A 144,179-nucleotide genomic window follows, 5' to 3' on the forward strand; every position below is an offset into this window, starting at 1 on the left:
ACTCTTTGATCCGACAACACCACTACTGGATCTCTATTCCAAGGAGATCAGAGATGAGGAAGAAAGACCCACTTGTACCAAAATATTTTTAGCAACCTTTTTGTAATGGCAAGGAAATGGAAAGTGAGGAGATTTCCATCAACTAGGGAATGGCTAAACAAGGCATGGCATATGGTTGGAATGGAACATTATTGTGCCATAAGAAGTGATAAAAAGTTGAGATCAGGAGAACCTGAAAAGATTTCTATGAACTAATGCAAAGTGAAGTGAGCAGAACCAGGATTACAAAGTATTCAGTAACAGAAATATGTGATCATCAACTGTGAAGGTAGTAGTAGTAGTAGTAGTAGTAGTCTCTCGGTAACCAAGAGTGACGATTATCTTTGTGCGTTTTCATCTATGGATATATGAGTGTGCACAAAGACACTTGTGCGTGAAGGAGATTTAAGTTGAAAAGTCATTGCAACGATGATCCGCAAAGGAAGTTTCTTGGATAACCACAAGGGACTCACGATGAAAGTGGCATCTAGTGCCAAAGAAGGAACTGCTGGAGTCCAAGGATCAAAGTATGTTATTTTCCACTTTATCTCCTTCATGAGATTTTTCTAGCATGTGTCATATGTGTCTTCTATCACAACATGAACAATAAGGAAACATACATTGTGTGAAAGAACTGATATCAGAATATTTCATGTTGGGGTGGGGGTGGGAGGATAGAAGGGAAAAATTCTGGATGCTAAAACCTCAGAAAACAAAATTGTCAAAAATTGTTTCTTTATATAATTGATTAAATACCATTCTTAAAGGTGGGTCTTTGTTTACAGGAGTTCTTAATTTGAGGACCACGAACTCGTGTTTTAAATTATATTAATGACTGCATTTCAATAGAATTAATTTCCTTTGTAATCCTCTGAATTTTTTTATACATTTAAAAACATCACCAGGCCTCCGAATCAAAGGACCCAGGTTGGATCTGCTGACTGCCAATGTGATGTTGGCCAAGTGTCACCCGCCCTCTCCAGACTTGGCTCTCCTCACTGTAGAATAGGACCGACGATAAACACGGCCCCCTGAGCTGGGTTCTTGGAGGGGTTCCCTTCTAGGAGATGTCTATGGATGGGCGCGCAGGGGTGGGAAGTTGGAGTCCAGGCTCTGACTCTGCTGCCTTCTGGAGCCTTAAGGAAGAGGGTGGCCGATACTAGCTGGGCTACAACAGCACATACTGCACTGAAGGTCCTCGTCTACCAACCAAAGCAGGAATCCGTATGGCTGAACGCTGAAGTGGGACGTTATTACCATTAGACAAAACCAATCTAGGGACGTTCATTAGGCCCCAAACACTCTCTTCAGTGTTGCTCGTTTCCCCCAGATATTTTCATGCTCCGATTAAGAGAATAAGCTGGTGAAAGGGGGGAGGCGGCCTTGCTATTGGACCTTTTCTCTGTCCCACATCAAAACTGCAGCCTCACTTTCTGATGTGCCTTTGGTAGGCAGGAGGGCAATTATGCTCAGTTGAGGGAAACGTTTGTTTGAGAATGTTTACCTTAGATTTGGGAAGGGGAAAAAAGCCGTCAAATATGCGGGGTGCTTACATTCTAGTGATGCTGAAAAGAGGCATTTCAGTCCAAACTGAAATTTATCCTCCCAGATCCCACCCAAGAAGCAATTAATATGCTACAGAAAGTCTGGCTCCTCTCCTCTGCAGAAGGAGCTGGTATGCTGGTTCAATGGAGAATCAGGGGAGTCCATCCCTGACTTGCTGGGTGATCGTGAGCAAGCCCTTCACTCTCTCTGTCTAAGTTTCCACCACCGTAAAACATGGGGATCATAATATTTGCCATGTACCTCACAGGGATGTTTTGAGGATTAATGACATAATGTCTGTAAAGAGGTTGGAGTTCCTTGGAAAAAAGACACTACATAAATAGAAAGTAGGCTTATATTTAGGCTTTGCCCAAAATGACAGGCCTGGTTCCTCTCTGCTTATGAGGTCATCAGAGACTTTATGAAATGTGCTCCAACACCTACTGCTCGAGCCTCAGTAGAGACGTTGTAGACGTCTGAAAAAACTCTTCAGACCCACCTGGTCCAAGGGATGGCCAAGGGAGGGCCTGCTCTCTTTGTCACAGACTCCCAAGAGTAGGCAGCTTCCAAGGGAAATGCATTTTGGACAAAGGGCACCGCAATGGTTCTTTGGCCCTCCAAGGAATGTGGTGGAATATTCTTGGAATATTTTGGCTTGATATGAAACAAAAGTCCCCTCACTTCTTGGATTCAGTGAAAGGCTAAATGTGCCTTCCAGACAAAGACAATTTGGAATTTGGGGAGGATGGGAAAGCTATTTCAGGGAACGGGGTTCATATCTGCAATGGGTATAGCCTTCCTTTGAGGCAGTTGTCGGAGGCCGATAGTTGGGTACTCTGATTGGCAATAGCCGAAATCCTAACCAAAATGTAAACCCATCAGGAGGAAGAGGTTCCTGGTGTTCTTGGAAAGTTCTCAGCTTTTGAACTTGAAGAGATAACAAGGGAACATGGAGAGAGTCTTCTGATACCAGAAGTTCCATAAATGAAAGACCAGTCAAGTTGTTAAGACCACATCCTCATTTAAAAGCAAAATTGGTCAAACTTCATGGTACGTTGAGCCCAAAGTGTCCCCAAATAAGTCCCTTCAGAGAGTGCGTTGTGAACTCAGCACTCTCCAAAAGCATCAACTGGCAATTTTGATGCTATGTCTATGAAACACTAAAAGTCTGGGCTGGAGAGTGAAAACCGTAGGCAATAAAGTTTTTTTCAAATTTCATCCAGATGTTTTGGCCCACTGAGGTGAGCTTTTCTTTTAGAAGCAGCTCATTTCCCCCACTGACTGTTATTGTTTTTGAACACTGGAATATTGTGTTTTTCTAGAGAAAGGAGATGGAGGAGCCATAACCATCTCAGCTGATCATGTCTACACTAACTAGCGGTCCAGCATTTTTAAGTAAAACATGACCCGAGGAGAACATATAAATGCATTTTACAAGCTTTTTTGAGTGGAAAAGGATGTATTTTATCAGCAAGTATTTTAAACAGGATACATTTGCTGTGACTGGCTCTGTGCTGTAATAATTAAATTTTATCTCTAATAAATGTATTATATTTTATGAGGTTTATTAAGGATCATTAGAAATCAAGGAATAAAGAGGATACAAAATAAAAACCACATGCCCATGGCTGATTAGCCCATTTAAAATCCCCACACTTAGCTTACCACTATACTTGCTGCATCATTTGCAAGTGAAGAGATTGTGGGAGATGTTAGTGCTAGTTAAATACCAATTGTGATCTCACCAATGTGGAGACTCAGGAGAGATTATAGGGAATTCTGGGAAATACCAAGCACTTATGGGGAATGAAGTCTAGGGTTCAAAATCTACATTTATACAGTGCATAGGACTCACCTTTCCTGGAAGGCCTAGAAGCACCTCCAATAAATGATAGTTTTCTTGAAGGCTTCTAACTCAGTCTCATGCTTTAGTCTAGCTTGCCTCATAGACAACAACCAATGTGACTGTTCAGCTGAAAGTGCTGATTTTCAATACTTTTCTCTGAAAACATATCATTACAAGTCAGTCAGCAAGCATTGATTAAGCACCTACTGTGAGCCAGGCTTATGTTAAGTCCTGGGGATACAACAAAGGGCAAAGAGGGCCCCTTCCCTCAGGAAGTACTAGGCTACATGTCATACATGATAGAGTGGGAGGGAGATCCGATCTGTGGGCCCCTTTCTAGGAAGAACTTCAAGGGGAGGAGATTCCTTCTACCAAAGCCAATCGGAATCTTTTCTGCCACTTGTCATCTCTGAGTGTTGCCTAGACCCCGAAGAGGGTTAGTGCTATGCCCAGGGCCACAATGCCAGTCTGTGACAGAGATGGAACTTAAACCTCCATCTTCCTATTCAGAGCTCCACCCACTCCACCACACTGCCTCTCTAGAGAGAGTTGAGGGAAGGCAACCTCAGAGAGTTGGGCATCAGCTATTGGGAGGCCAGGAAAGGCCTCTTGCAAAAAAATGAGATTGAAGATGATCCACTGAACTGAATTCAAGAGGCAGACATGTTGGATGGGAACGTATGTAGGGGGACAGGTAAGTAGATCAGTGGACAGAGAGACTTGGAGGTGGGAAGCCCTGCACTCAAGGAAAGATCTGGAAACAGTGAGGTTTTATTACTGCATCAGGAAAACCAATTGCATATGCAAAAATAATGTGTCTCCATAGTCTATACTGATCCTTCCTGATCTGACCCAAATTTTCAATATTCTAAATAAACTAACACTATTATCCTTATGATTATTAATTTTGTCTCCAAGTTATAAAAATAACAAAGGTTAGCTGGCTGAGCCTCAGCAAGAACCAACTTAGGACTCTTAGCAGACTCTGAGTCCAAACCAAAGACCTGGTCTTTCTTTGGTCTTCTCAGAGTTAAAAAACATCTATACAAACAGCAATAGATAGTCACTAGTGTTTCCTAAGATGGGAAAGGAAAACACTGATCTCCTTCAGGTCTTCTCCTCCTTTTCTTCTACCTCAGACAGTGAGAGAGAGGCAAAGATGTTTCCTCCTCCAAGCTCTGAGAGAGAGAGAGACTAAGACTCTGGCAACTGCCAGAGACCAATTGGCACACCCAGATCGAGTAACTATCACAGAAAAACTGTTGGACTTGAAACTGTCACTCTTAGCTCTGTTTGAAATTCCAATTCTTTTTCAAGCCAACTTCTCTACTTCTTATCTCTAAACTAATATAATAACACTTACTTTCTAATATCATTGTTTGTTCCAGCTATTCATGAGATCATTTCTATCCCTGTCTCCAATTTCCATCTCTCTATGATCCTGTAAGCTCCTGTGTCTCTGAGAATTCCTGACTGTGTGTGAGAAAGAGAGCTGCCAAGACCCAGTGAAACCTGCCATTGAGAACAGGCTAGTCATCTTGGTCTTCGGTCTCTGGCCTACAAGGGTGAACTTATCAAAGTTCAAGCTATTTTATCTGGATAAACTGTTTAACTTGTCTATCAGTAATATGAGGACCAGTTAGCTCTGATTAGATAGTAAGGGTTTTGGAATAGAGAGAAAATGTAGACATAGGGGAGCCAAAAGGTCTATGAAGATGGTTCTGTGAGGGCCTATAGAGGGAATTTGGGTGGAGAATCTAGATTTTAAAGTTTAGGGACACCTTTCCCCTGGTCTTCCTCCTTCCTCTTTACTTTAAATATAAATAAACCCAAGTTATTGCTTTTTACAAAAAGTCAGGTAGCATTTGAAGCTACTTCTCAGGCCTACACAGGCCTGAAGGCCTAGTCTTCAAGTGATATACTAAATTGTGAACCACACATTAACCCCCTAGGGCTCACTATCCCAGGGAGTTTGTTCTAAAAGTTAATTTCTAGCCACCTTTCTTAGAAACAAGGCTTGGAATGTGTGAAAGAAACTTTTGATAGGAGAAAGAAATGCCTCAAATGCCTGAATCTCAAGTAAGAAGGCACTAGGTGTTGGGAGAACTAGGTGACAGAGTGGATGTCAGTCCTACTGATGAGGGTCCAACACAAGAGACAAATAAGATCTGAGTAAGGTGGTATAGCACAGCTTTATTGGAGGAAGGGGAGGGGGGAGTATGTGCCAGAGGAGCATCAAGGTGGAGGACACTGATACCAGGAGATGGCTATGGAATCCTCTGTGGGGAGGGGCTGGAAGAGAGGAGAAGCAAAGGAGAGAGAGATCAGCACTAGTAAAGATGGCTGCTGAATCTCCACCTCAGTGGAGATGATTTAACCTCTTATAGGGTAGGAGGAATTGGGAGTTGTCAGGAATGAGGTAATTTGTGTTGCCTCATTTGTTTGCCCCTGGCCAAGGTAAGCTTCCTGGATGAAGTTCTTTGGATGGTCCTGAGAGGGAGTTGGGGAGCTGGTTCCCAGGAATGGTGTTTAGTGATTCAGGCAGTATAGGCTGAGGAACAGAACAACAAAGTCTTGGTGTTCTTCCAGGCAGGTATTGCTGGGGTGGCAGGTGTTGGGACAGGGGCTGTCTGTTTTGGTAGGGATGGTGGGGAAAGAGAGGTTTTGGTCCCATGGTCTGTCAGTGGATAGAGAGCCACTTAATCACTGCAGAGTCCAGAGATGGACACACAAACACAGGAGCCTCTGTTGGACTTTTCTACAAAATCTGGGGCCGGAGATGAGCCTTTGAAGTCCCTCCTCCACCCCAGCTGTGTCTCAGCAGCCTGAATACTGCCTTGCCATTGGACAGGGCTAAAAGGACAGTGGGAAGAGATGGAGGCTTCCTCCTGGAATCAGCAACTATCGGACCCTTCATGTCCAGAGAGGGCAGAGGGACCCTGGCCAGGGCTGGGATTCGAACTCAGGTCTCCAGCCTGGGCCAGCTCACAGGATGAAGAGGAGGATGGTAGATAGTAGCCCTTTAAGAGCAGTAAGGTATGTTACATAAGGCCCTATGAAGTGGGTATTGGAAGTGTCCCCAGTTTACAGATGAGGAAGCCAAAGCACAGAGGAGTTAAGGAGTTGAGTTCAGGGTCACACAGTGCCTGGGGTAGGATGGGAATTGGACTCCAAGCCCTACTATGCCCTGTGCCCCCAGCTTCCTCCTCAAAGAACAGGAGATGGAAGGGATCTCAGAAGCCATTAGCTGTGGTCCAACTCATACCCCTGAACAAGGAAAGCCCCTCTCTGCAGCACCACTGATCCAACCTCCCCCAGCCCCCAGAGACTTCTAGTGAGGGGAAACCCACCAGGCCCAGGCTGACAGGATATGATGGTGGCCAGAGAAAGGGCTGCAAGATTCCTGCTCATTGATTTATGGTCATTTCTAATGCAAACAGCCATATAAGCAGTGAGCATGGGGCAAAGCTCCATTTCCATAGGCTGCCCAAAAAGAGGCCCCACCACCTCCAGCATCCCTTCCCTTCCAGTAAAATCTCTGCCCACCCAGCTCAATTGGATATTAAAATCCTAACACCTCCTTGTAGTTACTTTTTTCTAGTCCCCCCTTCTCCCCAACCCACAGAAGCCATCAGTCAGAAATATATATATATATAGTGTACATCTTTTTTGTTTCCACTTCTTAGTTCATTCTCTGGAGGTAAGTATTTACTAGTTATTCTTCAAATATCAGATCTATCGTTGTATACAATGTTCCTTTGGTTCTACTTATTTCACTTCATCATCCCATGGAGTTCTTTCCAAAGTTAAAAAAATGTAATCTTCTCATTGTTTCTTATGGTGCAGTAGTATTCAATCACAATCATGTACTGCAACTTGTTCAGCCCTTCCCCAGTTGAAGGTCATTCTCTCAGTTTCCTTGGCCACCACAAAAAGAACTGCTATAAATATTGGGGAACATATAGGTTCCTTTTCTTTTCTCTTGATCTCCTTGGGAAACAGACCCAGCAATCACTGAGTTTGAGGATATATACATAGTTTTATAGCTCTCTGGGAGCAATTCCAAATGGCTCTCCCAAATGGTTGGATCGGTTCACAGTTTCACCAACAGTGTATTGGTGTCCCCACTTTTCTACCTCCTCTCCAAAATTTGTCACTTTAGCCAATCTGATGAGTATGAGATGATATCTCGGAATTGTTTTGGTTTGCACTTCACTAATTCTTCATTCAAAAATTCTTCATATCTTTTTCCCATTTATCAATTGGAGGGAGTTCTTATTCCCACAAATTTGAGAAAGTTCTCTCTATATTTTTGACATGAAACCTCTATCCAAAGACTCTATGAAAATCTCCCCCCAACAATTTTCTTTTTTCCTTCTAATCTTAGCAACATTTGTTTTATTCGTACAAAACTTTCTAAATCTAATGTACTCAAAATCACCCATTTTACATCTCATGATGCTCTTGTTAATTTATAAATTCCTCTCCTATACATAAATCTGATAGGTAATATATTGCTACCAGTTCTTCTAATTTGCTTATGCTATCTCCTTTTATCTATAGATCATGTATCCATTTTTATCTTATCTTAGTGAATGGTGTAAGATATTGGTCTATACCTAGTTTCTGCCAAACTACTTTCCATTTGCTTCAACAATTTTTACCAAAGAGTGATTTCTTATCCCAATAACCTGGATTTATATTATTGTCAAATATAAGATTACTATAATCTTTTGCTACTGTTTGTCATATGTCTGTTTTATTCCACTGATCCATCTTTCTATTTCTTCACTCGTACCAGATTGTTTTGATAATTACTATTTTATAATACAGATTAAAATCTGATACTTCTAGACTTTTTTCCTTTACATTTTTTCATTAATTCTTTTGCTCATCTTGATCTTTTGTTCTTGCAAATGAATTTTGTTATTTTTTTCTAGTTCCAGATGATAATTTTTGGTAATTTTATTGGGAGAGCATTGAAACAGTAGATTAAAATGTTTTGTTATTAATATGATTAATTATGTTGTGGTTATTTTAAAAATAATAAAGCCACTCTAGTCTTTTGCTCAGTAAACAAAGAGTTGCATTGAGTTTCCTTATGAGACATCAAAAGTCAGTGACATATTTATGTAACTATTTAAAAATATATAAAACATTAGGAATTCAAAATGTTTAAGGCATGCTGGTCTTTGGGGAATGTGATATGTTTAAGACAGGTTAGCCACTTAGTGTTTCTCTCCTGTTTAAAATTACTTTGGGGGAAGATCCCAACTTTTTTTTAAACCCTTACCTTCTTTCTTAGAATCAATACTAGATATTGGTTCTAAGGCAATAAAGTGATAAGGGCTAGGCAATAGGGATTAAGTGACTTGCCCAGGGTCACACAGCTAGGATGTGTCTAAGGCCATATTTGAACCTAGGACCTTCTATCTCTGGGCCTGGCTCTCAATCCACTGAGACACCCAGCTGCCCCCAAGGTCCCAAACTTTGGGATAAGAAATTGACATTTGACAAAAACTTCTGGGAAAATTGGAAAACAGTATGGCAAAAATTAGACTTAAATCAATATCTCACACCCTATACCAAAATAAAGTCAAAATGGGTATATGGTTTAAACACAAAGAGTGTTATTATAAGTAAATTAGGGGAACATAGAATTGTTTATGTGTCAGATCTATGGAGAAGGGAAGAATGTATGACCAAATAAGAGATACAGAACATTACAAGATATAAAATGAATAATTTTGATTTTATTAAACTTGAAAGTTTTTGTATAAACAAAACCAATGTAACCAAGATTAGAAGAGAAGCAACAAAGTGAGATAAAATTTGTATAACAAATTTCTCTGATGAAGGTCTAATTTCTCAAATATATAAAGAACTAAGTCTAAGATAAGAATCCTAGTTATTCCTCAATTGATAAATGGTCAACGGATATGAATAAGCAGTTTTTAGATGAAAAAATCAAAGCTATCAATAATCATAGGAAAATTTTTTCTAAATCCCTCCTGATTAGAAAATTACAAATTAAAACAACTCTGAAATACTACCTCACACCTAGAATATTGGCCAATATGACAGTAAAGGAAAATAAAAAATTTAGAGGGAATGTGACAAAATTGGGACATTAATGCATTGCTGGTGGAGTTGTGAATTGATCCAAACATTCTGAAGGGCAATTTGGAATTATGTCCAAAGGGCTTTAAAAAATCCCTACCTTTTGATCCAGCAATATCACTACTTGGTCTGTATCCCAAAGAGGTAAAAAATTGGAAAAGGACCTTTTGGTATGCAAATATTATAGCTGCTTTTTTTGCGGTGGCAAAGAATTAGAAACTAAAGGGATGTCTCTCACTTGAGGAATGACTGAAAAAATTCTGGTTTTTGATAGTGATGGAATACTATTATGATATAAGGAATGATGAACTGGAGGATTTTAGAAAGAACTGGAAAGACCTCCATGAACTGATACAGAGTGAAATTAACAGAACCAGAAGAACATTATACACAGTAGCTGCAATATTGTGGATTGATCAACTGTGATAGACTTTGCTACTAACAGCAATGCAATGATCCAGAACAAGTCTGAGGGCTTAGAAAAAAGAATGCTATCCACCTCTAGAGAAAGAACTGTTGGAATAGAGATGCAGATGAAAATAAATGATTTATCACTTGTTTATTTGGGTTTTTAGTTTTATAAGATTTTTCACTTACAAAAATGAATAATAAAGAAATGTGTTTTGTGTGATAATACATATATAACCTAGAAAAAATTAAAATATGAAAAATAATCCCCCAAACACAAAGTCTTCTCTAATATATAAAGTAAATAAATGAGTAAAATTCCTTTTGGGGGCTCCACCATACTTAGGCTTCTGTTTGGGGGGAAGCCTGGGCACTTCCCTTTCTTTTGAAAGTAGGGCTTTCCTCATAGACCAGGTCTCGGGAAACAGCATCAGCCTCATAGCAGCCAGCCTGTTGAACAATGTCCAAGGGGCAGAGGTCTTGTTCACACCATCTAGGAAAAAGCTTTATCAGTTCAGGGAGCCTCCTAGGACTGTAAAGGCTCTCAGTGTTTCTGACTCCTATTGCAAGTCCATTTCCCTCTGGCCCATGGGACTTCCACATCAGCACCTCGTCACTCCCAACTTAAGCGGCAAAGCATGAAAAGAACAGGAAACTTCCTGGAGGTTCCATGCCCACTCGGTTATCCAAGAGAGTCCTTTCTATTAGAGGCTCCTTCCCATCACCCCAGGATTTACTCTGGGAAATGTCCAACTTGAGCTCCTGCCTCAATTTCCCAAATGGAGTGAATAAATGCCCCATGTGAGCATTCACAGTCACGTGAGAAAGAAGAAAGAAAGAAAGAAATAAAGAAAGAAAGAAAGAAAGAAAGAAAGAAAGAAAGAAAGAAAGAAAGAAAGAAAGAAAGAAAGAAAGAAAGAAAGAAAGAAAGAAAGAAAGAAAGAAAGAAAGAAAGAAAGAAAGAAAGAAAGAAAGAAAGAAAGAAAAGAAGGTGGCCAAATAAACATGAATTTCTCCTTTTAAGGAGCTAGAGTGCTGCCTCTCCTTTGCCCAGAAACCCCTGGCCATGGGCAGCCCCATAAAACTGAAAATGCTTCACTGTGGTTTTTAAGATTATTTTCCTTTCACTCCTGTATTTGTTTTGTGGTGTTCTTTTAATATTGGTTGGAGGGGATTCTCATGGTGACCTTGAGCTGCTCTGCTCTACTCTGCCATCTTGGCTCCATGCCCTCAGTGATTCCAACATAAATAGGGGAGAACATTATATTTGTAGAATATAGAAAATTAATTTGACTTCAATGTATTAGTAAAAAGTTTCTGAATTATCACCTGAGAATTTTGGGTGATTCCAATGGGAACAGAGAACATTATGTTAACTGTTATTTTTAAAAAAACATAGATTTGATTTGGTTAATAGCTATTTTTAATTCTGTCCTTAGATTAGCACAGAGTTAAAGCCTTAAAGTGACTAATTAGGCTTTGTAGAAATTCCTGCTAAAATTCTCAGTATTACTTGAGTATTCTGTGTGATAGAATTTGATTGAGGTGGAATTGGAGTAATTTCAGCGAAGTATTTAGCATAAGTCAAATTTCTCTGTTGTTTTGAATTAAAAGCAATGAGGTATGTCAAAAATTGCATCAGTTTATCATCTTTGGACACTGGCAGAAACTCTTTTTAGCTTCAGCTCTTATTTCATTCTCTGGGGAATGAGGGCTCAGAACTCAGTGCTTTACTAGACTTAAATTCATTGAGGGCAAAATATCTCCTCACAGGAGGATGGTCCCTCCTCCCATTCACCATTGGCTGTCACTAGAGAGTTACAATCTAGACAGGAAAGCTAACTCATCAGAACACAGGCCAGCAATACCTAATTATAATAAATATTCATTTTCTTTTTTTTAAAGCAAATAAAAATTTGGCTGAGTACACTAATTCTTTTGGTTTTCAGGGGTACAGGATAACTGTCAACTGTTTTTTAAGGGTTAATATTAGTTTATGAACTAAACTCTTAAGAAATTTATATATACATATATATAATGAATATATACTATGTTTGGGAAAATGTGATGTTACCTCATCATCCTGATAACATACTATGATATTCTATAGAATTTTGATTCTAAATTCTAATTTTAGAACAGTGTTTTAATCTGAAGGTTTTTGGCTATTTATCACTACTTGTGGACATGACAAATAAATTTGTTAAAGTTACTGTGTCAAGTGGAGAGTTTTTTAAAGAAGAAAATTGAAGAGATCTATTTAAATCTTATTTGCTTGAGACTCATAACAACAACTGGAAATTCTTATGTCCTTCTCCATTATAGCCACTTCTTCATTAGAAGGACTGAGAATAACAGAGGAGAATAATTAAGAATTTCTTTCTTTTATTGCCAACAAAACTTTGAACATGAATGGTATGAACTCATCCATAAAACATAGAGGAAGAGGAGAGTGGATTAGCATCCAAAATCCTATCATATGTTGTCTATAAGAAACACACCTGAGGCAGGTAGATACTCACAAGGTCAGAATTAAAAGTTGGAGCAAGACCTATTGGGCCTCAACTGATAGAAAGAAGGCAGAAGTTGCAATCACAATATCTGACAAATCCAAAGTAAAAATAGATCTGATTAAAAGGAATAGGGAAGTTAAATACATCCTGATAAAAGGGAGTATAGACAATGAGGAAATATCTGTAATCAACATGTATGCACCAAACAGTATGGCATACAGTATAACAGTATAGTACAGCATAGACCAAAGGAGAAACTAGTGGAATTGAAGGAGGAAATAGATAGTAAAACTATACTAGTGGGAGACCTGAACCTACCACTACCAAATTTAGATAAATCAAAAAATAAATAAGAAAGAGGTAAAAGATGTGAATAAAATCTTAGAAAAGTTAGAATTAATAGATATATGGAGAAAAATAAATAGGGGCAAAAGGAATACACCTTCTTATTAGCAGCCCATGGTACATTCACAAAGATTGACCATGTACTAGGTCATAAAAACATGGTAAACTAATGCAGAAAAGCAGAAATAATACATGCAACCTTTTCAGAACATAAAGCAATAAAAATAATGATCAGTAAGGTTACATGGAGAGCCAAATCAAAAGTTAATTGGAAATTAAATAATATGATTCTCTAAAATCATTTATTAGAGAAAAAATCATAGAAACAATTAATAATTTCATTATGAGACATCCTTTCAAAATCTATGGGATGCAGCCAAAGCATTACTCTGGGGGAAATTTATATACTTGAGTTCATATATTAACAAATTAGGGAGGGCAGAGGTCAATGAATTGGACATGCAAATCAAAAATCTTGAAAGCAAAACAAATTAAAAATCCCCAGAAGAAAACTAAATTAGAGACCATAAAAATTAAGTGAGAAATTAATAAAATTGAAAGAAAAAGAATTATTGAACTGACAAATGAGACTAGAAGCTAGTATTTTGAAAAAAACAAACAAAAATAGACAAAGTACTGGTCAATCTAATGGAAAAAAGGAAAGAAAATCAAATTAATAGTATCACAGACAAAAAGGGAGACCTCCCCTCCAATGAAGAGGAAATTAAGGCAATCATTAAAAACTATTTTGCCCAATTATATGGAAATAAATATGCCAATCTAGGCGATATGGATGGATATTTACAAAAATATAAATTGCCTAGATTAACAGAAGAAGAAATAGAATTCTTAAATAATCCCATAACAGAAAAAGAAATTGAACAGGCCATCAAAGAACTCCCTAAGGAAACATCTCCAGGGCCTGATGGATTCAAAAGTGAATTCTATCAAACATTCAAAGAACAGTTAATCCAAATACTAAGCAAACTATTTGACATAATAAGCAAAGAAGAAGTTCTACCAAATTCCTATTATGACACAGTTATGGTACTGATTCCAAGTCAGGCAGATCAAAAACAGAGAAAGAAAACTACAGACCAATCTCCTTAATGAACATAGATGCAAGAATCTTAAATAGGATACTAGCAAAAAGACTCCAGCAAGTCATCATGAGGGTTATTCACTATGATCAGTTGGGATTTATACCAGGATTTCAAGGATGGTTCAATATTAGGAAAACCATCCACATAATTGACCATATTAACAATCAAACCAACAAAAACCACATGATCATCTCAATAGATGCAGAAAAAGCCTTTGACAAAATACAACATTCATTCCTATTGAAAACACTAGAAAGTATAGGAATAGAAAGGTCTTTCCTAAAAATAATAAACAGTATCTATCTAAAACCATCAGCCAACATCATCTGCAATGGAACAAACTAGATGCATTCCCAATAATATCAGGAGTGAAACAAGGATGCCCATTATCACCTCTATTATTTAACATTGTCCTAGAAACACTAGCAGTAGCAATTAGAGAAGAAAAAGAAATTGAAGGTATTAAAATTGGCAATGAAGAGACCAAGCTATCACTCTTTGCAGATGATATGATGGTCAACTTAAAGAATCCTAGAGAATCAACTAAAAAGCTAGTGGATATAATCAACAACTTTAGCAAAATTGCAGGATACAAAATACACCCACATAAGTCATGAGCATTTCTATATATCTCCAACAAATCTCAGCAGCAAGAATTAGAAAGAGAAATTCCATTTCAAATCACCCTGGACAATATAAAATACTTGGGAATCTATCTGCCGAGAACAAACACAGAAACTATATGAATAAAACTACAAAACACTTTCCACACAAATAAAACTAGATCTAAACAATTGGGAAAACATTAACTGCACTTGGGTAGAAGGAGCTAATATAATAAAAATGACCATTCTATCCAAACTTATTTATTTATTTAGTGCCATACCCATTAAGCTACTAAAAAACTTTTTTACTGAATTAGAAAAAGCATAACAACGTTCATTAGGAAGAACAAAAGATCAAGGATATCCAGGGAAATCATGGGGAAAAAATGCAAAGGAACATGACCTTGCAGTACCAGATCTCAAACTATACTATAAAGCAAAACAAGAAAGTACTGGCTAAGAGACAGAAAGGAGGAATCAGTAGAATAGTCTTGGGGTAAATGACCTCAGCAAGACACTCTATGGCAAGCCCAAAGATCCCAGCTTTGGGGTCAAAAATCCACTGTTTGATAAAAACTTTTGGGAAAATTGGAAGACAGTTGGTCTTCTAAGAAAATTGAAAGAAGGGAGAGATTAGGCTTCAATCAACACCTCACACCCTACACCAAGATAGATTCAGAATGGGTGAATGACTTGAACATAAAGAAGGAAACTTTAAGTAAAGTATATGAAAACCAAATAGTATACATGTCAGACCTTTGGGAAAGGAAAGATTTTAAAACCAAGCAGGACTCAGAAAAAGTCACAAAATGTAAAATAAATAATTTTGATTACATCAAATTAAAAAGGTTTTGTACAAACAAAACCAATATAACCAAAATTAGAAGGGAAGTAACAAATTGGGAAACAATCTTTATAACAAAAACCTCTGACAAAGGTCTAATTACTCAAATTTACAAAGAGCTAAATCAATTGTACAAAAAGTCAAGCCATTCTCCAATTGATAAATGGGCAAGGGACATGAACAGGCAGTTCTCAGCCAAAGAAATCAAAACTATTAATAAGCACATGAAAAAGTGTTCTAAATCTCTGATAATCAGAGAGATGAAAATCAAAACAACCCTGAGGTATCACCTCACACCTAGCAGATTGGTTAACATGACAGCTATGGAAAGTAATGAATGCTGGAGGGGATGTGGTAAAGTTAGGACATTAATTCATTGCTGGTAGAGTTGTAAATACAACCATTCAGGAGGGCAATTTGGAACTATGCCCAAAGGGTGCTAAAAGACTGTCTGCCCTTTGACCCAGCCATAGCACTGCTGGGTTTGCACCCCAAAGAGATCATAAGGAAAAAGACTTGTGCCAAAATATTCATAGCCATGCTGTTTGTGGTGGCAAAAAACTGGAAAATGAGAGGATGCCCTTCAATTGGGGAATGGCTGAACACATTGTGGTATATGTTGGTGATGGAATACTATTGTGCTAAAAGGAATAATAAAGTGGAGGAATGACATGGAGACTGGAACAACCTCCAGGAAGTGATGCAGAGTGAAAGGAGCAGAACCAGGAAAACATTGTACACAGAGACTGATACACTGTGGTACAATCGATTGTAGTGGACTTCTCCATTAGTGACAATGCAGTGATCCTGAACAACCTGAAGGGATCTATGAGAAAGAACACTATGCACATTCAGAAGAAAAACTGTGGGAGTAGAAATACAGAAGAAAAACAACTGCTTGATTACATGGGTCGAAGGGATATGGTTGGGGATGTAGACTCTAAATGATCATCCTAGTGCAAACATCAACAGCATGGAAATAGGTTCTGACTAAGGACACTTGTAAAACCCAGTAGAATTGCAAATCAGCAACATGAAGGGTGGGGGGAGGAGAGGGAGGAATGGAATATGATTTTTATAACCAAGGAATAATGTTTGAAATTGAACAAATAAAATTTAAATTATAAAAAAAATAATTTTCTATAATGTCCCAGCTCTCTCCATAGCCATCCCTTCCCATTTCCTTTTGCACCCTGTCTTTCCCCTTCAGACTGTAAGCTCTTGGAGGGTAGGCGCTGTCTTCTGTCTTTGTTTTTGCTTGTATTCCCAGAGCTTGGCACCGGGCCTCCTTATTGACTTGCCTGTTCCAGTGGCTTGGCCAGGCATCCGAGGAGGGCCTTTTAGGAGTGGAGACACAGTACAGGATGCAGTATAATCCCTCTCTTGCTATCACTGTTAGTACATCCCTAGGGCTGCTGTGGGGATTCTTCTCAAAGATGGAGATTGCAGCCCATCCTGTGACACTCTTTATCGTTCATTCCAAAGTTGTTTTTTATCCAATAATTTCATTTTTGAACCTGGATTATCCAGTGCCTCAGCCTTGACTCCTTCCTGCCCCCTCCCCTCTCCATCCCTTCCCTCCTCTCACCAGGAACATGGAGATGGGCACCTTGGCTTTCTTCCCCTAACTGCTGGCTGCTTCTCCCCCTTCCCACCACTGCCAAGGCTGCCCAGCTCAGTGCTTGCCACCCCCCTGCCCAGCCTCCACACACCTGGGGGGGCAGATGCCTCTTCAGATAGCCCCTGAGCAAAGCATCCTCCAAATACTGGTTGCCAAGACTGGGCTGCCCTTGGAAAAATGTGCCAATGACAGCTCTGTGAAAGGGAATGCCATCCTGCTCAGGCAAGCTCTTCTGGTGGCTCTTTCTCTTGGGTCCCCAGGCAGGGGCTCTCTGGAGCAGCTGACCCAGCAGGGCCTGGTTCCACCTGGGCAGCATGGGCTCCTTTATCCCTAGTCACTGGGCTGACCTGGAGCGGGAAGTGGGAGGGAGCAGCTCACTTTTCCTGAACTGCCTGGCCTGAGAGCTGTTAGGACCTCTGGAGCACTGCCTTGGTCCCTCCCCAATCCCTCCCCTTGGGCTCTCCCCCCCCACCCCCCGCCCCCTTTTTTCTTCTTGGTCCCCTGATAAACTGGGTAGTGTGCTGGATGCAGACCCAGATGTGTCTTAGCTGAGTGTCCTCATCTCTCTGGACTCAGTTTCCCTATCTGTAAAATGGAAAGGCTGGACTCAAGGACCTTCAGGGTCCCTTCCACATCTAAATCCATAACGCAACGATCCTTTCCCTTCTTTCCTCCCCTCTAGCCTGGCTTCCTTTGCTTGTTCATCCTTTCCCCTCCCTCAACCCTCTCTCTCCTTGTGATCCCTTCCCTGACTCAGTGGCGCCAAGGACCCACAAGGAACGCCAAGCTGGGAATGAAAGGAAGGGGTTCCTGCAGTAAGGAGAGAAGGGCTGCCTACAAGCAGCACTCATCCACATGACTGCTATCAATCAGTCCACATTTATTGAGCGCCCACTCTGTATGTTGCAGGCACTAAGCGCTGGGAGTACAAAAAGAGGCCACGCAGCCAGGTCCCTTCTTGTACAAGAAGACATCAGTATGGCAGTGCCAGGAAGTGGCAGAGCTGAGTTTCGAACTCGCGTTCCAGAAGAGGGGCAGAATGAGGCTCCTCCCAAGGGCGAGGAAGCAGCCCGCGCAGGCGCTGTCAAAATCTTTCCTGGGCAGTTGCGCGCGCCCCAGAGAGCGGTTAGTAACGGTTGGCTGAGGCCTCTGGATGGAGGGGCTTGGGGGGAGGGGCTCATTTACATATTGTTCAGGTAGCGGCTAATCACGGAGCAGGGGCTCGGCTAATTATTCAGGAGCGGGGTGGGGAGGGCTTCTCGATCCCTGATCTTATGTCCAATGAACAGGCGACTGACATGCATTATTCACGAGGGGGGCCTTGTCTGACCCACTCACGCGTGGTGAGTTTGAGTGGGACGTGCTGTGGCTGAAAGGGGAAGGTGAAGCTCGTGCTGGAGTTCTCGAGGGTAGCCACAGGGTGAAAATTTTTCCTCCTTCTGGGTCTCTGGGTTTAGGCAGTGGAGCCAGGTTTACCGAAATAAATAGACCCCTGGCTTGAGAGGGGGAAGCCGAGGGGCTGGCTCCTCCCCCCCACGCTGTAGGGCCTGAGGGAAACAAGGTGGGGGGGGAAATAGACGGAGCTGGGGTGGGTGAGGGGGGTAGGGCAGAGCTGGGGAAGCTGAAGTCCGCTAGAGGCCGAGGACCCTGGATGTCAAACTGACTCTGTTGATACCCCCGTGTGGGGTGGAATTTTGTGGGGCTCATACTCCCAGAATGCACTCTGATGAGCAGACAGGAGACTGAGAGGCTGGCAGAGATCAAAGGGCTTTATGGGGGGGTGGGGGGGGAAGAGTAGGAGCGCTGTCTGATGGGATCTCTCCGAAGACTCAGTAGGTGCTCAAATGAACTCAGAATTTATAGGAATCTTCCACAATAGCTCCTCCTCTTGTTCGCACCATCTGTGGGACATAATGCTTTTGTATGTTATATTTCTTTTTCTTTTTTCAACCTTTCTCATAGTCAGCTTCAAAGATTGGTCAGAGAAGGTCTCAGCTGTCCATGTCATCAGGGGTTTGACTAGGTCTTTCACTCTAGCCACATTCTGCAGTTCCGACAACCGTATCAGTCATCCATAGGACCTGAAAAGGGTCTTCCCAACTTGGAATCAGTTTTTCTTTTTTCCAGGAAGGGATTAGAACCCAGTCCTCTGGCTGGAACTCATGAACTGGAAAGCCTAAAAGAGATCCAAGTAATGTTTTGTTTTGTTTTCTTTTCTTTTTTTTTTCTGAGGGGAAGACAAGTTTAGAGCAAGAGCATGTATATAGGGTCTCAAAAATTTATGACTACTTTCCCACTTAGGTGGGTCCCCATTCCATCTGGAGGGATAAGGATGTCCATACATAAGTTCAAGTGGGGACAGCCCAATATTTCCTCAGGCTTAGTCCTTATTCTCAACAATGCCAGTGGCAGGCATCAAGTCCAAGGCAACTGGATCTCCAGTGTCCACTTGGTGAGTTGTCTTGGTTCGTTTTTTCCACCCTTCCACTAGAAGGTGGGTGCCATGGAATGTGAAAGTTTCAGTTTATATCTAATGCTTGTGTTATTCCTTGCAATACTTTAGAGGCAAAGTGACTTCTGTTCTCAGATTCAATATTATCTGGTAAACCATATCTAGAAATAATTTGCTCAAGCAAAATGTTGGTTATATAGTAAATTTATGGTTGGTCTTATATATTATTGGTGGTTGCCAGGTATTTAATTTCTAAATACCAAAATGAATTACTCAAGTAAATGGAATTAAATAGTAGTTTATTTTACAATAGAGGGAAGATATTATGGAAGAGAGAAAAGGGGAGAGATAGAGAAAGCTCCAGCTTCCTCTGAACCAGTTAGAAATTCTAAGTCAACTGATCATGGGTAGGACAAGCCAATATAATAAAAATGGCCATCCTACCCAAACTCATCTATCTATTTAGTGCCATGCCCATGGAACTTCAAAAAAATTTTTTTACTGATTTAGAAAAAACCATAACAAAGTTCATTTGGAAGAACAAAGGATCAAGGATATACAGGGAAATAATGAAAAAAAAATACAAAGGAAGGGGGCCTTGCAGTCCCAGATCTCAGACTATATTATAAAGCTGCGGTCATCAAAACAATTTGGTACTGGCTAAGAGACAGAAAGGAGGATCAGTGGAATAGACTCGGGGTAAGTGACCTCAGCAAGACAGTATATGACAAACCCAAAGATCCCAGCTTTTGGGACAAAAATCCACTATTTCATAAAAACTGCTGGGAAAATTGGAGGACAGTGTGGGAAAGATTAGGTTTAGATCAACACCTCACACCCTACACCAAGATAAATTCAAAATGGGTGAATGACTTAAACATAAAGAAGGAAACTATAAGAAAATTAGGCGAACACAGAATAGTATACATGTCAGACCTTTGGGAAGGGAGAGGCTTTAAAACCACGCAAGACTTAGAAAGAGTTACAAAATGCAAAATAAATAATCTGGAATACATCAAATTAAAAAGTTTTTGTACAAACAAAACCAATGTAACTAAAATCAGAAGGGAAGCAACAAATTGGGAAACAATCTTCATAAAAACCTCTGACAAAGGTTTAATTACTCAAATTTACAAAGAGCTAAATCAATTGTACAAAAAATCAAGCCATTCTCCAATTGATAAATGGGCAAGGGACATGAACAGGCAGTTTTCAGCCAAAGAAATCAAAACTATTAATAAGCACATGAAAAAGTGTTCTACATCTCTTATAATCAGAGAGATGCAAATCAAAACAACCCTGAGGTATCATCTCACACCTAGCAGATTGGCTAACATGGCAGCAGAGGAAAGTAATGAGTGCTGGAGGGGATGTGGCAAAGTAGGGACATTAATTCATTGCTGGTGGAGTTGTAAATTGATCCAACCATTCAGGAGGGCAATTTGGAACTATGCCCAAAGGGTGCTAAAAGACTGTCTTGCCCTTTGATCCAGCTATAGCACTGCTGGGTTTGTACCCCAAAGAGATAATAAGTAAAAAGACTTGTACAAGAATATTCATAGCTGCACTCTTTGTGGTGGCCAAAAATTGGAAAATGAGGGGATGCCCTTTATTTGGGGAATGGCTGAACAAATTGTGGTATCTGATGGGGATGGAATACTATTGTGCTCAAAGGAATGATGAACTGGAGGGATTCCATGTGAACTGGAAGGACCTCCAGGAAGTGATGCAGAGCAAAAGGAACAGAACTGGGAAATCATTATACACAGAGACTGATACACTGTGGTACAATCAAAGGTGATGGATTTCTCCATTAGGGTCAATGTAATGTCCCTGAACAATCTGCAGGGATCTAAAAAACACTATCCACAAGCAGATGATAAACTGTGAGAGTAAAAACACTGAGGAAAAGCAACTGCTTTTCTACAGGGGTGGAGGGGATATGACTGAGGAGAGACTCTAAATGAACACTCTAATGTAAATACCAACAACATGGAAATGGGTTCGAACCAAGAACACATGTGATACCCAGTGGAATCGTGCGTCGACTATGGGAGAAGTGGTAGGAAGGGGGGGGGGGAGGAAAAGAAAATAATCTTTGTTTCCAATGAATAATGTTTGGAAATGACCAAATAAAATGTTTAAAGTTAAAAAAAAATTCTAAGTCACTAGTCAGGGGAAAGGAGTCTCAAGAGGACAGACCTTTCTCAGAGGTTCACACCTCCAGAAAGGGCAAGGAAAGAAGTTAGCCTTTACACTCACCACAGTGACTGTTTAAAAAGAAAGCAGTCTAAGGTCTCCTGTACGAACTCCTCCAGGGGTCCAGTTCCACAGTGTCTTCACTCCAAGTCTAAGTTTCTGTTTTCCAGTCTCTCCTCAAGTGTCTGTCTTCTAGTCCAACTCTGAGTGACTGAATGATCATCATTCCTGTGTGTCTCTGTTTCCACTATTTAAAGATCTTTTTCTCTTGTGTCACCTCCCCTAACTTTTACATCTACCAATCACAGCAGATACTTTTCTCCAGGACTGCCCACTCTTTCACATGTGGGTCACAGACCTCCCACTCAATGTATGAAATGGGTGTTCATAGCTCTGTGGTTAGTTCACACCTTTTCGTAGTTAGTTCATACCTTTTTGTGGTTAAAATGGGTAGATCTACTTTAAATACTGGGTTTAAACTTTGGGGATTAAAATCTAAAAATAGACAGGGGATTACAATTTAATCTTCACAATAAATGAAGAGCTAAGTACCGTCATTGTTACAATCAGGGGAGAACCAAATCCAGTCTCCACAGTTACAACCAGAGTAGTTGCTCTGGGAGTACAATAGGCTTCTATCCAAGATGTCAAATGATCTACCACAACTAAAAGGTACTTTGCTTTGCCAATCAGTACCATCTCAAGAAAATCTACTTGAATACTTTGAATGGCCTCAGTCCTGGAGCCTTTCCCCCATGGGGCTGGTTCCTCAAACTCTGTTTATTAACCTTCTTATAAATCAAGCAAGAGTCCACTTTGTTTTGCAACAATGGATAATCCAGTGCACACACATTGTGCTACATATATTCTAGATTTCCCAGTGGCTTCCTTGGTGCACATGATTCAAAATGCCTCTAGCTATAGCTTAATTGACTATCTCTCTTCCATTAGGGAGAAACCATCTACCATCTTCTGTTTCTTTTCCTCCTGTAGCTTTCACCTTCTATGTCTTCAGGCAAGAATGGTATGAGTGATAGCATTGGTACCTCATCTTCTTCCTCAATTCCAGTTCTCCTAGCTTCTTCATCTGCTAATCTATTTCCTCTAGCTTCAAAGGAGTTACCTTTTTGATGTGTACTTACATGGATCACAGCCAATTGTTCTGACTCTTAACATATTCTCAAATGCTTTCTTCAGCAGTTCAATATGTGCTAACTCTTTCCCCTTACTAGAAGTCATTCCTCTCTCACTCCAAATTTTTCTGAATTTATGAACTACTCCCCATGTGTATAATCAGTATATATATATATATATGTGTGTGTGTGTGTGTGTGTGTGTGTGTGTGTGTGTGTGTACATACATATATATGTATTTCTTCCTCGGTCTCCCAGTTTTTTCAGAGCCTGATTTAGAGCATATAGCTCACAGGTTTGTGCTGACCAAGTGCTCAGAGGCAGCCTTTATCTACTAAGGCTGCTTTATCACTATCAACAATTGCATAACCATTTCTCCTCTTTCCATATATTACTCTTGAGTATCCATTTTTAAAGATATTCCTTTCTCCAGGGATAGGTGTTTCCTGTAAATCCTCCCTGACTTTGGTTTGGAAATCAATAATATCCAAGCAATCATGCTCAGTCTCTTCATTTTTACTTTTCCAGTCCCCCATAAGAACATTGCAGGATTCAAGTTTGAATCTGTTTGGGGGGGGGCCGTTAACAATTTATTTTTAATTGAGAATTTCAATTGTTTTATTTTTATTTTGAATTTTTTATTTAATTAAATGATTTAGAATATTTTTCCATGGTTACAAGATTCATGTTCTTTCCCTCCCCTCCCCTCAAATCCTTGTCAATATTAAATTAATTCCCCTGCCCATTTTTAGATTTAATCACTAAAAGTGTAAATATCCCACTTAATCACTGAGTGGGGGAGGTCTGCGACCCAGGTGTGCAATAATGGGTGATGAATCAGAATCAAACTGACTGCCCCCTGAGCAGTCCTAAGCAAAGCTTTAGCCATAATTGGTAGATGTAAATGTGGAGGAAGGCACAGGAAGTGATGCAAAAGAAAATGTCTTTAAAAGGGAGTTACAACTTCCTGTGGGTACTTCTTCAGAGGGTTCTTGATTTCTTGGGACTTCTGAGTGCTTTCATTCTTCAGAGTTCTTAGTTCAAATTGAGGTTGGTAAAGAATCTTCTGACTGGTCCTGAGACCCTGTTCTTGATGATACTGTTCTTAAATCTCTCCCTTTGGACTGACACATGGTGAGTGAAAGATCTGACTTCTTTCCTACATTTTCCGAAGAGACTAGCCCCAGTAGAGAATTATCCTCTTGAGAGAGGTTCCCTGCATCCCCAGGTCCTCGACTCATAGCCAAGGCCTCTCTGGCTAAACCTTGCCTGGATTGAACCAGGGGTCATATCAAAATACTTAGTGCATAGGCTAGATATCTTACCCTATCCTCTTTCTGATTCCTTACTTCAGTCTTCTATATTTTGTAAATAAATTGTAAATAAATCTCTTTGGAATTAAATTCCTGGTGACCGCATTCTTAATAATCAAGTTCAACCTTTTATAAAAACTCCCCTTTCTCCAACTTACACCCCTCCTGTAGCTGCCACCCAATTCCACTGGGTTTAACATGTGTTATTGATCAAGACCAATTTCCATATTATTAATATTTGCACTAGGGTGATCATTTAGATCCTACATCCACAATCATATCTCCATCGACTGATGTGATCGAGCAGTTCTTTTTCTTATGCTCCCACAGTTCTTTCTCTGGATGTGGATAGCATTCTTTATCATAAATCCCTCATAATTGTCCTGGATCATTGCATTGCTGCTAGTAGAGAAGTCCATTACATTCGATTGTACCACAGTGTATCCGTCTCTGTGTATAAGGTTCTTCTGGTTCTGCTCCTCTCACTCTGCATCACTTCCTGGAGGTTGTTCCAGTTCCCATGGAATTCCTCCACTTTATTATTCCTTTGAGCACAATAGTATTCCATCACCAACATATACCACAGTTTGTTCAGCCATTCCCCAACTGAAGGGCATTCCCTAATTTTCCAATTTTTTGCCACCACAAACAGCGTGGCTATGAATATTTTGGCACAAGTCTTTTTCCTTATGATCTCTTTGGGGTGCAAACCCAGAAGTGCTATGGCTGGATCAAAGGGCAGACAGTCTTTTAGCACCCTTTGGGCATAGTTCCAAATTGCCTTCCAGAATGGTTGGGTCAATTCATAACTCTACCAGCAGTGCATTAGTGCCCCAATTTTGTCACGACCCCTCCAACATTTATTATCAAGTTTGAATCTCTTGCAAGGACTAGATCATCTTTTTCTAATAAGACTACTTCATATCTCAGTATCCTAGAATCAGTAAGCTACCTTCCAACCCTTTGGTGTAGAATTTTACAGACTTTGTGGAGTGCACTAACCACTAGGATTACTCCAAAAATCAATTTTGTACTTTCTTCTACCAAAAACCTCTATGGAAGCAATTGATTATATACATATTGGCCATCCTCTTGCAACAGGATCAAGGATTCTAGATAAGAATGCTATTGGTCACCTTTGTCCTCCCCATGTTTATTCAAGGACTCCCAAGGCTATTTATTCCTTGGTCCACTGTGGCAACAGGTGAAAAGGCTTACTCAAAGAGGGTAAGGCCACCACTGTAGCTGGTTTTAATGCTTTCTTTATGTAATACTTTCTTATCTTTATGTATCCTATTCTATGGGATCTGAAGCATTTCCTAAGAGATGAGCATGTGTATATGTTGCATACTTATCTATCCAGAGTCTACAATAATTAACTAATCCCCCAAACTTCTTTAAATTCTTTTTTGTCTAAGGAAACTCTAGTTGCAAAATATTACAGAAACTCAGGATGGGTCTAATCTCCTTCACCCTTTGCTAATAAAATGTCCTAGATATTTTTCTCTATCTGCAAATTGTAACTTTTGACACCCACAAAGTTCAGTAAATTACCTAAAGCAGTTACTATGCTGGGATGTTTGTCTCTTGCTGGCAAAAGATCACCCACATATTGGAGAAGTGTGACTTGGTATAGGGGTTTAAATCCTTCTAAATTTCCTTCAAGAACCTGGCTAAAGATATTTGGGGAATTATTGAACCCTTGTGTTAACACACACCTTTGGAATTGTCTTTTCCTTCCTTCAGGGTCTTCTCATTCAAATACAAACAAAGCTCTGCTTTTAGGGTGCAGACAGACTGACCAGAAAGCATCTTTCAGATCTATCATAGTAAAATACGCACTGCTGGGTGGAATCTTACTCATCAAAGTGTAAGGATCTGGGACCACTGGATGGATAGGATCTACTATCTTATTGTTCTCTCTCAGATCCTATACCAGCCTATAACTTCCATTTGGCGTTTACACTGGTAATATTGGACTGTTATAGATTGACTGGCAACCCTCCAATAAGTTGTCCTCTAGCAAGGCTGTAATCACAGATTTGAGTCCTTTCTTCCCTTTGAGTGAAATAGGATACTGTCTGGTTTGAATAATCTAGACTGGCTCTCTCAATTGAATTTGTAAAGGAGGCATTGTGATTTTTCCTCTATTTCTGGGTTCTGCCCAGACTCAAGGATATATTTATTTTTCTTCTTCTACTTCAAGGAACAGCTGCCCACAAGACTGCTGTGTAGCTAGGATTTTAGTCCCATTCACACTCAAATGCAGGGTCAATTTTGTAATTATGTCTCTTCCTAGCAAATTACTGCCTATTTCAGGAATCAGGAGAAATTGTCTGAATCTTTTCTCCTGCTTAGATTTTACACTTAGAAGCTGTGTCATGAGGACAGAGAAATCTCCCCTTTTACCATGGATACAATGAGCTCCTGATCACTCAGCTCAGTTCCTAAAGGTAACAAAATGAAGGAGGATCTCACTGCTCCACTATCAGTGAAGAAGGTAGTCTACCTCCTGGTTCCCCACCTGCAAGGTTATCAAGGACTCTGGCTGGGGTTCCAAAGACCCCTGACCCCTTCAATCCTCCGCTTCTTCAGAGAGTAGAACTTATGCTCTTTCTCTTATTTAGGGCAATTTTTCTTCATATGCCCTTTTCCACAGTTACAGCATATAGGAGCCCTTGTTCTCTCTAGGGACTTTCCTGTCCCATCATCCTTTTCTTTCTTTTGCCAGAACACACTCCTTCTGGCTTGACCTTCCTTCAAGGCTTCATCTTTCTCTGTATGTCTAGGTCTGGAGTAATAATTCTATGTCACTTCTCTGGATTTTCTTTTTTCTCCATATTCCTCTTTCCTGACATATACTAGCTGGGATTGCTGGAGTTATTGAGTTTCTTCCATATATCTGGCTATGATACTGAATACTCCTCTTAATCTATGTATAAATTCAGTTGGAGTCTCATTCTTTCTCTGCTTGGTCCCATAAATCATATCCCTCTTCAAACTCTGAGGTAGTGTGGTCCTTATCCCTTGGATAATCATCTTTCCAAGATATCTCCTATCTGTTTGATGGGTGGGCTCATTATTATCCCAACCAGGATATCCATTAGGACCTCCTTCGTCTTCTGGGTGTTCATGGTCCTGTGCTCTCATAGCTGCTTTCCTAATCTGACCTCTTTCTTCCTCAGTGAATAATGGTTTCAAAATTTCCATCAATTCTGGCCATGAATATAAATTTGTCCCTAAGAATTAATCAACTTGCTCAGCATACCCACAGGATCTTCTAACAGAATGTCCATGTCTTTTAAAGTCCCAAAGCTCAGAGGCACAGAGAGGGATGCTAACATATTCTAGCCCCTGTCCTACTGGTACTTCTCTGAGTGGATACTGCTTAGCATGTCCCCTCAAAGGGCGGTAATTATAGGAAGACTACAGGGAAAATGAGGGGGGAATAAGAAGGGAGGGGGGTAGAAAGGGAAGTAAAATAAGGGTGAGAACTAGGGAGATTGATTAAAAACAAACATTGGTGTAGAAGGAAATAGTGAAAGAAGAAAAGGCAGGATCAGTAGAAATCAAAATGCTGGGAAATACACAGCTAGTAATCATAACTATGAATGTGAATGGAATGAACTCATCCATAAAACGCAAGTGAATAGCAGAGTGGATTAGAATCCAAAACCCTACCATATGCTGTCTACAAAAAACACACATGAGGAAGGTAGATACGCATAGGGTGAAAGTAAGAGCATGGAGCCAAATCTATTGGGCATCAACTGAGAAAAAGAAGGCAGGAGTCTCAATCATGATATCTGACAAAGCTAAAGTAAAAATAAATCTACTTAAAAGAGACAGGGAAGGTAATTACATCCTGATAAAAGACAGTATAGACAATGAGGAAATATCCATACTCAACATGTATGGACCAAATGGCATAGCATCCAAATTTCTAAAGGAGAAACTAGTGGAGCTCAAGGATGAAATAGATAGAAAAACTATACTAGTGGGAGACCTGAACCTTCCTCTATCTGAACTAGATACATCAAACCAAAAAATAAATAAGAAAGAGGTAAAAGAAGTGAATGAAATCTTAGAAAAATTAGAGTTAGTAGACATGTGGAGAAAAATAAATAGGGACAAAAAGGAATATACTTTATAGTACATTTAAAAAATTTACCATGTATTAGGGCATAAAAACATTGCAAACAAATGCAAAAGAGCAGTAATAATAAATGCAACATTCTCAAATCACAATGCAATGAAAATAATAATTAGTAAGGGTACAAATTGGAGAGGTAAATCAAAATTTAATTGCAAATTAAATATGATTCTCCAAAACTGGTTAAAGAACAATTCGTAGAAACAATAACTTCATTGAAGAAAATGGCAATGATGAGATATCCTTTCAAAACCTATGGGATGCAGCCAAAGCAGTACTCAGGGGGGAATTTATATCCTTGAGTTCATATGTCAACAAATTAAGAAGGACAGTGGCCAATGAATTGGGCATGCAAATTAAAGAACTAGAAAGTGAACAAATTTAAAATCTTCAAATGATTAGAGATCCTAAAAATCAAATGAGAAATTAATAAAATTGAAAGTCAAATAACTATTGATTTAATAAGACTAGAAGCTGGTTCTTTGGGGGGAAAAAAAAAAACAAATAAAATAGATAAAGTACTAGTCAGCCTAATTAAAAAAAGGAAAGAAAAAAACCAAATTGACAGTATCCAAGATGAAAAGGGAGACCTCACCTCAAATGAAGAGGAAATTAAGGCAATCATTAAAAACTACTATGCCCAATTCTATGGGAAAAAATGGCAATCTAGGTGAGATGGATGTATACTTACAAAAATATAAATTGCCTAGACTAAAAGAGGAAGAAATAAATTACTTAAACAACCCCATATCAGAAAAAGAAATTGAACAAGCCATCAAAGAACTCCCTAAGAAGTTCCATGGAGACTGGAACAACCTCCAGGAAGTGATGCAGAGCGAGAGGAGCAGAACCAGGAGAACATTGTACACAGAGACTAATACACTGTGGTATAATCGAACGTAATGGACTTCTCCATTAGTGGCGGTGTAATGTCCCTGAACAATTTGCAGGGATCTAGGAGAAAAAAACACTTCATAAGCAAAGGATAAACTATGGGAGTGGAAACACCGAGGAAAAGCAACTGCCTGAATACAGCGGTTGAGGGGACATGACAGAGGAGAGACTCTAAATGAACACTCTAATGCAAATATTATCAACATGGCAATGGGTTCAAATCAAGAAAACATGTAATGCCCAGTGGATTTGCGCATTGGCTATGGGGGGTGGGGGGGGGGCCGAGGAAAAGAAAATGATCTATGTCTTTAATGAATAATGCTTGGAAATGATCAAATAAAATATAATTTTAAAAAAAAGAACTCCATAAGAAAAAATGTCCAGGTCCAGATGGATTCACAAATGAATTCTATCAAACATTCAAAGAACAACTAATCCCAATATTATACAAACTATTTGACAGAATAAGCAAAGAAGGAGTTCTACCAAATTCATTCTATGACACAAACATAGTACTGATTCCAAAGCCAGGCAGGTCAAAAACAGAGAAAGGAAACTATAGACCAATCTTCTTAATGAATATAGATTCAAAAAGCTTAAATAGGATACTAGCAAAAAGACTCCAGCAAGCCATCATGAGGGTTATTCACTATAACCAGGTAGGATTCATACCAGGAATGCAAGGATGGTTCAATATTAGGAAAACCATCCACATAATTGACCATATTAATAAGCAAACCAACAAAAATAACATGATTATCTCAATAGATGCAGAAAAAGCCTTTGATAAAATACAACACCCATTCCCACTGAAAACATTAGAAAGTATAGGAATAGAAGGGCCTTTCCTAAAAATAATAAACAGTATCTATCTAAAACCATCAGCCAACATCATCTGCAATGGGGATAAACTAGAAGCCTTTCCAATAAGATCAGAAGTGAAACAAGGATGCCCATTATCACCTCTATTATTTAACATTGTCCTAGAAACACTAGCAGTAGCAATTAGAGAAGAAAAAGAAATTGAAGGTATTAGAATTGGCAATGAGGAGACCAAGCTATCACTCTTTGTGGATGATATGATGGTCTACTTAAAGAATCCTAGAGATTCAACCAAAATTCTAATCTAAACAATCAATTTTAGCAAAGTTGTAGGATACAAAATAAACCCACATAAGTCATCAGCATTTCTATATATCTCCATTTAAAATCACCCTAGACAAAATAAAATACTTAGGAATCTATCTGCCAAGACAAACACAGGAACTATAGGAACACAACTACAAAACACTCTCCACACAATTAAAATTAGATCTAAACAATTGGAAAAACATTGATTGCTCATGGGTGGGATGAGCTAACATAATAAAAATGACAATCCTACCCAAATTAATCTACTTATTTAGTGCCATACCCATTGAAGTACCAAAAAACTTTTTTACTGAATTAGAAAAAAAACATAAAGTTCATTTGGAAGAACAAAAAACCAAGGATATCCAGGGAAATCGTGAAAAAAAAATGCAAAGGAAGACTTGCAGTCCCAGATCTCAAACTATACTATAAAGCAGTGGCTATCAAAACAATTTGGTACTGGCTAAGAGACAGAAAGGTGGATCAGTGGAATAGACTTGGAGTAATGACCTCATCAAGACAGTCTTTGATAAACCCAAAGATCCCAGTTTTGGGGACCAAAACCCACTTTTTGATAAAAACTGCTGGGAAAATTGGAAGACAGTATGAATATCTCACTCCCTACACCAAGATAAACTCAGAATGGGCGAATGACATGAATATAAAGAAGGAAACTATAAGCAAATTAGGCAAACACAGAATAGTATACTTGTCAGATCTTTGGGAAAGGAAAGACTTTAAAACCAAGCAAGAGGGGGCAGCTGGGTGGCTCAGTGGATTGAGAGCCAAGCCTAGAGACGTGAGGTCCTAGGTTCAAATCTAGCCTCAGAAACTTCCCAGCTGTGTGACCCTGGGCAAGTCACTTGACCCCCATTGCCTAGCCCTTACCACTCTTCTGCCTTGGAGCCAATACACAGTATTGACTCCAAGATGGAAGGTAAGGGTTTAAAAAAAAAACAAGCAACAACTAGAAAAAAACACACAAAAAGCAATAATTTTGATTACATCAAATTAGAAAGGTTTTGTACAAATAAAACTTATGCATCCAAAATTAGAAGGGAAGCAACAAATTGGGAAACAATCTTCATTGCAAAAACCTCTGACAAAGGTCTAATTACTCAAATTTATAAAGAGCTAAACCAGTTGTACAGAAAATCAAGCCATTCTCCAATTGAAAATGGGCAAGGGACATGAATAATCAATTTTCAGTTAAAGAAATCAAAACTATTAATAAGCACATGAAAAGTGTTCTAAATCTCTTATAATCAGAGAGATGCAAATGAAAACAACTCTGAGGTATCACCTCACACCTAGCAGATTGGCTAACATGACAGCAATGGAAAGTAACGAATGTTGGAGGGGATGTGGCAAAGTTGGGACATTAATTCATTGCTGGTAGAGTTGTGAATTGATCCAACCATTCTGGAGGGCAATTTGGAACTATGCCCAAAGGGCTATAAAAGACTGTCCTTTGATCCAGCCATGGTACTGCTGGGTTTGTACCTCGCGGATATAATAAGGGAAAATACATGTATAAAAATATTCATAGCTGCTCTCTTTATGGTGGCAATGAGTTGGAACATAAGGGGATGCCCTTCAACTGGGGAATGGCTGAACAAATTGTGGTATATGTTGCTGATGGAATACTATTGTGCTCAAAGGAATAATAAAGTGGAGGAATTTCATTGGGACTGGAACAACCTCCAGGAATTGATGCAGAGTGAGAGGAGTAGAACCAGGAAAACATTATACACAGAGACTGATACACTGTGGTGCAATCGAATGTAATGGATTTTTCCATTCGTGGCAATGCAATGACCCTGAACAACTCAGAGGAACCTACGAGAAAAACCACTATCCACATCCAGAGGAAACACTGCAGGAGTAAAAGCACTGAAGAAAAACAACTGCTTCAAAACGTGGATCTAAGGGATATATTTGGGGATGTGGACTCTAAATTAATATCCTAGTGTAAACAACAACATGGAAATAGGTTCTGATCAAGGACACAAGTAATACCCAAAGAAATTGTGTTGACTGTGGGAAGAATGAGTGGAGGGTAGGGAGGGAAACAATGTGATTATTGTAACCAAGGAATAATGTTCTAAATTGACTAAATAAACTTATTCAAATGGAAAAAATAAAGAAAGTCCCTTCAATTGTGAAGTGTTGGGGGAAGGATTTCCAGTCACCATCATGAAAAATGGGTAACCCTCAGGAGAAAGTCTTTTCCCACCTTCTCTCTTCAGCTTCTCAAGTCCAAGAGACACTCACAGTTCTTTCCTGCCAGAGTCTCCTCCTCTAGAATCCACTCCTGGGGCCCCTCCCCCATTGAGGTGATCAATTTCACATACTCTTCAGTCTGGCACTTTCCTCTAGTGCCAGCCTCTGTCACAGATCATTGCATTGCTGCTAGTAGAGAAGTCCATTACATTTGATTGTTTGGTTCTTGAATTTAACTATTATATTCCTTGAAGTTCTCATTTGAGAATTTTTTTCTGTAGGTGATCTCTTAATTCTTTCCATTTCAATTTTTTTTTCTTGTTTGAGGATCTTTGATAATTTCTTGTAATATGATATCAAAGATTTTTTTTCTAGATAATGGCTTTCAGGTAGTCCAATAATTCTCAAATTGTCTCTCCTACATCTATTATCTATGTTAGTTGTTTTTTCAATAAGATTTTCATATATTTCTCTATTTTTTCATACCTTTGATTTTGCTTTATTATTTCTTGATTTCTTATTAAATCATTAGTTTCTAGATAGTCAATTCTGATTTTTAAGGCATGATTTTCCTCTGTCAGGTTTTGGTTCTCTTTTTTCAATTGGCCCATTTCTTTTTACATTACTTTCCTTTTTCCTTGCATCATTTTCCTTTATCTTTGCTTCACTTTCATTTCCTTTCCCCACTTTTCCTCTGCCTCTCTTAATTGGACAGCAGATGTAGGGTGGAGGGGTGTGGTTTACTCTTGACTTATTCTTCTCTCCTTGCTATAGTCTATTGGGTCTGCTCTGCTCTCACCCTGGTGGCCCAGATTTTTATTGCCTACCTTTTGGGTTTTTTCTTTTCTTGAAAGCTGTTCATTCTGTCTCTTGGTTTGTTCTTTCACTCCTCTATTTGTTCTGTGGTGATATTTTAATTTTGATTGGGGAGGATTCTCATGGTGGTGTGGAGCTGCTGAGGATTACTCTGCCATCTTGGCTTCACCTCCAGAAGTCATTCCCTTGATATTCTTGACCTTTTGTCCTTTCAGATGAATTTTGTTATAATTTTTTCTAGTTCTGTAAAATAGTTTTTTGGTAGTTTAATTTGTATGGCATTGATAAGTAAACTAACATAGATAAGATTGTCATTTTTATTATATTAGCCCAGCCTACCCTTAAGCAATTAAGTGCTTTTCCAATTGTTTAGATCTAACTTTATTTGTTTGGAAAATGTTTTGTAATTGTGTTAATGTGATTTCTGCATTTGTCTTGGCAGATAGATTCCATCCAAATATTTTATATTGTCTTGAGTGATTTTAAATGGAGTCTTTCTTTCTAAGTCTAGCTTCTGAGTTTGTTGGAAATATATAGAGATGCTAAAGATTTAGGAGGGCTTATTTTGTATCCTGCAACTTTACTAAAGTTATTATTTCAACTAATTTTTCAGTTGACATTCTAAGATCCTTTAGAATACCATCATATCATCTACAAAATGTGATAATTAAGCTTCCTTATTGCCTACTTTCTTTCAATTTATTTTTCTTCTTTAACTGCTAAAGCTAGCATTTCTAGTACATTATTAAATAATAGTGGTGATAATGAGCTTCCTTGCTTCATCCCTGATGTGGGAAGGCTTCCAACTTATCCCCATTGTAGGTAAATATGGATACACTTTTTCTTGATTTACCTATCACTGGAGAATGATGTCAAAATTGCGAATCAGTAGTATCAATGGCAGAGAAACCTCATGAAAATCTATTAGATACTGTTAGAAAATGCAGATCTTGTGTTGTGTACAAGTAATTCATCATTTATTAAAGATGGCATAAGGTTATATAGGGGCAGTTTTAGTGACAGAATTTTAAACTCTTTGGTCAGCCTCACTTCCATCAAATCTAAGTGCATAAGCTGCAGAATTGATAAAATTAAAACAAGCCTGTGTGATTGCAAGAGATAAAAAAGTTATATCTACAAATTCTAAATATGCCTTTGGGATATTTCATGCTGTGGGTACCCTTTGACTACAAAGAGATTTCTTAACATCATCAGGAAAAACTTTGCTAATGGACAAATTATAAATCAAGTTCTATCAGCCCTCCAATTGCTGGAAAGCTTGGCAGTAGTACATTGCTCTGCTCACTCAGGCGGAACTGATTTTGTGTTGAGAGGGAATCACCAAGCAGATGTTGCTGCTAAATTAGCAACTATAAAAGGCTCTGAATTTATTTTAAATTTAACAATCATAAATGAAGCATATCTATCTATGGCATATAATGACAAAGAAATCAAGAAATGGAAGCAGAATTTAAAAGGCAAACAAATTAATGGTAAAATATAGCTATTGATATATTTTAAAGCACAAGTTCCTGGTCTTCAAATTAAGAACTCCTATAAACAAAGGCCCAGCTTTAAAAATTTGTATTTAATCAGTTACATATAGAAACAATTTTTGACAATTTTGTTTTCTGAGTTTTTAGGATTCAGAATTTTTCCTTTCTATCCTCCCACCCCCACCCCAACATGAAATATTCTGATAATAATTCTTCCACACAATGTCTGCTTCCATATTGTTCATGTTGTGATAGAAGACACATATTACACATACTTGAAAAATCTCATGGAGGAGATAAAGTGGAAAATAACATACTTTGATCCTCAGACTCCAGCACTATCCACATTCAGAGGAAAAACTGTGGGAGCAGAAACACAGAAGAAAAACTGCTTCAATACATGAGTCAAGGTGATATGGTTGGGGATGTAGACTCTAAATGAATATCCTAATGCAAACACCAACATGAAAGTAGGTTTTGATCAAGGACACATGTAATACCCAATGAAATTGAGTGTCGGCTGTGGGAAGGGGGGAGGGTAGGAAGGGAAATAATATAATTCTTGTAACCAAGGAATAATGTTCTAAATTGACTAAATAAATTACTTTAAGTTCAAAAATTTTTTAAATTAAATTAAATTTTAAAAATAAAGTATGGTGTATGGGGTCATGCATAATTGGACAGAACTGAACTACTGAACAACAACAACATGCCAGGCACTATCCTAAGCACTTTACAAATATATAATTTGCTCTTCTCAACAACCCTGAGGTAGGTGCTATTACAATCCCCATTTCACAGATGAGGAAATTGAGGTAAACAAAGGTGAAATGACTTGCCTCATTACATAGTAGGTGCTTAATAAATGTATATTCTCCCAACCCTCACTTTGGAGTATAGATCTAGTAATGTAATTATTGAGTTATGACTTTTAGAGTATAGCTCCAAGCTTTATGATTTTTATTTTTTTAATTGTTATCTTTGCTAGTCTGAGTATGAAGTGGAACCTCTGAGCTGATTTATTCTGCATTTCTCTTCTTATTAATGATATGAAGAATCTTTTCATGGGGCTATCGATAGCTTGGATTTCTTTGATTGAAAACACTTATTCCTATCCTTTGGAAACAGAAAATAGTGTCTAGAAAGCCAAAATTAACCAGCTTGAAAATGAGGCAAAGAAGATGAAAGATGACCTCCAAAGAAAATCAGACCAGAAGGAGAAGGATGATCAAAAAGCCAGGGATGAAATTCAGTCTTTAAAAACTAGAATCCAACAACTAGAAGCAAATGACTTCGCAAGGCAGAAAGAATCTATAAAGCAAAATTAAAAGAATGAAAAATTTGAGGATAATATGAAATACCTCATTGGCAGCATTCTGCATCAGTTCATGTATTTCCAGGTTTTTCTGAAATCATCTTGTTCATCATTTCTTATAACACCATAGAATTCCATTACAATCATATACCACAACTTATTCAGTCATTGTCCAAATGCACGGTATTCCCTCAATTTCCAATTCTTTACCACCACAAAAATTGCTGCTAGAAAGATTTTGATACATTTAAGTTCTTTTCAATTTCTTTGATCTCTTTGGGGATATAGAGCAAGTAGTGGCATTGCTGAGTTAAAGGGTGTGCACAGTTTTATAATCCTTGGGACATAGATCCAGCTGTTCTCCAAAATAGGTTGGATCAGTTTACAATTCCACCAACAATGCAATAGTGTCTCTATTTTTCTACATCCCCAACAAATGTAATTTTCCTTTTCTGTCATGTTAATCAATCTGATAGGTGTGAAGTGGCACCTGAGAGTCATTTTAATTTGCATTTCTCTAATGATTAGTGATTCAATTCTTTATATATCTTAAAAAGGAGATCATAATGAGAAAAGATTAGTGTCAAGGTTTTTTCTTCCCAGTTGACAGTTTCTAAGCAAAGTGGGTTTCCCAGTGTTACAATGCAAGTAAATGGCCAATCTAGAATGTAGAAGGAAAGAAGCTGGGATTATCCAGGACATGGGTGACTGTTTAGAAGCCTGGAAGAAATAGTAAGAAGTTTTCAGATGGGGGGAGGCAACTGAGACAAAATAATTCCTGGGCTCTTCCTTTGTTTCCAGGAAACTTTTTGGTCCTTATATTGTGTGTCCAAAACTAAGCAGTGGTTCTTACTGCATATTAGTGATGTAGCAGGTCCTGAGGCCACCACACATGCATACATCCAAGCAGGGGCAGGGGCATTCGGGAGAGCACAGGCGCAGGGCACATACACACACTGCCTTTTGCTCAAAGAATTCCATTGGGGTTTGAAATGCAGGTGCAGTGTCTATAGTTCATCCTGGCCACCCATGGGAGGGTGGGTCTCGAGTTCCTTCGGACCTCTCCCTGCTACTTGGAGGGCATCAGAGTGGTCTGTCTAGATTTCCCTGCTGCCTTCTTTCCCACTGGCCCACCTGCATCACACAACTAAGCCATCAGGGATGTTTCTGAAGAGCATTGGCTGTTGGGGGGTGGGTGAGAATTCCTGCAATCGGGGGAACTCCAGAGGAGCTCCTCCCAGTGTCCAAGGTGTCCCCGCCTCTGGCAAGCTGGAATGGGCTCAGTGATGGAACAGTTACCAGTTAGTCGTGATTGCCTCTCACTGTCCCCTAGTGAAATTCTAATCTTCCCCTCGTTCTCCCTTCCCAGGCTACCAAAGACGCGGTCGTTTGACAACCTCACCACAGTCTGTGACAGCAACGTGCCACCCACCAGCCGGCGCAGCAGCGACCCCAGCCTCAACGAGAAGTGGCAAGAGCATCGGCGCTCCCTGGAGCTGAGCAGCCTGGGCAGCCCAGGGGAGGAGCCTTGTGATGGGGACACTTTGGGCAAACAAAGCAGGGCCTTGGTGGGAGCAGAGCTCTCAGTGGCTGCCGGTGTAGCAGAGGGGCAGATGGAAAACATCCTGCAGGAAGCCACTAAAGAGGACAGTGTACTGGAGGAAGCCCCCCGCAGGAGCAATGCCGAGGTGGAAGAGACCAAAGAGGGGGCTCTCCTGGAGAAGAGCAGGAGGGAGGACCTTGAGCACTCACTTCCTAAGAAACCAGAAATGACACGGGGAGCTCTGATGACTTCTCCAGGAAATAGCACACATCAGCTCTTGGCAGATCTCCCTGGGCAGCAACCCGAGGAGCCCGGGCCTCTGCCCAGCAACCCCCAGGAGGCCCCTAGGAGGCCTGGCCTGCAGGAAGGTCCTGGGGAGGGGCCAGGGGCCAGGGACACTCCACAGGCTGTGGATGTAGAGAGCCACCCATCCCCACTGCACCCCGAGATTCCCTATGGCTCCTCCCCACCCCCAGCAGTGCCAGCAGGAGCAAGAATCTCCACTGCAGAGAGCTGTGTGGAAACAGTAAGAGAAGGGGAGATGAGCACAGATGAGCTTCCCAAAGGGCCCAGCCATAGACCTTGCCTCCTGGACAGTGGGGACGATGAGCTTTCTCAAGCTGATGGGGAGCACCTGGCAGACAGGGCCAGGGCGGGCTCTAGAGGACCCAGGACTTCCCACAGCCCCATGCCTTCTTCCTGTGCCTTGCCCTTAGCGGAGCCTAAAGAGGAGATTGTGTGTAACGGAGACCTGGAGCTAGAGAACAAGGCCATGGAGAGCCCCGTGGGGCTGACCGTGCCCCAGAGATACCCTGCCCCGAACGGACACTGTCTGGATGGAGAGCACGGCAAGGCGAAAGGGCCCTGGAGCCGACGGGTGGCCGCTGCCAGCAGCGGCTGTGCCCAGCTCCCCTAGCGGAGCGCTCAGGCCAAGTGGCTGCAGGGCCAGCCAAGCAGACAGGCAGCAGTGGCTGGCAGTCCGGAGCAGCCCACTCGCAGTCACCTGGACGATGACGGGATGCCGGTCTACACGGACGCCATCCAGCAGCGCTTGCGGCAGATCGAAACGGGCCACCAGCAGGAAGTAGAGACGCTGAAGAAACAGGTTCAGGAGCTGAGAAGCCGCCTGGAGAGCCAGTGCCTGAACAGCTCCCTGCGCTTCAATGGGGACTTTGGGGACGAAGTGGTGAGTATGCTGGGGCTCATCGGGCGCCGCCGGCTGCAGAGACTTGGCTCTGGTCCTTGGGTCTGGCGCCTCTCCTGCTCCAGTCTGGGGATCGGTGAGGAGCCGCAGCCGCCTGTTTCCTGAAGGGGTTTGGAGGGGAAGGTGGCGAGAGAGCCGTGGCCCCAGAGCCTCGCGGCCGGCCTGCGCGGGGACCGCCTCACTAGCTCCATCCTTCTGCTCGCTCGCGACTCTGGGGGTGGCGGTTCTTTCGTTGGGGTTCACGTGAGCACAGCCAGAGTCACGCAGTGTGTGCAGATGTCTACTGAGACAGGACTGTGCGCATGGAGAAAACCATTAATGGGTGGCCTTAATCCCCGCTATTCTTTTTTTTTTAATTTTATAATATTTTATTTGATCATTTCCAAGCATTATTCATTAAAGACAAAGATCATTTTCTTTTCCTCCCCCCCTCCCCCCAATCCCACCACCCCTCCCATAGCGGACTCGTGATTCCACTGGGTATCACATGTGTTCTTGATTCGGACCCATTGCCAAGTTGTTAATATTTGCATTAGTGTTCCTTTAGAGTCTCTCCTCTGTCATGTCCCCTCAACCCCTGTAGTCAAGCAGTTGCTTTTCCTCGGTGTTTCTACTCCCACAGTTTGTCCTCTGCTTATGAAGTGTTTTTTCTCCTAGATCCCCACAGAATGTACTCTGCCACTAATGGAGAAGTCCATTACATTTGATTGTGCCACAGTGTATCCATCTCTGTGTACAATGTTCTCCTGGTTCTACTCCTCTGACTCTGCATCACTTCCTGGAGGTTGTTCCAGTCTCCATGGAATTCCTTCACTTTATTATTCCTTTTAGCACAATAGTATTCCATCACCAACATATACCACAATTTGCTCAGCCACTCCCCAATTGATGGGCATCCCCTCGGTTTCCAATTTTGGGCCACCACAAAGAGCGCAGCTATGAATATTCTTGTACAAGTCTTTTTCTCCATTATCTCTTTGGAGTACAGACCCAGCAGTGCTATGGCTGGATCAAAGGACAGTCTTTTATCACCATTTGGGCATAGAATCCCCGCTATTCTTGCCTTCACGACTTAACCTGCCAGTGGGGTCCCTCGGGGTCCCAAGCCTTAGTTCCTCCCCCCCTTGGAGGCCGTCACCGAGGAGGGGAGGAGCTGGCCAGCGTGGCGGGTGCTGCCCTGAGGCCTCTGGGAACACAGCTGTGCCCTCTCTTCCCCTGCTTAGCGCACCCTGACATCCCCAGGAGATGCCTCTGCTTCAGGGTTACCATGGCCCAGAAGCTCACCTCACACGCCACAGGCCTGTTTGCGGGGGGCTCACAGAGGTCAGCAGCCCCGAAACCAGTGAGCCTTGGCCCCAGCTCCCCTCCTTGACCTTGCCCCTTCCTCGCTCCCCACCGCTTCCTTAGCTGTTTCCCAACAGACAGAGCTCAGTCCCCGCCTCCGAAAGCAAAGCGGATCCGAATTGCTTGGCTTGCTGCAGCAGAGATTTTCTCTGAAGCCAGCTGGGAGCAGGTGGATAAACAGGACACAGAGGTGCAGACTCACTCCCTGTGCTGCGGCTAACCATCGAGCTCCGCAGCCCCTTCCACTAGGGCGCGACCACCTGGCACAGCAGGGCACCGCTTGGGCACCCTTCCTGCTGGCACCTCGACTCTGGGCCTTCAGCTGCCAGCTCTCTAGTTCCACACGATCTCAGAGAACCAGCAGGAATCACCTATACACCAGGCACTCCTAGTTGTGGGCCCGCTTGGCTCCCAGGCAGGAGGAGGGAGTCGGGAGCTCTTGACTACTTCTTTTTTCTCTGAGGGGAATTTGATGGAGATGGTTTGGACGCCTTTCCTTTATTGATCATTCTGAATCTCTCAAGTCAGGGCCGAAGGAGTCAGCGTCAACCTTTGCTCTCCTCTGCTAAACGTTTGCCAGCATCCCCTTTGGTGAAGATTTCTCTGGAATGGGAGATGACTAGTCCCCAGACCCTAATAAATATGCCAATGGAGATCCCCAGAGCCAGGAAGCTGCTACTGCACATGTGGAAATTCCATCAGTTCCAGAGAGGTTTCTCTGCAACTTCCCCATCATCCCTAAGGCTACCTGATTAGCCCCCAGACTGTTTTACTAGCTAACAGGCTATTGTACCACCATACAAATAAAATTCTTTTCTTCTGGATTGAACGAGTTTGAATGTCCCTTTCTGGGGGCCAGACAGTGCTACAGACTTGGGTAAGCTTCCCCCACCACACAGCCACCTTCCTCCCTCCCCTTCTTTGTAGTCTGACGTCACTTCCTACTTTGTACTGCCTTTGTAGCCCAGGTCCCCTGCCAACCCCTTCTGTGGTCAGGAGAGCCTGGGGCTGGCTTCCCATCCCCTTTCCCTCCCTGGAGGGCCAGAAGAAACAGAGCTCCTTTTCAGAATGGGCTTGATGTGGGCATCTTCACCTCAGCCCCTGTAGCCCTTCTTTCTCTGCCTGCTGGTTTGGAGGCATCTTCCTCCGGACATTGTGTCTTTCCTGAGTTTCTGGGCTTCAGCCTCCTGTTCTTTGCCTCTGTTTTTGATCATGCTGCTGCTTGGGGGGAGGGGGGGGGTTGCTCCCCCTTCCAAACCCATGAAACTAGCTCAAAGAAAAGAAGAAAGGACCTTGGGTTTCCTGCCAGTGACCTCAGGACACCCCTGTCCCACCTGGGCCTTTGTCCCTCTTAGCTACTGATTAGAGACACATCAATAGTCTCTTAAACATCGGAAGGAACTTGGAACCTGGAATGTCAAGGAGGCAAAGGGCCCTTAGTCAACCGACATTAGTATTTGTGCTCCTCTTCTGTAAGAAATACTGGCCGAAGCCTGGCCTGACAGAGGGGAGCAGGAACTTAGAGCAGAGTGTTAGGGTGGGCTTGGCCCTCAGAATCAAGTATGGAGGGGAACCTAAGCCCCCACTAAGGAATGATGTGGCAGAAGTCATTTGGCCATTTAGAGGCTGAGTTAAGACACCTGGCCAGCTCTCCTGAGGCCAGCACAGAGTTCTTCCCAGCATGCCTCACATGCCCCTGAGACTTTCTTTCTGACCCTTTTCTACTTCTGCTTCACATTCCCTTCTCACACAGCTGGACCTGCTAGCTGTGAGCTTGGGGATTCCCAGGCCTAAAGGGCAGAGATACTTAAGAACTTTGGGGGTGGGGGGAGATTGGTTCCCCTGGGATTATCATCCTTTAAAGATCAAAGGGCGAAGTCAGGTGGAATAATCCAAAGAGTGGGAGTAGCTGCTGGTGGATTTCAGAAAGCTAATGGTTACTTTGATGAGCAAGGTTAAGGTCCTGGTGCCTGCAGGTCACTGGTGTCCAGAGAGAAGGTGGACCCAAAGATTCTCTCCCATCTCCCAATTACTTAGTCCATGGGAGTGGGATAGGGGCTCAGTTTAGGATTTGATGGAGGAAGTCTGAGTGGAGCACACATTAACCCCCCAGGGTGCACTATCCCAGGGTGTACCAAATACTAATTGCTAGCCACCTTTCTTAGAAACAAGGCTTGTAGTGTGTGAAAGAAACTTTTGATAGGAGAAAGAAATGCCTCAAATGCCTGAATCTCAAGTAAGAAGGCACTAGGTGTTGGGAGAACTAGGTGACATAGTGGATGTCAGTCCTACTGATGAGGGTCCAAACACAAGAGACAAATAAGACCTGAGTAAGGTGGTATAGCACAGCTTTATTGGAGGAAGGGGAGGGGGAGTATGTGCCAGAGGAGCATCAAGGTGGACGACACTGATACCAGGAGATGGCTATGGAATCCTCTGTGGGGAGGGGGCTGGAAGAGAGGAGTAGCAAAGGAGAGAGAGATCAGCACTAGTAAAGATGGCTGCTGAATCTCCACCTCAGTGGAGATAGGTTTAACCTCTTATAGGGTAGGAGGAATTAGGGGTTTTCAGGAATGAGGTAATTTGTGTTGCCTCATTTGTTTGCCCCTGGCCAAGGTAAGCTTCCTGGATGAAGTTCTTTGGATGGTCCTGAGAGGGAGTTGGGGAGCTGGTTCCCAGGAATGGTGTTTAGTGATTCAGGCAGTATAGGCTGAGGAACAGAACAACAAAGTCTTGGTGTTCTTCCAGGCAGGTATTGCTGGGGTGGCAGGTGTTGGGACAGGGGCTGTCTGTTTTGGTAGGGATGGTGGGGAAAGAGAGGTTTTGGTCCCATGGTCTGTCAGTGGATAGAGAGCCACTTAATCACTGCCGAGTCCAGAGATGGACACACAAACACAGGAGCCTCCTGTTGGACTTTTCTATAAAATCTGGGGCCAGAGATGAACCTTTGAAGTCCCTCCTCCACCCCAGCTGTGTCTCAGCAGCCTGAATACTGCCTTGCCATTGGACAGGGCTAAAAGGACAGTGGGAAGAGATGGAGGCTTCCTCCTGGAATCAGCAACTATCAGACCCTTCATGTCCAGAGAAGGCAGAGTGACCCTGGCCAGGGTCAGGAACTACTTAGAGCTGGGACACAAACTGGGCCAGCTCATAGGATGATGATGATGGCAGATAGTAGCCCTTTAAGAACAGTAAGGTGTGTTCCATGTCATCTCATTCAATCCTTTAAAAGGCCCTATGAAGTAGGTGTTGGAAGTATCCTGAGTTAACAAATGAGGAAGCCAAAGCACAGAGAAGTTAAGGAGTTGAGGTCAGGGTCACACAGTGCCTGGGGTAGGATGGGAATTGGACTCCAAGCCCTACTATGCCCTGTGCCCCCAGCTTCCTCCTCAAAGAACAGGAGATGGAAGGGATCTCAGAAGCCATTAGCTGTGGTCCAACTCATACCCCTGAACAAGGAAAGCCCCTCTCTGCAGCATCACTGACAAGAGGTCATCCAACCTCCCCCAGCCCCCAGAGACTTCTAGTGAGGGGAAACCCACCAGGCCCAGGCTGACAGGATATGATGGTGGCCAGAGAAAGGGCTGAAGAATTCCTGCTGCAAGATGGTAATTTGGACCAGTGATAAGATTAGTTGAGCCTTGAATCTGTTTAGCTGCTTCTCCCTGCACTAAGAGCAAGATGGATACCCTCAGACCTGGAGTTCACTGAGAAACTTGATCTGACTTTCAGGTTAAACAAAAGTAGATGTATTAAAGCTGGTATTCTGGAGTTTGGGAAGGATGCTGTGCTAGGAAGATCCCTAATCTTTTCCCAAATCTATCCATCCCAGTTCCTCTGATCCTAGGGGATCTCTTTGGTGTCCAGCATGGTTGGACCTACTCTGCCACCTTCTCTGTCTAGTTTCCCACCTTCCTGTCTAACTAAACTAGGCTAAGCCCATCCAAACACTCTTTGAATTAAGGTCAGAGCTAGTTGATAAATCAGGAGGATGGTGACAGAAATAGCCTAATCACCACAGACTAGGCTGAGCCCACTTGAGGTAACTTAGAAGTCCATGTCATTTTCTCTGTTAATGTCTTCTTGGAAGTCAATAGGTGTCAATGAGATGTCTGGGATCAATCAGGAACAACCAGGACCAAAGTAGGTGATTTGAGTAGATTTTCCAATCGATCTGGAGAGAGCTCAGTTCAGGAGCTGTGTCCTCCTGAACACCTCACTCTCCCCCAACTGCCAGTCCAGGTTCTCAGAACTCCTCACTAAAAATTCCAAGTTCCCTCTTGCATTCTATTTTCTGTATCCAGCACAATTCTGTATCCTCCTCGCGGGCCCTTCAATTTTACGCAAAATCCTCCCTTTCATTGTTCATTGATTTATGGTCATTTCTAATGCAAACAGCCATATAAGCAGTGAGCATGGGGCAAAGCTCCATTTCCATAGGCTGCCCAAAAAGAGGTCCCACCACTTCCAGCATCCCTTCCCTTCCGGTAAAATCTCTGCCCACCCATCTCAATTGGATAATAAAATGCTAAAACCTCCCCAGGATTATTGAAAATCAAACAAAATCACTTGTCTGACTCAGGTCACCAATTGTTGCATTGTGTAAAATTTAAAATTAAATCTCAAATAATAAAAATATTATATCTTAAAGAGGATTTATTAAATGACTATTAGAAATCAAGGAATAAAGAGGATACAAAATAAAAACACGTGTCCATAGCGGGTTAGCCATTTTCAAAATCCCCACCCTACCACCATCACCACTGACTGCTGCATCATGCCAAAGAGGGCGTGGGAGGAGTTACAGCCAGTTAAATACCAATGATGTGATCTCACCAACGTGGAGACACAGAAGAGATTATGGGGAATTTTGGGAAATCCTAAGGACTTCTGGGGAATGAAGTCAAAGGTTCAAAATCTCCATTTATACAATTGTGACTCCTTATGAGGCATCAAAACTAAGGGATGTTTTATGAACTATTTACAGATCTTTTTCCTGAACATTAAGGGTTCAAGTCATTAAAGACATGCTGGTCCTTGGGGGCACATGACATGTTTCAGACAGGTCGAGCACCTTAACGTTTCCCTCCTATTAAACATTCCTTTTGGGGGCTCCACCATGCTTAGACTTCTGTTTGGGCAGAAGCCTGGGCACTTCCCTTTCTTTTGAAAGTAGGGCTTTCCTCATAGACCAGGTCTATGTCTCGGGAAACAGCATCAGCCTCATAGCAGCCAGCCTGTTGAGCAGTGTCCAAGGGGCAGAGGTCTTGTTCACACCATCTAGGAAAAAGCTTTATCAGTTCAGGGAGCCTCCTAGGACTGTAAAGGCTCTCAGTGTTCCTGACTCCTATTGCAAGTCCATTTCCCTCTGCCCCATGGGCCATCCACATCAGCACCTCGTCACTCCCAACATAAGTGGCAAAATATGAAAAGAACAGAAAACTGTTCCTGGCTGTTCCATGCCACTCGGTTATCCAAGAGAGTCCTTTCTATTAGAGGCTCCTTCCCATCACCCCAGGATTTACTCTGGGAAATTTCCAACTTGAGCTCCTGCCTCAGTTTCCCAAATGGAGTGAATAAATGCTCTGTGTGAGCATTCACAGTCACGTGTGTATTGGGGAGAGGTCAGCCCTTTCTTTAAAAGGACAGGGAAATGGCTTGTCTGACTGAATCTGGATGTGGCACTTCTGAGATGAGTTCCAGAGATGGGAGGAAGGAGTCTGGGAGGGGAATATGCTGACTGTTACATGAGAGGAAGGTGACCTGACCAAGGAGATGAAGACCCTCTTTACCTCTGTGAAGCATAGATGTCAGAAGGAGAAGCCTCAGCCCAGGCTGCATGCTCTATCAAAAGGGCCCCTATGAGAGAGCAGGATGTAAGGGGGAGAGCCAAGGAAAGAGCTGCTGTGATAACAATGAAGTCCCCTTCCATCCCTTAGGCTTGTGGGGATTTAGAAGTCCTCTAGGCCCACCACCTTGTTTTACAGAGGAGGAAACAGGCTCAGGGAGGCCATGAGACCATCGAGGAAGGAGGGAACCCAGAGTCACTTACTTTGTCCCTCTTATGTAGGAAGAAATGGGTTCAGTGAAGTTGTGACTTGGTCAGTGGTACTAGAGGGCTTCCCATCCCAAATCATTGTTCTTGCTGGGGTACCAGACTGTCTCTGCCTCATATCCTACCCTCCTGGCCTGAGATGAGGACATGGGGAGGAAAGGATGGAGCTACCTATGTAGATGCGAGCCAAGGTGTAGACCAGGTCCCTGGCAGCCATTTCCATAGAAGTGCTGCCCTGACCTAGGAGATTCTTCAGCTGAAAGGCCAGCCTCCCAAGGGCCTCCTGCAGGCACTGGACGGAAGAAGCCAGCTCAGAGCAGTCTGAAGCCAAGGCCACCTTGTCCTGGGAGAGAGGAGGACAGAGAAGGACAGCAGAGCAAAGCTTTGTTAACTGGACTCAGGTAGAACTTGCCCTTGGTCTGCCTGCTTGTGGGGTGAGGCAGGAGGGCAAGACCTGCGGGGGGGGGCACAGGAGCATCTCTCCAGGATTGCCTTCTTCCCGTGAAGGAGAACTGCGGTCACCAGGGCTGGATGGCTTCTAAGGGGGGCCAACCCTGAGCCTGACACGATGCCAAGGCTTTTCATACATTCTCTTATTGAAGCTCCACAATAGCCATGTTATACCCATTTTCTGTGTGAAGATAATGAGTGGAAGAAGGGAATGCCCATGAAGGGAAATGAACCCAAGAAATGGCAGAGCTGAGATCAAACTTGGGTCTCCTATTCCAGATCCAGGGTGGGTCCTCCCCTTCCCCTTCCCTCCCCTCCCCTCCCCTCCCCTCCCCTCCCCTACCCTCCCCTTCCCTTCCCTTCCCTCCCCTTCCCTCCCCTTTCCTCCCCTCCCCTCCCCTGCCCTCCCCTCCCCTGCCCTCCCCTCCCAGCTCTGTAGATCTCAAATTCAAGGCCACACAATTCCTTTCTGAACATATCAGTGTGGTGGAAGCAGAGACATGCTGCTCTGAGGGGGAGCAGATTCCCTGTTGGGACAGCCTTTCCCCAGGGGCTCCTGGTCCCTCCACCTCTAGTGTCCAGTGAGACTGGAGGAGGGGCAGCAGGACCCTGTGCACCAGCTCCCATTAGCACCTCACCTGGACAGATGCTGAGAAGGCCTGCAGCACTTGGCCCTGACTCTTAGCCAGGACTTGTAGAGTGTCCAGGGCGAGGACATTGGTGGTTCCCTCCCAGATGGTCAGCACCTGCAGAGAGTGGAGAGCAACACTTCACTCCAGTGCTGGTGCCTGAAATAGGCCTTGTGGTAGGCCCCCTGGCTTCCTGTTGAGTTTTAGGACCTCCTCCTTCCCTCCCCCCCATCCCTCAGGAGGAGGCCCCTTTGCTGCCTGTGGATTCAGAGTCCCGGTTCCTGGGGCTGCTAGTTCTGAAATCCCACTTGTGACTCTGGGTATAGCCTGAGGGCCCCGCAGGGGAATGTCCAGTAGTGATCCAACCTGGAGATTAGGAAGTCTGGGGCACAGATGAGCCATTGGATGCAGGAAACCACCTGCTGGGGCCCTTTGGCTTAGTGCCTGGCAGCCTTGTTCTTGTGCTCTTACCTGGCTGTCCCGAAGAAAAATCGGCAAGTTTGTGTCCTCCATGTAGCCCTGTCCACCAAAGCATTCCAGCCCCTCAGAGACAATGGCAACTGCCTGAGAAGAAAGGATCTAGCTGGACAAAGGCCAGATTTCTCCATCCCACCCTGCTCTCTGGATACTTTTCTAGGAGTCAATGAGATGCTTCTGGGTGTATTTTTGCACCCAGTCATGACTTGGATCACCCTTATCTCTGGGCAGGGGTTTAGTGAGGGGAGACACGGAGCCCAGAAATTTCTGGATTATCAGAGCTGGAAGGGATTCCCATGAGCCTGACTTATTTCTGGATAAATAATGAGAGATGATGGGTGAGCCTCTAGAAAAGGTAGGGGCCACAGGTTCTCTGCCCTCTTCCTTGCCTAACTAAGAATCTTTTGGTTTACTCTAATGATAATTTCATCCTCCAAAAGGTAGAGGAAATTCTATTCTAGAGCTGGCCTTCACCAACAAGAAGGGATGAGTCTCAGACCATATTTGGGAGACTAGAGTCAGTTGTCATGAGGTATTTTAGGGAAGGACATTGATGAGCTGTCTAGGTGGTACAGTGGTTAGAGCACTGGGCCTGAAATCAAAAGACTCATCTTCCAGAGTTCAAATCTCACCTCAGACAATTAGTGGCTGTGTGACTCTGGGCAAGTTACTCAACCCCGTTTGCCTCAGTTTCTTGTTCTATAAAATAAGCTGGAGAAGGAAATGACAAGCCACTGCAGGATCTTTGCCAAGAAAACCCCAAACAGGGTCATGAAGAATCAGATATGACTGAATCAACTAAACAACAAGTTGAGCAGCTAGAAAGTAGCCAAAAGAGGCAATGAGGATGGGGAGGGGTCTCGAGTCCAAGCCATATGGCTTTGGTTGAAGTTACATGGACTTGGAGAGAATTTGCTGGAGGGAAGGGATGGACAATGAGTTCTGTTCAAATGCTTCAAGGGTGTCATATGGCCACTAGACTTGTTCTCTTGGGCCCTGTGGTGCCTTCTGAACCATCAGCTCCATCCTCCAGTACCAAGGAGATCCTGCCTCAGAGGTTCCTCCTTCTTTGGGGGGGTCCTCAGGAAAGGGGGTGTCTTCATTTGTCAGGGGACTGTTGATTGAGGAGATTGTTGGCTTGGTGCTGCTTGGACTGGGTGCTCTCTCAAACTGAGGTTCCCTGGGCAAGTCACCACCTTTCTGTATCTACATGTTTTTCTTATGGGGTCTACTGGCTTCATAAGGTCCTTGAAAGACTAAATAGGCCCCCTTTAGCTATGAAGCAGCTTGGTGGCACAGTAGAGAGAGAGTGCTGGATCTCATTTCAAATGTAAAAATCTGACCTCAGACACGTACTATGTGACCCTGGGCAAGTTACATAACTCTATCTGACTCAATTTCCTCAATTGTAAAATGGGTTTAGTAATAGCACCTACCTAGGGCAGCTAGATAGCACAGTAGAAGGGAGCCCGGCCTGGAGGTGGGAGGACCTCAGTTCAACTCTGACCTCATATACATCCTAGCTGTGTGGCCCTGGGCATGTCCCTTCACTTACCTAGCCCTCACCACTCTTCTGCCTTAGAATGACACTTAATATCGGTTTGACAACAGAACGTAAGGGGGCTTAAAATAGCCCCTGTCTCCCAGGGATGTTGTGAGGATCAAATGAGAACTTATTTATGAAGCATTTAGCACACTACCTGGCACACAGGAGATGCTTAATAAAGGCGTGTTCCTTTGGTATCTCCCCCCACTTTATATAGGGCTTTAGGGTTTATAAAACACATCCCCAGTTTGCAGATTAGGAGACTGAGGCTCAGTGACTTGGTCCATAGTCACATAGCTGTGTGGTAGAACCCAGGTCTTCCAGGGGCAAGGCTAATGCCCTCCGTGTCCCATTATATCACTCTGCTTCTGGACTGAGATGACAGGGGAGGATCATGAAGAACTACAGAGATGAGCCCAGGCCCTCAGCGGCAGCCCCAGAACCTGTCTGTCTCACCTCCCCTGTCTCCAGGGTTCTCACCTGCTTTCCAGTGTAAAGCTTGGCCACATACGCCAGCAGTCGGAGGAGGTGAGAGTCTTGTGTGGTTGCCATATTGGTCTCTTCCAGGCCAAGTAACTTGACCAGCTCCATAACCAAGAGGAACCCGCCTCGAACCTGCACCTGTCAAGCCAGGAAGAAGGAAGGACTAGTGAGCCAGGAAGGGCCTGGGCTGGGGCAAGTGATGGCTGTCTCTGTGCATGATCCACTTCAACCCCAAAAGGTGGCGGGGGGGGAGGATCAGCCATCAGCAAATGCTAATTTAAGGCTCATTCTCACCCTTCTTCCAGTCTGCTTTGGCTCATCACCCTCCATCTGAGAAAATATTGAGCATCTCATTTTAGCCCTAGAAGGGGCCTTATTGGCACCCACTCTGACCCCATTTCCTCTTTTCAGAGTTAAAGAAACTGAGCTGGAAGAGACTGTGATTTTCCCCAGAATTCAATGGCTACTTGATGACAGAGCTGGGGTGACCACCCAGGATTCCCTTCTTCTCGGTCATCAAGATTGACACCCTATGGCTTGGATGGGCATGGGGAGAAGAGTATGAAGTATCTCCATCATTGCCTGTAGCCTCAGCTGGACCCCAGGCCCAGGTTCCTCATCTCTTCCTCTTTGGGAATGGGGGTGTCCTCTCTGTAGGAGGGCTCCTGAATGGTGGCTGGGTAAAGAGTGATTGGGGGTTGGGGATTCCTGGAATTGGTCCTGGTCATCCTAGGCTGAAGCCAGAGACAAATGGGCTTGGGGCTCTCTCACCTCCATCCGGGCCAGTGTCTGGGTGTGCAACGGGTGGTCTTTGATGAACTTTCCAAACACAAACCTCTGGGTGGCATAGTCTCGAGCCATGAAAACCATCCTGGGGATGAAGATATTATCAGGTTCCTGTGTATCTCTTGTCATATCCTAACCCCGGTGTTTCCCATCATCCACTCTGGGCGGCAAGTAATAATTAAAGATACTCTAAGCTCACTGCAGCCATAGCTAATGCCATCTTACTATGGTCCAATCATCTCCACCCCAGAACTAGCTCCTGATGGTTGGTGAGACAGTGTGGGAGGGTCTTCTTGAGTGGGTCAGTTCCTCAGGATGGGGTCAGGTAGTAAGTGGGTGAATAGGGCTGGAAGGTCTGAGGTCTCCTCTCTTATTGAGAGAGGGGAGAGGAAAGGACAGTGCTGATTTGGTTAACAAGTGTCCTGGGTAGGCTAAGGACTGGAGAATAACCTCAGCTTTAGTAGCCTCTATGCCTCAGTGTGTCCATCTCTTAAATTGGGGTAGTGCTATCAGCCCAACCTAACTAACTCATGGGGGTGTTGGGAGGAGCTTGCTTTTTACCCCTTAAAGGAGGGTCAAAACAAGTATTATTACTAGCAGGCAGGACAAGAGGCACCAGCAGCCCCAGGCTTGGAGTCCTTGAAGCAATTGCCAAATTCTCCTGGGGCCCAGGATACTCTTTCTCTGCCAGATACCCCCATTCTCTATCTCCATGCCCACTTTCTTCCATGATCCATTCTTGCCCTGCCCCTTTGACCTATATATCTCCAGGATGGAGAAGAAGCAGTTGAAGGATCTGGGCATGTTGAGCAGACACAAGACTCAGAGGACCCACAAGAGCTGTCTTCAAGGTTCTGCCAGGCTCCATGACTTGTACACTTCAGAGTGCTAAGGGTCACTTAGGTATGAATGGGGGCATCTGTCTGGTCCAGGAGGGCAGAACTAGAACTAGGAGCAATGGATTCTATGGCCTTTAATTGTGGAGAGACAATTTAGACTTCATGATCCCAGAGTGGAATGGGCTGTCCTGATAAGTGGTGAGTGAGGCCCCTCTCACTGGGGGTCTGTCTACAAGAAGAAGCTGGATGGCCCCTCAGCTGAGATGTCGTCTCCACATGTACTTGTTGCATACACTATCCTACTGGTTCTGCTGCCTTCACTCTGCATCAGTTCAGGTAAGCCTTCCCAGGCTTTTCTGAAACCATTCCACTTCTCACTTATAGCACAATCGTATTCCATCACAATCATGTGCCACAACTTATTCGGTCATTCCCCAGTTGATGGGCACCCCCTTATCTCCCAGTTCTTTGCCACCACAAAAAGAGCTTGTCTGAATATATTTGTCCATGTGGGTCCTTTACCTCCTCCTTTCAGGTTTAGGGGATGGTGTAAAAGGGATTCAAGTTTGGGTCTGGGTTGGGCTGGAAGTCATTGAAGTCTCCATCTAGCTGGGAAACTCAGAAATCTTTTGAAAATCTTTAGCTCTCCCTCTGTGCCTTGTCCTGTGTCATTAGTCTTACATTCCACATTGGGTGATCCTAAAAGGGCCCCTTCCCCATTTACCTCCTCATGGAGCCCACAGCACCTATGGAATTGTATATCCGGGTGACATTCAGCATGTTGGCAATGGTGGCCACCCCTCGGCCCACTTGGGAAACCTGAAGACAAGGCATGAGCAAATGGTAGTTGGGGTCTTTGAGGTTGCTACTGAGAACAAGGTGCCAGGACCTTGAATTCATCAACCCTTGAACCACATCCCTGAACCTATCAGGTCAGCAGGTATGTGCCAGGTACCATGCTAAGCACGTTACAATTATTATCTCATCTGAAACTCACAACAACCTTGAGAAAAGGGTGCTTTTATAAGTCGTAACTTACAGTTTAAGAAGTAGAGGAAGACTGAGATGAAAAGACTTGCGCAAAGTCACACAGCTAGTATGGGTCTGATGCCACATTTGAACTCAGGTATTTCTGACTTGAGGCCCAGCATTGTGCATTGTTGATGTTATTTGGAGTCAGCTATACCTGGGTTTAAATTTCAGCTCAGTCACTGACTTAGCTGGGTGACCTTGGACAAGCTGATTCCCCTCACTCTGCCTCAGTTTCCTCCAAAATGAGGGGGAGGGTTTCCAATTTCAGTTCTGGTTCTAGGATCCTGTGAGTGCTCTAGAATTGGGGTGGAAGGGAGCTTCCTGCCAGCAGGTAGGGTTCTGGGAGCAAGAAGCACTATCAGAGACTAAGGAGCACCAACCCACCCAGCAAAGTGCTCTCCCACCTTCTCACCAGATGTGCTCGGGCACCATCCAGCAGCAGTTCAGCAGTGGGCAGTTGGTGAGTACCCAGCTTCTCCTTCAGACGTTGTACCTCGAGGCCATTCAGTTCTCCCTGCTCATCTCTCAGCTTCAAGAAGAAGAGGGACAGCCCGTGGGTCCCCTATGGCACAGAATCTCTACGTTGGCATGCATCCTGGTGGCCCTATGGTCCAGGCTCTACCACACAAGCAATCCATATTACTACCTTCTTCTTGGAGACCCTCAGTGATGGGCAGCTCACTACTTCCTCAAGCAGCCTATCCCACTTTGGGGCATCTCTGTCCAAAAGTACTTGCCCTTGCCTTGAGTCTAAACAGACCTCTTGCCACCTTCCTCTATTCTCCTTGGTCTGCCCTTCATCACCTGGCAGCAAAGTCATCCTGTCCCCACCCTGAGTCTTCTGCAAGCAAGGAATGGCCAACTCTTTCAGAGATAAATTAGGATCCCAGAATCATGTGTTATGATGCCATTGATTTGGAGCTGGAGAGGACCTTAGGGGAAATCGAGTCCATTTTTTAAATAAAATAATCCCCGAGTGGTTGGGGGATTTGCCTGAGATTACACAGCTAGGAAGTGAGATTTGAAGCCAAGTTGAGCACCCTAACCATTATACCCTGCTGCCTGTGTAATGAGAAGTCAGGAGAGCTGAAGGGAGTCTGGGATCAGGGAAGAAGAGGCTTCTCCCAAGGAGATCCTGGAGCCAGAAGAGCCACCTGAGACCTTGGGGTGTGTTCCAATCCCCAGGGACCTGGAAAATGAAGAGGAGGGAATCTCAAGGGGACACAAAGCTCTTATCTCTTCTCCAGCATGCTCACCTTGGTCACAGAGCCCTGAGCATCCATGATCCGGGCAAGAGCCATTGTCATGTCGGCATCTGTCGCTGAGGTGAACCACTTGAATCCAAAGAGTTTGTATGAGCCATCCACCTGCTTACAGGCAACTGTCTCAGTGCCATGGGCTGAGGAAACAGATGCTTGACTGATCACCAGTTGAGCCCTAAGTGCACCCCCAAGGTCCCCCACCTCTGACCCCACTCACCCACGTCAGAGCCTCCCTTGCGTTCGGTCATCCACTGGCCAGAAGTCCAGAAGAGCTTTGGGTCTCGAGAGATCAGATGACTGAAAGCTTCTCCTGGTGGCCCTGAGCTTTTCATCACCTGCAAGGAGTGGAGAAGAAGAAGGCAAATGAGGGAAGGAAGAGAACCTTGGGCAGAAAGGACTCAAGACATTTGTCTTTCTCTGTATCCCCAGCACTAAGTGCAATGCCTGGCACATAGTAGGTGCTTCAGGGAGAGGTACTTGTTGAGGAGGATCAAGGGCTTCTGGGGCCATTTCACTTGTACTCCTTAGATATGAACATCTTCTGCCCATGCCTTTCAGATCCACCTCCACCTTCCTTCAGGCCTTGGCTCCAATGCCCCTTCCCAATGTAGCCATTTCCTGATTCCTTTCTCCCCAGATTCCCTTCTATTAATTTGTCTACATTTATTTTGCTGTTTCTCCTCAGAAGATTGTCAGTGCCTAGAGAGCAGGATTTCACTTTTGTTCTGATGTCCTCTGTGCCTACCACACTGATAACCCACCCCTGATCTAAGCTGGGGAAGCCATAGTCTCCTTGTACCCCATGGATGGAGACCTTACCAGTCTGGGTAGGGATCTTCTCTGAAGCATGGGGTTGGGGTCTCACATCAGCTCCACTCCTGATTGGGAAGATGGCCATGGGGAAGTAAAGGGAGTGAAACCAGCTGGTGGTTCCCTTTGTTCTCACCTCTAGGACCTTCGTGGCACCATCAGTCATGGCCAGGGGGCAAATGAACATTCCAGAGGAGGAAGAGAACATGAATAGCTTGGCTGCCTGGTACACTCGGCTGAGGAACACAGAGAAAAAACAACGTCAATGCAAACCGGACTGGGGGAGGCCATGGACAGCCTAGTGCTCTTTCCCTGGATCTCCTGTTGTCTCTTTGTTTTGACCTGACTTAAAAAGCAGCTTCCTTGTCTCCCTCTTTCTCTTTCTTTGGTGAGGCAGAGGGGGAGATATCACTTACAAAGACTTCAATGAAATGAGAGGTAGAAGGGGTGGCCCACCCTCTTCTCCTAAATGCTTATTTACTGACTAAAGCTAGAAGGACCTTAGAAACCATCTAGTTCAGTCACCTTATTTTGCAGAGGGGGAAACTGAGGCCCATGGAAGATGAGGGACTTGCTCAAGACTACCCAGAAACAGAGAGGATATGGAGCACTCCTCCCCTTATATCAGCAGCCTTTGGTTTGGGGAAGCAGACAGTGCCATAGCAAGGCCAATAATTTATGTCCCCACCTGCCTAATTACTCAGGAGGAACCCCTTGGGAACGGAATACAGAGAGGCTGGTTTATGGGCCATAAGCTCTGGCTAATTATTTCTTTATAGCTCAGCACATAGGCTCAGCTGCCAGCCATGTTTACACGTATGGGGCATAGTGCTTCAGTAGCAGCTGGGGCCCCTTCAGAGGAAGGAAGGAAAAGGGGGTAGAGGCACTTTTTGGCTACCAAGCCTCTTTCCCTGCTTGATTGCTTTGGCGAGTATTTGGGCAGGTATTCTGGTTTTGTCTAGACCAGTACTTTCACTGAAGTAGGGGAATCCCAATGTGGGAGCTACTTCTACCAACACACAGTCACCTCATTTTATGGATGGGGAAACTGAGGCCAAGACAGGTCAAGTGCCTTGCTCAAGGATACATAGGTAGTCATCATCAGAGGTGGTATCTGAAGTCAGATTTCTGGCTAGGGTCATAGCTAGACTAAGGCAGAAGAAGAAGCAGAACTCAGATTCCACTCACTCCAAGGCCAGTCCTGTATCCACTAGGCCATTCATACTGTTGTAGATAAAAGTTAAATATGTGTGCTTGCAGACTGACAGCAAAAGGGCAGCATTCTGGAATTCTGAGAGTTCAGCTGCTGTTAAGGAGAGAGACAGTTAAGCCTAGAACTATGGCTTTTTCCCTCTGGGTAGACCTGAAGAGAATTAGCTTTTCCCTGTAGATTTGACTGGTTGTTCTTATTGCTATTTGGATTATTCTGTACTTGTTGGCCTTTTCACATCTACTGAGTTCCTGTACTGTGTCAACTGACATCTGATCTTGAGAGCACCATTGAGCCCTGTCAGACTTGCACACTGACTGACCTTTAGATTATCCAAGTTGGGTTTAGCATTAGCTTAGTTAAGTTTAGTAATTTGGGGTATATAGTGAGTATAGGGAATGGAGTAGGGAACCACTCAGAAGCAATCTCTCTGTGGAGAGATTTGTAGATCTGGGAAGGTATAGATATTTATGATAGAGGAATGTATAACTAAATCCCTTCCAACCTATCCTTATTGTATTAAACATCTGTAATTTATAACCCGGGTGTGTGTGTGTGTGTGTGTGTGTGTGTGTGTGTGTGTGTGTGTGTGTGTGTGTGTGTGATCTCAGAGTCTTGCTCTGCCTGCACTGGACTTGAATAGCCTTCCCAAACCAGGCTATGGACCTAAATTACCATCCAAAGCCATCCCCCTAAAACCCAACAGTTATAGTAGTTGGCTGAGACAGGTAGACCATACCTTAATTGGTCTGAGCGAAGGCTAAAAGGGATTTATGATAAGGATCTTTGAGTTTCCGTGAGCTGAATAGCAGTTGAGAGTAGTAGAATTTTACTGAGCTGTCTGTCATTTACAAACAAGCAGCAGAATTCTAACCAGCTTGCTTTCCAATACTGAAATTCTACCAGTGATCCTGGTTGACACCTGGCTATTAAAGGGAAGAACTGCTGTCCATAATTTAGTGCTGAACTGAGTAAAAATCTTTGGGTTGAATTTTTTTTTTCAAAGTGACAGCTAATTTCACTCAACCAATTTTACATTCTATACTGTTTCCTTGTTATTACTGTATGTTTGGGAACAGGACACATGGGATAATGGAGATTTTATATAATGGGTTAATGTGTATATCATATTTGATATTTACTGTCATTCCAGAGTACTCTTATGATGTGCTTGGTTATTGTGATTTTTAAACACCGTTTCTGAAATTAAGTATATAAAGAATTTGCCCTTATTTACCAATTCTGTTTTGTTCTTTTGTTAGTGACTAGACACTTTTGCTAGACATTTTTGCTAGTGTCTATAAATACAGATGATTGGTTATTGTGACTGTATAAAGTTAAGAGTGTTTTTATTTTTTTTTTAAACACTTACCTTCTGTCTTGGAGTCAATACTGTGTGTTGGTTCCAAGGCAGGAGAGTGGTAAGGGCTAGGCAATGGGGGTCAAGTGACTTGCCCAGGGTCATACAGCTGGGAAGTGTTTGAGGCCACATTTGAACCTAGGACCTCCTGTCTCTAGGACTGGCTTTCAATCCACTGAGCTACCCAGCTGCTCCCTTTAAAAGTGTTTTTAAGTGGATATTTAGAGACTCAGAGGTAAAGCAAATGATGATGTTGATGCAGACAAAGGTAGATCTCATGGAATAGAGTTTTAATGAAAAGCTTATGAATGGTATAAATAATGGTGTTATTTTAAAGATTTAAAGAGAGGGAAGTGATATAAAAGCTAAAGTTCCAAATAGGCTGTAAAGGGAAACAGAGGAATTAGATTAAAATCCTGCTACCTTTTTTTCCTTTAAGGGCTATGCCATTTATTTCACAATATGGAGGTTTATATCTAAAATCTCATAAGTAATTTTCTACTGTGAAATTGGATTCAATCAAGCATAGAAAACGTCAATTTTCCAATGAATCAAATAAAGTGATACAAGAATTTAAGAGAATTTTTAGAATCTATGATCCAGATTACAGAGATTTCTTTTTACTTATGGAGGAATTGTTTACAAAATGCAAAAGGAAAGGAATTATCATAGGTCAGATCCATAGCCTAAATTTGAAAAGACAAAGCAGAAAATAGATGAGTCTCCAGTTAGTTTTTTAGACCAGTTAACAGAAGCAGCAGAATTGCAACTAGGCTTAGATGTGCTTTCAGATAAAACAATTACACACATTAAGAGATTATTTGTGAATAATGCATGTTCTGTAGTGAATAAACTTTTTAAAAATAATTATTCAGACTTAGAATTACTGAGTTTAGTGGTGGCAAAAAATTGGAAAATGAGGGGATGCCCTTAAATTGGGGAAAGGCTGAACAAATTGTGATATATGTTGGTGATGGAATACTATTGCGCTCAAAGGAATAATAAAGTGGAGGAATTCCATGGAGACTGGAACAACCTCCAGGAAGTGATGCAGAGCGAGAGGAGCAGAACCAGAAAAACACTGTACACAGAAACTGATACGCTGTGGTACAATCGAATGTAATGGATTTCTCCATTAGTGGCAATGCAATGACCATGAACAATCTAGAGGAATCTATGAGAAAAACCACTATCCATATCCAGAGGAAACACTGTGGGAGTAAAAACACCAAAGAAAAACAACTACTTTACTACATGGGTCGAAGGGATATGGTTGAGGATGTGGACTCTAAATGAACATCCTAGTGCAAACATCAACATAGAAATAGGTTCTGATCAAGGATACAAGTAATACCCAATGAAATTGGCATTGGCTGTGGGAAGGGTGAGTGGAAGGGAGGGAGGGAAACAATGTGATTATTGTAACCAAGGAATAATGTTCTAAATTGACTAAATAAACTAATTCAAATGGGAAAAAAAAGAATTACTGAGTTTAGAAGACCTTAAAGAGGAAGGCTACATATGTTTATACTGCAGATAAGGATAAAAGTAATGAGGATAAGGATACTATCATTGAGGATTTAAGGAGACAATTAAAAAAGGACAATGGAAGAGCAAAAGAGAATGAAATAAAAGAGGTGAAAGCTGTTGCAGCATTAAGATCGGTGCAACCTAGAAATCAGTATGCTTCTAGTGAAAATTAATATTGAGCTCAGAGATCTTATCTCTGCAATAGAGGTGAAAATTTTGTGAGAGATTGTCATTATGGGAGATAATTCTCCAGGCAACTAAATAGAAAAAAATGGTTACAATAATTCTTATAACAGTGGGTGGAGACAGAATAATAATGCATGGAACAATAATGGGAATAATTATCAAAATAATAGTTGTCCTAATGCATGTTGTCAAAGAGCTCAAGCACCAGACCTTAATACAGTGCAGGATTGGGTGAAATCAGGAGAAAGTCCAAAATATAGTCAAGTATTTAGTGGTTGTAAAGGAGATCAAAACAAAGAGGCAAGTCCATTATGTAGGTGTACCTGGAGTTCTCAAGTGTTTGATGAATCAATGGAAAATGGATTTAAGGTTGATGGTATTGAATGTAATGAGGATAAAGTTAATGAATCTGTAAATAATGTAATGGAAACAAATTAAAATGTAATTAATTATAATTACAGAAAATTGTAATTAATGTTAATGAATGTATAGAAAAAGAAAACTGTGATGTAAAAATAATTGAAAATTCTAATGATTGTATAATAATAGAAAATAATGAAGAATATAAAATGGATAAGGAAAATGTGATTGCAAATGAGAACAATGAAACTAAGGTAGAGGTTAAAGGGTGTAGTCAAGGCATCACCATAAAGGCAGGAGACCTCCTCTTCTCCCCGCTTGGGCTGCATAGTCAAGGTTGTGGGTTGAACTGTGTATGACCTGCCCAGCTGTGTGTTCAAGGATGGAATAGTCAGCATGAGGGAGGTTTGATAACGACTGTGAGAAACTTGTTTTTCTGCATTTTTTTGGAATCCTCTCAGTTCCTCCTGGTGCCTGGCAGGTAACGTCATGAATTCCTATGAAGTTGCCCAATTATTGGTTCCTGCTGTTGCTGGGCTGTAACGTCATATCTTCCTGTGGTTTTAACCTATATATTCTTTGTTTGAATCCAATAAACTTTGTCATTATGCATTTGATATAGTATCCATTTGTTACTCTTCATTTTTGTTACCCCAAGTAAGGTCACACAGGGTTGGCCACCCTGTAGTGAAGTCTTACAAAAGGGACCATTGAGAGTAATGAGAATAATGGCAAATCTGATGAAGGTGATAAAAATGTAAAATCCTGAGAATATCATACAATTCAAGCAGATGAAAATTTGGATGGATAGAAAATGACTGAGCTTTGTGCTGATGTTATTGTGTTAGCTCTGGTGTTGGAAACATTCCAACCACCAAATAGCTTGGAACCACATGTGTCTGTGATTATTGGAGACCAGATTTATGATCTTCTGGTGATAATGGAGCCAGTAAATCAGTTTTGCAAAGTTTTCCTGAGAATTGTAGAGCTGTAGGTACAATGGAAGTAATAGGTGCTACTGGAATACCTCAAAGAGTAGCAAAATTACAACAACCAAAAATGATTACTGTAGTATTTATTGGGAGAAATGGGGAGGATAAGAAAAATGGGGAATAAATTGGAGGTTTGTATGGGGGTATAGAGGAGTTGAGGGGAGAGAGGGAATATTGCTCGGTGAAGCAAAGGAGAGAAATGCCCCCTGCTGAGAGGAAGCAGCAGAGGTCCAATAAGGACTGTTTGTCCTGGAAATGACTGAACTGAAGTTCAGTTCCCTCTGTGACCAGAAAAGATAGTCCACTTATCTGACTTCAATTCAATTCAATTAATTGATCAATCAATCGAATTCAAATAATATAAAGTTTAATAACCAGTTGGGATTGGAGTTTTTTCCTTAGCTTCAGAGTTGAGGCCAGGCCCCAGAGGCTGGTGGAGGGTTCCTCCCACTTCCGTCTACTCTATATCAGTCCTGCTTTGTCTAAGTCAGAATCTTAGCAATAGACAGAAAGCAAACAAGAACAGGTCTGACCTTCAGAAGTGATTGGGCCTGAATCTTCGGGCTTAACCAAGAAGAGGCACACCACACCAGACTGGGCTGAATGACCTCCTCCCTCCTCCAACACCAGGAAGGAAGTACAAACCCTGCAGAAAGGAAGTGCTAGTCACAAGACCCAACTGCCACTCCCAGTTGCCCCTTCCCCCACCAACTGTCAGTCTTGTTTCCTTTCCACATTACTTTAAGTCCACTATCTGCGGGACATGCATTTCTTTACATGCCAGAATGCCCAATGAATCTCTTGGGTAGAACTTGATTGTGTAAGCTGAGGGCAATGATCCACTGTTCTGAAACTGGTGATATTTCATTACATCTACCAGAAGAATCTCTGAAAGCCTTTCCATTTCTTTTCTTAGATTCAGTAAGTACATAGGGTGACTTGGGTTCAGTTTATTCAATACCTGAGGATATCACTAAGGGTCTTTGGTCAAAAGCTTCTACATATATGGGTTTATTGAAATCAGCTACTCCAGTCAGGATAGGGACTAAGAAAGGACCAGTTCCTTGTGTACCTCAATATCCCTTGACTAAAGAAGCAATTGAGGGAATAAGACCAGTCATAGAATCCTTAATCCAACAAGGGATCATAATAGCTTGCTTCTCAGAATTTAATACTCCTATTCTTCCAATTAAAAAGCCAAAATTAGATGAAAATGGAAAATTCTTATATTTTTTATCCAGTATTTAAGAGCTGTCAATGACTATGTAATCAAAACTCATCCTGTTGTACCAAGCCCAACTGCTATAATTTCTTCCATTCCAAGTCAGGCAAGGTATTTCACTGTAGTAGATTTATGCTCAACTTTTTTCACAATTCCAATTTATTAGGATTCTCTAAAGATCTTTGTTTTTATGTGGGAAAAGACACAATGGACTTGAATTCATTTATCTCAAGGGTTCATGGATTCACCTAGCCAATTTTCATAGATTCTAAATAGAGATCTTAAAAGTATGCAGTTCAAGGAGAGCAAATTGGTACATTTTATGGACAATATCCTCCTTGTGTCCCCAAATGCAAAGGTGTGTCTTAGAGATAGCAAGATTCTTTTGATAAAATTATACAAGTGTGGACATAAGATCTCCCAGGCAAAATTACAGTGGGTTTTGCCTAGAGTGCAACATCTAGGTTTTGTATTATCAGAGGATTCAAGAAGTATTAAACCAAAAAGAATAGCTGATATCCAAAAAATGACTGCTCAAAAGACCAAAAAGCAGCTCAGAGCTGTTCTTAGAACAACTAGGTTCTGTAGACAGTGGATACTTGGTTACAGTGAAATAACAAAGTGTCTTACAGATTTGACCAGGAACACAGAACCTGAACCTCTGAAACTTAAGCCTGAATATCTTCAAGCCTTAGCTAAGCTAAAGGAAGCTATTTTATCAGCACCTGCTTTGGGCATCCCAGACTATTCAAAACCATTTCAATTGTTGGTAAATGAGACCAAAGGAATTGCTTCTGGGCTACTGACACAGACTTTGGGACAAAGTTGTCATTATATTGGATAGTATAGTTGTCACCTTGATCCAATAGCTGCAGGTACTGTACCTTGTCAAAGGGGGGGGGGCGGTTAGCTGCTGCTGCTGCTGTGTTAATCCAGAAGTCAGCAGATTTAGTTTTGGGATGTCCGTTGACTGTACACTGTTCACATCAAATAGAAGCACTAATGGGTAAATTTCCTTCTCAAGTTTATTCAGATCAAAGAATTTCAAAGTATGAAATTTTTCTCCTGGGTAGTGAGAACAACCAGTTGAGGAGGTGTAGTGTATTAAATCCAGCTACTCTTCTTCCTGATTTACCAAAGAATGGTGAACCATTACATGAGCATGTAGAAGAGTTGATTATTGGATATGCCTAGGATAGATTTGAAAGACACTCCTATTGAAAATCCAGATTTTGTATTGTTAACTGATGGTTCTTCATATCTGTATAATGGAATTTGTTGTACTGGTGCTGCAGTGGTCACAGAATTTGAGACACTTTGGTATAGCTCATTACCTGGAAATCTTAGTGCTCAAGGTGTGGAGTTAGTAGCATTGAAGCAAGCCTGTCTTCTATATGATGGTAAAAGTGCTAATATCTATACAGACTCCTGGTATGCTTTTTCAGTATGTCACACAACAGGAAATATCTGGAAACAGCAAGGCTTCATTACTGCATCAGGAGTAATTTCTGCATGCAGAAATAATAACTGAGTTGTTGGATGCTATCCAGAAACCAAAATGGCTAGCGATAATTCATTGCAGAAGTCATACTTGTGGTAAAGATCCAGTTTCTAAAGAAAATCATAGAGTTGCTATAACTGTAAAGTATGCTTACCAAAATGCTCCAGTGTGTGTTATGAATTTGTCATCTATTGAGTCTGATGATTTAAAAAAAGCTTATGTAGACGCAGAGGTACAAAAATGGAAGGAGAAGTTTGGAGCAAGGAAAGAACATGGTATATAGGTTGCAGACAATGGAAAACTGCTATTACCAAAAGATTTTTATACCTTTTTGTGTCAAGCCATTCATACAAAAGGTCACTTTTGTACTCAAGCTATTGTGGATTCCGTTAAGAAACAATGGGTATCACTAGTCACAAGTACTGTTGCAAATAAGATCTGTAGTAGTTGTTCCGTTTGCCAAAATTCAATCAAGGTGCATTCAGAAAGACAGGGTTAGGTGGTAGACCTTTGGCATATTGTCCATTGGAGAGTTTGCAAATTGATTATATAAGTATGCCAAAAGCTGGAAGATATAAGTTTTGTCTTGTAATTATTGATAGATTAACAAAATGGACTGAGGCTTTTCTATCTAATACCAAATACAACTAGTTTTGTGGTGAAAGCTTTGCTTAAGGAAATTGTTCCTAGATTTGGTGTTCCAATTACCATAGATTCTGATAAAGGATCTCATTTTACACAAGATATTCTGAAAAGATTCTATAAGAATCCAAGAATAACACCTAAGTATCATGTTCCTTATCATCCACAAGGTTCAGGTCAAATGGAGTGTTTGAACAGGGAACAAAAGACTATGGTGGGGGAAATTTGTGCTGAAAATCATCTAAAATGGCCAGATATTCTTCACACAGCTTTGTTTTTCCTGAGTAAAAGACCAAGAGCAGAGTTGCATGTATCATCTTATGAAATACTCTTTGGACATGCTCCATTGCAAGCAAAAACTTGTAAGGCTATTTATACATCTCTCTTAGGGGGAGACTGTCAAATTGCTCCATACTTAAGTGCTTTACAACAAAGGCTTAGAGAACTGCATGATATGGGAGTATTGGTCCATTATAATCAAATGGATTATTCTCTCCATAATTTTCAACCAGGTGATATGGTATATGTGAAAATTTTGCCAAAACATCAGCTACACAAGAGAGTTGGGTTGGTCCTTATACAATTGTATTAATTTCACCATCATCAGTCAAAGTATTAGGAAGAGATTCTTGGTATCACTGTTCTCATGTAAAATTAGCTCATGGAAATGTAGAAATTGAAGAAGAAGAGTTGGTGGAAAGCTGAGATTTCATCAGTCAAATGGAGTCTGCAGTCAAATAGATAAGTAAGGAGAGGACCATTCCAGTGGAAGAGAACATTCCAATGCAAGAGTACATTTGGATGGAAGAGGATTACTGTTGAAGAGGAGGATTCGGGGAAATTGATGGACATTGTGCAAAGACTGAAAGACTTCTAGCAAATAAGTAGATAAAGATTTTAAGGAAAAATTTCAATGAAGAGGATCAAGTGATTGATGGACAAAAGTTTTTAAGGATTTGGGTAATGTATAATGTAACATAGCATAATACATTCAACAGTACATATTACTGCCATGGATTTTGGAGAGGAAAGGATTTCTTCAAACAAGATAAGAAGATGGGAAATCTGAAATTTTGGTAGATATATTTCATGAAACAGTAACAAAACATAACATAAATAACAACAAAAATATAAACATAAACATGATTAGGATATATTGGTCCAAGTAGTGAATCAATGAATAAGTAGTTACTAACAATGTTATAATTAGTTATTTAGTATAGGATTTAATTTAGATTTTAGGTACTATAGAACAGTAGTAATATAGGTAGATAGAGTTATAGAGTTAGTTTTAGAAGATTATTAAGACAGGGCTGTAGTTAGATAGATTAGAATTTAGAGTTGATAAGTTAGGATCCTGAAATACATTATAACATACATAACAACATGTATTATGTGTTACACATCACACAAACATGTGAATAAATAAGTAAATAGTATATGTTATGGATAGGGTTAAATATTATAGTGTGTATATATGTAACATGTATATAAATATTGGGTTGTAGGTATATATGCATACCATAATGTATATGTTGTATACACATGTATGTATCATGTGTGTTTATATAAAATTATGTATGTAGTTAATATATGATACGAATTAAGTTTTACATAGAATGGTTAGATATACAGTTCTATGTAAAAGTTCAGTTTGCTGTAATAAGAATAAGGTTTTATGTTAGAATAAGATTGAGTTAAATTTTCATCTATTTTTGAATATATTTTGCATAAGTAAGTTTGATGAAGTTGTTTAATTTTTTGTAAAAACTTATGAAATATTGTGTTAATCGTGTTTTTTCAAAAATATTTTTAAGTTTTCTATTTATGCATTACAGTAGTAAGAGAATTTTTCTGTATTAGTTTATAAGAATAGTATTTTTATGATTTTAATGTTTTGCATGAAGTTTTGTGTTTGTATGTCTATTTTGATGGTTTTTCCTCATTTTACTTTTGCATATGTTTGCTTTGTAATTTTGAACTTTTTAACTGTTCAATGTATAATTTTTCCCTTTTCCTTTCCTTGATTTAAATCCCTAGAATAAGGTAGTATTCAATAGGATAAGATAAGATAAGTTAGATAGATAAGAGAGTGTGTTTATTGTATTGGGTAAGAATTTTTGTTTAGATGGGACATAAATTTGTTAGTGTACAAATGCCAAAATAGTGTTTTTAACACTATTTTGACTTTGTGCAAAGGGGGAACTGTTGTAGGGAAAAGTTAAATGTATGTGAGTTTGCAGACTGACAGCAAAATGGCAGAGTTCTGGAATTTTGTGGAGTGCACCTGCTATTGAGGAGAGAGACTGTTAAGTCTAGGACTGTGGCTTTTTCCCTCTGGGTGGACCTGAGGAGAATTAGCTTTCCCCTTTGGATTTGACTGCTTGTTCATTACATCTCTATTTGGATTATCCTGTACCTGTTGGCCTTTTGACACCTACTGAGTTCCTATAGTGTGACAATGGACAGTTGATCTTGAGACCATCATTGAGCCCTGTCAGACTTACACACAGACCTTTTACTTGTAGATTATCCAAGTTGGATTTAGCATTAGCTTAGTTAAGTTTAATAATTTGGGGTACATAGTGAGTATACAGAATACAGTAGGGAACCACTCAGAAGCAATCTCTCTGTGGAGAGATTTGTAAATCTGGGAAGGTATAGATATTTATGATAGAGGAATGTATAACTAAATCCCTTCCAACCTATCCTTATTGTATTAAACACCTGTAATTTATAACCTAGGGTTGTGTGTGTGTGTGTGTGTGTGTGTGTGTGTGTGTGTGTGTGTGTGATCTCAGAGTCTGGTTCTACCTGCACTGGACTTGAATAGCCTTCCCAAACCAAGTTACTGACCTAACTTACCATCCAAAACCATCCCCTGAAACCCAACAATTTTATCAATACCCAACCAGTGCAAGTATTATTACCTCCTAACTACAAATACAGGACAAGAAAGACCTCTTACTCCTTGTGTGACCAAGTCATCCTAAATATTTGGGAGTTGGCTCCTCATGCCAAGTAAAGGGGTTGGACCAGATGGCCTCTAAGGCCTCTTCCAGCTCTAGCACTATAATGCCATGACTCAGAGAAGGGAAGCCTCAGAGGGCCCAAGATCATGGAGTGACTCAAGGGTAGAATTGGCCCTCCTGGAATGGCCCCTGAATTTCCACCAAAGCTCTTACCTCCAGTTGGAGTATTTTCTCTCATAGGCTATGGCAATCAACCCCTCCTCAGCAGAAATCCTCTTTAGTTTCTTCCAAGCTGGACAGGTAAGGATGAGATCTACCTGCTTTACCCTTGCATCAAAATTCTGCAGTGTTGGGGGCATTGCCTCACATTCCTGCCCCAAGGAGAGGATCTCACCTGACACTCGGGCCCCAAACTTCTGCAGGTCCTGGTTTGCTTCTGCAAAGATCTGCAAAGAAGTACATACACACCCCTCAGTTTGGTGTTGGACCTCCCCTCCCAATCCCATCCCTTCCTCAGGAGCAAAAAATGGGGAAGCAGTGGCAACACCAAAAGAAGGCACTGGGTTCTGGTGGACTCAGAAGGACCTGGGTTGAAAGCACATCTCAGACAAGTTTCCTCGTTTAAAAAGGAAGATTCATGAGACTCTCTACCATTTGGCACCATGGCAGCCAAGGGGAGCAGAGTCCAGCTTAATCAAGGAAGCTTTCAGAAACTTTGGGAAATAGCAGTGAGGGGGAGCTGAATCCAGTTTGATCCAGCATAGATGGCACTTGGACAGGGCAGTTGTGGGCCTCCTTATAGTGAACCAGTCAGGCTGCCCCCTCCAAGTGCACAATGTGAGCCCAAAGGCTGCCAGACTGCCCCCAAACACCAGAGTAGAACAGAATGCAAACTTGAGACAGTACTCTCTCCACCCAAGAAACCGAGCTCAACTTCAACATATAGGCAAGATCACACACACACACACACACACACACACACACACACACACACACACACACACATAACTGGAAAAATGAGAAAAAGACAAAGAAAAAACCTGACCTTAAAAAAAAAAAACTTTAGTTACAAGGAAGATCAAAATACAAACCCAGAAGAAAGCAAACAATGCCAAAACAGAAACCATGTGAAGACAAAGGAAAGGGGAAAAGGATGTCAAGCCCCAAAAAAACTTTTGGAAGAGCTCAAAAAGGAATTTAAAAATAATGCCAACTCCTTTGAAGGGTCATTAGGAAACCTAAATGCGTTCATGTACATAAATCTCTTTGCAAACCTAAAGACACTGCAAATGTCAGTTCTTTTGACATGCCTTTATATAGACTGTTGCCCAAACCTGGAATGATTCTTATCTTCAAGTTGGCCTCTTTGAAGCTTTAGCTTCCTCTAAGTCCCAAATGCTACCAAAAAGTCTATCTTGGTGCTCCTAGTTGCAGGGAGCAATTAGAGATTACTTTGTACATGCCCCAAGGGATGACTTTGTATATAATTTGTATTTTCTCTTCAAGTATTGTTCACTATCCCCACCCCCACAGAGTGAAAGTAGAGTATTAGATAATTAGCCTGAAGCCACAGTCAAGAGTTTCAAAGGCCTCCCAGGAGAGTTTGTGTTTTCTTCTGGAGACAAAGTTACTTTGCTGCTCAGTTTCTGAGCAGAGGAACAATATGGTCAGAATTTGGCTTTTGAGATATCAATGTTGCAACTACTGAGAGGATGGATTGGAGAAGGTCTCCAGATAGGAAGAGCAATGAAAAAAGACTGCCAAAATAGTCTCCGATGATTAGACTGGATTAGCTCTGCCTTGTCCAGGTCTCCAGCTCCAGCTCCTGGTTTTCTCATCTATTAGATGAAGACTTTAGGGCTCCTTCACAGAATTATTGTGACAGTCATCAGAAGAAGAGGAGATAGAAGCAAAGTATTTGGGGTTTGGAAGGGCTTTTAGCATTCAACTGCTCACAAGATTATTGAGTTTAGAGCTGGAAAGAAACTCAAGAGACTGTCTAGGCCAGGGTTCTTCATCTTTTTGATGTCATGGGTCCCTTGGGTAACAATCTAGTGAAGCCTACTGACCTTTCTCAGAATATCTTTAAATGCCTAAAACAAAATACCTAGGAGTGATTACAAAGGAAAGCAATTAGATTTAAAGTTGATGAAAGAAAAATTTTCAAGTTCCTGGACCCCAGGTTAGGACTCTCTGATTTAGTCTAATCCCATCATGATCTTCATCATCACAAGCATCATCATTTATTATTATTGAGCTGTTTCAGTGCTTTCCAACTCTCCATGACACCATTTAAGGTTTTCTTGGGGGAAAATACTGGAGTGGTTTGCCATTTCCTCCTCTAGATCATTTCACACATGAGGAAACTGAGGCCAAGTGTTAATTGACTTGCCCAGGGTCACAAAATTTGCAAGAGTCTGAGGCTGTATATGAAACTCAGGAAGAGGAATCTTCATGACTCCAGGCCCTATGCTCCATCCAATGTACCACATAACTGCCCACAGCATTATTTTTACAGATAAGGAAACTGTGATCCAAAGAAGGCAAAGGATACAAGAGCAAAGCTAGAATTCAGAACCAGGGCCAATGACTGCAAAGTCAGTGGTCTTTCTACATGACATTGGCTCTCTAATTCAATTCCTTCCTTTTTCACATTGAAAATGATAAAGAGCTATATAATTAATCATAAGGTGGTTTGGTATTTTTTATTATTAACATTCTCAAGAAGCTGGCCTTTGGGTCTGAAAGACCAGAGTTCAAGTCAAGAATTAGATTAATGGTATCACTGGGCCATGGTCCTTGATGAATCTGTCTATAACCCATCTTCTCTTGCTTTATCATACCCTTCAAATCCTCCAGTTCCTTCTTATGTTCTGCACCCCACTAATTGCTCCAATCTATCCCCCCCTTCTCTCTTTCTAGGGACCCCCCACCATGGCTTCCTTTGCTTCCCTCTCCTCCACACTTTCTTTCTCCTTTGCCTCTATCTCCTTTCAATGCCCTGAGCCCTCCCATTCTATACCCCTTCTCAAGTCCTTCCCATTCCATTTCCCTTCCTCCTTCCAGGTCTGCCCATCCCCTTCTGTCTATTGCCCTCTGGCTTCTCCCACTCTAGCCCCTTGCCCTTCAGCCCCTCTAGTCCTTCTCCCTCTATGTCTGCCCCCCCCACTTAGTTCCTGCCTCAGCTTCCCCACCCACTCCCTACAGTCCTCCACCTTCTCTCTGCTCCTCTGTCTCCACACTGACTTTAGACTGACTAAAGGTGAGCAACAACTCTCCTAGGGCATGTTTCCTGTGAGGGAAGTTGCCACACATGCCACACATGACATGACAGTGTGTAAGACAACAAGCCACCTTCAGTCCTGCTAATCTATTCCATTGATCTACCATTCTATTTCTTAGCCAATAACAGACTGTTTTGACAATCACCATTTTGCAGCACAGTTGGAGATCTGGTACTGTTGGACTACCTTTCTTCACCTTTTCCCCATTCATTCCTGTGATATTCTTGAACTTTTGTTTTTCTAGATAAATTCTTTATTATTTTTTCTAGCTCTAGAAAAAAAACTTTTTTTGGCACGTGGCAAGAGGATATTTCCACATCACAGCTCTATCCCGGGTGATATTAGCCCAATTTGAAGCTATTTTGGGGGGGAGGGGTAATCTGAGCTGGGGTGATGCAATGAATTTGAAGCATATTTTACTCTCTGAGGGAGAAAGATAATTCTTGAGTTACCAGTAACCCTCAGAATGAAGATAAGAAACAGTAGCCATTAAAGGACTTGAAATAATCAGACTGAAATAATCCCAAGGACTATGTGATATTGCATGATGCTAGGGAAGTTTCCCTAAAAGAAATGAGCAGGGGCAGCTGGGTGACTCAGTGGATTGAAAGTCAGGCCTAGAGATGGGAGGTTCTAGGTTCAAATCTGGCCTCATATACTTCCTAATCTTGTGACCCTGGGCAAGTCACTTAACCCCATTGTCTAGCCCTTACCATTCCTCTGCCTTGGGACCAATATTCAGTATTGATCCTAAAGTGGAAAATAAGGTTTTAAACAAAAATTACAGGAATGAAGGACTGCTCTACTTGTCTACCTGGCTTCTCAAGGGAATCTCTCCTTAAAAGGGTAGCAAGGAAGAGGAGAGCTATTAAGGGAAGGATTACAGGAAGAGGAGAAAGCTAGGAAAGGTGTTAGGGATATGGGATAATCAATGAAGGCTGCCTGACCCTTCCTTTGTCCTCTAGAATTGAGCCTGATACTTTGCTTGTCTCCTGGATCATTTTTCTTCCCTTCTTGCCTGATAATATTATGGGATGGGCCTGAAGATGTGAGAAGTGAGATAAGGCAGGAAGTTGGGCTGAAAGGAGGATGAGTCCCTCTAGGGGCAGGGAACAGCCCATTAACCCATTCCTAGGAGGAATTAAAGGGACAGGGGAGGGAAGTGGTGGTGTCTAGTAGCCAAAACTTTGACTTTTCTTACAAAAGAAAGGAAAGGAAGAAAGAAAGAAAGAAAGAAAGAAAGAAAGAAAGAAAGAAAGAAAGAAAGAAAGAAAGAAAGAAAGAAAGAAAGAAAGAAAGAAAGAAAGAAAGAAAGAAAGAAAGAAAGAAAGAAAGAAAGAAAGAAAGAAAGAAAGAAAGAAAGAAAGAAAGAAAGAAAGAAAGAAAGAAAGAAAGAAAGAAAGAAAGAAAGAAAGAAAGAAAGAAAGAAAGAAAGAAAGAAAGAAAGAAAGAAAGAAAGAAAGAAAGAAAGAAAGAAAGAAAGAAAGAAAGAAAGAAAGAAAGAAAGAAAGAAAGAAAGAAAGAAAGAAAGAAAGAAAGAAAGAAAGAAAGAAAGAAAGAAAGAAAGAAAGAAAGAAAGAAAGAAAGAAAGAAAGAAAGAAGGAAGGAAGGAAGGAAGGAAGGAAGGAAGGAAGGAAGGAAGGAAGGAAGGAAGGAAGGAAGGAAGGAAGGAAGGAAGGAAGGAAGGAAGGTGGCCAAATAAACATGAATTTCTCCTTTTAAAGAGCTAGAGTGCTGCCTCTCCTTTGCCCAGAAACCCCAGGCCATGGGCAGCCCCATAAAACTGAAAATACCTCACTGTGGTTTTTAAGATTATTTTCCTTTCACTCCTGTATTTGTTTTGTGGTGCTCTTTTAATATTTGTTGGAGGGGATTCTCATGGTGACCTTGAGCTGCTCTGCTCTACTCTGCCATCTTGGCTCCATGCCCTCAGTGATTCCAACATAAATAGGGGAGAATATTATATTTGTAGAATATAGAAAATTAATTTGACTTCAATGCATTAGTAAAAAGTTTCTGAATCATAACCTCAGAATTTTGGGTGATTCCAATGTGAATAGAGAACATTATGTTAAAAATTATTTTTAAAAACCCTAGATTTAATTTGGTTAATAGCTATTTCTAATTCTGTCCTTAGATTAGCACAGAGTGAAAGCCTTAAAGTGATTAATTAGGCTTTGTAGAAATTCGTGCTAAAATTCTCAGTATTACTTGAGTATTCTGTGTGATAGAATTTGAACGAGGTGGAATTGGAGTAATTTCAGCGAAGTATTTAGCATAAGTCAAATTTCTCTGTTGTTTTGAATTAAAAGCAATGAGGTATTGTTATATTTAAAAGAGTGGATGCCATAAACTGTAAGATTAAAAGAGTTAAAATGGTTGAGGTTGTAAACTGTAGTGAGTAAAATAGTGGGAGATATAAATTATAGTAGATATAAGAGTGGGTGAGTAAATTTGTGACTGCAGAAAATATGTTTCACTACAGTGTCTTGGTTTTCAATCAAATATAAGGTGGTCGCCAGGAAAACATTCCCAATTATGAATATACCCAAGTCAACTGGGTTTTATAGAGAATTTAATTAATAATACAATGAGGAATTAAAGAAGAGAGAGAAAGAGAGAGAAAGGAATAAGTATGAAGGATCTTAAGCCAATATGGCCTAGACCTGAGTCTTAAAAGAGATAGATCAGTCAGTCAGTCTTTTATCACTCATCACAAGGTCTGTCTAAGCAAGGATTCTAGTGACAGAGTCTCCTCAGAGAGAGTTCCAGCCAGAGTCCTCCTCAAAGAGCCTTCCAGCCAGGGACTGTTTCAAAGGGCCTCTCTCAAGAGCCTCCAGAGGGACAGAGTCCCCTCCGAGGAGCTCCAGTGAGACCTCGTTAGAGATTGTCCTCCAAGAGCTTCCCTTCTCCAGAGCCTCTCTCAAGAGATCCTCCTCCAAAAGGATTTCTCATAAGAGATCCTTCCAAAAGGATTGTCTTTCAAGAGATTCTGCTTTTTCTTATATAGGGGGTTTTCTCCTATGTCACCTCCCCTAAGTCCTTACATCTACCAATCACAGTAGACGTTTTCCAAAGGACAACCCATTCTAAAAACACTGCTGGGTCGACTAATCCCTTTAGTAAGTTTGTACCAGAAAAAACACTGCTGGGTTGACTAATCCCTTTAGTAAGTTTGAACCAGAAAAAATTTCTGAATAAGTTTTCACCTCTTTGCTCCTGGCAAGTTTACAAGTTGCCTGACCTTTAATAGGTACTTAGCACCCCTTTGTATTACTTCTAAAAATAGGCATGGCTTAAAGAACTTTTTGCCTCACTATAAGTATGGGCCCAAGTACCCTCATTGTTTAGCAAGGAGTTTTCTCCCCTAAAGCAGTCCTAAGTATGGGTGGAGTAGAGGTCCTCCCATTTCTGATCCAAGTAGAGTTCTCACATCCAAATGTGGAATGTTCCCAGTAGGGAATTGTTCCAATTGAGAATTCCCCAGTGGGGAAATTTTTAACATTCACAAGTCTGAGAAATTTCAAGATTTACAGTATGTCAAAAATTGCATCAGTTTATCATCTTTGGACACTGGCAGAAACTCTTTTTAGCTTCAGCTCTTATTTCATTCTCTGGGGAATGAGGGCTCAGAACTCAGTGCTTTACTAGACTTAAATTCATTGAGGGCAAAATATCTCCTCACAGGAGGATGGTCCCTCCCCCCATTCACCATTGGCTGTCACTAGAGAGTTACAATCTAGACAGGAAAGCTAACTCATCAGAACACAGGCCAGCAATACCTAATTATACTAAATATTCATTTTCTTTTTTAAAGCAAATAAAAATTTGGCTGAGTACACTAATTCTTTTGGTTTTCAGGGGTACAGGATAACTGTCAACTGTTTTTAGGGGTTAATATTAGATAATGAACTAAACTCTTAAGAAAGTTTTATATATATATATAGTTATATATATATATTGTGTATATATTATGTTTGGGAAACCTCATCATCCTGATGATAACATGCTGTGATATTCTATAGAATTCTGATTCTAAATTCTAATTTTAGAGCAGTGTTTTAATCTGAAGTTTTTTGGCTATTTATGGCTACTTGTGGACATGTGGATAAATAAATTTGTTAAAGTTATTGTATCAAGTGGAGAGTTTTTTAAAGGAGAACACTGAAGAGATCTATTTAAATCTTGTTTGCTTGACATTCATAACAGCAACTGAAAATTCTTATGCCCTTCTCCATTATAGCCACTCCTTCATTAGAGGGACTGGGATTAACAGAAGAGAATAATTAAGAACTTATTTATTTTATAGCCAACATTTTATATATATTTTAATAGTTGAGAGGGGATGTTAGATTGTTTCCTCTTGTAATCTGAATGCTGTTAGATTGTGAATGTCTAAGTTTGATTACTAATTGCTTGATTCGGTATATGCTTATTTTAAATTAAGTAATTATTAATGATATTTAATGACTTACTGTTGAAAATCCATAATAAATTCCTTTCAGATCATTGTTTGGCCTGCTTATCAGTTCTTATCTTTTGGCAGTATTTTGAAAGTCTGTATTGTCATCCTTAAAGAACTGGGGTTTTCTCCCCTTTGAAATAAGGAACTTTATGATAAACCTGATGTGATGAGTGATTTTTATGTGAGCCCATTTGGAAAATCATGTGATTGTATTTGTTAATAACAGGAATGTAGTGAAGCTGAATTTTAAAATCTACTCTTCACTGTGCAAGTTTGGACCACAATTATTCTGATGATGGATCTTCACTGATATTTAAGATCTGAGGAAAATAGCAATAATATAACCCTAAGATATAAATGATGAAAATTTTGCTTTTGAGGAAAAGCTTTTGAACTTTTAAAATCAACTGCTATTCTACATTTTTAGGTATAAGAATTTAATCTCTCATTAAGACTATCACTCCTTTCTTAAAGGGACTTGCCATGTACTCCTGTAGCTTGAGGATGGTCATTGGGAAGACTGAGGGAAAAACTTTGGGAAAGTAAAGGTAACTTGACTCAGTTTTCTAATTGTGAATAGGAATTTTCCTCCCTTGGATACATTCTGAATCTGTCTTTGGCACCAGAGAAATGGAATTGAGCCTTGTGAGGAAATTGAGTGTGGCTCTTACCTCAATTCAAATTGGTCTGAAGTACCAGTTTTTATGTTGTCCTCATTATGTTCCTGTTTCTTCCGTCATAAGCAAATTCCTCTTCATCAGGGAAATTGATCAGCGGAACACATGAACCCTATGTTAAATCTTTATTTAATAGACCAAAGCTGAAAAATATCTCAGCTATTAGTTTGTAAGATCAAAGCTATTCGTTCTGAAATTGCAATTTTAAAAATACCCCTGGACACAATTAAATAGATAAGTATTTGGCCCTGTTATCTGTCATTAATTATTTAAAGCCCTTTGAATATCTCAGTGTGTTACAGGAATGATTAGACAATTAGGCAATGATCTGGAAACATCTAAGGCAGAATATAATCCCACTCTTTAATTAGGTTATATCAGAAACATTTTTCTATTGGGGGTTAAAAGAAATTTGTGCAATTACTTATCTTAGAGAAAAGTGATTTATGTATGTATGGTCTATCTTTTGTTATCTCTAAGTGACATCTAGTTCTACTTAACACATGTTATTTGTTGTAAGACCAGCAGTTGATTATGGGATGTACATTGTGTTGCAAGATTATATAAGAATATGGAAAAAATCTGAGAACATTATTCTATGTAAGTATGACATCTAGTTTTATTTGAAAATGGTTAGAAACTGGTCAAATTTGACCCTATGTGCCTTATTTGATAAAATGTAGGATAATTTGCCTAGCTTTTTACAAATCCCATCTGAAATCCATTGTTATAATAGAAAAGGTGAAGCATCTTTTGGGTAAATCCATTTATATAGCAATCAAACTTAGGGTTCGAAGCCACGTATTTGCAAAGAATGTTGTCCTCTATAGCTTTTGTATGAGATAAAATCTTTAGCAGAATGTTATCCTCCTGGGGAGGGGTTAAGAGGAATTAAGGAAAATAAAATTTGAGATTAAAGGGAATGCTTAATAATAATAAGAAATAAATAATAATGATGATAAACAATAACACGACAATAGGAGAGATACTGATGAAAAGAAAATAAATAATAGAAGTGAGATAATAATTTATGTATATATGGAGGTACTGAGGACAAATCGAGTTCACTGAGGAAAAACTGTCAGAAAAGACATGGCTGTGAGTTTGAGATTCTTGGCAAGTGCGCTCTTTGTGGTGGCCCAAAACTGGAAAACGAGGGGATGCCCATCAATTGGGGAATGGCTGAACAAACTGTGGTATATGTTGGTGATGGAATACTATTGTGCTAAAAGGAATAATAAAGTGGAGAAGTTCCATGGAGACTGGAACAACCTCCAGGAAGTGATGCAGAGCGAGAGGAGCAGAACCAGGAAAACATTGTACACAGAGACTGATACACTGTGGTATAATCGAACGTAATGGACTTCTCCATTAGTGGCGGTGTAATGTCCCTGAACAACTTGCAGGGATCCAGGAGAAATAAACACCATTCATAAGCAAAGGATAAACTATGGGAGTGGAAACACCGAGAAAAAGCAACTGCCTGAATACAGAGGTTGAGGGGACATGACAGAGGAGAGACTCTAAAGGAACACTCTAATGCAAATACTATCAACAAAGCAATGGGTTCAAATCAAGAAAACATCTAATGCCCAGTGGACTTACGCGTCGGCTATGGGGGGTGGGGGAGAGGAAAAGAAAATGATCTATGTCTTTAATGAATAATGCTTGGAAATGATCAAATAAAATATATTAAAAAAAAAAAGAGATTCTTGGCAAGGACAGTATCACAGCTACAGCTGGTCTCTAGGCTGTAGTAACTCTGATAGGAAAGGATTCCTCCCCCAATAGAGTCATCATCAAATTTTGGGTCTTTCCTCATTCTGAAGAGCAAAGAAGTCTTTGAAATATCATGGCTGAAAGTACCAGCCCTTCTTCTCCCTAAGTTACGCAGAACAGATTAGTTGTCACTCTTTCTCAATTTGCTTATGTTTCTAATGGAACCCTATGTTCTTGTATGAAGTATGAAATCATAAACAATTTGTCTGAGCAAAAGTAACACCCTCCAATATTGATGTAAATTTAGAATTCTACTCTCTATAAAAGTCTTTCCTTTTGACACAATAAACGGGGTTCATGGAGACCATACCTCCCTGTCTAGCCCTTGCCAGATTAATTTTTCTATTAATTCTTATATTGGGGTTCTGGATTGGAAAGGCTCTCCCCATCCCTGTCTATTTGAGAGTCAAGGTCTTGGACCTCAGGCACCATCCAGTCAGCAAAGTTTTGCATTTTCTTAGTCCTCACGAATGTGTTCCTTTCACAAATTCTGGCTAACTGGAATCTTTTCTGCCTACATGACAGCCATTCTCTATAGTTTTGGGAGGGGTGGATAGTTGGGTAGACCACCTCCTAATAAGCTGGTTACCAATTAGAAATGCCTTGAGATGTTCATGGGGGAGGCTGAATAATGAGCTCCGAAGACTATATCTGTCTGGAGGTCCATCAGTGGTCTTTGGTCAACCAATGGGATGATGCCTATCACTGTATTGTTTGAAATGAGAACCAAAAGAATAAACTGATATTCTCACCCCAGATCAGGAGCCCAGGCATCCAGTGAAGAGAACACTAAGCTGGGGGGACTGATTCAGGCCCCTAAATATTAACTGCATCATTTCAACAATAATGACAACAGCCAGCATACCCTGGCTCTATGTTCCTGGGGAAGTGACCTAAGCTCTCAGTGTCTCAGGCAACTCTAAGGTGCCAAACAGCATAGTAGAAGAGACTTCCTCAGAGTCCCTCACACAAATGGCCAATGAACATATGTGCATGTGTGTATGTACATCAATGTCCTATTTTGTAGGATTATTACATTTTCTCCTCAATACAATTCTATGTGATTTCACCTGTGTGGGAAGTTCCCTCTACCAAAGCACAGCTGAGTATTCAGCTCTGGGCTAGAGATGGACAAATGGATGAATGGATGGATGGATGGAAGGATAGAGATAAAGAAATGGATATGTGGACAGATAGGAATATGGAGAAATGGGTGGATGAATGCAGAGAGATAAAGGAATTAGGTAGATTTGATAGAAAAATGGATGGATGGATAGATAGATGGCTGACTGGCTAGATAGATGGATCGATGGATGGATAAATAAAGATAAAGAAATGGATAGATAGACAGATAGGAAGATGGACAGATGGATGGATGGATGTAGAGAGAAAGGAACTAGGTGGACTGGATAAATGGAAGGATGTACTGATGGATGAAATAGAAATAGAGAGATGGATAAGTGGACAAATATGTAAATGGAGAGGTGGATGGATGGATTAATAGAGATAAAGAAATGGGTAGGCAGACAGATATGTAGATAGAGAGATGGATGGATGGAGAGATGAAGAGATGGATAGAAGGTTGGTTGGAGAGACAGAGACAAAAAGAGGACTTAGGACAGTTTGGTTTTTTTTCCCATTTCCCCCCAGCCACACCACTATTGGGCTTCCTTTGGACTCTATCACACCTTCCTTCCCCAGGAAGCTCATTCCTAGGGAACCTCATTATGCTCCAAGACTGACTCTGCCTCATCCTCCTTGCTCCACAGTCTCCACAGTCCTAGTCCCTCTGGATTCCCTGGCTGAGGGCAGGGACATGGCCTCCAGAGCCTCTCTTTGAGAAAGGGGCTCAGAACGGACTTCTCCTCACTTCCCACCAGTCCCTTTGGGACTTCTTTAGCACTTTCTAGTATGTCCCCAGCTCTCTCCATAGCCACCCCTTCCCATTTCCTTTTGCACCCTGTCTTTCCCCTTCAGACTGTAAGCTCTTGGAAGGTAGGGGCTGTCTTCTGTCTTTGTTTTTGCTTGCATTCCCAGAGCTTGGCACGGGGCCTCCTTATTGACTTGCCTGTTCCAGTGGCTTGGCCAGACATTCAAGGAGGACTTTTTAGGAGTGGAGACACAGTACAGGATGCACTACAATCCTTCTCTTGCCATCACTGTTAGTGCATCCCTGGGGCTGCTGTGGGGATTCTCCTCAAAGATGGAGATTGCAGCCCATCCTGTGACACTCTTTATCGTTCATTCCAAATTTGTTTTTTATCCAATAATTTCATTTTTGAACCTGGATTATCCAGTGCCTCAGCCTTGACTCCTTCCTGGCCCTCCATGCCCACTGCCAGGGCTGCTAAGACCCAGCAAAGAAGCTGGCATGTCAGGCCCCCAGGCTGGCTGCCTGCTCCTCTGGCTGCCAGGGTGCTCGTGAGCCCAGAGGTGAGGATCCAGGCCTGTCTCATCTTCTCTTCCATCCCCCTGTGCTTTCCCTTCCACGGTGCCCCCTCCCCTCTCCATCCCTTCCCTCCTCTCACCAGGAACATGTAGATGGGCGCCTTGGCTTTCCTCCCCTAACTGCTGGCTGCTTCTCCCCCCTCCTATCCCTGCCAAGGCTGCCCAGCTCAGTGCTGGCCACCCCCCTGCCCAGCCTCCACACACCTGGGGGGGCAGATGCCTCTTCAGATAGCCCCTGAGCAAAGCGTCCTCCAAATACTGGTTGCCAAGGCTGGGCTGCCCTTGGAAAAATGTGCCAATGCCAGCTCTGGCAAAGGGAATGCCATCCTGCTCAGGCAAGCTCTTCTGGTGGCTCTTTCTCCTGGGTCCCCAGGCAGGGGCTCTCTGGAACAGCTGACCCAGCAGGGCCTGGTTCCACCTGGGCAGCATGGGCTCCTTTCCCCCCAGGGCACTGGGCTGACCTGGAGCGGGGAATTGGGAGGGAGCAGCTCACTTTTCCTGAACTGCCTGGCCTGAGAGCTGTTAGGACTTCTGGAGCACTGCCTTGGCCCCTCCTCAACCCCTCCCCTTGTGCTCTTCCCCTCCCCCCCCTTTTTTCTTCTTGGTCCCCTGATAAACAGGGTAGTGTGCTGGATGCAGACCCAGATGTGTCTTAGCTGAGTGACCTCATCTCTCTGGACTCAGTTTCCCCATCTGTAAAATGGAAAGGCTGGACTCAAGGACCTTCAGGGTCCCTTCCACATCTAAATCCATAACCCAATGATCCTCTCCCTTCTTTCCTCCCCTCTAGCCTGGCTTCCTTTGCTTGTTCATCCTTTCCCCTCCCTCAACCCTCTCTCTCCTTGTGATCCCTTCCCTGACTCAGTGGCGCCAAGGACCCACAAGGAACGCCAAGCTGGGAATGAAAGGAAGGGGTTCCTGCAGTAAGGAGAGAAGGGCTGCCTACAAGCAGCACTCATCCACATGACTGCTATCAATCAGTCCACATTTATTGAGCGCCCACTCTGTATGTTGCAGGCACTAAGCGCTGGGAGTACAAAAAGAGGCCACGCAGCCAGGTCCCTTCTTGTACAAGAAGACATCAGTATGGCAGTGCCAGGAAGTGGCAGAGATGAGTTTCGAACTCGCGTTCCAGAAAAGCGGTAGAATGAGGCTCCTCCCAGGGCGAGGAAGCAGCCCACGCAGGCGCTGTCAAAATCTTTACTGGGCAGTTGCGCGCGCCCCAGAGAGCGGTTAGTAACGGTTGGCTGAGGCCTCTGGATGGAGGGGCTTGGGGGGAGGGGCTCATTTACATATTGTTGAGGTGGCGGCCAATCACGGAGCAGGGGCTCGGCTAATTATTCAGGAGCGGGGTGGGGAGGGCTTCTCGATCCCTGATCTTATGTCCAATGAACAGGCGACTGTCATGCATTATTCATGAGGGGGGGCTTTGTCTGACCCACTCAAGCGTGGTGAGTTTGAGTGGGACGTGCTGTGGCTGAAAGAGGAAGGTGAAGCTCGTGCTGGAGTTCTCGAGGGTAGCCACAGGGTGGAAATTTTTCCTCCTTCTGGGTCTCTGGGTTTAGGCAGTGGAGCCAGGTTTACCGAAATAAATAGACCCCTGGCTTGAGAGGGGGAAGCCGAGGGGCTGGCTCCTCCCCCCCACGCTGTAGGGCCTGAGGGAAACAAGGGGGGAGGGACTAGGCGGAGTGGGGGGGGGGGGGCAGAGCTGGGAAAGCTGAAGTCCGCTAGAGGCCGAGGACCCTGGATGTCAAACTGACTCTGTTGATACCCCCGTGTGGGGTGGAATTTTGTGGGGCTCATACTCCCAGAATGCACTCTGGTGAGCAGACAGGAGACTGAGAGGCTGGCAGAGATCAAAGGGCTTTATGGGGGGGGGGGGGGAGCGCTGTCTGATGGGATCTCTCCGAAGACTCAGGTGCTCAAATGAACTCAGAATTTATAGGGATCTTCCACAATAGCTCCTCCTCTTGTTCGCACCATCTGTGGGACATAATGCTTTTGCATGTCATATTTCTTTTTTCTTTTTTTTAAACCCTCACTTTCCATCTTGGAATCAATTCTGTGAATTGGTTCCAAGGAAGAAGAGTGGTAAGGGCTAGGCAGTGGGGGTTAAGTGACTTGCCCAGGGTCACACAGCTGGGAAGGGTCTGAGGTCACATTTGAACCCAGGACCTCTCATATCTAGGCCTGGCTCTCAATCCACTGAGCTACCCAGCTGCCCCCTGTTATATTTCTTTATCTTGTTCTATCCTCAAGTTTTCCCAATACTTCTAAGCCTATGGGAGCATTCCTTAAGTTTGTAATTTCTAAGCTGAGTCAGAACTTGGACCTGTCCAAGGTCCTTCAGGCTGAAAGATTTAGGGTATGTAGTCAAGTTTATAACTTGTAAGTTTCAAGATTTCTCCCATGAGAAATGGGACCCCCAAAATTCTTCCCAAGGGAACCATAGGAAGGGGGGGCAGCCTCTCTTAGCCACATTAGAAAAGTGTATATTAAAGGTGTATATTTATATAATAATAATAATAATAGATAAAGCTACTTGGGGAGGGGAATGTCTCTACCCTTCATAAGGAAAGATTGGTATCTCCCTAGTGAAGGGCACCTAACTTTTATTCATTTTCTAGAAGTTGCCAAACTATGATTCCTAATACTAATCAATGTATGCTGGGGGGTAATGCATAATTTCATCCTACTGATTTTCACTTGAAAGTGTGAGAATTAAAATTAATATATAGTAACTCCAAATATTATACTTAATAAGATTTATTAAAATAACTAAAATAAAAAAGCCAGAGTAAACTCAGCCTCTGTTGCAAGAGACGAGGCCCAGAGGGAGGAGTTACCAAAACATATACAAATTTGAGATGAAGAAGGGAAAATGGATGCTGGGAAATGAAAAAGAATTCTGGAAGATGGAGTCCAAAGGTACAAGAGTTTTTCTAATTGCATAAAAGTTTGCATTGTTCCCTCTCTTCAGGGCCTTCTTTTCTAAAGAGCTGAAGCATTGTGATTGGTTCAGCTTCCATCACTTTCTGCTTTCTTAAAATCTTAGGAACCCTCTAGTCAGAATGGGGTTTTTGAACTACAATATGAATATTCTCTACAGTTCTTGAATCAAAATAATAAAACAAGGAATTAAATAAGGAAAATTTAGTAAAAAAAAAAAAGTAAAAATACAGACAACAATAATTTATGTTCAGAACAATTTGTGTCCAGCATCTGTAAAACACGGAGTCCCACCACATAGAGCAGTATTAGCCCTTGAATTTCTCTTTAATTTTGAGAGAACACAACTCTCTAAGTGCCCTTATGACAGATCCATCTAGGGATGTATGTGTGTACAGCAAGATCTTCCTATCATAACACAAACTCCTCCTTTGCCAGGGTCATATCTAAGGCAATTCTATTATCCCATGTCATCCAACTGCTTGCATTCAATTGCTAAGCTAATATAATTGCATCCCTAGTATAATTTATGAATCTATTGGTTGTATTAAATGTAATTAATCCAATTCACATTCTTATTTATGGTTACCCATCAGAAAAGAGATTCCACATCAGCAACTATCTCATTTCTAGCCTTGAATTTTCCCAGGACTCATCTGGGTACCCCAATAATATCCAAGTACACTGAAGGATCAATCAAGCCCCGAAGGGTATCTCTCTCCAGCTTTGTCTTGCTTTCTTCCTGGATCTGATTCAGATATGCTACAGTAAAAGGTATAGCCAATTTCACTATATTCAATTTCACATGTACCAGTCCAGTTTACCAAGACCGTCACCAGTATAGGTTCTCCACAGAACCACCAGAGATCTGCCCTCCCTATGCTTGTGTTAGCAAATTCAGGCCTGTCAATCAAATCCCATATATGTGAACACTCTAGTTGTCAAGGACCAGACATGTCCAAAATGTGGTGGGATACACACTGTGTGTTCCCAGTGACCCTGATGTGCTGAGAATATTCTCTTAGTTCCCAGAATCTTGGGAGGGTGTAGGGATGACAATACTTCACAGTGCTCAGGGATCAGCTCTCTAAAGAGTTTGACCATAGTATAATTGCCATAAAATCCAAAATTTAAAAATTGTCTGAGAAAAAAATTTCAGGAAAAGGAGCTTTGATAATTCTTTGCATTAAGAAAATGAATTGTTTGAAGAAGGCACCATGAAGATTCTTGAAGAAACCTCCATAGCATCAGAGGACCCAGAATGAAATTTGGAATTATATGCAACTTCCCGGCCCGCGAGAGGCTGCAAGGAGAGAAGATAGAAACAGGATAGAAGTTTTAGATCCCACAAAGGGCATGAAGGAGCGGACTTTAGAGATGTAAATAATCGAGTCAGTAATCAATTATTGATTTTCGGGAGCCACAGCCTGCTCCGACCACTGGTGGTTACTAATTCAGGCTATTCCCACCCAATGATCTCAATTTAACACTGCACTGGTCAGAGGATAATGCTAGCTCAGAAGGAAAGGAGATCTGAAACTAAAGGCGGTAGATAATGCTAGGTATTAGCATTAGAAGAGAGAGAGAGAGAGAGAGAGAGAGAGAGAGAGAGAGAGGAGAGGAGAGGGAAAGGGAAGAAGTTGCTCCATTGCAAACCTGTCGGTGTCCTCCCAGTGGGCGGGCTGGCTGTGTCACGTCCCATATATTCTCTTTGATATACAAATGAGCTCAATACATATTGATCAGTTACATGATACCTCAATACATATGGATGAGTTACCTGGCGTATTGCCATTGGATAATTGCAACTTATGACAAGGTGAAGGTGGGGTTATTATCCTCAGGCGAGTGAGACAAAGGGAAGCAAGGTTTCGCGCCTAAACTTCAGCCACGCTGGGAATAGAGCTCATTGCCATGCGCAGCTGGACTGCTACATTATAATTGATTGAATTATGGGGTGTTGAACACATTTATTCTAAATGTTAACTCTTATGCCAAAGGGGATTGCCCACTAATTCGCTTTTTGTCAATGCACCTAGCAAACATTGGTTTTGGCCTCTCCATCTATTTGATTTCCTTCTTGTCTCTAACTATTGTAGTTTAAAATGATTCACTGGGGAGACTAGTCTCCCAAAGGATCACAAGGGTGCTGGTGAAAGAGAATTCTTTACTCTATTGTCTATCTTGACTTAACACTAACTTAAGTACCCCTACTTAGTACCTCACTAGACCCAAGACAGGATTAACTCTCCTTTGTCTACCTTTTGATTGAACCAATAAAAACCTTGAACTAGATGGAGGAGTTTGCAAATCACTTACTAAAATGGGCAACAACTCCAGAAACTTGTGAATCCTTTGATAAGAGTTTACACCTTCAGAGGATGAGAGGTATGGATTCCAAACTTGTGAATCCTATGATCAGAGTTGGCACCTCCAGAGGCCTTTGATAAGAATTGACACCTTCAGCACCATAAAAGCAAGCCCCCAATTCCCTCAGATCAGATTTTCTTTGAGAAGATAGCCTGAAGAGAGTGTCTTCTGGAGATAGTTTTCAAAGGAGCTTTGCTGGAGACTTTGGCTTGGATCTTGGAATCAGAGCTTAGCTTCAACTTGGACTCTGACTCTTGGATTACTTCATGGGGTGAGTGAAAGACTGACTACTTTCTTAGTTTCCTAAGAGACCAGCTTCCATCCAGGATGCCAAGTGGTTACTCACTAGCAGCCTTCCTGGTTGAGAGCTAATTTAATCTCTGCCTGGATTAAGCAGACCAACATTTAAATTGATAGGTTGGATAATCTCTCTAACTTCTTCACATTTCTCTACTTTGTTTCCTCTCCATTTTGTAAATATTTGGAAATAAATTTCTGACTCAAGATATAATAAATATTGGAGACCACATAATTTCATAAAATCATTGTCCAACTATTAAATTTAACCCTTACATTTCTAGAAACCTGTGAATCTTTTGATAAGAGTTTACACCATGGACTTAAATTTGGTGTCAAACTTATCTGGCCCTATTGGAAATGGAGCCATGTGCATTCTAGGGCTTCCACTTGCACAGATGTAATAGTTTGATTTTTCCAAGTTACTAGCAGTATATCTGACCCATTCCCACGAGGCATTAGTGTCAGTATATCCTGTTTCTATCTCACTGACTCTTCTTAAATCCTCAGCAGTTGGCACATCAGGTTCAACCCAGATATTTCCTGGAAAGCTGTAGGCTGAATATTCTCTGATTCTGTCATTTTGCTGCTAAGGCTTCCCTTCCATCACTGGGGTAATCAGAAATCTACCAGAATTGTCATATCCATATCTTGCAATCCCAAATTCATAACAACCTGACCATTCTTCCTTCAAGTTTGTAACAGTTAAAAACTGGATCAAGTTATAATTATTAGTGAGCTGGTAGAAGGTAAAAGCATTCTTCCATTCTAAGTTTTTTGGGCTGGCTGTCCAACCTCATGGTTCAGTAGATCACCATAATCCCGACCACAAGGGGGCTAGTTTGGCAATGGGGATCAAAATATTTTGGACTGTTCTGAAGATCAGTCAGCTCTTTTACATTCTTACATTTGAGTTTCTCTAAGAGATGGCATACATCTACTTGTATTATCTGATGCCCCTTCTCTCCTAAGTCTGTCCATAACTGTTCTATCACAATATTAAAAATTCCCAAACCAACAATTCTCTGTCCCACCCCCATCATCAAAACCTGATGAGTAGGAGATCAAATGTATATAAAATCAGGGGTTTCTTCTATAAAACTGAAAATATCAGTGAGAGCGAAGGGGCTCTCTCCTCCCTACATTAATTTTTCTGTCCTAGTTTACAAAAATCCCAAAGTTATAATCAGTAAATCAATGTCCTTGAAGTCAGAGTTTTTGACAGCTTCCTCTCAAGGTAACAGTCTTTCAAAGTAACAGTTTACTTTGCTGCAGTCTTTCTCATAGTCGGCTTCAAAGATTGGTCTGAGAAGGTCTCAACTGTCCATGTCGTCAGGGGGTTTGACTGGGTCTTTCACTCTAGAATAGTGGGTCCAGCCACACACTGCAGTTCCAACAGCTATATCAGTCATCCATAGGACCTGAAAAGGACCTTCCCAACTTGGAATCAGTTTTTATTTTTCCAGAATTGGATAAGAACCCAGTCCTCTGGATGGAATTTATGAACTGGAAAACCTAAAGGAGGTGTCTGTGCAAGTAATGCTTTTTTCTGTAGGGAAGACAAATTTAGAGCAAGAGTGTGTGTATAGATTCTCAAAAATTTATCCCTGAGGTGGATCCCCATTCCATCTGGAGGGGTAAGGATGTCCATACATAAGTTCAAGTGGGGACAGCCCAATATTTCTTCAGGCTTAGTCCTTATTCTCAACAATGCCAGTGGCAGGCATCAAGTCCAAGGCAACTGGATCTCCAGTGTCCACTTGGTGAGTTGTCTTTTTAACTCTTGGTTCATTTTTTCCACCCTTCCACTAGAAGGTAGGTGCCATGGAATGTGGAAGTTTCAGTTTATCTCTAATGCTTGTGTTATTCCTTATAATACTTTAGAGGCAAAGTAACTTCCATTATCAGATTCAATATTATCTGGTAAACCATATCTAGGAATAATTTGCTCAAGCAAAATGTTGGTTATATATTAAATTTATGGTTGGTCTTAATATATTATTGGTGGTCACCAGGGATTTAATTTCTAAATACCAAAATGAATTACTCAAATAAATGGAATTTAGTAGTAGTTTATTTTACAATAGAGGGAAAGATATTAATGAAGAGAGAAAAGGGGGAGAGAGAGAGAGAGAGAGAGAGAGAGAGAGAGAGAGAGAGAGAGAGAGAGAGAGAGAGAGAGAGAGAGAGAGAGAAGAGCGCTCTGGCTTCCTCTGAACCAGTCAGGGGAAAGAAGTCTCAAGATGATGGGCCTTTCTTAGAGGTTTGCACCTTCAGAAAGGGCAAGGAAATAAGTCAGCCTTTATACTCACCAAGGTGACTGTCTAAAAGGAAAGCAGTCTGAAGTCTCCTGCATGAGCTCCTCCAGGGGTCCAGTTCCACAGCCGAGTGTCTTCATTCCAAGTCTGAGTGCCTGTCTTCTAGTCTCTCCTCAAGTGTCTGTCTTCCCTCCAAGTGACTGTCTTCCTGTCCAACTCTGAGTGACTGAATGATCATCATCCCTGTGTGTCTCTGTTTCCATTATTTAAAGATCTTTTTCTCTTGTGTCACCTCCCCTAAATCTTATGTCTACCAATCACAGAAGATGCTTTTCTCCAGAACTGTGCACTCTTTCACAGTGGGTCACAGATCTCCCACTCAATGTATGAAATGGGTGTTCATACCTTTGTGGTTAGTTCACACTTTTTTGTAGTTAGTTCATACATTTTTGTGGTTAAAATGGGTAGATCCATTTTAAATTCTGGGTTTAAACTTTGGGGATTAAAACCTAAAAATAGACAGGGGGTTACAATTTAATTGTCACAATAAATGAAGATTTATTGTAATAAATAACTATATATAAATAAATAAACTGTAATAAATAGATAATCTGTTGAAACTATTTTTTGGTTGTAATAAATAGTATATACTCTGGCATGCTTGCAAAAGAAATCTGGGGACCTGATCTGTCAATCAAGGCGAAGATTCCAAAACAGAATGTTCCCAGGAAAGGCCATTGGAGCCTGACCAGGGGAGATTTCTTCTCTGGGGGTTACTGACCAAGAGAGAGATTGGCTTTTTCTGTTCTAGGCAGAGAGAGACCTTTGGGAGGGCTTCTGGAATTAATCTGAGAAGAAATTAACTTTTGTTGGTGGTTTTGTATAATTGGAAGAAGAAAGAAGATTTAACAGTTGTCCTCCATTTGGAACTATGCCCAAAGGGCAATAAAAGACTGTCTGCCCTTTGATCCAGCCATAGCACTGCTGGAATTGTACCCCAAAGAGATAATAAGGAAAAAGACTTGTACAAGAATATTCCTAGCTGCACTCTTTGTGGTGGCCAAAAATTGGAAAACGAGGGGATGCCCTTCAATTGGGGAATGGCTGAACAAATTGTGGTACATGTTGGTGATGGAATACTATTGTTCTGAAAGGAATAATAAAGTGGAGGAATTCCATGGAGACTGGAACAACCTCCAGGAAGTGATGCTGAGTGAGAGGATCAGAACCAGGAAAACATTGTACACAGAGACTGATACACTGTGGTACAATCGAAGGTAATGGACTCCTCCACTAGGGACAATGCAATGTCTCTGAACAATCTGCAGGGATCTAAAAAACACTATCCACAAGCAGAGGATAAACTGTGGGAGTAAAAACACCGAGGAAAAGCAACTGCTTGACTACAGGGGCTGAGAGGAAATGACTGAGGAGAGACTCTAAATGAACACTCTAGTGCAAATACCAACAACATGGAAATGAGTTCGAACCAAGAACACATGTGAAACCCAGTGGAATTGTGCGTCGGCTATGGGAGAAGTGGTGGGAGGGGGGTGGGGAGAGGAAAAGATAATGATCATTGTTTCCAATGAATAATGTTTGTAAATAACCAAATAAAATAATGTTTAAAAAGTAAAAAAAAAACAGTTGTCCTCCATCTCTCTGACTGTCCCTGAGTCACAGCTGTGACAGAACTGACATTTCCCAAAACCCGTCATAGCCCTTCCTTGTAGAGTAGGGAAAATCTCATCCCTCTCACCTCAATTTTCATCCTGTCCTATCTTTCCCAATAAGCCTCCTTACCTGAGAAAGAAAACAAGAGCATCTTCTCTAGATCTCTTAGTTCACCTTTCAGTTATATAGAAAGGTGACTGACTAACAGGGGGTAGGGGAAGGAATGCAGGAGAAAGAGGGTGGAAAGAGGAGGGAGTGAGGGAGGAGTGGTAGGAAAAATATTAATTAGCCATCAGCAGGGATCAATAGGCAAACCCCAGAATAACCCAGAGTAACCCCTCTAGCAGCATCTCTCATTATCTCTCATCTATCTCCATTATAACTAGGCAACCTGAAATTTCCCCTGGTAGTAGTATTTCACCATTACAACTAGGCACCCTCAAGTTTCCCTAGTACCTCTCTAGCTGCCAGAGTATATACTATTTATTACAACCAGAAATTGTTTCAACAGATTATCTATTTGTTACGCTTCATTGTTACAATCAGGGGAGAGCTAAATCCAGTCTTCACAGTTACAACCAGAGTAGTTGCTCTGGGAGTAGAATAGGCTTCTATCCAAGATATCAAATGATCTACCACAACTAAAAGGTACTTCGCTATGCCAATCAGTACCATCTCAAGAAAATCTACTTGAATACTTTGAATGGCCTCAGTCCTGGAGCCTTTCCCCCATTGGGCTGGTCCACTTTCTGTTTTGGAACAGTGGATAATCCAGTGCATACACATTGTGCTACATATATTCTAGATTTCCCAGTGGCTTCCTTGGTGCACATGATTCAAAATGCCTCTAGCTATAGCTCAATTGACTATCTCTCTTCCATTAGGAAGAAACCATCTACCATCTTCTGTTTCTTTTCCTCCTGTAGCTTTCACCTTCTATGTCTTCAGGCAAGAATGGTATGAGTGGTAGCATTGGTACCTCATCTTCTTCCTCAATTCCAGTTCTCTTAGCTTCTTCATCTGCTAATCTATTTCCTCTAGCTTCAAAGGAGTTACCTTTTTGATGTGTACTACTTACATGGATCACAGCCAATTGTTCTGACTCTTAACATATTCTCAAATGCTTTCTTCAGCAGTTCAATATGTGCTAACTCTTTCCCCTTACTAGAAGTCATTCCTCTCTCACTCCAAATTTTTCTGAATTTATGAACTACTCCCCATGTGCATAATCAGTATATATGTGTGTGTGTGTGTGTATACATACATATATATGTATTTCTTCCTTGGTCTCCCAGTTTTTTCAGAGCCTGATTTAGAGCATATAGCTCACAGGTTTGTGCTGACCAAGTGCTCAGAGGCAGCCTTTATCTACTAAGGCTGCTTTATCACTATCAACAATTGCATGACCATTTCTCCTCTTTCCATATATTACTCTTGAGTATTGTAAACCTCAAAATTCCTTAGACTTATAAATGTTGGAAATTTCACCATTGGGATATTTCATACTTGGAAAATTTCTTACTGATAGTCTATTGGAATGGGAACCCCATTGGCATGGGAGGTTCCTTCTCTTCCCTTCTTAAGATTACTTTAGGACAGAAACCTTTTGCTGAACAATGGAAAGGACTTTGACCTATGCTTAAGCATAGAACAGGAATTTCTTTGAGTCATGATTGATTTTAGAATTGATACAATGGAGATACTTGGAATCAATCTCCACCCTATTCAGTCCTAACAGGATTGAGTAAGGGCTGCAGCCTAGATCAAAATTTAATTATTCCAATCTCTACCCTACTCAGGTTAACAGGATTTAGAAAGGGCTGTAGCAAAGGAGCAAAGATTTAATCATTTGAAAATATGACCTTCAACAGACATGTGCAAAGCCTCTGGGCGGTCCTGGGTTAAGCTAGAGCCTCCATTGGCACAGGGAAATTGATGGACAGTGATTGGTAGATGTGAGAACTGAGGGGAGGCAACTTGGATGGTTTCCTTAAAGATCAGGGGAGTCTGAAGACGGGAGGTTTTTGAGAAGTTGATTGGTGTGGTTCGTGTGGGCTCTGAGAAGCTTGCTCTGAAGGAAGCTGAAAGTGGGGGCCTCTGAGACTGTTTCTCCATTTTGGTCATGTGAGTAATAGGGACTGATCTCTTTTCTTTGCCCCAGCTATCTAAGGGCTTGGGCCTTTTGGCCCAGCCTAAACAGAAGGGGTATTTAAGCCCTATTCCCTTCTCTCCGTTTCTCTCTCTCTCTATCTCTAATTCCTTTCTTACTCCTATTGTAATTAAACTCCATAAAATATTTACTGCTGACTTGATTTTCATTTAGGAATTACATAGCTGAATTCCTTGGCGACCTTAAAATAATATATATCAGTCTTTTAAAGTGATTCCCTTGTCACAGTATCCATCTTTAAAGATATTCCTTTCTCAAGGGATAGGTGTTTCCTGTAAATCCTCCCTGACTTTGGTTTGAAAATCAATAATATCCAAACAATCATGCTCAGTTTCTTCATGTTTTACTTTTCCAGTCAGAAGGGGGGGTTAACAATTTATTTTTTAATTGATAATTTGAAGTGTTTTATTTTTTATTTATTTTGAAATTTTTATTTAATTAGATGATTAAAAATATTTTTCCATGGTTATGTGAAGATAATTTTAGGATTGTGACTTAAAATCTACATTTAATTGGCTGCCAGGAGAAATCCCAAATAAAATACCCAAGTCAGTCTGGAAATTTGTGGTAATTTAATTAATATAGAGGGAAGGAATTTAAGGAGAAGAAGTAAAGAGGATATAGGATTTCTCCTGCCTAGCCTGTGCCAGGGGGAGTTTAAAATTCCTGCCTCTAGGTCTCTGAAGATTAGAGGCTTCTAAGAGGATAAAGTTGGAAAAGTAAAGGAGGGAAACTCAGCCAGAAACTCACCACCGAACCAGACAATAGCTTGTAGCCACACTAAGATGCTGAAAGGCCCAACATGCTGCTATCAGCCAACTCTCCGCTGCAAAAGGTACCAGAGAGAGGAAGTGAGCCAATATATGGACCTTTCACTCTTGTGTCTCCTCCTCTAAATGCCCATTCTTTTTAGTTCTCATCTTCATTGATTAGATTATATCTTTAGAGTTGCTTAACACTTTGTTAAGTTCAACTTTTGTGAGTTACTTAACTTTTTGTGATTAATTTAACCTTTATAGTTACTTAACACCTTTTTGTATTAAGATCTTAAAATAGACTTAGCTTAAAGTTCTAGCTTCACAATAAGGGAAGAGTTAAGTACCTTCATTGTTCAATCAGGAGATTACTTTATCTTCCCCAAAGTATGGTCTAAGTAGGGTAGAATAATTTAGAGTTCCCAAGACATTCCTGATTTTGTTAAACTAAGTATCTTCAGGGGCAGCTGGGTAGCTCAGTGGATTGAGAGTCAGGCCTAGAGATGGAAGGTCCTAGGTTCAAATCTGACCTCACACACTTCCCAGCTGTGTGACCCTGGGCAAGTCACTTGACCCCTATTGCCTAGCCCTTACCACTCTTCTGCCTTGGAGCCAATACAGAGTATTGACTCCAAGACGGAAGGTAAGGGTTTAAAAAAAACAAAAAACTAAGTATCTTCATTGTTACAATCAGGAAATAGCTAAATCCAATCTTCACAATCCACCCTGATGATCATGGGGAGACTAGTTTCCCCATTGATCATTTAATATAATCATCTTGTAGTCCTAAAGCACTTCTAACTACAGATGTATACAATATTCAGTTTCTAAGAGGAGATTACAATAGTTAGGAAGAAGTAGAAAAGAGAGAAAGCAAAAGCAATGTTTTGCTAGGCACATTGACAAAAGTCAAATTAGGGGCAGTCCCCTTATGGCATAGGAGTATACATTCAAATAAATGTTCAATCAAACTTCAGTTCAATCAACCACACCCAAAGTTTGTTCTGGATCTTCTTGATGTAGTGTAGGTTTTCTGGCATCTTTCTGCAACAGTTCATTCTCTGGATTTAGGAGTTAGCAAGTTTCTTTCCTTGAAGATCTTTTTTTGAACAAAATTTCAAAATCTTGAATTTTTATTAAAATACAATCCCCCTTGAAGTGGGTGTTAAAAAAACATCCAGTTCAGATCAGGATGCAATGTTGAGTTATGGGGTTGTATGAGTCAATTATCAAAAGAAGAGAAAAACAACAAAAAACATAAGAAAAGGGGGGGGGGAATGGAAGGAAAGAAAAAATTCAAAATAGGCCCTTGTTTTGGTTTAATAAATTTCTAACAGGCCCTTGTATAGGTCCAATTTAAAATAGTTTCTATCACACAAGTCAGTAGGATAGAATGCAGTAATATTTCACTTACCCATTTGCAGCCAAGACTACAGGAAGTTGCCATACTATAAGAAGAAAAAGAAATAGAATTTTATTTTGATAGGGAAGTGTCATTCCCTGCTCTGATTTTTGTCATTCTCAGGGATATAGGGAACCAGGATTATAGTCAAACTTTGGTACTTGTCTGAGTACTTCACAAAGAGTGTAGATACAAGGAAGTCCTACAACTTAACATATGTCAAGCCTCGCAACCTAGAAACTCACACTAGTTTTTTTACCTGTGTGCTCTTTTTGGCACTATTCAGGTTAAGTCTGTGTTCCTCGTTTTTATCCCATTTCCTAGAATCAGACACAAACATTAATCACAGTCCCATAACATTTTATCAATAAATGGCAGGTTCCCAAAGTTTAAAGCTTTGGGGTATACATTAATATGTTATACACACACACACACACACACACACACATATATGTATATAACATATTACTGCAGAAAAAATAATTGTATGTACCTTTAGTACAAGAAATGAGAAAAAAAGGGGGGAATCAAATATTCTAATCAAAATAAAAGAAAAGCAATAATAAAAATAAGGGAGAGAGAAAAACTCATGAATTCAATGTGTTCTCAAAAAACAGCATCCACTTGTCAATGGATTATTATCTGCAATGCATGTGATAGGGCACAGTCAATCAGTCTCAACAGAAGATGCTCTCTTCACATGTGAGCAATGAATCCAAGAGTCCTTCTCTCCAATCTTTATAGATGTTGGAGTAGTTAACAACATTTGGAATGGCCCTTCCCAGGAAGGCTGAGTTACTCCAGTACGCTGGAAATTCTTAATATACACCTTGTCTCCTGGGTTCAGGTCATGAAGTGAAAAGTCTAGTGGTCTGGCTTGTACTGCAGCTCTGGATTCATGGAGTTCACACAGTTTGTGCTGTAATTCCCGTATATAGGAAGCAATAGTAGTATCTCGCCCTAATAGTGATATAAATGCAGGGGAGAAAGGTTTAGCCTGTATAGATGGATTCCCAAAAAGCATCTCAAATAGTGAGATGTGTTGGTCTCCTCTAGGCCTGCTTCTAAGATAAAATAGGGCCAGAGGGAGAATTTCAGGTCATTTAAAATGTGTCTCCGTGCATAATTTGCCAACCGTAGTTTTCTAAGTTCTTTGTTCATTCTTTCAACTTGGCCTGAGCTCTGGGGATGATATGGAAAATGGAATTCAGGAGTTATCCCCAAGCAAGAGTATATCTGATTTAGGACAGAATCAGTAAAATGACTTCCTCTTGTATATATTTGTGTAACATATGCCATCCCTCATAAAAGAGGAACCATCAGTAAATAAGACCAGATCTGGATTGTCTAAGGGAGTGTCCAAGAGATTATCTTGAGGCTTTTCTGACATGGACACTAGTGTTTCACAATTGTATAATGGTTCTTCTGAAGTTTGTAAATCTGGAATCAAGGTGGCAGGGGTAAGGTTTGTACAGCATTTCAAGGTAATGTTTTCTCTGTTTAACAAGGTTATTTCCTACCTTGTAATTCACTGATCCTAGAATGCCTGTGTTCTATGCCTTAGCAACAGTGCTTCTACCTCATGTGGGAACATAATTGTTAATGAGCATCCTAATACTAGATCAAGAGTTTTTGTCACTAGTAAGATTGTAGCAGCTACTCCTCTAATACATGGTGGTGCTCCTGATGCTACTGGGTCCAGTTGGGCAGAATAATAAGCAATTGGGTGCTGAGAAGGCCCCAAAGTCTGAGTTAAAACAGCTGAAGCTACCCTTCTTCACTTGTGTACATACAAAGTAAATGGCTTGTAATCTGGGATGCCTAGAGCAGGGGCAGACAGGATAGCCTGTTTTAGATATGATAGAGCTGACAGGTGTTCTGGCTCTAATTTGAGGGGTTCAGGGACCAAATCCCTTGTTAGTGCTATAAGTGGTTTAGTAATTTCCCCATAGCAAGGAATCCATTGTCTACAAAACCTTGTTGCTCCTAAAATTGCTCTAAACTGTTTCTTAGTGGTAGGAGCACTTAAATTTTTAATATTTTCCATTTGTTTTGGAGAAATAGAGTGGGCACCCACAGCCAGGATGAATCCCAAATATTTTACTAATAGTAATTTTTGAGAATTAAAGAAATCCTCTTTCCATGTAGACATATAAACATTTTGACCTTAATGAGTCCCTTAAATTTTCTCTTTTCTTATTTATTTTGGGGAGGGGGCTTCTCTTGTGTCTTATGTTTGGACTTCAAATTTTTTGTTTAGGTCTGGCTTATTCCTCAGGAATACTTGGAAACCTTCTAACTCATTGAATATCCATGTCCTGTGTGATCATGATTGTAGCTCCATGGCATTTGAATGGTTTCTTTCTGACAGATTGAAGTATTTTTTTTTCATGGCTTGGTCACTCTTGAATTTATTTATTAAGTTTAATTAATTTAGAATATTTTCCCATGGTTAAATGATTCATGTTCTCCCCCCCCCCCATAGCCAACAAGCTATTAATAAACTGCATTTTACATGTATCGTTGATCAAGACCTATTCTCATGTTATTAGCATTTTCAATAGAGTGATTGTTTAGAGTCTTCATCCTCAATCATATCCCCATCGAACCTTGTGATCAAGCAGTTGTTTTTCTTCTGTGTTTCTACTCCTACAGTTCTTTCTCTGGATGTGGATAGCTTCTTTTTCATAAGTCCCTCAGAATTGTCCTGGATCATTGCATTGCTGCTAGTAGAGAAGTCCATTACATTCAATTGTGTGTTTCTTGAATTTAGCTATTATATTCCTGGAAGTTGTCTTTTGAGGATTTCTTTCTGGAAGTGATCTGTGACTTCTTTCCATTTCAATTTTATTTTCTTGTTTGAGGATCTCTAGGCAGTTATCTTTGATAATTTCTTGTAATATGGTATGGAAGGTCTTTTTCCTTGATCATGGCTTTCACGTAATCCAATAATTCTCAAATTGTCTCTCCTAGATCTATTTTCTGCATTAGTTGTTTTTTCAATAAGATATTTCATATTTTTTCTCTATTTTTTTATTCCTTTGATTTTGCTTTATTGTTTGATTTCTTATGAAATCATTACTTTATATATAGTCAATTCTGATTTTTAGGGCCTGATTTTCCTCTGTCAGTTTGTGGTTCTCCTTTTTTAATCGGCCCATTTCTTCTTGCATTACTTTCCTTTCTCCTTGCATCATTTTCCTTTCTCCTTGCTTTACTTTCATTTCTCTTTCCCACTTTTCCTCTCCCTTTCTTAATCAGACAGCAGATGTAGGGTGAAGGGGTGTGGTTTACTCTTGACTTGTTCTTCTCTTCTTGCTACAGTCTCTTGGGTCTGCTCTGCACTCACCCTGGTGGCCCAGATATTTATTGCCTACCTTTTGGAGTTTTCTTTTCTTGACAGCTGTTCACTCTGTCTCTTGGTTGGTTCTTTTACTCCTCTATTCGTTCTGTGGTGATATTTCAATTTTGGTTTGGGAGGATCCTCATGGTGGAGTGGAACTGCTGAGGATTACTCTGCCATCTTGACTCTACCAGCATAAGTCATTCCCTTAATATTCCTGACCTTTTGTCCTTTCAGATAAATTTTGTTATAATTTTTTCTAGTTCTGTAAAATAGTTTTTTGGTAGTTTAATTTGTATGGCACTGATAAATAAACTAATTTAGGTAGGATTGTCATTTTCATTGCCCAGCCTGCCCTTAAGCAGGCTTAAACATTTTTCCAATTGTTTAGATATAACTTTATTTGTTTGAAAAATGTTTTGTAATTGTGTTAATGTGATTTCTGCGTTTGTCTTTGCAGATAGATTCCACCCAAATATTTTATATTGTCTTGAGTGATTTTAAATGGAGTCTTTCTTTCTAAGTCTAGCTTCTGAGTTTGTTGGAAATATATAGAGATGCTAAAGATTTAGGTGGGCTTATTTTGTATCCTGCAACTTTACTAAAGTTATTATTTCAACTAATTTTTCAGTTGACATTCTAAGATCCTTTAGAATACCATCATATCATCTGCAAAATATGATAATTTAGGGTCCTTATTGCCTACTTTCTTTCAATTTCTTTTTCGTCTTTAATTTTCTTCTTCCCTATTGCCTACTTTCTTTCAATTTCTTTTTCTTCTTTAATTGCTAAAGCTAGCATTTCTAGTACATTATTAAATTATAGTGGTGATAATGAGCTTCCTTGCTTCATCCCTGATGTGGGAAGGCTTCTAACTTATCCCCATTGTAGGTAAATCTGAATATACTGCTTCTTGATTTACTTATCACTGGATAATGATGTCAAAATTGTGATTCAGTAGTATCAATGTCAGAGAAACCTCGTGAAAATCTATTAGACACTGTTAGAAAATGCAGATCTTGTGTTTTGTACAGGCGATTCATCATTTATGAAAGATGGCATAGGGTCATACAGAGGCAGCTTTAGTGACAGAATTTTAAACTCTTTGGTCAGCCTCACTTCCATCAAATCTAAGTGCATAAGCTGCAGAATTGATAAAATTAAAACAAGCCTGTGTGATTGCAAGAGATGAAAAAGCTACAATCTATATCAATTCTAAATATGCCTTTGGGATATTTCATGCTGTGGGTACCCTCTGACTACAAAGAGATTTCTTAACATCATCAGGAAAAACAATTGCTAATGCACAAATTATAAATCAAGTTCTATCAGCCCTCCAATTGCTTGAAAGCTTGGCAGTAGTACGCTGCTCTGTTCACACAGGTGGAACTCATTTTGTATCAAGAGGGAATCACCAAGCAGATATTACTGCTAAATTAGCAGCTATAAAAGGCTCTGAATTGATTTTAAATTTAACAATCATAAATGAAGCAGATCTATCTATGGCATATAATGACAAAACATCAAGAAATTGAAGCAGAATTTTAAAGCCAAATAAATTAATGGTGTATGGGTGGCATCCGAAGGTAAACCAATACGGCCAAGAACAGTTTACCAACAAATTTGCCAATCAATGCATAAGAATGGTCATTTCAGAATGCAAGGCATTGTAGATTCAGTAAAGAAAACATTGATAGCTCCTGGCATAACAAACATCACATGCAAAGTCTGTGCAGCTTGTCCAATATGTCATGCATACAATCAACATGTATTTAGTATAAATATAATGTATATTTTGTATATAATGTTTTTGCAAAGTTTTGCTCACAGTAATTGTAAGTTGAATTTAAATTAATATCTTTAGGGGGCTTTCTGTAAGAGTATGGTTAGAAGTATGTTATCCTGTAACTGTAAATAATTGCAATTTATGTAGTGTGTAATTTGCATGTTTCAGGATTATTTGTTTTTTCTTGCTTTCTTCCTTTGCTTGCTTTTTCTCTTCATTTCTCCCTGTATCTAATATAGAATATAAGATAGTATAGTTTGAAATATCCATTAATGAGAATATTCTCCTAAAGGATCTCAGGGGGAAGGAGGGAATATGTTATAAGGAATTTTATTTTTCTTACTCTGGTTCTTTAAGAACAGAAGTCTTCTCAGTAGAACTCTGTCTCTTTAAGGGAAAACCATAAAAGAGAGAAAGAGAGTGCATTCTGGGCTCTATTTTGCTCTGGCTTCAGTCTGAGTTGGTTGGTTGCTGGTTCAGTTTTCTCTCTATCAGGAGAAACTGACAATGAAGATTTTAAAGTTTGATCTTATGATACTGAATTGGGAAGAAGTCAGTGACTGAGGGGTCTATTCTTTTCAGAACAGACCAAGCAGCTGGACTATCTATTCACTGTGACAGGCAGTTTGACCATTTTGAAATTGAGTGAACAGGAGCTCTGGGACTGTTCAGTTTTGGTTCTCTGTCAAGAGGTTTCTCTGACAATTGGCCTCTAGCAGTTTTGGATTTCAGTTAAGGTGTTAAGGAGGTTGAAAGAAGAAATACTTATTAATTTAACTTAGGAAAGTTAGATAGAATTTTAATCTCATTTTAGTGAGAGTAAGTTTAAGGAGGTCTGCTCTGTCAGACAAAAAGAAACTACAAAGAAAATAGATTTGGGGGCTTTTATGTAGATATTTTTAGTATACAACTAGGATTTTAGACATAATATAAGAATTTTAAGATATATTTCCCTGTTTTCCTACTCCTATTTCCTATCCCCACTCTTCTGATAATATATAATTGGTGGTGGTGTACCAAACTCCTTCCAGCATTCTATCTACTACCTAAAAATTAGTATTTATCCATAATAGCTTTATCAACCTCCAATATGATATTTATTAGCTGTAACACATAGTTTTAGATAGACACTACTTGTCATTTTAAGAAAAGGCCCATTCATTTCTATGCGTTCTATTTCATTTTTAATAATAAATGGGTGTTGTATTTTGTCAAAGGCTTTTTCTGGATCTATTGAGATAATCACATGATTTGTGTTAATTTTGTTTATTGTTATGGTTATTTATGCTAACAGTTTTCTGAATATTAAACTAGTCCTGCATTCCTTATGTAAATCCTATCTGGTCATAGTGTATGATCCTTGTGATATATCACTATAGTCCCCTTCCTAGAATTTGGTAGGACTCTTCTTTGCCCATTTCCCCAAATAGTGTATATAGTATTGGAATTCATCATTCTTTAAATGTTTGATAGAATTCACTTATAAATCTATCTGCAGATTTTTTCTTAGGGAGTTCATTGATGGCATGTTCAATTTCTTTTTCTGAGTTTTACTGTTTAAATATCCTATTTAATTATTTAAGTATTGTATTTCCTAATGATTGATTTACTTCCCTCTTCATTAATAATGAATTCATCCTTTTAATTTTTGATATTGGTATTTTTCCTTTCTTTTCTTAGTCATATGAACCAATTCTCTCTGTTTTTTCATAAAACTAACTTCTAGTCTTATTTAATAGGTCAATGATTCTCTTAATTACTCCTTTGATTTTTAGAATTTCCAATTTAGTCTTTGATTAAGATCTTCCATTTGTTATTTTTCTAGTTTGTTTAGTTATATGCATTATTTATGGATATGTTTTTCTCTCTTTTATTGATTTAAGCATTTATTATTTGTTTTTTTGCATTTGATTGTGGAGCTTTTACTCCCTAATACAGGGGTCCCCAAACTTTTTACACAGGGGGCCAGTTCACTGTCCCTCAGATGATTGGAGGGTTGATCTATAAAAAACTATGAACAAATCTGTATGCCACTGTCTGGAATAGTGGAGGCTGCAGCACTGGCTGTGATGGGCCTATCACACCTTGCCACACAAAGGATTATGTCACCACAAGTAGTACTGTACATGAGCAATGCTGCACTTTGTGGTGCCACCACACACAGTGCTCCTCTCACTGACCACCAATGAAAGAGGTTCCCCTTCCAGAAGTGCGGTGGGGGCTGGATAAATAGAATCAGGGGGCCACATGTGGCCAATGGACTGTAGTTTGGGGACCCTGCCCTAATACATGATCAGTTTTTTATATATACTATTTACTGCTGAAAAGAAGGTATATGTCTTCCTATTACCATTCAGTCATCTGAAGAGATTTATTAAATCTAACTTTTCTAAAATTTCATTCACTTCCTTTACTACTTTCTCATTTATTTTTTGGTTTGATTTATCCAGATCAGAAAGATGAAAATTCACATTCCTCACTAATATTGTTTTATTGTCTATTTCCTCCTGAACCTCATTTGATTTCTCCTTTAAAGATTTGCAGGCTATATCATTTGATGAATATACATTTAGTATGGATATTAATTCATTGTTTTATCAAGATGCAATTTCCTTCCTTATCTGATACGAAAAACTACAAATAATTTTTCAGTGCCCTCAAGACTGTCTATGGGCCATTAAAACCCACCACCACTCCCTTGCTATCCTCTGACGTTGACACTCTCATAAAAGATAAAAAAGGCATCAGCAACAGGTGGAAAGAACACTTCAGTCAGCTTCTCAACTGACCCTCTTCAGTCGACCAAAGCGCCCTTGACCAGATCCCCCAAAACCGCACCATTGAACACCTTGACATCCCTCCTTCAATAGAGGAAGTCCAAAAAGCCATTAAACAAATGAGTGCAGGCAAGGCACCTGTTAAAGACGGGATCCCAACCGAGGTGTACAAGGCCTTAAATGGAAAGGCGCTTCAGGCATTCCATATAGTGCTGACCAGCATATGGGAAGAGGAAGACATGCCCCCAGAACTCAGAGATGCCTTCATCGTAGCCCTATACAAGAACAAAGGCTCACGAGCAGCCTGTGACAACTACAGAGGCATCTCACTACTCTCCACTGCTGGAAAGATCCTCGCCTGTGTTATACTCAACAGACTCCTGTCATCTGTTTCAGAGCAGAACCTGCCTGAATCACAATGTGGCTTCCGACCAGATCACAGCACCATCGACATGGTCTTCACGGTGAGGCAAATGCAGGAAAAATGCCTTGAGCAGAACCTAAGTCTCTACATTGTCTTCATAGACCTGACAAAGGCATTCGACACAGTGAACAGGGACGCATTATGGGTGATCCTCAGCAAGCTCGGTTGCCCAGCAAAATTCGTCAAACTGATCCAGCTCTTCCATGTCGACATGATAGGGGAAGTCCTATCTGGTGGAGAGACTTCTGACCACTTCAACATCTCCAATGGCGTGAAACAAGGCTGTGTCCTCGCTCCGGTGCTATTCAACCTATTCTTCACCCAAGTATTACAACATGCTGTGATGGATCTAGACCTGGGCATCTACATCAAATATCAGCTGGATGGCTCACTATTCGACCTTCGCCGCCTGACTGCAAAAACAAAGACAACAGAGAGACTCATCCTGGAAGCTCTCTTTGCAGATGACTGTGCTCTCATGGCCCACCAAGAAAATCATCTTCAAACCATTGTGGACATGTTCTCCACTGCAACAAAACTGTTTGGCCTGACTATCAGCCTCAGCAAAACAGAGGTGCTGTTCCAACCCGCACCAGGGAGGCCAACTAACCAGCCATGCATTACAATCAATGGCACGCAGCATTCTAATGTCAACACTTTCAAGTACCTGGGCAGCATGATCGCCAATGAAGGGTCCCTAGACCACAAGACTAATGCCAGGATCCAAAAGGCCAGCCAGGCACTCGGGCAGCTGCACTGAAAAGTCCTCCAACACAGCAGTGTAAGCACTGCGACGAAGCTCAAAGTGTATAACGCAGTGGTCCTCAGCTCGCTCCTGTATGGTTCCGAGACATGGACACTGTACCGGAAGCACATGAAGCAGTTGGAGCAATTCCATCAACGCTCCCTCGGTCAATCATGAGGATATGATGGCAGGACCAAATCACCAATCAGGAAGTCCTCAACAGAGCCAACTCCACCAGCATCGAAGTCATGGTCCTCCAAACCCAGCTACGATGGTCTGGACACATCATCCACATGGACCCACAGCGAATATCAAGACAGGTATTCTATGGTGAACTGTCAGCTGGACTCAGGAAACAAGGCCAACCAAAGAAAAGATTCAAGGATCAGCTAAAGTCAAACTTGAAGTGGGCTGGCATTACACCAAAGCAACTAGAACTTGCTGCCTCTGACAGAAGCAGCTGGCGAACCCACATTAACCATGCTGCCACCACTTTTGAAGATGAGCGTCGTCGACGTCTTGCCACTGCACATGAATGCTGACACCAGGCCACAACCACACCTCCTGTAACAACTGGCATCCCATGCCCCGTGTGCCACAAACTGTGCGTCTCAGCCTTTGGACTTCAAAGCCACATGAAGGTACATCAATAGATGAAAACGCACAAAGACAATTGTCATTCTCGGTCACTGAGAGACTACCACTAATTCATTGTTTTATCAAGATGCAATTTCCTTCCTTGTCTATTTCATTTTATTTATTTTCACTTGATTTATTTTGATGACAAATTTCTACATACATTTTCCAAAGTTATGTGATTCATGTTGTCTCCTTCCCTTCTTTACTCCCCCATCCTGGAGTTCAAAAGCAATTCAGCCTGGGTTATACATGTATCATCACACAAAAATTATTTCCATATTATTCATTTTTGTAAGTGAATAATATTATAAGACCAAAACCCCAAATCATATACCCAAATAAACAAGAGATAAATCAAATTATTTCATCTGTATTTCTACTCCCAGAGTTCTTTCTCTGGAGCTGGATAGCATTCTTTTTTTATAAGTCCCTCAGAATTGTCCTGGATCATTGCATTGCTGTTGGTAGCAAAGTCCATCACATTTGATCATTCCACATTATTTTAGTTACTGTGTATAATATTCTCCTAGTTCTGCTCATTTCACTCTGTAATGGATCACATAGATCTTTCCAGTTCTTTTAGAAATCATTCTATTTGTCATTCCTCATATTACAATAGTATTCCATCACCATCATACACCACATTTTGTTCAGCCATTCCCCAATTGAAGGACATCCCTTTAGTTTCCAATTCTTTGCTACCACACAATGCACAGATATAAATATTTTTGTACCCTTATCTATTTTGTTGATATAGTTTTGCTTTAACTTTATCTGAGATCATGATTGCTAGCTACTCTTGCTTTTTGTAACTTCATCCAAAACGCAATAAATTCTGCTCCAGCCACTTACCTGTATTCTGTATGTGTCTCCCTGCCTCGGATGTGTTTCTTGTAAACAACATTTCATAGGAGTCTGTTTTTTTTATTCCACTCTGTTATCCATGTCCATTTTTGGGGTGTGTTCATCCCATTAACATCCATAGTTATGATTACCAACTGTGTATTCCTCTCCATCTTATCTTTACTTTTAGATCCTGCTCTTTCTCTCCCCTTTCATTCTGTCCCTCCTCCCAAGTATTTTGCTTTTCAGAACCCCTTAATTTCACCTCACTTTTATTATATCCATACTTGTCTTATTCCCTTTCTAGTGCCCAGTAAGTTAAAATAGGATTCTGCAAGCAAATTAGTATGGTTATTATTCTGTTTCCAAACAAATTCTGATTAGAATAAAGTTTAAGCATTGCCTGTCATCATCTTCATCTTCCCCTCTGCTGTAATGGGTTTTTTGTAACTCTTTGGGTGAGATAATTTACCCTGTTCTAATTCCTTTTTCTCACAATGCAACCCTCTTTTTCACCTTTTATATATTATATATTTATATATTATGTATTTTCACCTTTTATATATATGTATATATATAGTATATTATGCCATCCTTCAATTTATTCTCAACCCTCTATCTATGTATACTCTTTCTAACTGCTTTAATAGTGTTTAAAATTTTGAGGTAAAAATATCATCTTTCCATGTAGAAATAGAAACAATTTGACCTCATTGAATCCCCTGAAATTTTATTTTTTATTTACCTTTTTATGTTTTATGTTTCTTGTAAGTCTTGTATTTGGACACAAAATTTTCTGTTTACAAGTATGGTCTTTTCATCAGGATGAACATATTCCTCCTGAAACAATATACTCAGTGTGGCTGGGTAAGTGATTTTTGGCTATAAACCTATTTCCTTTATCTTCCAGAATATCATATTCCAAAGCTTCTGATTCTTTAATGTAGAAGCTGTTAAGTCCAATGTAATCCTGTGGCAGTTAAAATGGTTGGGTGTCATAAACTGTAGTGATTAAAATGGGGAAGACTTAAATTGTTGTAGATAAAAGAGTGGATGAGTAAGTTGTGACCGCAGGAAATATTTTGTGTTTATATATTTTGTTTTTAAATAATTTTTTATTTTTTATTTTATTTTAATATCTTATTTTAAATAATTTGTTTTTAAATCAAATATAAGGTGGTCACCAGGGAAATATTCCCAATTATGAAATATACCCAAGTCAGCTGGGTTTTATAGAGATTTTAATTAATACAAATGAGGAATTAAAGAAAAGGAGAGAAAGAGAGAAAAAGGGAAATAATGAGAAAAGGATAAGCCGGCCCTGGCCAGTCCTGGCCAACCCAGGCCTAAGCCCTAAGAGAAAAGATCAGTCAGTCCTTAATCACTCACCACAAGATCTGTCCAAGCAAGGATTCTAGTGACACCAGGCCAGCTCCATCTCAGCTGACTTCACCAGTTCAATCCTCAATCTGTAATGTCCCCGAGAGAGTCTCGAGAGAGACCCTTCAAGGTAACCTTTCCCAGCTGACTGTTTCCAGAGAGAGCTTTTCATCTCCTTTTAAAGGGCATTTTCTCCTATGTCACCTCCCCTAAGTCCTTATATCTACCAATCACAGTAGACGTTTAAAGGACAGACCATTCTTAGTTCACACCTGAGTAGACTAATCTTTTGAGTAATTTACACCAGGAAAGCTCTGAGTAAGTTTCCACTTCTTTGCTCCTTGTAAGTTCACAAGTTGCCTGACCTTTATAGGTACTTAGCACCCCTTTGTATTAGTTCTAAAAATAGGCATGGCTTAAGTATGGCTTTAAGTCCTTTTCATTGTTCAGCAAGGAGTTTTCTCCCCTAAAGCAGGCTTAAGTACAGGTGGAGTAGAGGTCTTCATTTCTGATCTAAGTAGAGTTCACTGCCCAAATGGGGAATGGTCTTAATCCAAATCTTATGAAGTAGGGTCTGGGAATTTTTAAGATTCACAATTTGAGAAATTTCAAGATTCACAATCCTGACTTTGTCTCCATGATATTTGAATTCTTTCTTTCTGGCTACTTGCAGTATATTCTCCTTGGCCTGAGAGCTTTTGAATTTGGCTCAATATTTCTGGATTTTCAGTAAGTTGTCAGTGGATTCCTTCAATTTCAGTAGTATTTTCATTTTCAGTTTTGAGTAGTGATTTACTCTCTTGTTCAAGAATATCAGGGTAATTTTCTTTTATAAATTCTTGTAATATGAAGTCTAGGCTTTTTTTTAAAATCAGGGCTTTCACATAGATCAAGAATTCTTAAGTTACCTCTCCTGGATATATTTTCCAGGTCAGCTATTTTTTCAATGAGATATTTCATAGTTTCTTTTATTTTTTCATTCTTTTGATTTTGTTTTTATTGATTCTTGATGTCTTGTGAAGTCATTGGCTTCTACTTTCCCCATTCCAATTTTTAAGGCATTATTTTCTTCTGTGAGCTTTTAAACTTGTTTTCCATTTGGTCAATTCTACTTCTTAAGAAACTTTTTTCTTCATTGAATTTTTGCACATTTTCCACTTTTAATGTGTTATTTTCTTCATGCATTCCTTTAATTTTCTTCCTCATTTTCCCTCTGCCTCTTTTATTTCATTTTAAGATTCATTTTTGAGCACGTCCAGAGCTTGAGACCAACTTCCATTTTTTTTTTAATTTTGCATGTAGCTACTTTGATTGCAGTATTCTCTTCTGATTCTGGGTCTTGCTCTTCTTTGTTTCCAAAATAATTTCCTTTCCTTACGTTTAAAAATTTTTTTTTGATGTATGCTCATTTTCCTAACTTTCTTCTTGACTTTTATATTTATCTTAAATGTGGACTCTCTTCTGAGGCTAGAGAGGGTACTTTCGTATATTTTATTTTTTCTTTGCTGCCATCAAAAGGAATTCTTTATTCTTTTTTTTTAATTAATGGAGGACCTGGAGGTCTTCTTACCTTATCTTCTTACCTATCTTCTTACAGAGATGTGTATGAATTAACAAGCTCACAGTGACCGGAAGTAGAAACCATAGAGACAGGAAGGAGGAAACATAGAGACAGGAAGTGAGGTATAAAAGGGGTATAAAGGGGACAGCTGGGTAGCTCAGTGGATTGAGAGCCAGACCTAGAGACGGGAGGTCCTGGGTTCAAATCTGGCCTCAGACACTTCCCAGCTGTGTGACCTTGGGCAAGTCACTTGACCCCCATTGCCTAGCCCTTACCACTCTTCTGCCTTGGAGCCAATACATAGTATTGATTCCAAGATGGAAGGTAATGGTTTAAAAAAAAAAAGCTTGTAAAATGCATTTATATGTTCTCCTCGGGTCATGTTTTACTTAAAAATGCTGGACCGCTAGTTAGTGTAGACATGATCAGCTGAGATGGTTATGGCTCCTCCATCTCCTTTCTCTAGAAAAACACAATATTCCAGTGTTCAAAAACAATAACAGTTAGTGGGGGAAATGAGCTGCTTCTAAAAGAAAAGCTCACCTCAGTGGGCCAAAACATCTGGATGAAATTTGAAAAAAACTTTATTGCCTACGTTTTTCACTCTCCAGCCCAGATTTTTAGTGTTTCATAGACATAGCATCAAAATTGCCAGTTGATGCTTTTGGAGAGTGCTGAGCTCACAACCCACTCTCTGAAGGGACTTATTTGGAGACACTTTGGGCTCAATGTAACATGAAGTTTGACCAATTTTGCTTTTAAATGAGGATGTGATCTTAACAACTTGACTGGTCTTTCATTTATGGAACTTCTGGTATCAGAAGACTCTCTCCACGTTCCCTTGTTATCTCTTCAAGTTCAAAAGCTGAGAACTTTCCAAGAACACCAGGAACCTCTTCCTCCTGATGGGTTTACATTTTGGTTAGGATTTCGGCTATTGCCAATCAGAGTACCCAACTATCGGCCTCCGACAACTGCCTCAAAGGAAGGCTATACCCATTGCAGATATGAACCCCGTTCCCTGAAATAGCTTTCCCATCCTCCCCAAATTCCAAATTGTCTTCATCTGGAAGGCACATTTAGCCTTTCACTGAATCCAAGAAGTGACTGGACTTTTGTTTCATATCAAGCCAAAACATTCCAAGAATATTCCACCACATTCCTTGGAGGGCCAAAGAACCATTGCGGTGCCCTTTGTCCAAAATGCATTTCCCTTGGAAGCTGCCTACTCGTGGGAGTCTGTGACAAAGAGAGCAGGCCCTCCCTTGGCCATCCCTTGGACCAGGTGGGTCTGAAGAGTTTTTTCAGACGTCTACAACGTCTCTACTGAGGCTCGAGCAGTAGGTGTTGGAGCACATTTCATAAAGTCTCTGATGACCTCATAAGCAGAGAGGAACCAGGCCTGTCATTTTGGGCAAAGCCTAAATATAAGCCTACTTTCTATTTATGTAGTGTCTTTTTTCCAAGGAACTCCAACCTCTTTGCAGACATTATGTCATTAATCCTCAAAACATCCCTGTGAGGTACATGGCAAATATTATGATCCCCATGTTTTACGGTGGTGGAAACTTAGACAGAGAGAGTGAAGGGCTTGCTCACGATCACCCAGCAAGTCAGGGATGGACTCCCCTGATTCTCCATTGAAGCAGCATACCAGCTCCTTCTGCAGAGGAGAGGAGCCAGACTTTCTGCAGCATATTAATTGCTTCTTGGGTGGGATCTGGGAGGATAAATTTCAGTTTGGCCTGAAATGCCTCTTTTCAGCATCACTAGAATGTAAGCACCCGCATATTTGACGGCTTTTTTCCCCTTCCCAAATCTAAGGTAAACATTCTCAAACAAACGTTTCCCTCAACTGAGCATAATTGCCCTCCTGCCTACCAAAGGCACATCAGAAAGTGAGGCTGCAGTTTTGACGTGGAACAGAGAAAAGGTCCAATAGCAAGGCCGCCTCCCCCCCTTTCACCAGCTTATTCTCTTAATCGGAGCATGAAAATATCTGGGGGAAACGAGCAACACTGAAGAGAGTGTTTGGGGCCTAATGAACGTCCCTAGATTGGTTTTGTCTAATGGTAATAACGTCCCACTTCAGCGTTCAGCCATACGGATTCCTGCTTTGGTTGGTAGACGAGGACCGTCAGTGCAGTATGTGCTGTTGTAGCCCAGCTAGTATCGGCCACCCTCTTCCTTAAGGCTCCAGAAGGCAGCAGAGTCAGAGCCTGGACTCCAACTTCCCACCCCTGCGCGCCCATCCATAGAAATCTCCTAGAAGGGAACCCCTCCAAGAACCCAGCTCAGGGGGCCGTGTTTATCATCGGTCCTATTCTACAGTGAGGAGAGCCAAGTCTGGAGAGGGCGGGTGACACTTGGCCAACATCACATCGGTAGTCAGCAGATCCAACCTGGGTCCTTTGATTCGGAGGCCTGGTGATGTTTTTAAATGTATAAAAAAATTTCAGAGGATTACAAAGGAAATTAATTCTATTGAAATGCAGTCATTAATATAATTTAAAACACGAGTTCCTGGTCCTCAAATTAAGAACTCCTGTAAACAAAGGCCCACCTTTAAAAATGGTATTTAATCAATTATATAAAGAAACAATTTTTGACAATTTTGTTTTCTGAGGTTTTAGCATCCAGAATTTTTCCCTTCTATCCTCCCACCCCCACCCCAACATGAAATATTCTGATATCAGTTCTTTCACCCAATGTATGTTTCCATATTGTTCATGTTGTGATAGAAGACACATATGACACATGCTAGAAAAATCTCATGAAGGAGATAAAGTGGAAAATAACATACTTTGATCCTCAGACTCCAGCAGTTCCTTCTTTGGCACTAGATGCCACTTTCATCGTGAGTCCCTTGTGGTTATCCAAGAAACTTCCTTTGCGGATAATCATTGCAATGACTTTTCAACTTAAATCTCCTTCACACACAAGTGTCTTTGTGCACACTCATATATCCATAGATGAAAACGCACAAAGATAATCGTCACTCTTGGTTACCGAGAGACTACTACTACTACTACTACTACTACTACTACTACTACTACCTTCACAGTTGATGATCACATATTTCGGTTACTGAATACTTTGTAATCCTGGTTCTGCTCACTTCACTTTGCATTAGTTCATAGAAATCTTTTCAGGTTCTCCTGATCTCAACTTTTTATCACTTCTTATGGCACAATAATGTTCCATTCCAACCATATGCCATGCCTTGTTTAGCCATTCCCTAGTTGATGGAAATCTCTTCACTTTCCATTTCCTTGCCATTACAAAAAGGTTGCTAAAAATATTTTGGTACAAGTGGGTCTTTCTTCCTCATCTCTGATCTCCTTGGAATAGAGATCCAGTAGTGGTGTTGTCGGATCAAAGAGTATTCATAGTTTTGTCACCCTTTGAGTCTGGTACTATATTGCTTTCCAGGATGGTTGTACTAGTTTACAGCTCCACTTACAGGGTATTCGTTTCCCAATTTTCCCACATCCCCTCCAATATTTATCTTTTTCCTTTAAGGCCATGTTAGCTAATTTGATAGGTGTGAGGTGGCACCCCAGATTTGTTTTTCCATTTTTCTAATCATAGTTATTTGGAGCATTCTTTCATCTGACTATGCATGGTTTTAATTTCTTCCTCTGAAAACTGCCTGTTTATATCCTTTGACAATTTTTCAATTGAAGAATGCTTTGTTTTCTTATAAATTGGACTCCGTTCTCTATATATTTGAGAAATGAGCCTTCCTATATGTTTGTAGAAAACCTATCAAATTTAACATAATCAAAATTATCCATTTAATTTTTTGTAATGTTCTCTATGTCTCGTTTGGCCAAAAATTCTTCCCTCATGCTTAAGTCTGGCAGGTAAACTTTTTCATGTTCCCCTAATATATTGATGGTATCACCCTTATTTCTAGATCTAGTACCCACGTGGGCTTTATCCTGGTTATGGTGTAAGATGTCTCTGCGCCGCTGGCTGCAGAGACTCGGCTCTGGTCCTTGGGTCTGGCGCCTCTCCTGCTCCAGTCTAGGGATCGGTGAGGAGCCTCCCGCAGCCGCCTGTTTCCTGAAGGAGCTGCCCCGGAGGCGGCAGGTTTGGAGGGGAAGGTGGCGAGAGAGCCGTGGCCCCAGAGCCTCGCGGCCGGCCTGCGCGGGGACCGCCTCACTAGCTCCATCCTTCTGCTCGCTCGCGACTCCGGGGGTGGCGGTTCTTTCGGTGGGGTTCACGTGAGCACAGCCAGAGTCACGCAGTGTGTGCAGATGTCTACTGAGACAGGACTGTGCGCATGGAGAAAACCATTAATGGGTGGCCTTAATCCCCGCTATTCTTGCCTTCACGACTTAACCTGCCAGTGGGGTCCCTCGGGGTCCCAAGCCTTAGTTCCTCCCCCCTTGGAGGCTGTCACCGAGGAGGGGAGGAGCTGGCCAGCGTGGCCGGTGCTGCCCTGAGGCCTCTGGGAACACAGCTGCGCCCTCTCTTCCCCTGCTTAGCCCACCCTGACATCCCCAGGAGATGCCTCTGCTTCAGGGTTACCGTGGCCCAGAAGCTCACCTCAAACGCCACCCACGTGTTTGCGGGGGGCTCACAGAGGTCAGCAGCCCCGAAACCAGTGCGGCTTGGCCCCAGCTCCCCTCCTTGACCTTGCCCCTTCCTCGCTCCCCACCACTTCCGTAGCTGTTTCCCAACAGACAGAGCTCAGTCCCCGCCTCCGAAAGCAACGCGGATCCGAATTGCTTGGCTTGCTGCAGCAGAGATTTTCTCTGAAGCCAGCTGGGAGCAGGTGGATAAACAGGCCACAGAGGGGCAGACTCACTCCCTGTGCTGCGGCTAACCATCGAGCTCCACTAGGGCGCGACCACCTGGCACAGCAGGGTTGGGCCTTCAGCTGCCGGCTCTCTATGTGCCAGGCACTAACCGGCTGGAGGAGGCAGTAGAGAGCTCTTGGTTATTTCTTTTCTCTGAGGGGAAGTTGGTGGAGATGGTTTGGACGCCTTTCCTTTACTGATAAGTCTGAATCTCTCAAGTCAGGGCCGAAGGAGCCAGCGTGAACCCTTGTTCTCCTCTGCCAAATGTTTGCCAGCATCCCCTTTGGTGAAGATTTCTCTGGAATGGGAGATGACTAGTCCCCAGACCCTAATAAATATGCCAACAGAGATCCCCAGAGCCAGGAAGCTGCTACTGCACACTTGGAAATTCCATCAGTTCCAGAGACTCTGCTAGCCTCTGGATTTACCCATCAGCCCTAAGGCTACCTGATTAGCCCCTAGACTATTCCACTAGCTAATAGGCTATTATACCATCATGCACCTCTCCTTTAAATAAAATTCTTTTCTTACTTCTCAATTGAATAGTTTGACTCTCCCTTTCTGGGGGCCAGACAGTGCTACAGACTTGGGTAAGCTTCCCCTACAACACAGCCACCTTCCTCCCTCCCCTTCTTTGTAGTCTGAAGAGAGAGGCAGAGTCAAGATGGTGGCCTATAAGGAGAAGTTCAGACCTCTGAATACCCTTCCTTACCGATCACAAACTGAATGCTCCTAGGGGACTGAAAAGCAAACCTAACAACAAGACAGAGCCAAGGAACCCTCCTGCCAGACTCAATTCAAAAGGTACACCCCCCAAAAAAAGCCAGAATTCAAGAACACTCAGGTTTAAGGGGAAGGCAGAAGGAAGGTCCCAGGACCCCTCCCCACCCACCCACCTAGAGCAATGAGACTCCAGCAGCAGCAGGAATCTCTGGGCCAGCAAAGGTGCTGTTCTGGAGGGTGTACCTTGTGGGCAGGGCTGTGCCAAGCTTAAAGCATCGAACACAGACAGCAGGGAAGGAGCTAGAGAGGGAGCATAGAGCTGGCAGCCTGGCCAGAGGTGTGGAGATCCTCCATATTTGCTCCAGCCTTCCAGGAGGTGTTTGTCTCAGAGCACACTGAGCCCAACCCAGCTGAACTTAATCCCATCAAAAGTCTTCAGAACCCAGGAAGCCCAGGCTCCACACACCTCCCTCATTGACTGCTGGACTTTAATCCAATCAAAAGCCTCCAGAGGACAGGGAAGCTGAAACCCCCAACAACCCCCCCCCGAAACTGCACTGAGAGGTCTGTTAAAACTCCAAGAGGGGAGATTGACAGAAGTCCCCAAAACAAAACAAAAAAAAATGAGAGGAGCAAGAGCACAGACAAATACGGGGAGCAAAGAAGGGGTGAATATGAGCAAACAACAGAAAAAGAAGAAAGAAATTGCAATAGACAGCTTCTATACAGTGAACAGAACAGAGGGGGAGGGATCAGCAAACGATAAATCAGAAATCCCAGCAAATTTGGATACAGACTGTGGAAGAACTCAAAATGCAATTCAAAATACAATTGAGAGAGGCTGAATACAATTGGGAAAAGAACTTAAAAACTAATATAAGTCATCTGGAAACAGAGGTACTTGAACTAAAACGAGAAAATAATGTCTTGAAAGCCAAAATCAAGCGGCTGGAAAATGAGGCAAAGGAGATGAAAGATGAAGGAAAGAATATGAAAGATGAGGCAAAGGAGATGAAAGATGGGGTAAAGAGGATGAAAGATGACCTCCATAGAAAACCAGACCAGAAAGAGAAGGAGGACCAAAAAGCCAGGGGTTAAATCCAGTCTTTAAGAACCAAAATACAACAACTAGAACTAAGTGACCTCACAAGGCAGCAGGACACTATAAAACAGTGGTTCTCAACCTTTCTAATGCCATGACCCCACAATACAGTTCCTCATGTTGCAGTGACCCCAAACCAAAAAATTATTTTGGTGGCTACTTCAAAACTGTAATTTTGCTACAGTTATGATTTGGGATGTAAATACCTAGTATGCATTATGTATTCTCATTGCTACAAATTGAGAGGTTGAGAACCACTGCTATAAAACAAAACCAAAAGAATGAAAAAATTAAGGAAAATATGAAGCATCTCATTCACAAAACAGAGGATTTAGAAAATCGTTTGAGGAGAGGCAATTTAAGAATCATTGGTCTACCAGAAGACCATGACAAAAGAAAAAGCCTGGACACAATACTACAGGAAATTATTCAAGAAAATTGCCCCAATATTCTTTGTAGTCTGCAGTGACTTTCTACTTTGTATTGGCTTTGTAGCCCAGGGCCCCCTCCAAAACTCCTGTTGTCAGGAGAGTCTGGGGCTGGCTTCCCATCCCCTTTCCTTCCCTGGAGGGGCAGAAGAAACAGAGCTTCTTTTTGGAATGGGCTTGATGTGGGCATCTTTACCTCAGCCCCTGTAGCCCTTCTTTCTCTGCTTGATGGTTTGGAGGCCTCTTCCTGGAGACATTGTGTCTTTCTGAGTTTCTGGGCTTCAGCCTCCTGTTCTTTGCCTCTGTTTTTGATCATGCTGCTGCTGCCTTGGGTGGGGGGGGGATGCTTCCCCTTCCAAACCCATGAAACTAGCTCAAAGAAAAGAAGAAAGGACCTTGGGTTTCCTGCCAATGACCTCAGGACATTCCTGTCCCACCTGGGCCTTTGTCCCTCTTAGCTACTGATTAAAGACACATCAATAGAGTCTCTTAAACAGTGGAAGAAACTTAGAACTTGGAATGGCAAGGAGGCAAAAGGCCCTTAGTCAACCGACATTAGTATTTGTGCTCCTCTTCTATAAGAAATACTGGACAAAGCCTAGGCTGGCAGAGGGGAGCCAGGACTTTAGAGCAGAGTGTTAGGGGTGGGCTTGGCCCTCAGAATCAAGTATGAAGGGGAACCTGAAACCCCACAAGGGAATGATGTGGCAGAAGTCACTTGGCCATTTAGAGGCTGAGCTGAGACACCTGGCCAGCTCTCCTGAGGTCAGCACAGGATTCTTCCCACCATGCCTCATATGTCCCCTGTGACTTTCTTTCTTGCCCTTTTCTACTATTTCAGATTCCTTTATCACTCAGTTTGGCCTGATAGATCTGAGCTTGAGGCTTCCCAGGACTAGAGAGTAGAGACTCTCAGGAGCTGGGGGGTTTTCCCTCTGGGATTATCATCCTTTAAAGATCTAAGGGTGAAGTCAGTCCGTGACTGGCTTGACAAACTTGGTTGGCATAATCCAAAGAGTGGGAGCAGCTGCTGGTGGATTTCAGAAACCTAATGGTTTCTTTGATGAGCAAGGTTAAGTTCTGTAAGAAAATATTCTTCTTACAGATATTCACCACAGGTGAAAGTGAAAGAGACACAGACAGGCACCTCAAGATTTATGGTACTTGAGGTTACAGAGAACCTTCTCCCCTAAAAACCCTTACTTCCTTCGAGGTCCCCTCACCCTTATAAAGATTATCTGGCTGCATTTATTTAACTAACAATGAATTTAGTAACAAGTTCAAACTGGGAAGGTATCGTGGTAGAGGGAATAGGGATTGCCCTATACCTTGTCACAGTTTGGGTTTGAGTCTCTCTCAACTTTTGAGCTGAGGCCAGGCCTCACAGGCTTGTGGAGGGCTTTTTTTATTCCTGCTATGCTATATCTGGGCTAACTTTCTTAAATTTAAAGTCTTTATCAGTAGAGAGCAAGAGGAAGAAAAGGTTATGATCTTCATAGCTGGTTGGGCCTGTCTCTTTGGGCTAATGCTCTAAAGACCAGCCTTACAGTTCAAACCGCTCCTGTTAAATCATTTTGTTCAATGACATGATCACAGGAATCCAGGTAGAGCACACAGTTGGGAAAAATCCACAAATAGAGGTCCTCCTATCCAATGTAATTGGTAGGTTAATAGAAGGGTTCAGAACTATCTGACTAACTATGTGTGTGTGTGTGTGTGTGTAATAACAGGTTTATTTAGCTAAAGGGAGTTAGGGGATACCTAACTTCTAACCCAAAACAGAGATTAAAACCCTTATACCTTCTATAATTATTCTAAACTAAATTCTTACAGTAGTAATTAAGTCTAAGGGGATTTTGTAGAAACAAGGACAAGGGCCAAAGAATCTCACAACCAAGAGTCCTCTTTGAGTCAAGCAGTAGTCCCAGTAACAGCTCTGGTGAAATCCACTTGACAGCAGCACCGGCAGCAACAGCAGCAAGGACAAGCAGAATATCAAGAAAGCCAAAGAAGAGGGAATCACTGGCTCTCTGGGTCCACCCCAGAAATACCAGACAGAAACCCCCTTGCCTCTCCTGACTGCTAGAGAAAAAGCAGCAGCCTCTCTCTCTTCCAGAGGAGTTCACCAAGTACTCCCAGAAACTGCCTGTGTGTTCAGTTCCTCAGCTCCTGAGAGTTCTGCGTGGAATGTTGGTTGGCAGAATCTCTCGTTGTCAGCTTGTCCCTGTTAAAATCTCTTACTATACCAGAGACAGGGTGAGAGTGCTCCTTCCAGTAGGAGGGCCAGGAAAGGGTACCACTCGAGAGCAACTGTCACTCTCCAAGTCTCCCCTCCCCCCTCCAACTGCCTTTGCTGTCAATATCTTCACTCCAACATTTCAACTGCTGTCTGCTCCACCTCAGTGGCAGAAATGCCAACGCTTGATTCAGTTTTCCTTTCCACAGGTCCTAGTGTCTGTAGGTCATTGGTGTCCAGAGAGAAGATGGCCCTGAAGCTTCTCTCCCATCTCCCAATTACTTACAGTCTGTGGGAGTGGGATAGACTCAGTCTGAGGTTTAATGAAGGAAGTCTGAGTGAAGCTCACATTAACCCCTGTAAAAATAATAATCAATGAATTGATTATTGATAATAAACTGATGTTGATACTCTGCTTGCTGTGCTTACAAACTATCTTTGGTTTTTATAAGTGAAGTGAAACTCATAAGTGAACTTCTCTTCAGAGCCAGGCATAAGAAGGCTAAAGAGACTCTTGTTTTATATATATAAATATATATATATATTATTAATATATTATATAAATTTATATTTATTATTAATATATTATATTATATATTTATTAATATATTATATAATTATATGTTGTTAATATATTAATTAATATGATTAATATATTAATAATATTTCTTAAAAATATAAGGATAAAAAGGATTTCTAACTCTAAGGTATTCTAACTCCACCCAAATAAAACTCCGTGATTCTACAAGGTAGGGAAGTAAGGGAAGGAGGCAATTTAGTTTTTATGGTTTCAGAAAACATATATTGAAAATTCTTAATTCATATAATTGGGAAAATAAAGTATCTTTAAAAAGAAAAAATATATTCATAAAAACTCAAAAATGTATATTTTAATAAAGTCCTCAATATTCTGTCTGAAATACCAAAGTCTTAATGGTAAATGTGTAAAATCTGGAATGGAATAAAGTTATTAAAGTTCATATTTACTGTGTGTGCATACTGAATGTGTATAAGAGGAAGTAATGATGAACTGAAATAAAAGAAAAAGAAAGCATCAAAAATACAAGCTTTGACACAGAGAAGTAGCTGTTTTGCGTGTAGTAAACAGTTCAAAAGTAAAATGAAAGAGAAATTAAACAGGATTTGGAATACAGTGATGACTAAAAATGATCTGAAAATATATCCAAAATCTAAATAAAAGAATACTATCTAAAGGTGGGAGGCAGTCTAGTTCCTCACAATGAGCTGCTTAAGAATTTCACAATTCTGTAAGCAGAATCTGGCAAGAATATATAGTCCTGTTATTTTAAAACTTCCAAAGAGTCTCAAAAACAATAGAAAGAATAGAAAAATTATTATCAAAATGACAAATAAGGTGAATATGAGGAGTTTCAGAGTAAAATTTCTGTGATAATTTAAAGGATTTGAACATAAATTTAGAGTGTTATTCAGATCTCTTATCAGTCGACTGGTTATTTTATTAAGTAGAGATTCAACTCAGAAAGCTGCTTTCAAAGTAAGAAAAAAACCTCATTCAAGTCTCATTTTATTTTGCAGAATGAAACCATTTATGATCTAGTTCACAATTTTAAAGCCCTTTAAAATATTGTAGTCAGAACCATGTCAATAATAGATTTTACATTTCAATTAAATGCTATTCATCAATTTGTCATAACTTTCTTAAACATTAATTGCCAAGTCTGAGTTATTATTTCCATATACTGAACTTTAAAGTTTTCTCAAAGTTTCTAATTAGAAATATTAAGAGCACAATTCAGAATTAAGAGTTGTCACTTTCAAAGGCCATCCAAATTTACCAACTTTGAATGATTAACTTTCAGTGTATATATTCATTATTTTGAAACAAGCATAATTCAGAAATTTCTAATGGAGAAATTAAAGCATTTCTCTTTGCCATATGCTTAGTTTCTAATTAATTTAATGTCTGTCTTTTGTCTCTGGTGCTTTTCAACAGGACCAACATTGATAATGGAGAAAGAAAAGAGGATGTGTATATATACACATATACATAAGCACATACATAAACATATTTTTATAACTTAAAAAGTTTACCACTTACAATGTTTTCCCCTTGGCTTATCAGACTGAGGGGGGGGGGGAAGCATAAACTAAAACTAATACTTGAATGTTCTTGCTGATATGAATTGACACAAAGCACAGACAGAACAAATAAAACAGATTGGTACAAAGCATAAATAATACACACAAGGGAAGCTCAGATATAAGCCAGCCCTTTCAGATTGATAATATTGAATTAGAATATCCTCCTTCATTCCCTACCAGAGGAAAAACTAAGAGGCAGATCAAAAGCACAAGCACAAACAGGACAGATACAGAGGATCCTGTTATCACTACCTTCCCTGGGAACTCCCTGTCCTCTTGATCTAAATGCAAAGTGATTGTGAAACGTTTCCTGTTCTGTCCTCTGAAACCTATTCTGCTTTGTCTTGGTCTATAATCTTTCTGAAACCTTTTCCATTGGTCTCTCTTTTTCTTTCAGCACTTTTCAATTAAATGTCCCTTCTTTCCACAGTACAAAGTCAAGGGACTTGCCTATTTCTCACCTTGACATATACTCTGGCTTTACTGTAAAAAAGGTTTTTGTTTCTAGTTTAGTTTTGTTCCCCCCCCCTTTTTCTTTTCTCTCACAAATAGTCTTAAGCTCACTGATGTTCTTTTGATGCTATCCTTGACAAATATTTTGGAAATAAACCCTTGTATTGTGATGATTGGATTTAGCTCTCCCCTGATTGTAACAATGAAGGTGCTTAGCTCTTCCTTGATTGTGAAGATTAAATTGTAATCCCCTGTCTATTTGTTGATTTAATCTCCAAAATTGTAAGCACAGTACTTAAAATTGAGTGGGAAGATCTGACCATGTAAGATCTAATCATCAAAGGTGTAAAGATCCCACTTAATCAGGAAGTGGGAGGTCTGTGACCCACATGTGAGATAGTGGGTAATGAATTAGAATTGACTAACTGCTTTCTGGGCAGTCCTAGAGCAGAGCGTCAGCTGTGATTGGTAGATGTGGAATTAGGGGAAGTGATATGAGAAAAAAGGTCTTTAAAAGAAAGAGACAAGGATCTGAATGAAGTTGGTTGTTGTTGTGGGTATTCTGGTTGTTTGTTGGTCTTCTGGGAGTTGGTGGTGGTTGGTTCTTCTGGGAGTTTGAAAGAGACTCACTTGGAATGGAGCCTCCTGTAAGAAGCAGTTCTACTGGAGTGGAGGCTGATAAAAGAACCTGCTGATTGAACTGACAATGTGGTGAGTGTAAAGACTGACTTCCTTCCTTGCCCTTTCTGGAGGTGAGAGCCTCGTCTTAAGACTCCTTTCCCCTGGCTGGGGCCTTAGAATTGCTACCTGGCTCAGAGGAAGTCAGACTACCATAAACTACAATAAATTCCATTTGACTTTAGTAATTCATTTTGGGGATTTAGAAATTAAATCCCTGGCGACCAATTAAATATTCAGTCCAACCATAAAACAGTATGATGGGAAGCCTGATTAACAAAACTATAGAAAGGAGTGTGTCAAATCATTCAGTATCTCTCCAGTTAGGATTGACATCTAAAAAGGACATGGAACTGGATAATAACTGCAATTGGGTCCTCATCAAATCTGGGGGTGTCTTTTTTGTGCCCAAGTCCAAGAAGCTGAAAGGGTAAAGGACTCTTATATTCACAAGCCCTGCCTCAATTTAAGATTAGTCAAAAACTTAAGCATCACTTCCTTCATATCTGTTCCCTGAAAGCTCTGCCTCATCCAGACCTCTGATTGAGATAGCTTCTCTGGGGTCACTGCCCCTTCAGCCACTCACTATGGCCTAGAATACCCTTCTGCTTTTTGATTTAGCCCACAGGACCTGAAGATTATTCATACACTTTGGTCTCTCTTTTCTGCTGGCCTCACAGCTCTGCCAATGGGGGTATCCAAATGCTTCCTCAGAGAAATTGCCACAGAGGGGCCCTAATCCTTCCTCTTGGCTGAGTTAGGACAATTGCCCTGTTGGGGAGAGGAAAAAGGTAAGTAAGGCTCCTCACTGTGTCCACACAATGCTCTGCATGTTTATGAAGCCAGTGCAGTTTGTGAAGCTCTTCTAGAGAGATAATCACCTGCTCCTTCTGCATGGGTCATAGACTTAGAATAAGAAGAGACTTCAGAGACCTTCTAGTCCTACACTATTATTTTATAAATAAGGAAATTGAGGCCCAGGAAAGATGTGACTTGACCAAAGTCACACAGGTAGTAAATATCAGAAGTGGCAAGTATCAAATCCAAGTCCTCTGATGCCAAGGTCAGTCCTTTTTCCACTATACCAGGAAGGAAACAAACTTTTGTTAAGCATCAACCATGTTCCAAATACTGCACTAAGGATCACACATATTTCATTTGATCCTGAGAGGTAGGTGCTATTACTACCTCCATCTTATGGTTAAGGAAACTGAGGCAGACAGAGAATGACTTGCCCAATTTCACACAGCTACCAAGTGGCTGAGGCCAGATTTGAACTCAGGCCAGTGCTCTATCCAAGCTGCCTCCTTTTTGATTGCCATCCTACCCCACCCATCAGCTCCTTCCCTGACAAGTAAATTCTGTTTACCATGCCAAATATCAGGAGGGTAATGCCACACTTTGTTGCCATTCTTGCTGTCATATTAAGGCCCCAGTCCCTTATACATATGGGCAAGAATGGCACTGGCTGAGAAGGTGGAGAGGGAAGAGAATTAACATCTAGGTAAAGTGCTTCACAGATCCTTCCATCTGAGTATCCAATTCTCTCCCAGAGAGCCCGCCCATTGCCAAGCCCATCATGGGCAAGTAGGCACTTAAGAAATACTGTTAAATGAATGTTGTTGAAAAGCTTGAAGGGAAACTGTGAGGCAGACCTTTCAACACTTCTGCTCAGGCTGTGGGCAATAAGTCATCACTGCTGAAGTTTGCTCTTTCTGACCTCCAGGGGCCTCTCAGCACTTTGAAACCCCAACTTATACCAAGCAGAAACCTGAAGACATTATTCTAACTTCTAAGCACACACACATAAAAGATAACCCATTGATAAGAGTGGCAGTCAACAACTTTGTCTCAACTGAGACTAATAAAACTATATCCTTCTTCCTTCAGATCCCCTCAGACATTACTCTCCCCCCTCCCCCCAAAAAAGGAGAGAGAAAAACCCTTTGGGGTTAACATGTTCATATTCATAAATTACATTAGATTTGTAAAAGTTTGGGAAGACACTGCAGTCCCAAGGAGACCTTTCCTTTACACTTGTTTAGATATTAAATAATGCTTCTGTTCACTAAGTTTCTGTTTGTTTTAAGTTGGGATCTGAGGGATCTTTAAGGTCGGATGGCGTTTTGTTGTTTTTTACTACAGCCTAAAGAATTTGTCTTCTTGTCATATTTTCTCAAATGAAAATTTAGAAACACAGAAATGGTCTTGGAATAATCAAGCAGCCCCATCAAGTCACAGTGTGTAGCACTCTCAATGTCTAATGGGCACCACATGGCAATAGCATTTTCTCAATGAAAAACCCACCAACTTCCCATAGAATCTTATTTTTGGAAAACTCCCCATTTACCAAGGAACTTATCTAAAAAAAGATTAAACCAGTTCTAGCACAACTCTATCAAAATACTCATCACATTTTCTTCCAATGGAACCTTCACATCTCTGCTCTGTAAAAGGGAATTCTTTGTTCTCTCTGAGTTTACACTTGTGAAAGAGAATTCTTGGTTCTCTTTGTCTTTTGTGAGTTAACACTTTGGTTAACACTAACTTAAGTACCCCTACTTAGTACCTCACTAAATTGTGAAGACAGGATTAATGCTCCTTTGTCTACTTTTGAATTGAATCAACAAAAGCTTGACCACCCTACTTAGCACTAGGTGGAGGAGCTCTACACCTTTTCAACTCAATCAGCCAGGAAATGAGAATTCACACCTCAGTCAGCCAGGAATCTATGAACTCTTTTGATGAGTATTCACCTCTAGAGAAAGTGAGAAGTGGTTCCCACAAACACTGTTCCCTGGGCCTTACTGGGAAATTTGGAAGCTGTGACTGGCCCTTGTGGAAAGGGGAAGGGACAAGAAGTCACTCTAAAAGGCCCTGAATTTCTGGGGCTAGGGAAGTAGACTCCAAGAAGGAAATCAGCTTCAAGAAGGAGTTGGAATTCAAGAAGAAGGTCCACTCAAGGAAGAAAGTCAGTTTCAGCTCAAATCATCATCTTAACCTGCTTCTTGGAGGGAACTTGGGTAAGCAGATAGCTGTCTTTCCCTTCCTGTCTTCTGGAGAGAATTTAATTCTAGTTGAAGTTCAACAAATCCTGGCTGAGTCAAGTACCAGAGCAATATTTAGTTGGATAGGCTTATGTCTTCTCTACCCATTTATATTTCCCTGATTTCACTCTTTCTGCCTCTTTTGTGAATAAAAGCTATTAAAGTCATTTCAATTTCGAGCAATAATACTTTGAATTGTCAACAACCATTATTATTTAAAATCTTCATATTTGAGTCAAACCATTAAATTTTAAATTGTATAGCTCCAACTTCAAGACCAACTTCTCATGCTAAGATTTGAACAGAATGACATCCAATCCATATTCCTATATAGATTACTCATTTTGTCTGACATTTTCCTGATTTATCAATACTTCTTTCTTCCTCTTCTAAGTGGAATATATACAGATGATTCTTACAGCTCTTCCCAATAACAATAGCATGGAAATAACTCCCTGATATAGCAGATTATGATTCATTCCAAAAGAAATGACTTATTAGGTTGATGGGCTACAGTCCTCCAGCTTTCTCTCCCCAGCCCCCGCTTTGCTTTTCAGAATAGAAAAAGCTGTTGTCATATCAGCTTCCCAAATACTGCATTGGGTGGGCATGTCCTTGTGGGTTTTTAAATTAATAATCAATAACTAAATATTATGTTTTATAAAGTTTTATTAATAATAACTAAAACAAAAGAACTGCCTGACTTCAGCCTGGTTGCAGGTCCAAGAGAGTGTGGGAGGAGTTACAGCCACTTAAATACAATCACGCAAAATACTGGGATGCAGGAAAAGGGAATTTTGGGAAATTCCAAGGGACTTCTGGGGGACGAAGTCCAAAGGCTCAAAATCTCCATTTATACATGCTGATTAACCAAGTGTTCGGCAAAGCCCTACCTTGTGTATTAATTAGAATCTTGCACCCTTGGGCTTAAGTCCAAGGGTTCAGGATTCTAATTTATGCACTTGTTACAGAATGAAAATGGAGCCTTTCAGAAACACAACCCTTGATGAAGTGCCCAAATATTCATGAGACTTCTGAGGCCCAGGACAATGGGTTGTGAAAGAGTTAGAACAGTCAAGCAGCCTTTAGAGTAGGGGTTTGGGGACTGCGTTCAATAGAAACATGTTAGGGAGCCATGGAGCATTTTTTAAAAATCGAAGTGTTTGGGGCTTTGGTGAAATGTCTCCATTGTTTCATATTTTGTCTAATCTTCTCATGTTTCCAAATCACATTCTCACATTGCCCTCCTTATAAACTATTAATCCCCAAGCATCATCAAAGATCATACAAGAACAGGGCAGGAGACAGCTGCTGCCACCCAGGGCGAGACGATATATTACAATGTTTAACACTGACCCAGAGAAAGTACTTTCCAAGCAAAAGACAAAGTCTTAGAGGATTGGAGCCAAGCTAAGAATCAGCTATAGAAATCCACAAAAGGAACAGACGACAAAAAACCTGTTCAGTGTAAAGAATCCTGATTTGGGAATCAGAGGACCTGCATTCCAAGCCAAGCTCCATTGCCACCTACCCAGGCTCAACTTCTTTCCTCATCTGTTAAATGAGGGGAATGATTGGCCAAGGTGACCCCCAGGCTCTTTTTAGCTTTAAATCTATGATTCTTCCAGTTTTGAATCTGTGACAGGCTCAGTTATCTACACCCAACCTGGAGCCTGGTAGAGAGAAAGCGGAAATTAGGGCTTCACCTTGCTCAGTAAATAAGAACTAGTTCAGACCAGGAATTACTGCTAATAGCAGAACGAAGTCCTTGAATCTCTCATCAAGAAATGTTACTGAAAAACAATCCTGATTGAGAAGATCTTCACTTCTCCCCTTTGTTGGAGGATGCAGGACCAAGTATGTGCAACCATCACCCAAGGGATGGGTAAGAGTTGAGAGTTTTGATGGACCACCATGATGAGGATATTAGCTATTCGCCAATTAGAGATTTCTTGGGATATCCAAGGGAGGGGCTGAATAGAGAGCTCCCCAAATTGTATTTATAGATCTTCACGGGAGGCCTTCCTTGTCTTTGATAACTGAAAGGAGCATTAACCATGAATTTATTGGTTGTTCCTAGCCTAAGCAATAAATTGATTTTCTTACTTAGAAGCCAATCTCTCAGAATTTTTAATCATCACAGGTGGGAACAGACTTAAAAAAAATCTTACCCTACATTTTAGAATTAATACTGTGTATTAGTTCTGTGACAAGGAAATCACTTTAAAAGACTGATATATATTAATTTAAGGTCACCAAGGAATTCAGCTATGTAATTCCTAAATGAAAACTCAAGTCAGCAGTCAATCTTTTATGGAGTTTAATTACAAACAGGAGGAAGAAAGGTATTAGAGATAGAGAGAGAGAGGGAGAGAGAAAGGGGAGAGAAGGGAATAGGGCTTAAATACCCCTTCTGTTTAGGCTGGGCCAAAAGGCCCAAGCCCTTAGATAGCTGAGGCAAAGAAAAGAGATCAGACCCTATCACTCACGTGACCAAAATGGAGAAACAGTCTCAGGGGCCTCCACCTCCAGCTTCCTTCAGAGCAAGCTTCTCAGAGCACAACCTCTCAGAGCGAAACCTCTCCAACCAACCACCTTGGTCCTCAGACCCCTCTATCTTTAAGGAAACCATCCAAGTTCCCTCCCCTCAGTTCTCACATCTACCAATCACTGTCCATGTCTTCCCTGTGCCAATGGTGGCTCTAGCTTAACCCAGGACTGCCCAGAGGTCTGTGGCTTTGCACATGTCTGTTGAAGGTCATATTCTCAAATAATTAAATCTTGATCCTTTGCTGCAGCCCTTCCTAAATCCTGTTACCCTGAGTAGGGTGGAGATTGGAATAATTAAATTTTGATCTATGCTGCAGCCCTTCCTAAATCCTGTTACCCTGAGTAGGGTGGAGATTGGAATAATTAAATTTTGATCTATGCTGCAGCCCTTTCCATTGTTCAGCAAAAGGTTTCTGTCCTAAAGTAATCTTAAGAAGGGAGGAGGAGGAACCTCCCTTGCCAATGGGGTTCACATTCCAATGGTGAAATTTCCAACATTCACAAGTCTAAGAAATTTTAAGGTTTACAGTTCCAAGAGAGAGTATCAGTAAGGGCTAGGCAATGGGGGTTAAGTGACTTGCCTAGGGTCACACAGATAGGAAGTATCTGAAGCCAGTTTCAAACCCAGGACCTTCCATCTCTAGACCTGGTTCTCAATCCATTGAGCCACCTATTTGGAAAAAAATATGGTTTAAAATTTGTAATAATTTATTTTTATATGTTGTATTAATTTCTATGATGGGAGGCCCCAATCAGTTCCTGAATCAGGATCCTGAATTAAAACCTCTAGTCTACAACTTTTTACATTTTCTTTGTCCTTAGGAATTCCAAAAATTGTTTTTCTTTAAACAAAATGTAGTTAGTAGATGAAGAGAATAATGGTTCTCTTGCTTCCTGTGGGACCTCCATCACCTATAGTGTATGAAAGGGTTGAGAGTTTGATGGACCTCTCCTAATTAGCTATTTACCTATTAGAGATGTCTCAGGATATTCAAAGGAGGACTGAATAATGAGCTCCTAAAACTGTATTTATAGATCTGCCTGGAGGAGCTTCAGGGTCTGGCTCTTGAGGGGACCAATGACCTCTTTCCACCTCAGGATAAATGTTGTAGGACTCCCGTGGGGTGTCGCTATAAGAATCAACTAAAAAGCTAGTGGAAATAATTGACAACTTTAGCAGAGTTGCAGGATACAAAATAAACCCACATAAGTCATCAGCATTTCTATATATTTCCAACAAAATTCAGCAGCAAGAACTAGAAAGAGAAACTCCATTTGAAATCATTCTAGACAATATAAAATATTTAGGAGTTTATCTACCAAGACAAACACAGGAACTATATGAACACAAGTACAAAACACTTTCCACACAATTAAAACTAGATTTAAATAACTGGAAAAACATTAACTGCTCCTGGGTAGGATGAGCTAATATAATAAAAATGAGAATCCTACCCAAATTAATCTCTTTATTCAGTGCCATACCTATCAAACTACCAAAAAATTGCTTATAGAATTAGAAAAAAAATTATAACAAAGTTTATCTGGAAGAACAAAAGATCAAGAACATTAAAGGAAATAATGGGGGGAAATGTGAAGGATGGGGGCCTAGAAGGAGAAGATCTTAAACTATCCTATAAAGCAGTGGTCATCAAAGAAATCTAGTACTGGCTAAGAGACAGAAGGGAGGATCCATGGAATAGACTTGGGGTAAATGACCTCAGCAAGACAGTCTATGCTAAACCCAAAGATCCCCACTTTGGGGATTAAAAACACTATTTAACAAAAACTGCTCTGAAAACTGAAAAACAGTATAGCAGAAACTAGGTATAGATTAATATCTCACACCCTCTAAGATAAGGTCAAAATGAGTATATGGTTTAGTATAAAGAGTGATATAACTAAATTAAGGAAATCCAGAAGAGTTTACCTGGCAGATCTTTGGAGAAGTGAAGAATTTGTGACCAAACAAGAGGCAGAATATTATAAGATGTAAAATGAATAATTTTGATTATATTAAATTTAAAAACTATTGTACAAACAAAACTGATGCAATCAAGATTAGAAGGGAAACAAACTTGGGGGGAAATTATATAACAAATTTCTCTGATGAAGATCTAATTTCTCAAATCTATAGAGAACTAAGAAAAAATTATAAGAATACAAGCCATTACCCAATTGACAAATCATCAAAGGATAGAAACAAGCAGTTTTCAGATGAAGAAATCAAAAGTATCAATAATCATAAGAAAAAATATTCTAAATCCCTCTTGATTAGAGAAATGCAGATTAAAACAACTCTGAGGTACCTCCTCACACCTATAAGATTGGCCAATATAAGAGTAAAGGAAAGTGACAAATATTAGAGTGCATGTGGCAAAATTGGGACACTGATGCCTTATTGGTGGAGTTGTGAGCTGATTCAACCATTCTGGAGGGCAATTTGGAATCATGCTGAAAGAGCCATAAAAGTGTGCATACCTACAATACCATTACTGGATCCAATTCCCAAAGAGATTTTTGGGGAAAGACCCATTTGTACAAAAGTATTTATAGCAGCTCCTTTTGTGGTGGCAAAGAATTGGAAATTGGAAGGATAGCCATCATTTGGGAAATGGCTGGACAAATTGTGATATATGTTGGTGATATACTATTATGCTATCAGAATTGATGAACAGAATTTCAGAAAGAGCTTCAAAGACTTACATGAACTGATGCAGAATGAAATAAGCAAACCCAGTACACAGCAACAGCAATATTACATGATGATCGGCTATGAAAATTTGGCTACTCTCAGCAATAATACAACAATCTGGGACAATTCTGAAGGACTTCTGACAGGGAATGCTATCTGCCTCCAAAGAAAGAACTGTGGGAGTCAGATGGATGCAGATCAAAGTATTCTATCTTCCACATCAGTGTATTTACACTTTAATTTGGGGGGTTGGGTTTTGTATGAGTGTGCTCTTACAATGATGACCAATATGGAAGTATGTTTTGCAGAATCATACATGTAGGGTCCAGATCAAATTGCTTACCATCTCCCAGCAGGGGGAGAGAAGGGATGGAGGGAGACAATTTGGATCTTATAATTTCAGAAAATGTATGTTGCAAATTACAATAAGGAAAATAAAGTATCTTTGAATTTTTTTTAAGTCTGATATGAATTCCTTTAGCTGATTGCACGGACGCTGGTTATGCCCCTGGTCTTCAGCAGCCTCGACCTCCTTACTAGAGTGAATTTGTCACTTCTGGGGCCTCCAGACCCACCAAGCTACACTTGGATCTCCCTACCTTACCTCCTCCGCCCCAGTTTACTAGTCTAGCCCTGAGAACAACAATCCAATAATCCTCAGCCCTCCCTTCTGGCAAAGAGCAGGTCAATTACCCTCCCCTGCCCCCCCAGGGCTCCACTCACTAGCCTTCTGGGGGATTTCTTGAATCAAAATGCCCCCTCCCCTCTCTCCTCTCCATCTGCCCTTCAGGGGCACGTAGGGGCAGGAGCTGTCCAGCTTTTCCCACCTGGCTCTCCCTTAGCACTGGATCTGGCACACATTGGGAGCTATGGTTTTTGCACTCATAGAATCTTATAGCTAGAGCTGGAAAGAACTTAGAGGCAATGAGCTCAACCCCTTCATTTTACAGATGAGGAAACTGAGGCAGAGAGAGGTGGAGGGACTTGCCCAAGGTAACACAGCTAAGTGTCTGAGGTGGCTTTTGAGTCTACATCTTCCCTGACTGGAAATCCAGGGCATCCATCCATTCAATGTCGAAGTCAGAACCAGAATCACTAGACTTGCAAAAGCATAGACACTCCAAAGTAATAAATAACCAATTGTATGGCGACCTGTAGCACAAAACAAGGATGGATATAAGCCACTCCAAAGACACAGGACTTTTAACCTCCTGTACCTCACTAGATGGGACGCTAGTGACACTACATGGCTAGTCTGATAACTGCAGGTTAATGTTTTGCCTGTTTTTTTTTAATCCTTCCTCATCTTCTGCCTTAGAATGGATACAGTATTGGTTCCCAGGCAAAAGAAGAAATATAAGGGCTAGGCAACTGAGGTGAAGTGACTTGCCCAGGATCACTCAGCTAGGAAGTATCCAAGGCCAGATTTGAACCCAGGTCAGTGCTTTTAAGAAGAAAGCCCACAACTCCAAATCCTGGCAGATCTGTGGGTCTATCAGACACTGAGAGAAAACAGAATTAGGGCTTAATCAGGTAGAAGTGAAATAACTGCCCAGAGCTCTTGGATAAAATGTTCCATAAGACTTTTCTGGTACTTATTGTGTGACCTTTATAAACATCACACATGAACTTTTCTTTAAAAGGATTTATTTCAAAGTTATGGGGAATTAATCCTATATTAAACAGTAAGTGGAGGCAGCAGGCCATAGAACAGCAATTTAGTCAGACAGTCACTTAATTCAGTGAAACAAGTCAGTGGAATTTCTCCCCCTGCTCTCCACTACCCTGTGATCCCCTTCATTCAGACCCTTGAACCTTCTCTCCCGGACTATTTCAGCAGCCTCCTGACTGGTCTTTCCCAATTCAAGCTCAGACCATGGGCAGTGCAGATGGAGCCATGTCATTCCTCTAGATCTCAGGAAGTTCCAGGGGCTTCCCCAGTTCCTCCAGGATTAAGTAGAGACTCTTCTTGTTTAGCTATCAAGACCCTTCACCAACTTGGCCCAATCTACCTTTCCATTCTTTTTGGACATCACTCCCATTCTTCTCTCTGTTTCTCACACAATACTCTCCATCTCCAGTCTCTGTCCCTTTACACTGGCCGTCCTTCCTGCCTGGTATGCCCTCCCTCCTCACCTCCAAGCCTTACTCTTCCTTTGAGGTGCACCTCAAGTACCATCCTTGAAGCCTTCCCAGATGCCTCCAACTGCTAGTGCCCTCTTTGTAAGCTTCAGGAGTCCCCTCCACCTCGTGAGTTTCCCCATCAGGGTTTCAATATGTTTTAGATCACCATCTAACTTAAATGAGAATTGGCAAGTGAAGGCCAGCAGACCACAGAGGAAAAGTTTAGAAGCTCAGAAATGCATCAAATATGTGTATCATATTGTATAATATCAACAGATCTTAGCATTTAATGCCATAAATGTACACAATTTATTTTTTGAAGTTATAATAAATAAAATGTTAATGTTTGTAAAAAGAACTTAAAGCCAGCAAAGGACACACAAAGGTTGGAAATGAGCATGTTGATCTTCATGTACCCTAGGACCAAACGCATCAGCCAAATTTTACAATAAGGTACTATAAACACCCTGTAAAAGAAAAAGAACACACTTAGACTTCTTCTCTGGTACAGAGGGCCAACAAATTCTACTCAGATTTTCCAGATCGTGGGGGCACCACACCCCTAACCCTGGTGATGTGGAAGGGATAAATAGGTAAATATTTATTTATATTTGTTCTCTTCATATTTAGTGGGTTTATAGATCTATCTATTTTATATAGGAACATACTTTCAACTATTAAGAGTTGTTTACTCTTAAAACTACAAGTTAGAATTATACCTACAAAATTATAAAAAACTGTGTCTGCTCTTGGACTCAGCAATAGATATATTTCTCAAGGGGATCAAGGGAAACAAAAAAGAACTTACAGGACTGAAAATATTGATAGCAGTTCTTTTTGTACCGGGAAAAAAAAACAACCCTAGAAATCCCCATCACATGGGGAATGGCTAAACAAATTGTGGCACATGATTATGATGGAAACTACCAAAAGGCCTAGGTTCAAATCTTGCCTCAGACATTTCCTAGATGTGTGACCCTGGGCAAGTCACTTAACCCCCCTTGCCTAGCCCTTACCACTCTTCCGCCTTGGAACCAATACACAATATTGAATCTAAGATGGAAGGTAAGAGTTTTAAAAAGAAGAAGTGATAAATAGGCTACATTTATTTATTTTTTTAATTCAAAGATATTTTATTTTCCCAATTACATATAATAGCAATTTTCAACCCACATTTTCCAAAATTGTAAGATTCAAATTGCCTCCCTCCCTCTTACTGGAGATGGTAAGTAATTTGATGAGGATTATACATGTATTATGATGCAACACCTGCTTTTCTGTTGGTCATTGTTATAAGAGATTCCTCATAGAGAATCAAAATCCCCAAATAAGCCCATAAATAAACTACTGTGAAAAATGGAATGCTTTGATCAAGCAGGTTTATTTGAAAAGAGCCATGGAAAGACCTACATAAAATTATGAAAAGGGAAATGAGTAGAAGCAAGAGAACATTATACCCAGCTGCAGAACTAACATCTGAAGAACAATCCATGAATGTCTGCCCTCAGAGAAAGAACTGATGAACAGAAACACAAAAAGACATAGTTGAAATATACATGTATGTATATATGTGTGTATGTATGTATTTTTTTCATCAGGTGATGCCTTCGATGATGCAGGAAAGGGAGGGAGAGAGATTCCTGGAAATTCTGATGTAGACAACAAACCGACTTCTGGGCTATCCTGTAAGTAGGTATTGAGTATGCAGTGTGTGTGTGTGTGTCTGTGTGTGTGTGTGTGTGTGTGTCTGTGTCTGTGTCTGTGTCTGTGTCTGTGTCTGTGTCTGTGTCTGTGTGTACTGTTCAATCCACTTTCAAACTCTCTGATTCAGGTCAATTCAGTTAGTTTCAGATTTACTCACTCAGGAAGTTTATGAAGCTAAAGTCAAAGGAAAGGAGACATGAAGGAGAGGGCAGGGATAAAGGGAGGGAATCCCAGGGAAGAGAAAGAGCAAAACAAGGAGAATCTGAGCTTAATGTCTCTTAAACTCAGCTCTGACTGGCCTGGAAGCATTTTCTGGCAAGACTATGTGGTCTGTTTCTTCTTTTTAACTAGTTTTCCACTGCCACCTCGAACTCATAGACAGACCATGGGACCAAAGCCCCACTTCCCCCAATACCTACTGAAGCTAACAGGCACCCCCTCTAATACCTGACAGCCCCAACACCTGCCTGGCAGAACACCAAGATTTTGTAACCCAGCCTATACATATATCTCCTACATAGCTGAACATCATGCCTCCCCACTAACCCCAGAGACCAAGATTTTCCATCTTCCTATCCAGGATCATGTAATGAACCAGACCCAAGTAGCTCACCTTGCCCAGAGACAGCCAATAGAAGCAATCCAGGTTACCTCATCCCAGACATCCCCCAGTAACTATAACACTATAAGAGGTTAAACCCATCTCCACGCAGGTAGGGATCCTACTGACGTTAGATTCCTCCTCCTCTGCCACTCTGCCCAACCCCTGGAGATTCAACAGTCATTTTTACTGTTGTCGATCTCCCTCCCAACCTCTGCTCCCTTGACTCTCCTCCCCCTCCTCACTTGAGACCTCACAGCCACCACTGCTGGCACTGGGATCCCCCTCCTTCCTTTCTGTTAATAAAGCCTTGCTATTTCACCTTGACTCTAGTCTCATTTGTCTCTCAGTTGGACCCCCATCAGTCAGACTGACACTCATTATGGCCAAAAAGGAACTCATCTGCCACCCAAAATAACCCCTGCTCCTGCCTCCCCCAAGTTCCCTTTTATAATGGAGACAACATTCTCCCAGTTACCTAAAGCTCCGAGTCTCTCTTCTTTGACCGCTCCCTCCATCCATCCAATCAAGTGCCAAACCTTATCCCTTTCATCTCAACAACATCTGTGATATTGGTCCTCTGGTTTCTATTCCCAATGCCACTGTCCTGGGCCCTTGTTACCTCCCATTAAAAAGACCATACCAGCCTCCTAGCCATTGTTCCACTTTCCAGCCACTCCCTTCCTATTTAAGCCTGCATAGAGCTGTCAGATTAACCTTCCTAAGGTCCCATAGATTTGATTCCATTGCGTACCAAAATCCAGATTTCTTAGCTGGCATTCAATGCTTTCTACAATCTGGCTCTAAACATCCTTCTGTCACACTTTTGTGGTTCTTCACTTGTTTCAATTGTGTTCTACTCTTCATGACCCCATTGAGACGTTTCTTGGCAGAGATAATGGAATGGTTTGCCATTTCCTTCTCCAGCTCATTTGACAGATGAGGAAACTAAGGTAGAGAGGGTAAAATGACGTATCAGTGATAACATTTGTTTAGCCTAGTGGAAGGGTTTATTGGCTCTGGGAGCGGGGAGGGAAGAGTGGAGGGAAAGAAAATGAGTCATGTAAACATGAAAAAATATTTTTAATAAGTAAAGTGACTTACCCAAGGTCACACAGCTAGTAAGTGCCTGAGACCTACATACTAGCATCTGTGTACCCTGAACATCAGCTAGCCTACTCTTTATCCTGCCTGGATCTGATTCTGTTTGTGCCATTTTCAATATCGGTGCTACCCTCCTGGACAGTCTTCATTCAGAAATGAACATTGAAGTTCTATCCAGTATTACAGTTACATGTCGATATGTTTTGTCTCCCCCACCTTCACCCCTAACACACAACTTGATCATAAATTCCTTGAGGGACAGGACCAGGCCTTAGTTATCCTGGTATCACCCTTAGTGCCTAACAGGGTTTTGTTCAGAGTAGTTATGGCATGTAGGCTTATTGGCTTCCCAGATGAATAAATGTCCTTCCATGCAGAAGAGGAACTGTAAAGATCTGGAGGGAAACATTCTAGGGGTTCTGTAAGCTCTTTTCAGTGACCGTGTACATAGGCACCAGTACTGGGCACCAGCATCACCATGTCACAAACAGCCTCCACAGGGCAAATTTTCCTTTCTTATCTTCCATTTCTGAGTATATTCAAAGTGCTAAATGTTAGATTCTTGTCTCCTCCGTTTTACATCCTGTGGACCTCTTCCACTGACTTCAAAGGAAGCTCTGTGGTCATGAAAGGGCCATGAGCTTATGAAAGAAAAAAAAAGGATTGGATTTCTAAGTGTTATCAAGTGAGGACATCAGTGAGACAAAGCAGTCAGAAAACCCAAGTCAATATTTAATGCCAACTACTGGAAAGGAAACTGGCTCTGAATGTCAATTCAGGCACAGATCCTGGGTTAAAATGCTAAAGCATAAAAGTCTAATCTTTGTTATTGCCCTAGTTTGAAAAGTGATAAAAGATGAGCCTTTGATGCCAACATAAATTTTAAAACAGACTTACATATTTCTTTTCCAAAACGTCAAAACAACCTTGAATCCTGCCAAGAAATAGTCAATGCCCTGCCACACCATTTCTCTTTCTTACAAATTTTTTTTCACTAACATGTAGAAACAATTTTTGACAATTGTTTTCTGATATTTTGCAATTCCGATTTTCTCCCTTCCTTTCCCCCTACTCCTTGAGGCATGGTTTTATGGCCCTTTTGAACTATGTTCCATATTGTTCTTCAAAATTGTTGTATCAGTTCACAGTTCCACCAACAATGTATTAGTGCCCAATTTTCCCATATTCCCTCCAACTTTTATCATTTTCCTTTTTGGTCATATTAGTCAATCTAATAGGTATGAAGTGGTGCCTCAGATGGTGCCTCCGAATTGTTTTAATTTGTATAAGAAATAGTCAACTTTAATGGGATTCAATCTCAAAGCAGAAAAGTCCTGCCAATAAAAGAACTTTCTATTTTAATTTATTAGACTGAAGCAGCCCCAAACTAATTCTTTTACCTCTTCCAATCATATATGTTGGAGCATGTTGATGAAGCTCTAGGTAAGAGAAATAGGATTAGCCTGGGAGTTAGGGAATCTCCCTAGACATCTTTGGGCTAACCTTTTTTTAATGACACTTACCTCAGTCTTGGAATCAATACTGACTCTTGGTTCCGAGGCAAAAGAGAGGTAAGGGCTAGGAAGTTGGAGTTAAGTGATTTGTCCAGGGTCACACAGCTAGGAAATGTCTGAGGCCAGATTTGAGCAGAATGTCTCCCATCTCTAGACTTGATTCTCTATCCACTGAGCTACCTAGCTGCTCCTTTTGGTTCACTTTTTGCTTTCCCCTTAGTACAAACATATTTTCTTAAAGTATTTGAAAAATATAATTATTGAATAATTTCCCATAGACTCCTGTCCTAAAACATAAGGCAGTGCTGTTAAATATGTATTTGCTGATACCGTTGTTTTCTAACCTAAGCATTTAAAGCCTCGTCAGTGATTTGGGACATGATAAAAATGTTCTTCGGCTCGTACCAAATTTGAACTACTTACCATTTAATAATCTGCAGAGACCCAGGGCATTTCTTATCTTCTCATAAACTGAGTCTATGAATAGAATATGTTATTGCTTGAATTGCATCCTTGATTTACCCAAGCTACAGCTAGCTATTTGCTTTCCTTGAATTCATAGAGTCATACACTATGTGAGCTGGTACCTCTGACACTATTTAGTATAACGCCTTCATTTTACAGATGGATACAGATGGAAGCCAATAGAAAGTAAGCTCCTTTCCCAAGGCCATATAGTTAATAAGGGAAAGGAAAGGGAAACTGAGAAACACAGTGGATAGAGTACTACCCCTGGAGTTGTAAGGGGGGGATCAAGGCTCAAATGTAGTCTCAGACACTTCCTAGATTCCCAAAGAGAGATCTTAAGTTAGCAAAGAGCTAGAAATGCAAACTGAAGTAGGATGATGGACTATCAATGAAAGAAAACCTAGGGATAGAACAATAGCAGCTGGTAGTGCAATGGGTAGAACCTGGAGCTAGACCTAGACTTAAAAAACTTGAGTTCAAATACAGCCTCAGATAATTACTGGCTGTGTGACTGGGCAAGTCACTTCACTTCTATCCAACTTAGTTTCCTCAACTGTAAAATGGGAATAATAATAGTCCCTACCTCCTAGGGTTGTTGTAAGGATCAAATGAGATAATATTTCCAAAGTCTATAGCAAGTGCCTATTGGAGGTACTTAATAAATGTTTATTTTCTTTCCTTCTCCCCCATCCTCCAATGACTCAGGTAAAGGATTTGAGCCACAGCAGTGAGTAACTGAGTGGTTAAAACCCTGAGTTCTTTCCCCTTGCTGGAGTTCCCTTCCAAGATAGTAATGCGAACTCTATTGAGCCCTAGAAACTTACAGAGACCCACTGGAAGGAGGCCTGCTAGACCTTCTAGTGATCCCTGAAGTTTTTTTCTTACTTGTAATCCTATATTGGTAGGCACTGTAAGTCCCATGTCCTGTAAAGAAGCTTGGAGAAAGTCAAGTGGAAACCAAGCAGAAGGGGAAGGGAGGGAATAAAGTATGAATCTCCTCTGTCATTTCTTTACTGTTCCTCCCAGTCCATTCTCAGTCTCCAGATTCCATTTTCACTGACTGTCCCCTTTGTCTGGAATCCTCTTTCTCTATATCTCCATCTCTTGACTTTCTCCAAGTCCCAGTCAAAACCCCATCTTCTATTTAAAAAAAAAACCCTTTCCCAAAGCCCAATAATGTTAGTACCTCTCATCTATGGTTATCTCTAAATTATCCTGTAGATATCTTGTTTATACACAGTAACTTGCATGTTATCTCCTCCATTAGAGCTTGAGTCCTCAAGAGCAGAGACAATTTTTTGCTTTTCTTTGGATCTCAAGAATTTAGCACAGTGCTTGGGACGTAGTAGACACTTAATAAATGCTTTGTTGACCTGACTGTGTTCTTTATGTGGCATATAACTCATTCTACATAAGATGCCTTGTGAGCCCTGTTGCTTCTAAGGGGAGCTGACAGCCATGCTTTGGAGCATGCCAGAGAGAAATGAGGGCTACCCAAAGCATGTGTTCCTGCTAGGAGGAAGCCTCTGGCAGAGGAATTACTTTAAAAATATTAACCCTAAATATATATTTTAATGAAATTATTATGAGCTGACATGTTTCTTCATTCCAATTTGGACCTTGGTTTGTTAAGTCTTTTGCCCTTCTCTCACTGCTTTCTTTGTAGTTTAGTCATAACCAAACTGACTTGCAAAAGAAACTTCTGAATTTCTGTTAAATTCTAAATAAATTCCCTGTAGGGAATGAATATGAAAATATTGCCTTCATGCACCCTAGATTCCTCATCTATAAAGTAAAGTAGCTGGTCTAAATGACTTTTAAGGTTCCCCCTAGTTCTTAGTTCTCCCTCTAGCTGTGATTCATCAACTAAAAATATAATCCTAATTTATCCAATTTTCCTAATTCCTTTTCTGAACTGGATCTTTTATAAAGGAAGAGATTAAAAGAGGAAAAAGATGAGAAAAACTATTAATTAATCTCAAAACTGATTTCATCATGGGAAGTACAAATAGCTTTTTGTAATTAGAAAAAAACAAAGGCTAATTAAAGAGAATTTTAACTTGGTGTCTCTATTAGGAAGCCAGTAGGCAAAACTAGGGCCCAAATCTATCCTTAACTCACTGGATGACTTTGCATGAGTCACTTTATCATTTTATCCTTCTCTTTTTCCATCTTTCAAATGAAAAAGATGCTATCTCTGTATCTCAGGAGAGATGTGAAAGTTGTTCTATATATTAGTAAAGCCTTTGGGCTTCCCGGAAAAAGAATGATTTAGATGTATATTAAAAATGCTGCTGATGTAAGTATACTTAAGAGCAGGGACTATCCATCCAATTTCTTAAGTAATTCCCCACTACCATCATTACATTGTTTAAAGAAGACAATGCTCCATTAAACAGTAAAGATACATGAACATGGGCATGAAGAGAATCAAATGAGATGGGTGAAGATTGGATTTAGCTATTTCCTGATTGTAATAATGAAGATACTTAGTTTAACAAAATCAGGAATGTCTTGGGAACTCTAAATTACTCCACCTTACTTAGACTGTACTTTAGGGGAAGATAAAGTTGTAATCTCCTGATTGAACAATGAAGGTACTTAACTCTTACCTTATTGTAAAGCTAGAACTTTAAGCTAAGTCTATTTTAAGATCTTAATACAAAAAGGTGTTAAGTAACTATAATGGTTAAATTAATCACAAAAAGGTTAAGTAACTCACAAAATGTGAACTTAACAAAAAAGTGATAAGTAACTCTAAAGATATAATCTAATCAAAGAAGATGAGAACTAAAAAGAATGGGCATTTAGAGGAGGAGACACAAGAGTGAAAGGTCCATATATTGGCTCACTTCCTCTCTCTGGTACCTTTTGCAGCGGAGAGTTGGCTGATAGCAGCATGTTGGGCCTTTCAGCATCTTAGTGTGGCTACAAGCTATTGTCCGGTTCGGTGGTGAGTTTCTGGCTGAGTTTCCCTCCTTTACTTTTCCAACTTTATCCTCTTAGAAGCTTCTAATCTTCAGAGACCTAGAGGCAGGAATTTTAAACTCCCCCTGGCACAGGCCAGGCAGGAGAAATTCTATATCCTCTTCATTCTTTCTCCTTAAATTCCTTCCCTCTATATTAATTAAATTACCATAAATTTCCAGTCAGACTTGGGTATTTTATTTGGGATTTCCCCTGGCGGCCAATTAAATGTAGATTTTAAGTCACAATCCTAAAATTATTTTCACAGATAATATATATAAAACTCTATAATGCTTGAAATATGCCTAAAAATTCCATCAACCACAAGGTACATAGTAAGCAACTACCATGAGCTAGACAATAGAGATACAAACACAAAAGAAAGCCAGTGCCTGTCCTTGAGGAGCTCATAATCAACTACAATACACTCAACATGTGGTCATCTCCAGAGAAGGGGAACTCACTGTCTCCCCAAGTAACCTGTTCCAATTTTGGATATATTGAACAGAGATTATTTCTCAAGCCATTTTTAGTGAGGAAATGAGATTAGTAAGGGGCATGATATCAATTTTCAAATACTCAAAAGGGTTAACATATAGAAGAGGGATTAAATTGTTTCTCTATAGCCCTAGAATGTAAAACTAGGACCAAAGAATGAAAATGAGAGAGATGCAGATTGTGGCTAAATACTTTCTAAAAACAACAGCTCTTGCAAAAATGGGAATGAGATGTCTCTTAAAGCAGTCAGCTCTCTGTCACTGGCAGGGTTGCCCCAGAGGTTGCATGATCAATCACAGACATGGCAAATAATCTCTGTGTATCTCTGTTTCCTTGTCTGTAAAATGAGAGGTTTGGACCAAGTAATATTTAAAATGTTTACCTGCCAGCCTAAATCCCATAATCCTTTGTTGTAAGAGGGACCCTGTCCTGGGTACAAGGTGTAAAAATGGAGATTTGAACCCCGGACTTCAATTCCCAGAAGTCCTTGGTAGTTCCCAGAATTCCCTAAAATCTCACCAGGGTCCTCACCTGAGTGCGATAATAAAATGGGTATTTAAACTGACTGTACCGCCTATTCTTTCTCTCTCTCTACTTCCACTTCTAAGCACACGCAGCTCTCTACCTAGCAGGCAAGATGTAGAGTAAGTGGTTGTGAATGGGCTCTGGGCCTAGACACATGCTTTTCTTATTTTTGTATTTTCTTTATTTCTTAATCTTTAATAAACCTCATAAAAATATAATACTTGTAGCAGAGAAACTAAATTTTAAATGTTACAGTTATGGCAACCAAAAGGGAGAAAAACTCTCAATTACAAAAGAAAAGGTAGCCTAGATAATTATTTCTAAGCCACATTTCTCCAAGGCTTTTAAGCAAGCCTCTTGATTCATCTCACTCCTGCCTGCCTGCTTCCCGGCTCCTGGTTCCCAGCTCCCGGCTCCTGGCTCCTGGTCTCTCTCTCTCTCTCTCTCTCTCTCTCTCTCTCTCTCTCTCTCTCTCTCTCTCTCTCTCTCTCTCTCTCTCGCTCACCTGGTCCCATCCTGGCCCAACCCACCCGGCCCCAGCAGCTCTGGCCTCTGACCCAGATGGCTCATCACCTCAGGCCCAGCCCCAGGACCCAGGCTGCTGGTAACTGCTGTGTCTTCAGAATCACTTCCACCAGCTGGTAAAAATGGGGGTGTTTTTTTCCTTAGGCAACAATTAGCCTCCACGTGGACTGGGGGAAGGGGATCACAGGGAGGGAGAAAGGAGAAGGAAGAGACTTTTCCAAACAGGAACTTACAAGAATGGGGTATTTAAAAAGATATCTTTTGAATGTATTGATACTTTTATTTACCTAACTTGAGTTTCAGGGGAGATATTCAGCTCCCTGCAACTCCTTAGCCAAATTTGAGATTCCTCATAATGGGAAGGCAACTCAGTGGCTCAGTGGATTGAGAGCCAGGCCTAGAGACAGGAAGTCCTTAGTTAAAATCTTGCCTCAGACACTTCCTGGCAGTGTGGCCCTGGACAGGTCATTTAACCCCCATTGCCTAGCCCTTTCCAATCTTCTTCCTTCTGACAATAGGCATCTAAATGCATAAAAACCCAAGGAACTTTAAAGAGACTGGAGGTTATATTTTTTAATAATATTTTATTTGATCATTTCCAAGCATTATTCATTAAAGACAAAGATCATTTTCTTTTCCTCCCCCCACCCCCCCATAGCCGTCGCGTGATTTCACTGGGTGTCACATGTATTCTTGATTCGAACCCATTTCCATGTTGTTAATATTTGCATTAGAGTTTTGTTTAGAGTCTCTCCTCTGTCATGTCCCCTCAACCGCTGTAGTCAGGCAGTTGCTTTTCCTTGGTGTTTCTATTCCCATAGTTTATCCTTTGCTTATGCATAGTGTTTTTTCTCCTAGATCCCTGCAGATTGTTCGGGGATATTACACCACTACTAATGGAGAAGTCCATTACGTTTGATTATACCACAGTGTATTAGTCTCTGTGTACAATGTTCTCCTGATTCTGCTCCTCTCGCTCTGCATCATTTCCTGGAGGTCCTTCCAGTCTCCATGGAATTCCTCCACTTTATTATTCCTTTTAGCACAATAGTATTCCATCACCAACATATACCACAATTTGCTCAGCCATTCCCCAATTGATGGGCATCCCCTCATTTTCCAGTTTTTGGCCACCACAAAGAGTGCAGTTATGAATATTTTTGTACAAGTCTTTTTGTCCATTATCTCTTTGGGGTACAGACCCAGCAGTGCTATGGCTGGATCAAAGGGTAGACATTCTTTTGTCACCCTTTGGGCATAGTGGAGGTTATATTTTTAAGGCATTTCAGACTCCAATGATTTATAAAAATCTCTGTATTCTATTGCATTTTACTGATTGTTTTGTTTGAGATTTAACTTTCTGATTTTAAGTTCATATATTATTGCGTTTAATACTATTCCGTTATACTGAATCATTTTAATGTACTAGGTTTTAACTACTGATATATTCTGTTGCTTTTCACCTATAACCATACTGAACAAACATTATTGAGTAAGCCCATATAAAAACAGTTTTTCTATTTTTGACTTTGTAAATTGTCACATAGAGGATAGATGGACTCCATCAGAAAATTGCTACGACAATCTTTGGAAAATGTAATGAGCTAAATGTCTCAAACAGACTTTAAGGGTTCTTTAGACATGATTTTTAGAATTTTTCTTAACTATCTCTGGTCATTTTGCCTGCCCCTAACATGAGGTAAGGCCCATTTTAGTAGCTGAATTAAAATACAATTATAATCCCAACTCCTGCATTTATAAAAAATGTGAATGGAAGCTGGGAAGTTAATCCCAGGACATTGTGCCCCTAGAAGCCTCCCTAACAAAAAAGGGAGCATCTCTCATTTATACTCTTAAGCTCACTTTACAGAGGTTTGAGTTTTTCCTAGACTCCTCTGCCACATTTTTTGCAATAATATCTAGATTTCTTGATAATGTTCAAAACCCGAAATAAGTTTTACTTTGTTTAAAAATATGTTTACCAAGATTAAAAGATTTGCTACGTTTGTAAAAATTGTGACAAATATCCATCAGTTCATAGGCTTTTTAAAATGCCATACAGCAACTTATGTGAAATATGACAGTGGGTTTGTTTGCTATTATAATTAACTGGACTATTGAGAATTTTGGGGATATTGATACTTACATATTTGCACTACAGTTCTTTATTTTTAAAAAATAGTTACCTTGTGAAATTCACAGTGGATCATGGCCAGATATGAAGAGGAAATGGATCTCATTTTTGGTGAGAAAGCCTTGTATTCTATATTTTCTTAGCTGACACAGTGTGTCAATGATTATAAGCTATATTTTTATTTTTTAAAACTCTTTTATTATATTTTTCTTGCATGTGCAAAATACTATTTCAGTTTTTTATTTTTTCTCTTTTATATTTGAATCACATGTCACCAACATTAAGATTTTCTTTAACTTTTTGATTTTGCAGTAATATAAGTTTAAAATACATTTGCTATAATATCAATGCATGCCCCCCAAAGCTTGAGACAATAAAAATTATGTCACTAATTGTTAAAAAAAATTATGGGACTTTACTTAATGATTCTGCCTGATTCCAAGACAAGATATACAAAAGAGCCATTGCGCAGGGCCAATGAAGTGCAAAGCTAAACCTGATTAGTGCCACAAAAGAGCACACAGGATATATTAGTGTGAAGACTCAAGGTTGCGATGCTTAACATACATTAAGATGTAGGCTTTCCTTGTATCCACACTCACTCTGAAAATACTTACAGATGAATATCTCAAACTTGGCTCCTACTTGGCTTCTATAATCTAGTCCCTTTTCTGTCTTTCATAGTTTGGCAAACTTTCTGTAGTCCTGGCTACTGACTGGGTAAATGCATCATTGCTTAAATTGTTTTACTTGGGCCCTGATTCAAGGACCTGTTATAGATTTATTTTTCCTTTACTTGGAATTTTTACACGTAAGACTTTGATAGTCTATATTTTCATCCAGAAATTTTCTTTTTTTATTTGGATTTTTCTGATGTCTTTTTTCATTTCTCTTGCCAATTGATTCATATACCTCATAACTCAGCCATGCATCCCTAAGTGATCCTGTGTTTTTTCAATCACCCTCTTCACAGGGAAATGTAAAAATATTATTATTTTAAATTGCAAAGTTTAAATTCCTTTTGAGAAGTATTTTAGGTTAAGAAAGATGCTACCCCTCCGAATCCAGAAACTGAACTGTTTGGAGAAGACACCATGAAGATGCCTCCAGACCACAAGCTGCACCAGAAGATCAAGAAAGAACTTTGGGTGTGGTTGATTTAACATTTATTTGTATGTATACTTTCATTACAAAGGGAACTGCCCCCTAATTGGCTTTTTGTCAATGGTTCTAGCAATTATTCGTTTTGTTCTTTTTTCCTCTTATCCTCAAATTGTTGTCATCTTTAAGTTGATTATGTTTTCATGATCCATTTGGGGGAAATCTTTTCCCAGTAGGATCAAACAGGGAAATGTAAAACTGGAGATTTGAACCCCGGACTTCAATTCCCAGAAGTCCTTGGTAGTTCCCAGAATTCCCTAAGATCTCACCAGAGTCCTCACCTGAGTGCGAGAATAAAATGGGTATTTAAACTGACTGTACCACCTACTCTTTCTCTCTCTCTCTCTACTTTCGCTTCTAAGCACACGCAGCTCTCTACCTAGCAGGCAAGATGTAGAGTAAGTGGTTGTGAATGGGCTCTGGGCCTAGACACATGCTTTTCTTATTTTTGTATTTTCTTTATTTCTTAATCTTTAATAAACCTCATAAAAATATAATACTTTTAGCAGAGAAACTAAATTTTAAATGTTTCAAAAGTTGGACCAGATGCCCACTAAAGGTCCTTCATACTAATGCTTTACAATTCTTTAAAAAAATTTTTTTTTTACCCTTATTTTCTATTTTAGTAACATCTCTAAAGCAGAAGATCAAGGACAGGGCAAAGAGGGTTAAGTGACTTGCCCAGGGTCACATAGCTAGGAAGTATCTGAGGTTGGATTTGAACTCGGGTCCTTCCCACGCCAGGCCTGGCACTCTATCCACTAGACCATCTACCTGCTCCACAGAAGCCTTTTTGAAAATGGAAGGGAAAGAAAAGCAGAAACAAACCAAGAAGACAACTTTAGCTCAGACTTTGTCAATGAAGGAATCTGACAGTTGAGAGCAGCATAAAATGGAGAGTTGCCCAAATACTACTTTAATTCTTCAAGGATCACAGATTGGATGTTCCTTCTCCCAACACAGATGGCAATCCCATTAGGAGTCAGTGGACAGTAACCTAGTGACAAGCCTCTCCAGACTTACTCAGGCTGGTTCTGGGACAAGAGAGCTCTGTCAGGGGCCCATCCAGAGGGCCTCTCCAGCTCCATCATCATCCCTGCTGGCCCAGAGACAACACTTTCAAGTTCACAAAGCCCTGCCTATGCACTATCTCATTGGGGCCTCCATGCGGAGAGCCTTCCCCAGTGTTCGCTGTGGACCTAGACTCCAAGACCCCAGAGTCGCTGTCACTCCAAGCATGCGTCATGGGAACTGGTCTTTAGTGATGGAAGTGGCCGAAATAGCTCTGACAGGACTCGCCTGGGTTTGCTTCTTTCTTAGCATCTCTGAAGAAGCAAAATGGTTTGGGCCGCTGTCCCTAGTGAGTGTTAGGGAGCCCTTCAAGAGCAATGGCCCTGGGGAGAACCTCAAAGGGCCCTCACCCTGGCTGCTGTTG

At 41.0% G+C, this 144,179-nt stretch overlaps 2 protein-coding genes and 2 long non-coding RNA genes across 9 annotated transcripts; 1 reads left to right on the top strand and 3 right to left on the bottom strand.

The window, feature by feature from the left end:
• Window positions 1-18,203: 18,203 nt before the first annotated feature.
• Window positions 18,204-111,875, top strand: LOC103092787 (myotubularin-related protein 3-like). 5 transcript variants are annotated; one of them, XR_008917274.1, is made up of 3 exons: window positions 18,204-18,332; window positions 37,484-38,843; window positions 111,603-111,875. XR_008917274.1 is itself a non-coding variant. In XM_056821512.1 (3 exons), exons 2-3 carry the CDS (start codon window positions 38,676-38,678, stop codon window positions 40,356-40,358), a joined length of 240 nt encoding a protein of 79 aa, XP_056677490.1. In that variant the 5' UTR covers window positions 18,206-18,332; window positions 37,484-38,675; the 3' UTR covers window positions 40,359-41,029. The 5 variants fall into 5 exon arrangements, 2 of the variants coding, with proteins under 2 accessions (XP_056677490.1, XP_056677489.1); XR_008917272.1 differs by lacking the exon at window positions 111,603-111,875 and adding an exon at window positions 40,287-41,029; XR_008917273.1 differs by lacking the exon at window positions 111,603-111,875 and adding an exon at window positions 40,730-41,029.
• Window positions 33,001-37,488, bottom strand: LOC130458189 (uncharacterized). Its single transcript, XR_008917275.1, has 2 exons — window positions 35,117-37,488; window positions 33,001-33,546 (listed from the first exon to the last, which is right to left on the bottom strand). It is a non-coding gene; the product is annotated as an uncharacterized LOC130458189 (long non-coding RNA).
• On the bottom strand, window positions 42,537-44,637 carry LOC107652009 (uncharacterized). Its single transcript, XR_001629475.2, has 2 exons — window positions 43,748-44,637; window positions 42,537-42,915 (listed from the first exon to the last, which is right to left on the bottom strand). It is a non-coding gene; the product is annotated as an uncharacterized LOC107652009 (long non-coding RNA).
• On the bottom strand, window positions 44,860-79,758 carry LOC100030910 (acyl-CoA dehydrogenase family member 11-like). 2 transcript variants are annotated; one of them, XM_007490539.3, is made up of 14 exons: window positions 79,407-79,758; window positions 66,763-66,995; window positions 54,711-54,810; window positions 53,982-54,099; window positions 53,759-53,901; window positions 52,915-53,064; window positions 52,195-52,289; window positions 50,617-50,716; window positions 49,843-49,983; window positions 47,811-47,903; window positions 47,349-47,456; window positions 46,432-46,603; window positions 45,998-46,064; window positions 44,860-45,485 (listed from the first exon to the last, which is right to left on the bottom strand). In XM_007490539.3, the coding sequence occupies exons 1-14, from the start codon at window positions 79,629-79,631 to the stop codon at window positions 45,329-45,331; spliced, it is 1,902 nt and encodes a 633-aa protein (XP_007490601.2). In that variant the 5' UTR covers window positions 79,632-79,758; the 3' UTR covers window positions 44,860-45,328. The 2 variants fall into 2 exon arrangements, with proteins under 2 accessions (XP_007490601.2, XP_056677488.1); XM_056821510.1 differs by lacking the exons at window positions 66,763-66,995; window positions 79,407-79,758 and adding an exon at window positions 55,763-56,294.
• Window positions 111,876-144,179: the final 32,304 nt, after the last annotated feature.

This window comes from Monodelphis domestica, chromosome 3 (genome assembly GCF_027887165.1).
Source record: "Monodelphis domestica isolate mMonDom1 chromosome 3, mMonDom1.pri, whole genome shotgun sequence".
Lineage (NCBI taxonomy): Eukaryota > Metazoa > Chordata > Mammalia > Didelphimorphia > Didelphidae > Monodelphis > Monodelphis domestica.

What these genes read in the sequence shown, in the direction of transcription:
- LOC103092787 (XM_056821511.1), top strand. Translation starts at nt 38,676, where the DNA reads ATGCCGGTCTACACGGACGCCATCCAGCAGCGCTTGCGGCAGATCGAA.
- LOC100030910 (XM_007490539.3), bottom strand. Translation starts at nt 79,631, where the DNA reads ATGCTGCCCAGGTGGAACCAGGCCCTGCTGGGTCAGCTGTTCCAGAGA. An exon ending in AGAGGCATCTGCCCCCCCAG is followed by an intron (nt 66,996 to 79,406) that starts GTGTGTGGAGGC and finishes ACTTCTTTGCAG; the next exon opens with ATCTTTGCAGAAGCAAACCA. An exon ending in GTGCCACGAAGGTCCTAGAG is followed by an intron (nt 54,100 to 54,710) that starts GTGAGAACAAAG and finishes CACTCCTTGCAG; the next exon opens with GTGATGAAAAGCTCAGGGCC.